The following is a 144,179-nucleotide window of genomic DNA, read 5'->3' as shown; positions in this document are numbered from 1 at the left end:
TCCTCAAAGTCATTTGTTGCCTCTTTGAGCTCTTGGTAGCTGAAACAATGGACATTTCGGTACTCCCTCAGTGTTTTTCTCTTACTCTCATCAAATACTCTCAATCTCTTCTTATGATTCATGAATAGAATTCCCAAACCCACTGCACTTATGAGAAGTAAATTAACTGATAAGGAGCCACCTAACAGTGCTTTGAATGATGAATTCACCTTATTTTTTGTCTTTAGAGGAGGAAATGAATCATTAGGATTGTATTGATCACTAGTAAGGTTTGTATTTCCAACCTTAATCCAAAAAATATCCTGCACATTTCTATCTGTTTTTCCATTATACAGTGGTGTTTTCTTTTTCCAACAACCAATGCTACCACCATTTGGATTGAAAGAGGCAGCAGCACAGAAGCAATCTTTCAAGCAAGCATTCTGACATTCTGCTTCATCAGAAGAATTAAGCCTTTCATAATCATTATAAATAAAATCAGTATTTGGAAGGCGTAATAATTTATATTCTCCCTTCTTCGCTCTTTCTGCATACTCTTCACAACTACTTAGCTTGAAATCAGGTTTACAACTACTGTAAATGTCATTAGGATCTTGGAGGCTGTAACCGGGTGGACACATACATGTAGGGTTTAAATCATTTCCAATGCTGCATAAGCTGTTAAACCCACATATTCCGGTGCCTACATTTGGCGCGCTTGGCGTATTGCACAAGTCACCCGGTTCTGACTGGAATACTTTCCAACCATCGTCAATGGAACTTTTTGGAATAGAATACCACTTTAAAACCCCATCATGGCTCAAAGTTGTTCTCTGATAGACATCTTCTGATGGTGTGTAACCATCAGGTAACATATTATACATAGATCCATCTTTTCTCAAGATGTACATATACCCGGACTCATTGTAGACCAATTTCTGAGTGTTCCCAGCATTCGAAGGATCACTAATATGGTAAGCAGTATAGGCAATCTCAGTTTTCAGGTTCATGACATAGTATTGCATTTTTCCATCATTGGTTATCTGCACCTGAAATCTTCCTGGTCTGTACTCAGTTTCTGATAATCGAGAATTAAGCACCACACTCATTTTCAAAGATTGACCAGGCACCAAAGTGTCTGTTGGATGATCAAAGCTCTGCCAAACTGGATTTTGATCATTCCTTCTTTTAAGGGAGAAATTCCCAGTATCATTCATGAAACCATAGCTCACTCCATTGGAACTTCTTGAATAAGTACTGGTGTTCCATAAGTTATGTCCTTGAGGATCACTAAGAATTAGGCCATCAGTAACAGTTAACTTTACTAATGATCCTTGAGGAACAGGATTACCCGAATTTGCATACCAAACAACAGTGTTGGGTATGTCGGCATACCAGATAGCAAGCAAGAAGAGGTTGTTGGTGTTGGGCAGTATATAAAAACCGAAGGCGAATTCACCGGAAGGTGAAAGCCATGAAGAGCCATTAATGGTGGCTGTGAGAGATTGTCCTACTGTTATATTGCCAGAATTTTGGGCACCAGTAGGTGATAATAATAGGATTATTAGTGTTAACAAGAAGATGGTACAAGAAATAGGCTCAGACATTGGTCTCTGAATTATTTGGTGGAAAAACCTTTCTAATTTTGGGTTCTTAAGTAGTGAATATGAGACGTGTTTTTCAACTCTTTGAAGTCAATGAAGCTATGAGCTAGTCAATAAATATCCCAAGTAGTGTAATAAATCTAAAAAAACTGTTCAGCTTTATTTTTCTAATATAGTGATGGATTGAATCATTGGAAGTTGGATTCATCGTGTTAGCATTGAGCAGTTAGGTGATTAGTTTTATAATGAGTTCTCAATTAGCTTTATTTTAATTAATTAGCATTCTTTTAAAATTTCTTTGAAGTTTACTTGTCGTAAGTATTAGTCAATACTTCATTAATATTAATAATAAACTAATATAATACACATGTATACTTCATTTGTTTTTTGGTTCAATTGTATAAATATACTCCAACTTGCTGGTGTTATATTCTAGAAATACTACTTCGGCCCTTTGATTTTTCCATATACTTTCACCCCTATTCACTACATGTTATATTTTATTTCGTGTAATATAATGTATTTTGATATTAAATTTTTTTTGTTACACAAAGAATTATAAAAATTACATATTAAAAAAACTAGATTTTTAGAGATTTTTATATGACTATATTATTTCTTATGCACGAGTCGAAATTACTGAAACAAGATTAGAAATAGAATAATATTACTATTGATATGCAGTGAGTATTATAAAATGGGGAAAGTATTATTTTAATTCATTTTATTATATTCACTCAATTGTTATTTTATACATGACTTTACCTATAATACCTCATTACAACTTAGAATTTAATTCTCTTTGCGAAATTAAAACCTATATTTTAGCCCATTTACAATACCTACTAAAAATATCTAATTTTTTGTTTTTCTTAATCTTTGTGCTATTTCGTAACGGAGTAGATAGTAGAGCTTACTTTGGTCATGTTGAATGTTAGTAACGTTATTTTATGGGTGTTGAAGCCGTCTAGCTGGACTTAGACTTCTAAGAAGAGTATCTTGTTTAGGGTTGGTTGGTCTGTTAGCCTGTTGGAGGTACCATTCAATTATCATTTAGATGTCTTGATTGGTCCGATCTTTCTAGGAAGGTTCAGAGATGGCTATCGTAAAAGGCCTCATTCATTATGCCAAGATCTGAGATATACATTCTGAAATCTCATTTGCCTTTTCGAGCATGGGCACAAATCGGGTCAAACTAGTCTATACAATACAACAAATATTCTTTATTATAGGTCTCCATATGAAATGATTGGTTGATCAAGTGTAATTGCTATATATGTATATATATGGTCGAGACGAATTGTAGAGACAAAATACATTTGATTCGTTTAAGTGGTCCATATTTACTAGAAATTAACTGTAATTAGTATCTAATAAGATTAATTTACTAATATTATAATAAGATTTAATGAGGTAACACATAACTATCGATCGGATAAAAGTACATTAAATGTTCTATGTTACCCCAATCATCCTCTATTTTATCCCAATTTTATTCTCACTCAACAGTACTTTTTCACCTACCATTCAAAAGGATAATATGTACAATAAGGTTTATACTAAGTGTTAGAATCAAGCGTGTAAAGAAAAGTTGTGTTTAGAACAACCTGTTACAAATAGTGTTGATATAGCTATTCTTAGTGTTCAGTTTTCTGACACTGAAATTGTAAATAATCCGAATTATGGCATAAATGGCTAAGTCATTTACCATTCAAGCAAAATTGCTTTTTGTTTTCTTATCATGTAAGAAAAAATGTTAACAAGGATCATCTTTGTACAGTTTGCCGCTTGAAAAAGTAAACTAGAAATGTTTTTGCAAGTTAAATAAAAACTTTAATTCTTTCCAACTTTTGCATTGATATTTGGGACCTCTGAAATTTAAGCTGAATTTAAATATACTATGTTTATTATCTTTGTGAATGATTTTATTGGGTACACATGGGTGTTTATGGTTGAACAAAAATTTTGATTTTTTTAGCTTTTTAAAGTAATTTTACGCTTATTTAGAGATATATTTTTGTCAAATTTATTTAAACTAATAGAGTTGATAAAACTCAAGTGGGTATAGGCGGTTATGGGGATGGGTATGGATGGAGAAAATTCTGATATTCAAATTTGATAGAGATACAATTGGAACAGTTGACCTTTCATTTTTTTTTTTCTTAAAACTCTGCATGAATTTGTCGATTTTCAATTAAATCTTTGTATTCCTAGCTGAATAAATTGGCTAGTCTTTTCCTCCCAGAGAGTCGAAAACTTTTATTACAACTCACAACAAATAAAAGCCATTTTTTATATCTTTATTTTCTTTAATTTCAAAACGGAATGAGTTTCGATCTTATCTATCGAATAAGATTTCGATATAGTGTGGTTTAAACCAACCCCTAGTAAAGATATAACAGAAAGAAATAATAGAAAAAGAGCTCCAGTATAAAATTCTTCATTAGTGCGTAAACCGATTGTATAACACCACTGATAAACACCGAAATAAGCGATATTCACTAGTGGTTATGAGGTAGCTAAGGTGACGGGTATAAAGTGGGTATAAGGCGGAGAAGTGGGTATGAGGCGATTAAGGTGGGTAGAGATAAGGCGGGTGAAGTGAGCGGGGATAGTATTGGATATATACTCACGTTGGCTGGCATGGGTATAAAATTTTTACCCACATGCATTTTACCAACTAAGAGAGTAGTGATTAGTAAGCTTAGGATAGAAAAGAATAGGGGAGCTTTTCTGATTATATAGTATAATACCCAATTTCAAGTGACTTTCATTTAGACTGGGTTTAGAATGATGCGATATATGCTGCCTTGCCCTTTTCTATTAACAAAAAATTTGTACTTGATCCCACCTACATACTCTTTTAACAACCGAGCTTATGTGTGCTTGTACTCTGCTTTGTCACGCTGCAGTGGTGTATACAAGGTTCAATATTTCTTAAAGCTCAATAAATATGTTGAGATGAGAATATATACATCTACAAATTACTGTCGTTTTTGAAATTTTATAAGCTTTAGGAAAAATGAAAAAAAAGACCCTCTTTATAATATTTGGATTATGGTGTCATACATAAGCCCATCTTATTGTGAGACGATCTCATACAAATGGAAAAAATACAATTTTAAAACGATCAATTAGAAAAATAGACTAAATATATAAGCCAGTCTCATGATGAACGGTTTCATCCAAGACGAGCTGAAAGGTTTAACATTGGCTAGTCGTTGAAAATGATGTTGAACAAGGAGGGTTATTTGGCACTTCAGCTAGACCCTCTAGCATTTGCGTAACCATTCGCATTGTTGGTCGATGACTTGGGTCTTCTTGGACACACCAAAGGGCAACTGTCACGAGTCTTTTTAATCGTGCTATGTCGCTCAATGCCTCCATGTCGTCATTGACAAGTGAATCTAATCTGTCGGACAAGTAGCAATCGAATGCAAAATCTGTCAGTATTGCTCCGCCCTCTTCAACGAGTTCAGCTCATACACGTTTTCTACAACATATGATCTCTAACAATAGTACCCCAAAACTGTAGACGTCTACCGTCACAGTGACAGGCTTGTTTCTGAACCATTCCGGTGCAACATACCGTTTAGTTTCTCTGATTGCTGTAATTGTATTGGTTTGGTTTAGGATCAAAAGTTTTACCAACCCGAAATCAGATATATGAGCATTCTGATATTCATCTAGAAGTATATGTTTTGAGGCTTTATATCACAATGAATGATCTGGGTACTGCATTCCTCATGCAAATAAAGTAGCCCACTTGCTATTCCTTGAGCAATTTGAACCCTTTCAATACAGCTTGGCCTTAAATCACCAAATAAGTAATCTGCTAAGCTACCGTTGCTCATATATTTGTATACCAACAACCTTTGGTCGTCCTGCTTGCAAAATCCTACTAGCTGTACCAGATTCTTGTGATGAGTCCGGCCAATCACATTTACTTCAGTTTTGAATTCCTTATCGGTATCACCTGATATTCTATCCAACTTCTTGACAGCAACACAGATTGGAGGATTTCCGTGGCTGATGATTCCCTTGTACACTATCCCGAAAGATGTACGCATATTATACATATTATACATTGATCCATCTTTTCTCAAGATGTACGCATACCCGGACATATTGTAGACCAATTTCTGAGCCTCCCCAGCATTCTTAGGATCACCAATATAGTAAGCGGCATAGGCAAACCCAGTTTTCAGGTTCACCAATATAGTAAGCCATGAAGAGCCATTAATGGTGGCTGTGAGAGATTGTCCTACTGTTATATTGCCAGAATTTTGGGCATCAGCCGGTGATAATAATAGGATTATTAGTGTTGTTAAAAAGGAGATGGTACAAGAAATAGGCTTAGAGATTGGTCTCAGAATTATTTGGTGCAACTTTTGTATTGATTTTTTTCCCTTAAAAACCTTTCTAATTTTGGGTTCTTAAGTAGTGAATATGAGACGTGTTTTTCAACTCTTTGAAGTCAATGAAGCTATGAGCTAGTCAATAAATATCCCAAGTTGTTTAATAAATCTAAAAAAACTGTTCAGCTTTAGTTTTCTAATAAACTGATGGATTGAATTATGGGAAGTTGGATTCATCATGTGAGCATTGAGCAGTTAGGTGATTAGTTTTATAATGAGTTCTCAATTAGCATTCTACGTCCTGAGTTCGATTTTTAATTAATTTTGTAATATAAAAATACGGTAATGGTCATATTTGCGTAACGGACATGGTTATACGGTAATGGAGTGATGCGGTTAATATAATTTCCGGCCTAAACCATAAAATGTCGCTTGAAACGGCAAAAAACGTGGTATTTTTACACCTTTACGATACGGATAATATCGGTGCGATAAATTTTAAAATCTGTACGATACGGCAAATATGATATGACCTTATTTTTGCACTTTTCTTGTAAACAATAAACCTATTATTTACTATGGGTTTCTTTTAAATTTTCTTTAAAGTTTTCTTGTCGTAAGTATTGGTCAATACTCAGTCAATTTTAATAATAAACTAATATAATACACATATATACATTTGTTTTTTTGGTTCCATTGTTTAACCAAAATTTGAAACAAATAAGCCAAAAATTATAAAAAAGTCAAATAATTGCCAACTTTTGAAAATAATTCTCAAAGTAGTTTTTATCCAAATTTGTGCTTTGGTATTTGTTCGCATTTACAAACAGAGGCCTATCACTGAGTTGAGTCAAAGAAAGGCAGCTTAGCAATCAGCCACTATTAGCAAAAGCGGCCCATTATTAAGCCGACTTTCTTCGACTCAGCTTAGAAATTAAGCCGTTCTTATCAACAACGGGTGTTAGTCGACATAAATTCCAGACTTCTTCTCCAAATCAGTTACCCCAAATCAATTTTCAAACACGATTCTCATCTCACATTTATTTAATCTTTTCTGACCTAAACTTATCACTCTCCTCAAAACTTTAAATTTTTTTAATTCTTTGGATTTGGAACTTCCCCCATTTCTGATTGAAATCTTCAAAATTCCAGATACGTTTATCTTGTTTATTCTTAAATCTTTCTTATTTTTCTTCATTACCCAATTTTTATTTCCATTTCTTCATATTCAATCATAGTTGACTATAAATACTTATTTTTCTTCATATTTAATTTTCAAAATACTTGGAATTTATGTCAACTAACGCCTGATATTAATAACAGCGGCTTAGTTTTAAGCTGAGTCAAAGGAAATCAGCTCAGCAATGCGCCGCTATTACTAACAGCGGAGTGACACAATTCAATAATGAACTGCGTGACTCAATTCAGTAATGAACTGCATGACTCAATTCAGTAATGAACTGCTATTTGTATGTGCGAACAGGTATCAAAGCACAAATTTGAATAAAAACTATTTACTTTAGGAATTATTTTCAAAAGTTAGTTATTATATGACTTTTTTATAACTTTTTACTTATTTGTTTCAAATTTTCTTTTTTAAATATACTCCAACTTGCTGGTGTTATATTCTAGAAATACTACTTCCGCCCCTTGATTTTTCCATATACATCCCTATTCACTACTTGCTATATTTTTTTTGTGTAACTTAATGTATTTTGATATCAAATTTTTTTTTAAACAAAGAATTATGAAAATTATATATTTTTAAAATTAGGCTCTAAGAGATTTTATATGACTATATTATTTCTTATGCACAAGTTACTGAAACAAAATTAGAAATGAATGATGTTACTATTGAAATGCAATGAGTATTATGAAACGAGGGAAGTATTATTTTAATTCATCTCATTATATTCATTCAATTATTATTTTTACACATGACTTCACCTATAATACCTCACTACAACCTAGAATTTAATTCTCTTTGCGAAATTAAAACCTATATTTTAGCCCATTTACAATACCTACTAAAAAATATCTAATTTTTTATTTTTCTTAATTTTTGTGCCGTAATGGAGGAGTAGAAAGTAGAGCTTATTAGTAACCTTATTTTAGGGGTGTTGAAGCCGTCTAGCTGGACTTAGACTTCTAAGAATAGTTTTTTGTTTAGGGTTGGTTGGTCTGTTGCTGTTGGTGGTGCAATTCAATTATCATCCAGATGTCTTGATTGGTCTGATTATTCTAGGAAGGTTCAGAGGTGGCTATCGTAAAAGGCCTCCCTCATTATGCTAAGAACTGAGATACATTCTGAAATCTCATTTGCTTATTCGAGCATGGGCACAAATCGGGTCAAACTAGTCACTACAATACAACAAATACCCTCCATTATAGGTCTCCATATGGGTTGATTGGTTGATTGGTTGATTGGTTGATTAAGTGTAATTGTTGTATTTTCTATGTTCTGTTTTTGTTGCTATATTTGTATAGGCACAAAAATTTAAAAAAGATTGGCATAATATATAAACTACAATTATACCCTGAATTTTAATTTTTAATTGAAGAGTGGAAAAAAGTTAATGATTGTTTTATTACTAAAAATAAAAATTTAGTAAGTAATATGAAATTGTCAAAAATAGAAAATGTAGGAAGTATTATAAAACGGAGGAAATATATATAATTGAGACAAATTATAGAGATAAAATACATTCGATTAGTTTAAACTATGATTAGTATGTAACAAGATTAATTTACTATTATAACCGGATTTATGAAGTAACATATAATTATCGATGTAATAATGTTACATTAAATGTTCTATGGTACCCCAATCATCCTCTATTTTATCCCAATTTTATTCTCACTCAGCATTACTTTTTCACCTAACATTCAAAAGGATAATACGTACAATAAGATTTATACTAAGTGTTGAATCAAGCGTGTAAAGAAAGTTTGTGTTTAGAACAACATGTCACAAATAGTGTTGATATAGCTAGTCTTAGTGTTCAGTTTTCTAACACTGAAAGTGTAAATAAAGCCGAATTATGGCATAAAATGCTAAGCCATTTACCAATTAAGCAAAATTGTTTTTTGTTTCCTTATCGTGTAAGAAAGAATGTTAACAAGGATCATCTTTGTACTATTTGCCCCTTGAAAAAGCAAATTAGAAATGCTTTTGCAAGAAGTTCAATAAAAACAACTTGTAATTCTTTTCAACTTTTGCATATTGTTATTTGGAACCTCTGAAATTTAAGGCAAGATTTAAATGTATTAGGTTTAGTACTCTTATAGATGATTTCATTAGGTACACATGGGTATTTATGATTAAATAAAAGTTTAATTTTTTTTAGTTGTTTTAAGCAATTTTATGCTGATTTAGAGACACATTTTGGTAAATTTATTCAAACTATTGAAGTTGATAACACTTTAGAGTAAATAATAGAAGTATCACAGTTTTATGAGAAAAAGTTTTAGTGGTGCAAACAAGTATATTAGAGATACTCTACAACAGAATAGGATTGTAGAGTGGAAGCATAATTGATCGAGTAACGTTAGGTAAATAATTGGACTTGGATGCTTCTTTTGTTCTGCATTGTGTCTACTTTGTGCTTACTTTAATTAACATGAATTTTATTTTTAAAACCTTTTCCCATCAAAACAAAATTAATTGATTGGTTGTGTCTATGTTGTTAATTATAACAAAATTATTTTTGTTTATTTTTATTAAAACGAAATTCATCGATCAACATTTTTTATTTTTGCCTACATCATTAATTCAAACGAATTTAATCTTTTGTAAGTTAAAATCAAATTAATCGATTGACATTTATCATCATCATTATCATACTTAGTTAAAGTTGTTCATGGACGGGCTACCCACCAGACTCGAAAAACGGGTGAGCTTGGACAACAATTTTGGAAAATTTTTTAAATTTTGGTGAGTACTACTCACCCGCTAAATTAAACTGGCGGGTAGCGGCACAAAAATAATACCCACGGATGAACCCATCCTCCCGCTTATTTTATAAATATATATAATTTCTAATCTTTATTTTATGAGATTGATATATTTATGCTTTATTAATTGACTTTTTTCTTTAATTTTTCTTTTTTTGCTCTTTAGAGTTCGTTATAATTATGAGTTGCATATTAATTATTCTTATTTTCAATATTTTGCATACCATTTTTGCAAATTTTGTCTATTTTTCTTATGATATCAAACTTAACTTTGGATAATGCCATCTCAAAAAAAAAAAAAAACGTTGGATAATGTACTATCATATTATTTGAATTGTTGTAAAGAATTAACTTTAGGCTTTGTATTTTTTTTAGTTTTTATATTGGCAATGAATGTGACCAAATCACATTACGATGTTTTTAATTAATTATAAATAAAAATCTGTTTATCTGCGGGTCCCGCTCGCAAATAAAGAGGGCGAGTAGCGGCAAATAAAGTAAGTCCGCTAAAGCGGGTGGGCTTTTAAAATGTTAGGCCTGTGGGTAGGTTTCTATGGGCAAACCTAGTCCCCTACCCGCCCATGAACACCTCTATACCCAGTGTATCCCTCTCATAGAAACTATGATCAGATTCTGGGAAGGGATGGAAGGCGAAAATTCATACCCATAAAGGAGAGTGCTGATAAAGAGCCACTCGGCTCGAAAAAGATTCACAGATGAATCCACAGAAAAAACCTTAGTAGAAAAAACATAAGAATAAACAAAATACATATAAATATAAAATAAGTAAAACGAATAAAAGAATGCTATGTAGAAAGGTAAAGTCAAAAACAAGAACACCAACTGGTATCAAAAAAGTATTAGTAGTCTAAGACATGGATAAGGTGCCTCCAAATACCTATATCCCTGGTCGGGTCTTCAGAGATGTGTAGGTCATGCAAGTCGTTCTTTATTTGTTTTTCCAACGTTATCCTAGGTCTTCCTCGATTTCTCTTGCCCTAAACTATAATGCTTTTGATCCAACTCTCGGGAACGTTAAAAGTCTTTATCTGCACATACCCAAGTCATCTCAATTTATTTTCACGCATCTTTGCCAAAATAGGGGTAACCTTTAGTTTCTCTCTCAAAATCAAAAATCCCTCACTGTAATTCTTCTCATGGTATCAGAGCGGGAGTTTAAAGATCTTTAAATCTCTCGATTATTACAGTGGAATCAATTATAGTAGCTTCGAATTTCTGAAGATTCCTACAAGAAATCATTTCTTTTTCTTTTTGCTTGAAAATGGCGACAAATTCGTCAATTGCAGTAACTTATGATCCAACTTTACTTTATTACATTAATCCATCTGAGAATACTGCCTTGCCTATTATTTCTGAAAAATTTCCTGGTGAAGCTTATGGAGAATGGAAGAGAAGTATGATCATTGCACTCGCGACGAAAAATAAATTAGGGTTCATTGATGGAAGCTTGCCGAAACCCACTGAAGATGATCCAACTTGTAGTGCATGGAAAAGATGTGATGCTATAATCATTTCTTACATTTTGAGATCCTTGGAAAGTTCGATTGCTAGGAGTGTTTTGTTTTTAACTTCTTCTCAAGAAATATGGAAGGATCTTGAGGAGAGGTTTTCTCAGACCTCAGGACCTCAATTATACACTTTGCAGCAATCTTTAACAGATTTGAAACAAGATCAAGAAACTTCTATTACAGAGTTTTTCACTCAAATGAAGGCTATTTGGGATCAAATCAATCAGATAAATCCATTGCCTTCTTGTACAAGTGCTGGCTGTACTTGTAATCAAACTTTCATGAAACAACAGCAAGAAGAAAGGCTGATACAATTGATTATGAAGCTAGATAATAAGTTTACTGCTGTAAGAACTAATATCTTGATGATGCAGCCTTTGCCAACCATTTCTATGGCATATAAACTGCTCAGACAAGAAGAAAAACAGAGGCAAGCAAGCTTGATTGATGAAGAATCAAGCAATAGAACTATGGTGTTTGCTGCAGATTATAAAAGGAACTACAAGAATCATTATCAAGGTTCTAGGATGACTTTTCCGTCATCTAATGGAAACAGATTGGTGATAGCAGGGAAGAGACCTTACTGTGAACATTGTAGAATTCCTGGACATACAATTGAAAAATGTTTTAAGCTCCATGGATATCCTTTAACTTTTGCTAAAGGAAAAGTCAAGAAGGTTACAGCAGTAGCTCAAATGGAAGAAAGAAATGAGGAGATAGCAGTTAATGTTACTCATATCTCTTCAGATCAATTCAGCAATATTCTTAAGGCTCTACAGACTTAGGGATCAGATAAATCTCAAGTACATGTGGCAAGTACATGTCTCTTAACTTGTTCAAATCAAAATTGGATTGTTGACAGTGGTGCTACAGACCATATTTGTTCAAGTTTAGATTTGTTTGAGAATTATAAAGTGTTTGATAAAAGTCCAAACACAATTACTATTGCTGATGGTAAGCATGTGACAGTTGAACATATTGGAACTGTGCTTTTTGATAATGGTATAGAATTGCAGAATGTTTTACATGTGCCTGGGTTGAAGTTCAATTTGACCTCTACTCATAGATTATGCAGAGATTTAAATTGTGAGATAGTTTTTACTCATGATAAATGCATAATTCAGGGACCAACTTTGAGTCAGTCAGTGGTGCTTGGTAAATTGGTATCTGGGTTATATGCTGTTGATGGCAGAACTATGGTAAAGTCAGAGAAGATAGAGACTCAAGAGGTTGCAGTTGCAGATGCAGCTAAAGTTGGTAAAATTGCTGAAGATGCAAAACTTTGGCACCTTAGAATGGGACATATGCCTTTCAATAAGTTGCATCTAATTAGTTCTGTTTTTGACAGTAAAGTAGGAAGTCAGGTGATTTGTCAAGTTTGTCATAAGGCTAGGCATACGAGAAAACCTTTTCCTGTAAGTTTGTCTAAAGCTGAGAAATGTTTTGAATTACTTCATATAGATACATGGGGTCCATATAAGAATAAGACTCATGATGCTTTTAGCTATTTTCTTACCATTGTAGATGATTTCTCAAGAAATACATGGACATTTCTTATGAGGAATAAAACTGATGTGAATATTATTTCTGATTTTCTTGTTTTCATTAAGACTCAATACAACAGTCTAGTGCTATGTATAAGGAGTGATAATGCCAAAGAGCTATGTGAAGGCGATATTCTGCTTGTTTACAGAAAGTATGGGATTAAACATCAGAAATCTTGTCCTGATACTCCACAGCAAAATGGAATTGTGGAAAGGAAGCACAGACATTTATTAGAGACTGCAAGGGCATTATATTTTTAGTCTAGAGTTCCTATAAGGTTTTGGGGTGAATGCTTGTTAACTGCTACTCATGTAATCAATAGAATGCCATTGAGTTCAGTGAATTTTGCTTCTCCATATGAGTTGTTGAATGGAAAGAAACCAGATCTGAGTCACTTGAAGGTTTTTGGTTGTTTGTGTTATGTATCAACTTTGAAAACTGGTAGAACAAAATTTGATGAGAGTCTTCACCTTGTGTTCTATTGGGGTATCCACCAAATCAGAAAGCCTTTAAGGTGTATGATTTAGAGACAAAAAGAATGATTGTTTCTAGACATGTTATTTTTTATGAGAAACATTTACCTTTTCACTATGAAACACAGGACAACACCACAAAATATCCCATTTTTCTTCCCATAAACACACCCTTAGACCTAGACATGAACTACCCAATACCAGAACCATTTCAAATTTTCCCTGATACTTTGATTGCAGAACATGATAACATTGTTATTTCTGCAGAACCTAGTTCCTTCAATTGCTCAAATACTTCAGCTCCACAAAATATACCTAACACTGTTTCTCAACCCAGACAATAAGACAGGCCAAAGAAAAGACCTGCATACTTGGATAAGTATGTGTGTGCAGCAGATTTTTTGCATACTCATTGGTGTAACATTGTACAATTTGATGTCCTCCCTTCTCCAATGAAAGTGCTGATAAACAAGGTCTCAGAAATTTCAGAACCCACTAGCTACTTAGAAGCCTCTCAAGATGCAGGGTGGATAGCAGCCATGAACAAAGAGTTAGATGCATTGGTTGCTAATGATACATGGGAGTTGGTGCCTTTACCAAAAGGAAAGAAAGCAATTGGCTATAAATGGGTTTACAAGGTGAAGCTTAACGCAGATGGAAGTATTGAAAGATTAAAAGCAAGGCTAGTTGCTCAAGGATTTACACAAAAATACGAAATTGATTATCTTGAAACTTTTTCACCAGTGGTTAAAATGGCCACTGTGAGGTGTTTATTGGCTTTGGCAGCAAGCAAGAAATGGAATTTGTATCAATTGGACATTAATAATGCTTTTCTGCATGGAGAACTTATAGAAGAAGTTTATATGAAAGTTCCTCAAAGAGTTGACAATCCAAACAACTATGTCTGCAAGCTTACCAAGTCTTTGTATGGACTTAAACAAGCTTCACGGCAGCGGTATGCAAAGTTAAATTCTGAACTGCAGCATATGGGTTATAAACAATCTAAAAATGACTATTCCTTGTTCATCAAAGATGTTGTTGATGATATCACAGTAGCAGTTATATATGTTGATGATATAATAGTGACAGGTTCAAATGAAGCAGAAATTTTATTGTTCAAGAATCATTTACACTCAGTGTTCAGTATCAAGGACTTGGGAACACTGAATTATTTCTTGGGGATAGAAATCTGTAAATTGCAGAATGGTATTGTGATGACACAAAAGAAATTCACAAAGGAGTTGCTTCTTGATTGTAATATGGATGTATCAAAGGTGGCTAAAACTCCTCTACCTGTAAATGTGAAGCTTATGATTGATGATGGAGACTTGTATGCAGATCCTGCACATTTCAGGAAGATAGTAGGGAAGTTGAACTTCTTGAGTCACACAACACCAGACCTATCTTTTTCAATACAGACTCTAAGTCAATTCATGCATCAGCCTAGAGTACATCATGTACAGGCCTTGCATCATGTGTTGAGATATGTTTCACACACCTTGGGTCAAGGAATTCTTCTGTATGCTACAGATCACTTGACTTTGACAGCATACTCAGACTCTGATTAGGCAGCATGCCCCAATACTAGAAGATCAGTAACATGATATGTCTTGTTATTGGGCAAATCTCTAGTGTCTTGGAAATCTAAGAAGCAATCAACTCTTTCCAAAAGCTCAAGTGAAGCTGAATATCGAGCAATGGCTTCAGCATCTTCAGAGACGACTTGGTTGGTTAGACTTCTTACAGAATTGGGTGTGACAAATCTGCAACCTGGGAAACACGGACACGGCACTGAACAGACGTGTCCCATGTCGGACACGTGTCGGACACGGACATGCGATGGACACGCGAAATTCCGTGTCTGACACGCCAAATGAAGTGTCCAATATTTTAATATTTTTTCGGACACGTGGACACGGCAAGGACACGCGACGGACACGGCAAGGACACGCGACGGACACGGCAAGGGCACGTGTGTTATTAAAAAAAAAAAATTGAAAACTGAGTACAGCAGCAGGCAGAAGGCTTCTCGAATTCCATTTCCCTCTCAATTGCAATTCCCTCTCTTGGTCTCAGCCTCTCACTCCTCTAACCCTAAAAACTCTACACCTCTTCCTCCACCTCCACCACGCCACCGCCACCGACGGCTGCTCCTCCATCACAGACAAACACTCGAAGTCGGTGCTGCAACTGCTGCTGACTAATTTCACTGTGGGCTGTGGGTTGTTCGAATCCAATCAAAGAATCCCTAAAAATCGAAATTTTTGATTTTGTTTAAGGTATTTTCACTCTTTATCCTAAATCCTAATATTAATCTTGTTCTAATCTTTAATCTTAGTGTGAATCTTAAATTCTTAATCTTAATTTCTTGTAATGTGCTCTTTCGACCATTGAATTCGATTACTGTGTTCATCTTTGATTTTATAATCTAAGTAATATGGAGCCATTTATTTGTTTGAAAAACCCTGGAATTTTCTAGTTTGATGAGCAAATTGGGTTTAAAAATCTACGTGAAATAATGTTTTGTTTTGGTAAAAATCGGAAACATTATTTGATGAGCGAACTTGCTGTGATGGAGGTATAGGCTTGCATCTCGAGATCGACTTATCGAAATTTTAAATGGAATTTCCAGTAAAAATGATCCTGAAATCAGGGACTATCCATGGTGTTTTCATTGATTTCATCTTCTAGCTGTGTAGTTAATTGACTTTGATTTCAATTCAATAAATTATAGTCTTGGATTGTAAATCTGTGTGGTTTGCTGGTTTGCTGGTTCACTATATTTGATTTCAATTCAAAAAGTTAAGTGACTTTGTTGAGGTTGTACTTGATGTGATGGAGTTATATGAATATCTGTGTAGTTAATTGACTTTGATTTCAATTCAATAAATTATAGTCTTGGATTGTAAATCTGTGTGGTTTGCTGGTTATATCTGTGTAGTTAATTGACTTTAATTGTGGTTATTTGAATTTGAAGAGATCAATCATGTCTAGTAGTAGGGCTAGTGGCTCCGATTCATGCAATGTAAATGGTGATGCTACAAATGAAGAGGGTGATTTCGGTTCTTATTTGCATTTTATGTGATTTTTATGTTTTTAAAGTGTTTATTTACAAATATCAAATAAAAGATTGTAAAATTATTTGATATATTTATTATATTACCATTTTCGTGTCCCCGTGTCCGCCATTTTTAAGTTGGCGTTTTCCCGTACCCATGTCGTGTCCGTGTCCGTGTCTGTGTCCGTTTTAGTACAACCTAGTCTGCAACCAGTGACCTTGTATTGTGATAATCAAAGTGCTATTCACATTGGTAAAAATCCTGTGTTTCACGAACGTACCAAACACATAGAAATTGGTTGTCACTTCACTCGTGACAAAGTTCTTGAAGGATTAATTCAGTTGACATATACTTCTTCAGCAGAACAGCTTGCAGACATCATGACCAAACCTCTGGGGTCATTACAGCATAACAAGCTGAAGTCCAAGCTAGGCATGTATCCAGATACAATCCCCAGCTTGAGGGGGGCTGATGATATGTTAGATGAAGAGTCAGGAGTAGTTGGTTAGCATTTTGTTATGCAATAACAGAACATTATACTTGGTAATACGCTACTTGTATCTACATATAAATACCCTTTTTTTGTAAGCATGAGCTGTAGAAGATATCAAAAGGAATTCAATCAATACAACTGCTTCCTTCTCAATTTCTCTATTCTCTCTCAAAATCAAAAATCTCTCACTGTAATTCTTTCTCATACATTTATACAGGCACAAAAATTAAGAAAAGATGGGCACAATATATAAACTAAATACAATTTGGATTCTGGTGTCATATTTAAGCCCGTCTCATTATGAGACGATCTCATACAAATGAAAAATTTACAATTTTAAAACGATCAATTAGAAAAATAGACTAAATGTATAAGCCCGTCTCATGATGAGACGGTCTCATCCAAGACGAGCTGAAAGGTTTAACATTGGCTAGTCGTTGAAAATGATGTTGAACAAGGAGGGTTATTTGGCACTTCAGCTAGACCCTCTAGCATTTGCGTAACCATTCGCATTGTTGGTCGATGACTTGGGTCTTCTTGGACACACCAAAGGGCAACTGTCACGAATCTTTTTAATCGTGCTATGTCGCTCAATGCCTCCATGTCGTCATTGACAAGTGAATCTAATCTGTCGGACAAGTAGCAATCGAATGCAAAATCTGTCAGTATTGCTCCGCCCTCTTCAACGAGTTCAGTACATACACTTTTTCTACAACATATGATCTCTAACAATAGTACCCCAAAACTGTAGACGTCTACCTTCACAGTGACAGGCTTGTTTCTGAACCATTCCGGTGCAACATACCCTTTAGTTCCTCTGATTGCTGTAATTGTATTGGTTTGGTTTAGGATCAAAAGTTTTGCCAACCCGAAATCAGATATACGAGCATTCTGATATTCATCTAGAAGTATGTTTTGAGGCTTTATATCACAATGAATGATCTGGGTACTGCATTCCTCATGCAAATAAAGTAGCCCACTTGCTATTCCTTGAGCAATTTGAACCCTTTCAATCCAGCTTGGCCTTAAATCACCAAATAGGTAATCTGCTAAGCTACCGTTGCTCATATATTCGTATACCAACAACCTTTGGTCTTCCTGCTTGCAAAATCCTACTAGCTGTACCAGATTCTTGTGATGAGTCCGGCCAATCACATTTACTTCAGTTTTGAATTCCTTATCGGTATCAACTGATATTCTATCTAACTTCTTGACAGCAACATAGATTGGAGGATTTCCTTGGCTGATGATTCCCTTGTACACTATCCCGAAAGATCCTCTTCCTAGCTCTTCCTCAAAGTCATTTGTTGCCTCTTTGAGCTCTTGGTAGCTGAAACAATGGACATTTTGGTACTCCCTCAGTGTTTTTCTCTTACTCCCGTCAAATACTCTCAATCTCTTCTTATGATTCATGAATAGAATTCCCAAACCCACCGCACTTATGAGAAGTAAATTAACTGATAAAGAGCCACCTAACAGTGCTTTGAATGATGAATTCACATTATTGTTTGTCTTTAGTGGAGGAAATGAATCATAAGGATTGTATTGATCACTAGAAAAGTTTGTATTTCCAACCTTAATCCAAAAAATTACTGGTACATTTCTGTCTGTTTTTCCATTATACAGCGGTGCTTTCTTTTTCCAACAACCAGGACTACCACCAATTGGGCTGAAAGAGGCAGCAGCACAGAAGCAATCTTTCAAGCAAGCTTTCTGACATTCTGCTTCATCAGAAAAATTAAGCCTTTCATAATCATTAAAAATAAAATCAGTATTTGGAAGGCTTAATAATTTATATTCTCCCTTCTTCGCTCTCTCTGCATACTCTTCACAACTACTTAGCTTGAAATCAGGTTTACAACTACTGTAAATGTCATTAGGATCTTGGAGGCTGTAACCGGGTGGACACATACATGTAGGGTTTGAGTCATTTCCAATGCTGCATAAGCTGTTAAACCCACATATTCCGGTGCCTACATTTGGCACGGCTGGCGTATCGCACAAGTCTTTCGGTTCTGACTGGAATACTGTCCAACCATCGTCAATGGAACTTTTTGGAATAGAATACCAATTTAAAAACCCATCATGGCTCAAAGTTGCTCTCTGATAGATATCTTTTGATGGTGTGTAACCACCATCAGGTAACATATTATACATTGATCCATTTTTTCTCAAGATGTACGCATACCCGGACTTTTTGTAGACCAATTTCTGAGCCTCCCCAGCATTCTCAGGATCACTAATATGGTAAGCAGCATAGGCAAACCCAGTTTTCAGGTTCATGACATTGAATTGCATGCTTCCATCTGTGGTTATTTGCACCTGAAATCTTCCTGGTCTGTAATCAGTTTCTGATAATCGAGAATTAAGCACCACACTCATTTCCAAAGATTGACCAGGCACCAAAGTGTCTGTTGGATGATCAAAGCTCTGCCAAACTGGATTTTGATCATTACTTCTTTTAAGGGAGAAATTCCCAGTATCATTCATGAAACCATAGCTCACCCCATTGGAACTTGAATAAGTACTGGTGTACCATAAGTTATGTCCTTCAGGATCACTAAGAATTAGGCCATCAGTAACAGTTAAGTTTACTGATGATCCTTGAGGAACAGGATTACCCGAATTTGCATACCAAACAACAGTGTCGGGTACGTGGGCATACCAGATAGCAAGCAAGAAGAGGTTGTCGGTGTTGGGCAGTTTATAAAAACCAAAGGCGAATTCACCGGAAGGTGAAAGCCATGAAGAGCCATTAATGGTGGCTGTGAGAGATTGTCCAACTTTTATATTGCCAGAATTTTGGGCACCAGTAGGTGATAATAATAGGATTATTAGTGTTAACAAGAAGATGGTACAAGAAATAGGCTTAGACATTGGTCTCTGAATTATTTGGTGCAAAGACCTTTCTAATTTTGGGTTCTTAAGTAGTGAATATGAGACGTGTTTTTCAACTCTTTAAGTCAATGAAGCTATGAGCTAGTCAATAAATATCCCAAGTTGTGTAATAAATCTAAAAAAACTGTTCAGCTTTAGTTTTCTAATAAACTGATGGATTGAACTATTGGAAGTTGGATTCATCATGTGAGCATTGAGCAGTTAGGTGATTAGTTTTATAATGAGTTCTCAATTAGCATTCTACGTCCTGAGTTCGATTTTTAATTAATTTCATAATGTAAAAATACGGCAATGGTCATATTTGCGTAACGGATATAGTTATACGGTAATGGAGTAATGCGGTAAATATAATTTCCGGCCTAAACCATGAAATATTGCTCAAAACGGCCTAAAACGTGGTATTTTTACACCTTTACGATGCGGGTAATATTGTTGCGATAAATTTTAAAATCTTTATGATATGACCATATTTTTGCACTTTTTTTATAAACAATAAACCTACAATTTACTATGGGTTTTTTTTTAATTTCTTTGAAGTTTTCTTTCCGTAAGTATTAGTCAATACTTAATCAATATTAATAATAAACTAATATAATACACATGTATACTTCATTTGTTTTTTGGTTCCATTGTATAAATATGCTCCAACTTGCTGGTGTTATATTATATTCTAGAAATACTACTTCGGCCCTTTGATTTTTCCATATACTTTCACCCCTATTCACTACATGCTAATTTTTTTTTCGTGTAATATAATGTATTTTGATATTAAATTGTTTTTGTTAAACGAAGAATTATAAAAATTACAAATTTTAAAAATTAGGTTTTAAGAGATTTTATATGACTATTATTTCTTATGCATGAGTCGAAATTACTGAAACAAGATTAGAAATAGAATAATATTACTTTTAATATGCAGTGAGTATTATGAAACGGGAAAAGTATTATTTTAATTCATCTTATTATATACATTCAATTGTTATTTTTATACATGACTTCACCTATATTACCTCATTACAACTTAAAATTTAATTCTCTTTGTGAAATTAAAACCTATATTTTAGCCCATTTACAATACTTACTAAAAATATCTAATTTTTTATTTTCTTAATCTTTGTGCTATTTCGTAACGGAGGAGTAGAAAGTAGAGCTTACGTTGGTCATGTTGAACGTTAGTAACGTTATTTTAGGGCTGTTGAAGCCGTCTAGCTGGACTTAGACTTCTAAGAAGAGTATCTTGTTTAGGGTTGGTTGGTCTGTTAGCCTGTTGGAGGTACCATTCAATTATCATTTAGATGTCTTGATTGGTCCGATCTTTCTAGGAAGGTTCAGAGATGGCTATCGTAAAAGGCCTCACTGATAGGTCGTTTATGTACTACCAAATTAATCCTAATATGCAACTAGTATAACAGCAGTTAGGGTCGAATCCACAAGAAACAATGTAGTAAATGATTATTTTTCGACTACTAATTGATCCTAAGTAACATACGATTTAGAGAATATATGTCTAAACTAACTAAATGACTAGAATGTAAGCAATTAAATTAGAAAGATAAATCAATGATACTAAAACATCTAGGGATAAACTTCCCCGCTAGCATGATATGATGACCATAAGATCCTACTACCCCACAACAATCATAACCAAGTTCAACAGGACGAATACACTATTAGAGGTACTAATAACTCCTTTCAGAGGCTACTAGCTTCACTACCATATTGTCAAACCTATTTTCATGGAATCAAGAATAGTAATGACATTGAACATAGTATTCTATAAGATCCAGCAATCAAAGCAATCTATTTTCATGAAGATTATCAAGCCCTTGATCAAAAAGCCAATTCATTCAACCCCAACTTTCGTTAACGATTGAATGAATTTTTAACCACAACTCCCAAAATTTCTATTGAAAATAATGAATTAACTAGCATAAGAAACCAAGCATGAACAAGGATTATGCATAACAATGGGATTGGGATTTAATAATTCATCATCAACATCATGACTAGGGTTCCATCTAACCCTAGATTAAGGAACTACTCATACATATCAATTGCAACAAAACGAGAATTAATTAAAGAAAACATAATCAAAAGTAATAACAAGGAAGAGATAAAGAAATATTACTTGAAATTGAGTACCAAAGGATGAACGAAAGTAGTTTGAAGTTACAAAGTTTTCACTCTGAAAGTGAAGAATCAAAAGGAATTCGCTAAAGCTTAACTGCCAATGCCTAATTACATTCCCTAATAATAAAGTATAAATTGTGCGGAGAACGGTTACTGGAGTAGGACCCGACCGGGTTTAGGCAAGACTCGACCGGGTTCGCATGCTGAAAGTTCATACAGATGACTATCGACAGGCCCGACCGGATTTAGAGTATACCTGACCGGGTCCTGGGCTTGGAGGCTTTCATTCTTACTTCTTGCTTGAAATCGCCCGGGTATGAAAATACCCGCCCGGGCCCATCATCTTGTGCTTGCTTTTCTTCATTAGAGACGCGGCAAAAGTACAAACGAGACCCAACGGGACTAAAAGCATACCCAAATGGGCCCATGAGCTCACAAAGGTGCCGTAGTGCGGTCTCGAACTCTGCCAAATCTCGAAGCACGCATTCCAATGCTCAGAAGTGATCCGCTTCCAATACAAGAGTAGAGTAATATGGCCTGAAATAATCAAAGACACACAAAAACTCCAACCAAGCATAAAACCACATGGAAAATGCGAAATCACACATCAAAATGCCATAGAATGCAAAGGAAAGGTGCATAAAAACATAGTACAAAAGGCATACATCACTCACTCATTATGCCAAGATCTGAGATATACACTCTGAAATCTCATTTGCTTTTTCGAGCATGGGCACAAATCGGGTCAAACTAGTCTATACAATACAACAAATATTCTTCATTTTAGGTCTCCATATGAAATGATTGGTTGATTGGTTGATCAAGTGTAATTGCTATATATGTATATATATGATGGAGACGAATTGTAGAGATAAAATACATTCGATTCGTTTAAGTGATCATATTTACTATAAATTAACTGTGATTAGTATCTAATAAGATTAATTTACTAATATTATAATAAGATTTAATGAGGTAACACATAACTATCGATCGGATAAAAGTACATTAAATGTTCTATGTTACCCCAATCATCCTCTATTTTATCCCAATTTTATTCTCACTCAGCGGTACTTTTTCACCTACCATTCAAAAGGATAATATGTACAATAAGGTTTATACTAAGTGTTAGAATCAAGCGTGTAAAGAAAAGTTGTGTTTAGAACAACCTGCTACAAATAGTGTTGATATAGCTATTCTTAGTGTTCAGTTTTCTGACACTGAAATTGTAAATAAACCGAATTATGGCATAAATGGCTAAGTCATTTACCATTCAAGAAAAATTGCCTTTTGTTTCCATATCATGTAAGAAAGAATGTTAACAAGGATCATCTTTGTACAGTTTGCCGCTTGAAAAAGCAAACTAGAAATGTTTTTGCAAGTTAAATAAAAACTTTAATTCTTTCCAACTTTTGCATTGATATTTGGGACCTCTGAAATTTAAGCTAAATTTAAATATACTATGTTTATTATTCTTGTGAATGATTTTATTGGGTACACATGGGTGTTTATGGTTGAATAAAAATTTTGATTTTTTTAGCTGTTTAAAGTAATTTTATGCTTTTTTAGAGATATATTTTTGTCAAATTTATTTAAACTAATAGAGTTGATAAAACTCAAGTGGGTATGAGGCGGTTATGGGGATGGGTATAGATGGAGAAAATTCTGATATTCAAATTTGATAGAGATTCAATTGGAATAGTTGACCTTTTATTTTTTTTTTCTTTAAACTCTGCATGAATTTGTCGATATTTTCGATTAAATCTTTGTATTCTTAGCTGAATAAATTGGCTAGTCTTTTCCTCCTAGAGCGAAAACTTTTATTACAACTCACAACAAAAAAAAGCTATTTTTCATATCTTTTTTTTTTTGATTTCAAAACGGAATGAATTTCAATCTTATCTATCGAATAAGATTTCGATATAGTGTGGTTTCAACCAACCCCTAGTAAAGATATAACAGAAAGAAATAATAGAAAAAGAGCTCCAGTATAAAGATTTTCATTAGTGCGTAAGCCGATTGTATACCACCACTGATAAACACCGAAATAAACGATATTCACTGGCGGTTATGAGGTAGTTAAGGTGACGGGTATAAGGCGGGTATAGGGCGGAGAAGTGGGTATGAGGCGATTAAGGTGGGTAGAGATAAGGCGGGTGAAGTGAGCGGGGATAGTATTGGATATATACTCACGTTGGCTAGCATGGGTATAAAATTTTTACCCACATCCATTTTACCAACTAAGAGAGTAGTGATTAGTAAGCTTAGGATAGAAAAGAATAGGGGAGCTTTTCTGATTATATAGTATAATAACCCAATTTCAAGTGACTTTCATTTAGACTTGGTTTAGAATGGTGCGATATATGCTGCCTTGCCCTTTTCTATTGACAAAAAATTTGTACTTGATCCCACCTACATACTCTTTTAACAACCGAGCTTATGCGTGCTTGTTCTCTCTGCTTTGTCACGCTGCAGTGGTGTATACAAGGTTCAATATTTCTTAAAGCTCAATAAATATGTTGAGATGAGAATATATACATCTACTAATTACTGTCGTTTTTTGATATTTTATAAGTTTTAGGAAATCAGGTTTACAACTACTGTATATGTCATTAGGATCTTGGAGGCTGTAACAGGAAGACACATACATGTAGGGTTTGAATCATTTTCAATGCTGCATAAGCTGTTAGACCCACATATTCCAGTGCCTACATTTGGCACGCTTTGAATATTGCATAAGTCACTCGGTGTTGACTGAAATAGAGTCCAACCATCGTTAATAGAACTGTTTGGAATAGAATGCCATGTTAATACCCCATAATGGCTTAAAGTTGCTCTCTAATAGATATCTTTTGATGGTCTGTAACCACCATCAGGTAACATATTATACATTGATCCATCTTTTCTCAAGATGTACGCATACCCGGACATATTGTAGACCAATTTCTGAGCCTCCCCAGCATTCTTAGGATCACCAATATAGTAAGTGGCATAGGCAAATCCAGTTTTCAGGTTCATGACATTGAATTGCATGCTTCCATCTGTGGTTATTTGCACCTGAAATCTTCCTGGTCGATAATCAGTTTCTGATAATCAGATAATTAAGCATCACACTCATTTTCAAAGATTGACCAGGCACCAAAGTGTCTGTTGGATGATCAATGCTCTGCCAAACTGGATTTTGATCATTCCTTCTTTTAAGGGAGAAATTCCCAGTATCATTCATGAAACCATAGCTCACCCCATTGGATGTTAACCATACTTAGTTTCTTTTAAAATAATAGCAACATTATTTTAGATAGTAATTGAAATATATATATAATGTCTCTCTCTTGTAATTCCATAGACATAAAAATATATGAAATAAAAGGGGGATATAAAAATAGAAACTAATCCCTTCCCTTTCTCTGATTTTCTTTCTCTCCTTCTCTGAAATTTCTTCTTATTCTTGAGTATTGCATGATCAAAATCAACATGGTATCAGATGTAAAGGTTCTCATTGTTTCAAATTGTTTCGATTATCTCGATTGTTTCTGTTCATCAAATTGATTGTTTCGATTGTTCTTCCTCACTCTATCTTCGCCAACGAAAATCAATTGATTTGTTCATTCGCAAAACCCTAATCAAGATTCTGGTTTGATCTTTCTTTATCTTCTGCTTGATTATCTTCTGGTTCAAATTGATTCTGGTTGATTCTGGTTCAAATTGATTGGTTCAAGATTTTGGTTCTGCTTGATTTGTTTCTGCTTGATTTTTTTTTTTTCAAATTGATTCTGGTTCGCAAATTGATTGATTGTTTGGTTTGTTTATCAATTGATTCAATTGTTCGTTTATTGTTCGATCAATTAATTCACGCTGGTTTGTTTACTCTATCTTCTGCAATTTGGTTCAATTGCTTCAATCTGGTTTGTTCACGCTGGTTTCGAAAATTGGTTTGTTCACGCTGCTATCTTCTGCATTATCAATTGTTCGTTCACTCTATCGTTTGCAATGACAAATCAAGATCCTAGTTTGAGTTTTCTTGACCATTCCGATCCTCTATTTCTCCATCCTGCTGACCATCCTGGTTTATTGTTGGTCTCTAAACCATTTAATGGTTCGAATTTTGGTTCATGGAAGAAATCTATGTCTATCGCCTTATCAGCAAAGAACAAATTAATCTTTATCAGTTCCAATTCTCAGCCTCTTGCCACTGATCTGAAGTTTCCTCAATGGAAGAGATGCAATGATATGGTTACCTCCTGGATTTTGAATGTCTTATCTCCCGACATCGCTGACAGTGTTCTTTATTCGGATTCCGCTCACGACATCTGGAAAGAACTTGACGATCGCTATGGCCAAGCAAATGGTGCCAAGCTATTTCAATTAGAGAAAGATATTCGTTTATCAGGCCAAGGTACAAATGATATCGCTGGATACTTTACTAAATTGAAGAAAAATTGGGATGAGTTAAACACTTTATCTTCTCTGCCTATTTGTTCTTGTGGTGCTGCACAAGCCTTGCAAAAATTTAATGAAGATCAACGACTTATTCAATTTCTTATGGGACTCAACAGTGATTACAACCACATCAGAGGTAATATTTTAATGATGCAACCCTTGCCTTCTATAAGTCAGGCTTATGCCCTATTATCTCAAGAAGAGAAGCAAAGAGAAGTTCATGCCTCTTCACATTTTATCACTGAATCAGCCTCCATGAATGTATCAAATCATACTCAGGTTCATCCACAAATTCTACAACATAATCAAAGTCAGAAGCAAAAATTTGATGGCAAAAGGTTCATATGCACTCACTGTAAGAAGCCAGGGCATCCTGCAAGTAAATGCTACAGACTTGTAGGTTTCCCTAAGGATTTTAGGTTTACTAAAAATAAGAAATTTTCTGGTAATGTTGTGTACCAACAAGTCAATGCCGTTTCTCCGTCTGCAGAGACCTTCATGAACAATTGCACTTCTTGTAACAATGACAATGGACATCAGCATCCTTCTCCAGATTTCCAATCCTGGAACTCCAAAAATCATCCGCAACATATATCTCAAGCTCAGTTCAATCAACTTATGACTATGATGAGTAATCTACAAACAAGTAGTAAACCTAATACTCAACCTGGCGATAATAATACTCATCCATATTCTGGAGGAAATACTGGTCAGGCATTCACAGCTACTAATTTTTCTGGTATAACTGCATTTTCTTCTCATTCTTTCTCTGGTAATTATATTTCTTATAATGGTTGGTCAGCTGCTGATTATACTTAGATCATTGATACTGGTGCTAGTGATCATATGTGCCACAATGACAATCTGTTCATACAAACACATAGCCTTCCTAAAGCATATCATGTTACTTTGCCAAATGGTCATGTTGTTCATGTGCATAAAGTAGGTTCTGTACACATTCATCCTGATATCATTCTACATAACGTGCTCCATGTTCCTCAATTCAAGTACAACTTGCTTTCAATAGGCAAATTATGCAATCAGTCTTCCTCTTATGCCCTTTTCACTAATTCTAAATGTTATTTTCAGGGCCCCTTAATGAAGAGGCCTCTGGAACTTGGTGAAATCCACTCTGGGCTGTATCTACTACAACATTTTCCCACTTCTCAAATTCCAAAGGCAGCCAAATCTACTGCATCTCATCCACACAAGAATTACAGAGATTCCACTCAGATCAACAAATCTTGTAATCTAGTTGATTATTTTTTTACAAATAAATGTATTCCCAATTCCTCTCAACTAGCTAATACAAATAAAACTGTTGATGCCTCTATCTCTTCTTTTTCTATAAATAAAGCTTTGAGTAATTCTGTTAGATATAATGAAAATGGTCATATTTGGCACCAAAGATTGGGTCACTTGCCCTTATACAAGCTCCAACAGCTCTCTTTTTTTCCTAATAATTCTATTGATACTATTAAATGCTGCGATGTTTGTCCAAAAGCTAGACAACACAGGCTACCTTTTCCTCTCAGTCAAACTCAATCTTCCCATCTTTTTGAACTTGTTCACATTGATGTTTGGGGACCTTATCACACAACTACTCATGGCGGATATCACTATTTTCTCACCATAGTTGAGGATTTTAGTAGAGCTACTTGGACTCACCTTCTCAAAACCAAAAGTAATGCTTTTCCTCTTCTTCAGACTTCCACTGAAATGATCTTCACTCAATTCAATGCTAAAATCAAAATTTTCAGATCTGACAATGCTCTTGAACTAGGGTCCAGCAGAGCTGCCACTCAATTTTTTCAGTCTAAGGGCATTATTCATCAAACAAGTACTCACGATACTCCTCAACAAAATGGCATAGTTGAGAGAAAACATCGCCACTTGCTTGAAACAGCTAGAGCTCTTTTTATTCAATCTAAGTTACCTATCATTTTTTGGGGTGATTGCATTCTCACAGCTACTTATCTAATCAATAGGTATCCAATGCAAATTCTTCACAATAAATCACCTTTTTGAAATCCTATTTGGCCATCCTCCCTCCTATTCTCACCTACGGTCTTTTGGATGTTTATGCTATGTCTCCACTCTTAGACAAGGACGTGACAAATTTCAACCACGAGCTTCCCCTTGCATTTTCCTAGGTTATCCTTTAGGTAAGAAAGCTTATAAATTGTATAACCTTGATACTCACAAGATCCAGATATCTAGGGATGTTGTTTTTCACGAATCACTTTTTCCTTCTCTCAAACACATCAACTCTTACCTTCCTCTTGCTACTGACACATCTTTTGATTTCCCTTATTTTTCATCAACATCTACTCACTCTGTCCCTCTACAATCTCCTCTCAGTACCTCTCTATCTCCTTCTACATCTCATTCTTCACCCACTGTTCACACTCAGGTTCCTGTCCTAAGAAGATCAGTTAGAACAACACACCACCCTCTTTACTTAGATGATTATGTTTGCAGTCATGCTATGTTGCATTCTCCACATTCTAATATTGCTTGCATTCATGATTGTCATCACACATTAACATCATCTTTTTCTATTCCAAATCATTTATGCTGTTTTACTGATTCAACCCTTTATAAGCATTTGCCTCCCTCTGATAATGAGCTACATGAACCTTCCACTTATGAAGAAGCTGCTGCCATACCTGCTTGGCAGGTTGCTATGCAACAAGAGTTTTCTGCTCTTGAAGCCAATGACACATGGGTAGAGGCTGCATTACCTAAGGGTAAAAAGCCTATTTCAAGCAAGTGGGTTTACAAAATCAAAAAACGTGCTGATGGTAGTGTAGAGCGATACAAAAGCAGATTGGTTATCAAAGGATGTACTCAAAAAGCTGGAATAGATTATACTGAAACTTTTTCTCCAGTTGTTAAAATGACCACCATACGAAGTCTTATTGCTACTGCGGTAAAAATGAATTGGCCAATGCATCAATTAGATGTCAATAATGCATTCTTACATGGGGATTTGCATGAAGATATCTACATGAAACCTCCTCCTGGATTCATCCTTTCTGATCCCACAAAAGTTCTGAAGTTAAAAAAGTCCTTGTATGGTCTCAAGCAAGCTTCAAGACAATGGCATGCAAAGCTTTCTACAGCATTAAAATCCAGAGGTTATATTCAATCGAAGAATGATTACTCCCTTTTTTATAAAGCCATGGGCAAGCATATCATATTTGTAGCCGTATACGTGGATGATATTTTACTCACTGGCAATCATTTGGAAGAAATGCACAATCTTAAAGCATTTCTGCATTCCACTTTCAAAATAAAGGATTTGGGAAATTTACATTATTTTCTTGGCATAGAAATACTAAATGTTTCTAATGGTGTGATCATGACACAGAGGACATTTGCAGCTGAATTATTAAAGGAATTTGATCATTTCAAAACAACTCCTGCACATTGCCCTTTGGAAACTAAACTTCAATTGAGATCAGACACTGGCAAGCCAATCCCAGATCCTAGTCTATACAGAAAACTGGTTGGAAAGTTGAATTACTTAACAAATACGAGACCTGATCTTGCATATGTCGTACAATTTTTAAGTCAGTTTTTACAAGATCCTCGAGAACCTCACTGGCAAGCTGCTCTGCATACTTTAAGATACTTGAGTAAGGATTATAGCAAAGGCATTTTCTTCAATACATCTACTGATTTGCACCTTGAAGCTTACTGTGATTCAGATTGGGCCTCTTGTCCCAATACCAGAAGGTCAGTCAGTGGGTACTTTATCCTTCTAGGTGGTAGTCCTATTTCATAGAAAAGTAAGAAGCAAACTACAGTTTCTTTAAGCTCTGCAGAGGCTGAATATAGGTCAATGCGCAGGGTTACAGCTGAACTCGCATGGCTTACTAGGTTATTACATGAGTTCACCATTCCTAATGTTGTTCCTGTGCCCCTAAAATGTGATAGCCAGGCTGCTATCTACATTGCCAGAAACCCAGTCTATCACGAGCGCACTAAACATATTGATCTTGATTGTCATTTCGTGCGAGAAAAATTGCAAGATGGTCTAATCAGTTTGTCGTATGTTCCCACAAAACACCAGCTGGCTGACGTTTTCACCAAAAGTCTTCCTGGACCTGATCATCAATTTTTGATCTCCAAGTTGGGGATGTTATCACCCTCCAACTTGCGGGGGGTGTTAACCATACTTAGTTTCTTTTAAAATAATAGCAACATTATTTTAGATAGTAATTGAAATATATATATAATGTCTCTCTCTTGTAATTCCATAGACATAAAAATATATGAAATAAAAGGGGATATAAAAATAGAAACTAATCCCTTCCCTTTCTCTGATTTTCTTTCTCTCCTTCTCTGAAATTTCTTCATATTCTTGAGTATTGCATGATCAAAATCAACATTGGAACTTCTTAACAATTACTGGTGTTCCATAAGTTATGTCCTTGAGGATCACTAAGAATTAGGCCATCAGCAGCAGTTAACTTTACTAACGATCCTTGAGGAACTGGATTACCCGAATTTGCATACCAAACAGTGTTGGGTATGTTGTTATACCAGATAGCAAGCAAGAAGAGATTGTTGGTGTTGGGCAGTTTATAAAAACCGAAGGCGAATTAACCGGAAGGTGAAAGCCATGAAGAGCCATTAATGGTGGCTGTGAGAGATTGTCCTACTTTTATATTGCCAGAATTTTGGGTATCAGCAGGTGATAATAATAGGATTATTAGTGTTGTTAAAAAGGAGATGGTACAAGAAATAGGCTTAGAGATTGGTCTCAGAATTATTTGGTGCAACTTTTGTATTGATTTTTTTCCCTTAAAAACCTTTCTAATTTTGGGTTCTTAAGTAGTGAATATGAGACGTGTTTTTCAACTCTTTGAAGTCAATGAAGCTATGAGCTAGTCAATAAATATCCCAAGTTGTTTAATAAATCTAAAAAAACTGTTCAGCTTTAGTTTTCTAATAAACTGATGGATTGAATTATGGGAAGTTGGATTCATCATGTGAGCATTGAGCAGTTAGGTGATTAGTTTTATAATGAGTTCTCAATTAGCATTCTACGTCCTGAGTTCGATTTTTAATTAATTTTGTAATATAAAAATACGGTAATGGTCATATTTGCGTAACGGACATGGTTATACGGTAATGGAGTGATGCGGTTAATATAATTTCCGGCCTAAACCATAAAATGTCGCTTGAAACGGCAAAAAACGTGGTATTTTTACACCTTTACGATACGGATAATATCGGTGCGATAAATTTTAAAATCTGTACGATACGGCAAATATGATATGACCTTATTTTTGCACTTTTCTTGTAAACAATAAACCTATTATTTACTATGGGTTTCTTTTAAATTTTCTTTAAAGTTTTCTTGTCGTAAGTATTGGTCAATACTCAGTCAATTTTAATAATAAACTAATATAATACACATATATACATTTGTTTTTTTGGTTCCATTGTTTAACCAAAATTTGAAACAAATAAGCCAAAAATTATAAAAAAGTCAAATAATTGCCAACTTTTGAAAATAATTCTCAAAGTAGTTTTTATCCAAATTTGTGCTTTGGTATTTGTTCGCATTTACAAACAGAGGCCTATCACTGAGTTGAGTCAAAGAAAGGCAGCTTAGCAATCAGCCACTATTAGCAAAAGCGGCCCATTATTAAGCCGACTTTCTTCGACTCAGCTTAGAAATTAAGCCGTTCTTATCAACAACGGGTGTTAGTCGACATAAATTCCAGACTTCTTCTCCAAATCAGTTACCCCAAATCAATTTTCAAACACGATTCTCATCTCACATTTATTTAATCTTTTCTGACCTAAACTTATCACTCTCCTCAAAACTTTAAATTTTTTTAATTCTTTGGATTTGGAACTTCCCCCATTTCTGATTGAAATCTTCAAAATTCCAGATACGTTTATCTTGTTTATTCTTAAATCTTTCTTATTTTTCTTCATTACCCAATTTTTATTTCCATTTCTTCATATTCAATCATAGTTGACTATAAATACTTATTTTTCTTCATATTTAATTTTCAAAATACTTGGAATTTATGTCAACTAACGCCTGATATTAATAACAGCGGCTTAGTTTTAAGCTGAGTCAAAGGAAATCAGCTCAGCAATGCGCCGCTATTACTAACAGCGGAGTGACACAATTCAATAATGAACTGCGTGACTCAATTCAGTAATGAACTGCATGACTCAATTCAGTAATGAACTGCTATTTGTATGTGCGAACAGGTATCAAAGCACAAATTTGAATAAAAACTATTTACTTTAGGAATTATTTTCAAAAGTTAGTTATTATATGACTTTTTTATAACTTTTTACTTATTTGTTTCAAATTTTCTTTTTTAAATATACTCCAACTTGCTGGTGTTATATTCTAGAAATACTACTTCCGCCCCTTGATTTTTCCATATACATCCCTATTCACTACTTGCTATATTTTTTTTGTGTAACTTAATGTATTTTGATATCAAATTTTTTTTTAAACAAAGAATTATGAAAATTATATATTTTTAAAATTAGGCTCTAAGAAATTTTATATGACTATATTATTTCTTATGCACAAGTTACTGAAACAAAATTAGAAATGAATGATGTTACTATTGAAATGCAATGAGTATTATGAAACGAGGGAAGTATTATTTTAATTCATCTCATTATATTCATTCAATTATTATTTTTACACATGACTTCACCTATAATACCTCACTACAACCTAGAATTTAATTCTCTTTGCGAAATTAAAACCTATATTTTAGCCCATTTACAATACCTACTAAAAAATATCTAATTTTTTATTTTTCTTAATTTTTGTGCCGTAATGGAGGAGTAGAAAGTAGAGCTTATTAGTAACCTTATTTTAGGGGTGTTGAAGCCGTCTAGCTGGACTTAGACTTCTAAGAATAGTTTTTTGTTTAGGGTTGGTTGGTCTGTTGCTGTTGGTGGTGCAATTCAATTATCATCCAGATGTCTTGATTGGTCTGATTATTCTAGGAAGGTTCAGAGGTGGCTATCGTAAAAGGCCTCCCTCATTATGCTAAGAACTGAGATACATTCTGAAATCTCATTTGCTTATTCGAGCATGGGCACAAATCGGGTCAAACTAGTCACTACAATACAACAAATACCCTCCATTATAGGTCTCCATATGGGTTGATTGGTTGATTGGTTGATTGGTTGATTAAGTGTAATTGTTGTATTTTCTATGTTCTGTTTTTGTTGCTATATTTGTATAGGCACAAAAATTTAAAAAAGATTGGCATAATATATAAACTACAATTATACCCTGAATTTTAATTTTTAATTGAAGAGTGGAAAAAAGTTAATGATTGTTTTATTACTAAAAATAAAAATTTAGTAAGTAATATGAAATTGTCAAAAATAGAAAATGTAGGAAGTATTATAAAACGGAGGAAATATATATAATTGAGACAAATTATAGAGATAAAATACATTCGATTAGTTTAAACTATGATTAGTATGTAACAAGATTAATTTACTATTATAACCGGATTTATGAAGTAACATATAATTATCGATGTAATAATGTTACATTAAATGTTCTATGGTACCCCAATCATCCTCTATTTTATCCCAATTTTATTCTCACTCAGCATTACTTTTTCACCTAACATTCAAAAGGATAATACGTACAATAAGATTTATACTAAGTGTTGAATCAAGCGTGTAAAGAAAGTTTGTGTTTAGAACAACATGTCACAAATAGTGTTGATATAGCTAGTCTTAGTGTTCAGTTTTCTAACACTGAAAGTGTAAATAAAGCCGAATTATGGCATAAAATGCTAAGCCATTTACCAATTAAGCAAAATTGTTTTTTGTTTCCTTATCGTGTAAGAAAGAATGTTAACAAGGATCATCTTTGTACTATTTGCCCCTTGAAAAAGCAAATTAGAAATGCTTTTGCAAGAAGTTCAATAAAAACAACTTGTAATTCTTTTCAACTTTTGCATATTGTTATTTGGAACCTCTGAAATTTAAGGCAAGATTTAAATGTATTAGGTTTAGTACTCTTATAGATGATTTCATTAGGTACACATGGGTATTTATGATTAAATAAAAGTTTAATTTTTTTTAGTTGTTTTAAGCAATTTTATGCTGATTTAGAGACACATTTTGGTAAATTTATTCAAACTATTGAAGTTGATAACACTTTAGAGTAAATAATAGAAGTATCACAGTTTTATGAGAAAAAGTTTTAGTGGTGCAAACAAGTATATTAGAGATACTCTACAACAGAATAGGATTGTAGAGTGGAAGCATAATTGATCGAGTAACGTTAGGTAAACAATTGGACTTGGATGCTTCTTTTGTTCTGCATTGTATCTACTTTGTGCTTACTTTAATTAACATGAATTTTATTTTTAAAACCTTTTCCCATCAAAACAAAATTAATTGATTGGTTGTGTCTATGTTGTTAATTATAACAAAATTATTTTTGTTTATTTTTATTAAAACGAAATTCATCGATCAACATTTTTTATTTTTGCCTACATCATTAATTCAAACGAATTTAATCTTTTGTAAGTTAAAATCAAATTAATCGATTGACATTTATCATCATCATTATCATACTTAGTTAAAGTTGTTCATGGACGGGCTACCCACCAGACTCGAAAAACGGGTGAGCTTGGACAACAATTTTGGAAAATTTTTTAAATTTTGGCGAGTACTACTCACCCGCTAAATTAAACTGGCGGGTAGCGGCACAAAAATAATACCCACGGATGAACCCGTCCTCCCGCTTATTTTATAAATATATATAATTTCTAATCTTTATTTTATGAGATTGATATATTTATGCTTTATTAATTGACTTTTTTCTTTAATTTTTCTTTTTTTGCTCTTTAGAGTTCGTTATAATTATGAGTTGCATATTAATTATTCTTATTTTCAATATTTTGCATACCATTTTTGCAAATTTTGTCTATTTTTCTTATGATATCAAACTTAACTTTGGATAATGCCATCTCAAAAAAAAAAAAAAAAACGTTGGATAATGTACTATCATATTATTTGAATTGTTGTAAAGAATTAACTTTAGGCTTTGTATTTTTTTTAGTTTTTATATTGGCAATGAATGTGACCAAATCACATTACGATGTTTTTAATTAATTATAAATAAAAATCTGTTTATCTGCGGGTCCCGCTCGCAAATAAAGAGGGCGAGTAGCGGCAAATAAAGTAAGTCCGCTAAAGCGGGTGGGCTTTTAAAATGTTAGGCCTGTGGGTAGGTTTCTATGGGCAAACCTAGTCCCCTACCCGCCCATGAACACCTCTATACCCAGTGTATCCCTCTCATAGAAACTATGATCAGATTCTGGGAAGGGATGGAAGGCGAAAATTCATACCCATAAAGGAGAGTGCTGATAAAGAGCCACTCGGCTCGAAAAAGATTCACAGATGAATCCACAGAAAAAACCTTAGTAGAAAAAACATAAGAATAAACAAAATACATATAAATATAAAATAAGTAAAACGAATAAAAGAATGCTATGTAGAAAGGTAAAGTCAAAAACAAGAACACCAACTGGTATCAAAAAAGTATTAGTAGTCTAAGACATGGATAAGGTGCCTCCAAATACCTATATCCCTGGTCGGGTCTTCAGAGATGTGTAGGTCATGCAAGTCGTTCTTTATTTGTTTTTCCAACGTTATCCTAGGTCTTCCTCGATTTCTCTTGCCCTAAACTATAATGCTTTTGATCCAACTCTCGGGAACGTTAAAAGTCTTTATCTGCACATACCCAAGTCATCTCAATTTATTTTCACGCATCTTTGCCAAAATAGGGGTAACCTTTAGTTTCTCTCTAAAATCTTGATTCCTAATCTATTCATTATTGAAAACGATCGCCAAATACTTACGATGTTAAGAACAAACAACAATGAACAAAATTAAGTTTGACAAAGTAACAAACAAGGACACAAAGATTTAAGGAGGTTCACCCAATGATGGCTACGTCCTCCGTGGTGTGTAGTTTATGTTTATATTATATCAAATGAATACAAACAACACTTCAATATGAAGAATTACAATTGAGATAGAGATAACAACAATAGGCTATGTGTTTGGCTTAGGGGTTGTGTTTGATGTGTTTTTCATACTTGAAGTGTGGGTATGAGAGCCCTATTTATAGTACTAGGTACTTGAAGATGAATGGCTCACATAAATACATAGTTAATATTGAATAATGAATACAATGAAATAACTCTAGGAACTTGGAAGGCCAAAAATCAGCTTCCCACGCATATTAGAGAGACCGCTCGACTGATCAGAGAGCTCGCTCGGGTCGAGCGGCTCGGTCGAGCGAGAAGCAGCAAAATCTGGAGCATTCTGTCTGACTGCTCGACTAACCAAAAAAGGACTCACTCGGTCGAGCGGAGCTCGCTCGGTCGAGCGGACAGGTCGAGCGACCTTACTGATTCCTCTGTTAGAATTCTGATCGAGTATACAATAAATCAACCTTTTCATTTTCTTCATTAATCTTCATTAACCCACATAATTCACCATGAATACTCCACACATAATTATACCCATTTAGTTACCAATCAACCAAGAGCCACACTCATGAATTCATCCCATTAAAGTGTACTCAAGTCACACATTAGTATACTACCATTCATGATCATTAGTATACTACCATTCATAAAAATCTCCACCTTGACTTGAGTTCACCCAAGTCTCAACATTCATCAATTCACTTCATAAAAAACATACACACCTCAAAATGCCCAAGAGGGCATTATTTCAAGCAAGGAGCTAAACCTACCAAGTCAACACATAATTCAAACTTGGTAGTAGGTAATGACTTTGTCATCATGTCGGCCGGATTTTCCGTAGTGTCAATCTTCTTCAATAACACCCTTTTGTGCTCAACTTCATCCCGGATGAAATTATACTTAATATCAATGTGCTTGGATCTTCTATGAAATGTATTTTGATTTCTAGCCAAATGAATTGCACTTTGACTATCACAATGCACACTTACCTCACACATTTTATTGCACATTTCACCAACAAGACCTTTAAGCCATTTTGCTTCTTTGAACGACTCGGCCACGGCTATGTACTCCGCTTCGGTTGTTGAAAGAGCAACCACATCTTGCAAAGATGATTGCCAACTAATCGCCGAACCACCCAAAGTAAACACAAACCCACTTGTGGACTTTCTATTATCTAGATCACCACCATAATCCGAGTCACAAAACCCGGTTAGCTCACTTGAATTTTTCCCATACATGAGACAAACATTTGAAGTATCTTTCAAATACCTCAATAGCCATTTTAGTGCCTCCCAATGTCCCTTACCCGGATTAGACATATATCTACTCACCAAACTCACCGCATGAGCAATGTCGGGTCTAGAACATACCATAGCATACATAACGCTACCAACGGCACTAGTATATGGAATCCTTACCATTTGCTCTTCTTCCTCCTTCGTTTGTGGACACAAATTCTTGGACAATTTGAAATGAGAAGCAAGAGGAGTAGACACACCTTTAGCATCATCCATGGAGAAACGTTGCACAACTTTCTCAATGTACTTCCTTTGACTAAGGTATAAGACACCCTTAGCCCGATCTCTCAAAATCTCCATCCCAAGAATCTTCTTGGCTTCACCAAGATCTTTCATATCAAATTCACTTGAAAGCAACTCCTTCAAGTTCTCCACCTTAAACAAAGAACTACATGCTACTAGCATATCATCAACATATAAGAGCAAATATAACAAAGAACCATCTTCAAACTTCTTAAGATAAACACAGCTATCATAAGAACTTCTAATAAAATCATGTGAAATCATAAAGGAATCAAACCTCTTGTACCATTGCCTTGGAGATTGCTTCAACCCATACAATGACCTCTTCAATCTACACACATGATTCTCCTTACCGACTACCTCAAAACCTTCCGGTTGCTTCATAAATATTTCTTCTTCAAGCTCACCGTGAAGAAAAGCCGTCTTTACATCCAATTGATGTAATTCCAAATCCTCCATCGCCACCAAAGCAAGCAATGTCCTAATAGAAGAGTGTTTCACGACCGGAGAGAAAACTTCGTGAAAATCAATACCCTCAATTTGAGAGTATCCCTTTGCAACTACCCTTGCTTTGTAGATAGGAGGAACATCACTAGAAGGACCCTCCTTCCTCTTGAATATCCACTTGCACCCCACAATTTTCTTTTTCTTTGGTGCAACAACTATATCCCAAGTTCCATTCTTACTAAGAGATTCCATCTCTTGCTTCATAGCAATCAACCATTTGCTTGAGTCATTTGAGGCCATAGCCTCCTTGTACGTACTTGGTTCATTCAACCCTTCGACTTCGCTAGCAATGTTGAGAGCATAAACCACATAATCACACTCTTCAATATACCTCCTTGGAGCCACGATCTTCCTTCTTTGCCTAGTTGTGGACAAAGGAGGAGACCTTTGTTGAACATCATCATTTTTCTCTTCATCAACATTGGAGGATTCAACCTCCACTTGTGCTTCATTATTATCATTATTAAAAGGTACATCAAGCATGCTATCTTCATCAAAAACAACATCTCTAGAAACAATAATTTTCTTTGAATCATTACACCATACCCTATACCCTTTTACACCCACTCCATATCCCACAAAAATGCCTTTTCTAGCTCTAGGCTCTAACTTACCATCATTTACATGAAAATAAGCTGGACAACCAAAGATCCTAAGACTAGAATAGTTTACCGGAGTGTTGTACCACACCTCTTGTGGCGACTTGAACTTCAAGGCGGTATTAGGAGAACGGTTGATCAAATAACATGCCGTAGCCACCGCTTCGGCCCAAAATTGCTTCCCCAAATTTGCTTGATTTAGCATGCATCTTGCCCTTTCTAACAATGTTTTATTCATCCTCTCCGCAACACCATTTTGTTGAGGACGACCTGCACACGTTCTATGTCTAACGATACCTTCATTAGCACAATATTTGAGAAATTTACTATCAACAAATTCAAGACCATTGTCGGTTCTTAAGGTCTTGATGCTCCTACCGGTTTTCTTTTCAATCATCTTCTTCCATTCCAAGAAGACATCAAAAACTTCATATTTATGTTTAATAAAATAACACCAAACTTTTCTAGAGTAATCATCAATAAAGGTCAACATGTAGCTACAACCACTAAGGGAGGGCATTCGAGAAGGCCCCCACAAATCGGAATGGACATAATCTAATATCCCCTTAGTGTTGTGGATGGCGGGTTTAAAACTAACTCTCTTGTGTTTCCCATAAACACAATGTTCACAAAAACCAAGGTTCCCAAAATTCTTGCCATCAAATAAACCTTGTTTAGAGAGTTCAAACATACCTCTATCGCCCATGTGACCAAGCCTCAAGTGCCAAAGTTTGGTGTCACGATCGGACATTGTGCTTGTGGATACATTCGCCGAGCCAAGAACGGTTGAACCTTGAAGAGCATACAAACTCCCATTCAACTTCCCCTTCATCACCACTAGTGAACCCTTGGCTACCTTCATAACTCCACCTTCACAAGTGATTCTACACCCGATCTTATCAAGAGTACCCAAAGATAAAAGATTCTTTTTCAAGCCCGGGACATACCTTACATCGGTTAAGGTCCTCACAATCCCATCAAACATCTTCACTCTAATGCTCCCAATCCCAACAACCTTACAAGTAGTGTTGTTTCCCATGGTAACATTTCCCCATCAACACTTTCATAAGTATGGAAGAAAGTTTTGTTGGGAGTCATGTGGAATGTGCACCCCGAATCAAGAATCCATTCGTCATTACCTTTGTACTCATGAGTGGCAACGAGAACATCACCATCATCACTATCATTCACATAACTAGCATTGGCATTGCTAGTTCCTTCCCTAGCCTCTTCCTCATTTTTCTTTTTTAACTTCCAACAATCCTTCTTGATGTGGCCCTTAAGCTTGCAATAGTTACAAGTTTTATTTTTATTTGGCCTACTAGACTTGGACCTCCCTTTACCCTTGTTTCCACTCCCATTAGTGGAACCTTTCTCTTTTGACCTCCCTCTCACAAACAACCCATCACTAGCATTGCTTTGTGACTTTTGTGATAATTGTGTATCAATAAGGTCCCTTTGTGTCAAGGCACTCTTCACATCATCACTACTCAAATTATCTCTACCATAAAGTAGAGTTTCTCTAAAATTTTTATAAGAAGGGGGTAAAGAACATAAAAGGTAAATTTCCAAGTCTTCATCATCAAGCTTGACATCAATGTTTTGTAAATCCATAACAATGGAACAAAACTCATCCAAGTGAGGTTTTAAAGGTTTACCTTCCTCCAAGCGTAAATCGTAGAGTCTACTCTTCAAAAGTAGCCTATTGGTAACACTCTTGGCCATATAGAGTGATTCCAATTTCTCCCACATACTCTTAGTTGTTGTTTATTTAACAACCTCTCTTAGAACTTCATTGGAAAGGCATAATTGAATTGCCGACAATGCCTTTGAATCTATCTCTTCCCATCTCGATGCGGACATTCCTTCCGGCATCTTATCTACACCATCAATCGCCTTGTGCACACCATTTTGAATCAAAATGGCTCTCATTTTGACTTGCCATAAGCCAAAGTTTACATTCCTATCAAACTTCTCAATATCGAGCTTCATTGTAGTCATGATTTTCAAGTAATAATTTCTTAAAACACCGCAAAATCAACGTGGCTCTGATACCAATTGAAAACGATCGCCAAATACTTACGATGTTAAGAACAAACAACAATGAACAAAATTAAGTTTGACAAAGTAACAAACAAGGACACAAAGATTTAAGGAGGTTCACCCAATGATGGCTACGTCCTCCGTGGTGTGTAGTTTATGTTTATATTATATCAAATGAATACAAACAACACTTCAATATGAAGAATTACAATTGAGATAGAGATAACAACAATAGGCTATGTGTTTGGCTTAGGGGTTGTGTTTGATGTGTTTTTCATACTTGAAGTGTGGGTATGAGAGCCCTATTTATAGTACTAGGTACTTGAAGATGAATGGCTCACATAAATACATAGTTAATATTGAATAATGAATACAATGAAATAACTCTAGGAACTTGGAAGGCCAAAAATCAGCTTCCCACGCATATCAGAGAGACCGCTCGACTGATCAGAGAGCTCGCTCGGGTCGAGCGGCTCGGTCGAGCGAGAAGCAGCAAAATCTGGAGCATTCTGTCTGACTGCTCGACTAACCAAAAAAGGACTCGCTCTGTCGAGCGGAGCTCGCTCGGTCGAGCGACCTTACTGATTCCTCTGTTAGAATTCTGATCGAGTATACAATAAATCAACCTTTTCATTTTCTTCATTAATCTTCATTAACCCACATAATTCACCATGAATACTCCACACATAATTATACCCATTTAGTTACCAATCAACCAAGAGTCACACTCATGAATTCATCCCATTAAAGTGTACTCAAGTCACACATTAGTATACTACCATTCATGATCATTAGTATACTACCATTCATAACAATTATTATGTTACCACACATCTAACTTAGTATACGTATTTCTGTAACTTTCTATCTAATGAAAACAGAAATTCATATGTTTCAATCAAACCTTGAGTTTGTGCGAATTATAGAGTTGACAAGAGATAGGTTCTTAAGGAAGAAGCAACCAAATAACTTTTTTAAAAAAATAAGCACATACTACCTTCTATTCAACCCATTAATTTTATTTAGTTTTATCTCCTATTCAACCCATTAATTTCATTTAGTTTTTATCTCCTATTCAACCCATTAATTTCATTTAGTTTTTCTTATTTGTTGAGGCAATATTTTAAACCTTGATAACTCTAATTGTTCTTGATATTAACAATCTTCGTATTAAGACGAATCAAACAATATCTCACATGACTATATTTTAACTTATAAGTTAAGAATAAAATACAAATTAAAAATAATAAATAAATAGTGACAAAAAAATAAATAGGACTTATAGGTAGAATAAGAGTAAATAATAAAAAAGTAAATAAGAATAAAAAGGGCAATTAATAAAGAACTCATATATGAATAGATGAGGTGAGTGTGTGGGTCCCATTTCTTTAAAAATGGAGAATGATTTGCCTAATTGGGGTTGAAAAATAAAAAAGTTTCAACTTTAGTGTTCTTTAAAACTTAATTTTCAAAATGGTGTTCATATAATAAAATAATTTTACTAAGCTACATTTTTGGTTTGATAATTTCAAACCTGCAAACCTGCAAGAGGATAAAGCTGTTTTATCAAATAAATATATGCGTAAACATATTAAAAAAATCCCACAAGTCATACAGAAAAAGTAAAATATCCTAAAAAATACTTCTACATACAACCAAAAATCTCAGTCAAGTCCAAAAGTCAAAATCAATAAAGATGTTTGTCGAAGATAGCGTACCCTTTTGATCTGTTGTTAGCATCATCTTTTTGATGAAAATCAATAAAATAGAGATGAAAATCTGATAATTACCTCCATTGCACTGCACATTGGAAAAAAAAAATCTCTATTAGAACGGTGGATTTAGACTGCGGTGATTGGTATAGGTGGCGGCTGTGGTGGAAAGCTGGCGGTTGGCGTGGATGGTGGTTGTCATCAGTCTCTTCGAGTACTCCGTCGTCAGTCGTACTGATGTTTAGTTTAGAGATTTGAGAAAACAAATAGGCTTACTGTTCGAATTGAAATTAATTTAGTTTTGGTTTAGTTTGCTTGGGAGAAATTTAATAGATTTGGAACTTTCTGAACCACAATCAAATAAAGTTAATTAATTTTTTTTTCTTAATGAACACCAGTTTGGGAAATAAATTTTAGTGAACCTCCAATTGATAATTTTTTTATTTTCCAACACTACTTAGGCAAATCATTCGAAAATGAAACCCATTTGAAATTTCACCATTTCATTACTTTAAAATAAAAAAATAATATTTTTTTTAAAAAAAAAAATAAAAAAACTATCGGAAAACGGGAAAAGTATTTAAAAAGAACCAAGATGCTCTGAAAGTGAAAACCAACAAAACTCGCCTACTAAGTGGCGAGTGTTACAGTGAGTCTTGCCCAAACACTCAAGGAAATAATGAAGATTCTTCCATTCAAACTTCTTCCCTTCTTTTTAGCTCTATTCACACTTGATAGCTTAAGCTTTATTACTGTTAATGGTGTTAATAATGATTACAACAACATTGGTATTAATCAGGGGATTAGCTTCCTTAATCGTACCAGTTTTCCTCCTGGTTTTATCTTTGGTTCAGCTTCTTCTGCTTACCAGGTAATCCACATTTTTTTTTTATTTCCAAAGCTTATAAACTTAAAAAATGTTTAATCATTAATGTGATAAAATGATAATGCCATTTTAAGTAAAAGTGGAGTATTTTTAAGTTGCTAAAATGGGTTCTTTTTATACTCATGAGTTTTAAATCTAAATGTGGAGAAATTTTCCTGAAATTTATCAGAATATGTGATTTTTCATTCTTGAATGGGTTTTTTTTAACAAGTGACATGCTGTTTAAGTGTTAAAGTTGGTTTCCAATGCATGTCAAAAGTAAAATCAAAGAAAAATGTAGACTTATTTCTAAAATTCATCAGATCATATAATTTTTGAATGGGATTTTTGAGCCAGTAACATTTTTCCAATCATGATTTTTTTTTCTTTTACATAGTTTGAGGGAGCAGCTTATGAAGATGGAAAAGGGCCCAGTATATGGGATACTTTCACCCATAAATTTCCTGGTGAGTTTTTTGTGATATAATTTTTGGGTGTCAATTAAGTTTTTTTTTTTTTTGGGGGGGGGGGGGGGGGGGGGGGGGTTGGAGTCATGATCAGGTCTGTGTCAATAGATATGGAGGTTGCTTTGAGTGAGACCCTGGGCTCGTTGGGCTATAAAATTGATAGAATCTATATTTAACAGTCACGAATACAGTCATATCATCACTATTAATTTAAAATCAAATTACACTATAATGTGAAATACTATGCAATATTTATCCAGCATATGAAGTGTTTGTTGAAAGGTGCTAGTGATGATTTTGAGCAGGAAAGATAGCTGATGGAAATAATGGCGATGTGGCAGTTGATTCATACCATCGTTATAAGGTGTGTAATAACTTGTTTGTTTGTTATGTCATTATGTCAATGTGAATTTACCCTGAAATGCATAATACATGTGATGAGTGGTTACTACTTTAGATGTTTCTGAATTTCAAATTTTGAGCTCCATCCCCTTTTTAAGGATAGATTAGTTGGGAGTCATATAATTTGATCTTAATTACTGATTTTAGTTTGTTCAAAACCAAAATCTATTATTGGAAATATCATACCTAGTTGAGAGTTTTTTTATTGGATTCCTGTCTAACCTCAAAGTCTTCTTTTCAAAATTAACCCGAAAAGGAGGGAAATAATTATTTGTAATTTTAACTCAGATGCTTATGTTGTAGGAAGATGTGAAGATCATGAAGGAAATGGGAGTGGATGCTTACAGGTTTTCCATTTCATGGCCCAGAATATTGCCCTGTATGGTTCTTATCTTAACTATATAAATTGAAATTCCTAAGGTGTGAATATGAATTGGTAATGAAAATGGTTAGAAATAAGTCTAGTGCAATGATAGATTAGCTGTGTACAAAATAATACCTGTGTCGATGACAATATCAAAGTATCAATGCCTAACCTGTAGATGTGTGTAGAAGGTTACATGCTTTTGATGGACTTTACTAGCACCTGCTTGTAGTTTTCTGCTAACATGTTGTATGTCACTCACCCTGCCTAGCTGGGGGTCACTCAATAGAATTGTGTTCATTCTACAAAAACAAGGTTGCATATTATTGTATTAACCAGGTCATAAATGTTTTCAAGTCTACTTATCCAATACTACTTGCATCGTAAAGGTATCAAAAACCGTGTTTTAGGCCAGTTCGTAGTTTGATGTTTGGTAGTACCACAACCGCATCGTCACCATTGCCACAGTTGCGACCAAAACCAACTTTTGCACTATGATTGGGATAATGAACTGTTGTATAGCGCTCAAAGCGACAATCTCGGAGTGCTTTTTTTACTCATGGAAATTATGTGAACTATTGTGTTTACCTCTTCTCCTTAATGTCCATAAATGACTGGTGATTTTGTTACTTTCAGATGGAAAAGTAAGCAAGGGTGTGAACAACAAAGGACTGATGTATTACCACAACCTTATTAATGAACTCTTGGCTAATGGTTTATACTCTGTCAGACTTTGAAATATCCAATTTTGTTTTTCGTCAATCCTAGTTCCAGTATTGTAATTGCCATGTTGCTGTGTGCATCATGACAGGAATACAACCATTTATTACACTTTTCCATTGGGATCTTCCTCAGTCATTGCAAGATGAATATGGTGGTTTTCTTAGCCCTCAAATAGTGTAAGTTTTTTGGTTTTATAAACAACCATTGTATTATCGTAGTAGTTCACGATCTGCTTGGAGCATAAAGCTAGTATGGTACTAGAAATATTGTAAAACACATTAGATGCTAGATTAGTACTATCATTCAAAGGTTGAAATATCTAAAACAATCTCAGACCTGCCTTATTTAAACGGGTTTTCATTCTCAAGACCTTAATAAAAGAGTCAACTGATTTCTTTCAGGGCATCACTTAAGTACTGGTTTGAGAGTTGTATTTCCTTGCATTCAATAGTTTTCTTTGTATTAGTATTTGATCTGTTGACTATAGTGATTTTTTACATTATTGTCTTAATTGACAGGGATGATTTTCGTGACTATTCGGATTTATGTTTTAGAGAATTTGGTTCCAAGGTGAAGCATTGGATTACACTTAATGAACCATGGAGCTACAGTACAGGAATTTTTTCAACTGGAATCTATTCATCGAAACAGTGCCCTAAGTCAGACCCTGATAAATGCATAATTGATTTTGCCACACACCCTTATCTGGCTGCTCACTACCAGCTTCTTGCTCATGCTGCAGCTGTTCATATTTATAGAAAAAAATATCAGGTTTTACTTCACTATTCAATCTTTTCCATTTGGAATAAATGCGTATAACTCATTATTTACTGATCTGTATTCAAATACAACAAAATCGTTGCTGCACCTAGTTTTATTGGTTAGTATAGTTGGTTTGTTATGAGTGCAAGTAGATTTTATTGGACTATGATCAGAAGATTAGTATAGTTGGTTTGTTGGAGTAAAACCTGGAATATGGTTCAACATTTTTTTTGTAATTCAATGGCCTTTTCCTTTGTTCTTTAGGTCTGTTTCTTAGCTTGCCGCATTGCTTTTTGTCAAACTTATTTGATTCTCACTTCATATACTAATCAATAATCATAACCCACAAGTCCATAAGTAAGAGCAAGACTGACTACATCTCATGATGAGGTTTTTAGTTTTAATACAATATGGGTTTTCTTTTTACATTTAGTTTCCAACTGGGAATATGTGTTTTCTGGATCAAAACTTGTATACTATCATATGCTGATAAACCACATGTACGGAGGCTTTCTAAATATTTGTAACTGCTTTTGTGATCATTGTAGGCATCTCAGAAAGGTCTGATTGGCGTTGCTCTGAATACAAATTGGTTTGTTCCCGTTTCTCCATCGAAGCATAACCGCAATTCGGCACTTAGAGCTCTTGACTTTATGTTTGGGTGGTGAGTATGTAATAAATTGATAAATTGATTACAGGTCCAGAAAATCGGACCTTAATTATTGTTCTTGCAGATATAAATTCTTCTATGATGTTTATACTTTCAGAAATGTTTGTCAATAGTAGTTTTGTTGATCCCTGACTCAATTGTATGGCTTATAATCATTTAAATATTCCATCCTTGTTAATAGGTATATGGACCCAATAACCTATGGTGACTACCCACGTTCAATGCGTTCTCTTGTGGGCAATCGCTTGCCGAAGTTTTCTAAGGAGCAGTCTCTAATGCTAAGAGGGTCATATGATTTCCTCGGCTTGAATCATTACACTAGTAGTTATGCGGCGTATGCTCCTAGTTTAAAAAACGGAAAGCCCAGCTATAATACCGATTCTCTCACTAATCTCACATGTGAGTCATGTAGAATTTCAATGCTTCTGATTTGATATGTTGCAAAAAAACACACCATTGTAACACAATCATATTTCTTTTGCAGCGGAACGAAATGGTATTCCTATAGGTCCAAAGGTATGTGCATGACTAGTGACTAAGAGGACCTCAGGAATCTTCTAAATATATTTGATCGAGTTTTTGTGCCGACTGTTTTCTTGTGAATATATTGCATCCACAAGGACACAGGGCCTACTATAATATGTTCCTTGGAAGACAAGAAACTAATTCAAATAACTTAATTGTGCTTGTCTTTGCAGGCTGCTTCAGATTGGCTTTATGTTTATCCTAGAGGGATTTATGACCTACTAGTGCATATAAAGCAAAAGTATAAAGATCCAATCATTTACATTACAGAAAATGGTGAGTAGCATTATGTTTAGCTGTTTAGGGGGTGTTTGGTATGAACCTTTTAGGTTCAATTGAGGGATTCACTTAACCAGCGGCAAAACTTGGGTCAAAAGTTGAGTAGGTAAAGGTATAGCCACTCCCTTTCAAAAAGGTAATAAATGCCTTCAAATTGTTATCACTCATTTTTACTACAAACCAATTTCCTTTCTTTGGTTCTTTTGCTTTTTCTCATTCCCTTGCATCTCTTTATACCAAACGACAAATAATAATAACATTTAATGTTACCCTTATCTCTCTTTATGCATTTCCTTTCCATTACATTTCCATTTGTCATACCAAACACCCCTTAGTTTAATTCTTGGTCTATTTTCTGATGTATTTGGTTTCGAGTGATGGAAAAAGGAGGTGATTCTTTGTTAGAATCCAGTAATATCATTTTGATTTGATGCTTTAACTCTGAATTTATTCACATTTTTGTCTAACTGGTTGCTCCAAGTGAATCTCTTTTTATACTTCCCTTATACAATTATTCTATTACCATTGCCCATTGGTATGAGTTACCGATATTAAATAGTTAAGATGCTGCTTGTGCTTTGTAGGCATTGATGAGGCAAATGATGCCAGATTGTCTCTTAAGGAAGCCTTAGCTGATGGTATGAGAATTCACTACTATCATAGTTACCTAGCCTTCATACAACGAGCTGTCAGGTAAGTTGGTGCTTCTTCAGAATCTGTTATTTTCATGAGAGACCTATATTAATTAACTGTACGGCCTTAATTAAACTAAACATATTTTAAATTTAAAGGAAAATCAGTTAAATCACAGGGAACCAAAGTGGAAGTATCTTTGGCCTATCCTCAAGGGACCAAAGTAAAAATAAGGAAAATTGTCGAAAATAATCCTAACTTTTACTTATTCGCTGCGAATAATTCACCTTTAGATTATTATCTAATAATCCTATCTTTGCTATGTATTTGCTCTTAGCATATCCATTGACCTGAACCACCACAACCCCACCATTGAACCATCACTGACCCACCCCTCCCTTCCCACACTAAGTATGCTGAGAGCAAATACGTATTAAAGATGTAATTATGAAAATGATTAGTAGGTGAGATTATTCATAACAGATGAGTGAAAGGTTGGATTATTTTCGACAATTTTTCCTAAAAATAATGAACAAATGACATGTTATCCAAAGTAAATATCAATCAATTGCACATTGTCACGGATGTTCCGTGTCCATAAGAGTGGGTCACGGTGAGATTATGTGACGCATTGTCACGGCCTAATAATTTTTTTTTTTGCCAAAACACATCATAGACTGTATTAAAACTTAAAATCAAGCATTGACGGGATAATTCGCGATTTGCTTAAAATAACTCAAAAATAACCCAAAACATAGCATAATTCTCTTTTCTCGTTTTGCAATTTGCAAAGAGATTAGCAAATCATATGACACTTGCTATGGACCAATGTAATAAGATTTTCCTGACTGTGGGTTTATGTTCTGAATTTCAGCAGGAATAAAGTTAAATTGCGAGGATATTTTGCTTGGTCATTCTCTGACAACTTTGAGTGGGGTTCTGGCTACACAGTTCGGTTTGGCATCAACTATATCGACTACAAAAATGGACTTAAACGATACCCCAAGAATTCTGCTAAATGGTTCAAGAATTTCCTTCATAAATAATTATTCATCATTTCATCTTGTAAAGACTTTTGTTCCATTCTTCTGCTTTAAGGAAACAGCCTGCACAAACTTTTTTTTTTTTTAACTTTCACATAGGGCTCAACTTTTGTAATGCCTATGCTTATGCTACCGCGAATATTAATTCATAATGCAAAAATACAGTTGCGGTAATGGGTGCAAAACGAATATTGCAGTCAATGCGGGCAATTTCATGGTCAATACAGTCTATATTTTCAATTGCTATGAACTCAAAGGCATTTATAGTACAGTTGCGATATGGTGACGTAGTCTTATTTTTGCACCATGTATCAATTATCTTAGTTACATCTTGTTGAGTTGGTATCATGTTTTGATTGAATCTAGTCTAAAATTATTTAGAAACTCTTCACAATTAGTTATTGTTTAAGATACCTTTAAGTAAGAATCAGATCTTGTATTAGTTAAAGTATGTATCACTTTCTTAATATAAGGTTTGTTCATTATTTACTCAGCTTACCATATACTAAATAAAATCTATTTTCAACTAACTACTACTCTTTGGCCTCACGAGATTAACACATTAGGAAAGGGGTATGGTTTTTATTTGTACTCATAGAATAAGGCATTCAATAGATGACATTTGAACGAAATTAGAAAATAAAAGTTTTTGAATGCAATTAGAAGAGAGAATGTGAATTTACAATCCAAATAAAAAATAATTTAATATCAAAAGAACAAAATGTGAAAAGTATATCAAATAAATTTGTACAAAGGAAGACTACAAAACCAACTCTAATTGAATTGTAGTCAATTACAAATTATTGTATGCGACACTCTCATTGTTAAATGAGTCTTATACATAAGTTAAATAATACTACAATTAATACAAATTATGAAAATATAAACTTTTTATTTTAAGATTACTAGTATATGTGCCCGTATAATATACGGATATATTAATCTTTTGATTAATATAAAATCTATTGAAAAGTTAGAGATTGTACTTAATTTTTAAGGTATAATATTGTAAATAACCTTAAAAATAAAAATTATTTTATTGTCATTTACAAACACCAAACGAACATATTTAAGCAATAATATATATATATATATATATATATATATATATATATATATATATATATATATCTAAATCCTTTTTTTTAATGTTTAATTTCTGTCACATTAATTTTATCACAAATTCGTATGACAGATGGTCTCTTTGAGAGACCGTCTCTAATTGGGCTGACAAGTTATATCATAACAGTTGTACATATTTTTTATGTTAAATTATTAGTTAAATTATAAAAATAAAGAAAAAAATATTATATTAAATCAATCATAAATTCAAACAGGAATTATTAATTTGTGATTGATATTCATAAATTATGAACTTGTGATAATCTTTTATATTATAATGTTCTCTCAAAAGTTAGAGCCAATTAAGTCATTAAAATATTTGTGCATAATCTTTTAATCTTAATTTTCATCTTTAATACAAAAGATTAGATCAAAAGTTTTCCTATATTTATTTTCCTATTATTGTTATATGTTTCGATTTATTCATTACCATTTTTATTCATGCTATTACTAATTAAAAAGTAACCAATATATAGGCATGGCCACGGTCCGGGTTGGTCCGGTTCCGTTCCGGTTCCATTCGGTTCCGGTTCCACCCGGTTCCGGTTCCATTTGGAACCTGTCGCGAACGGTTCCGGTTCCGGGCGGTTCCAAACGGTTCCTTGGCGGTTCATGAGGCGGTTCCGGCGGTTCCAACTCACGGGACGGGCGGGTCGGACCATCGGTTCCATTTTAATTTTTTCTTTAAATTTTTGTATAATAAAAAAATACTATAATATCGCGGACGTACCTTTGATGATTACTTGATTATTAGCGAAATTCATTGCATGTCAAGTTGTCATCGTTATTGAAATATTTACTAAAAAGAATGGAAAAAAATAAATTAATAAGAAACGAATCAATGATAATGTCGATAAAGATGATTAATAAAAAAAGAGGGAGAAAATGGACTTGAACCTAGTACCCAAATGAATACTAAGCTGCCTACGTATCCCGAAGGAATCAAAGCCCACGTAGTTCTTTGTCATACCTTTTATTTATAGTTGTTGAGTGTTGATTCATCGTTGTCGCTTGTCGGATTGATCCTATTCGTCTTCGTCATCATCATGTGGTTGATTAGATGCTTCCGCTGACTCTCCTCCTGACGATGATGAAGTTGTATCCATCATCATCCATGGATCATCATCGTCGTCTTGATCATCATCGTTCCTTAGTCCTTGTGTTCGAATCTCAGCTTGATCCCAATCTTTCTTGCAAACACATATTTGAATACTATGTGGAGCAAGACGAGATCGCTTTTCATCCAAAACTCTTCTACCTGCACTAAAAGCAGACTCCGACGCAATAGTTGACGCGGGAATTGCAAGGACATCCTTTGCAATTCTCGATAAAATGGGAAATTTAACAGATTTTTCTTTCCACCACTCCAAAATATTATAGACACTTGGGTCTATTTCAAAGTGGTGTTTAAGATAACTATCTAGTTCTAAATATGTGGTCGAGGAAGAAGAAGATCCTACAAAACTATCATCTTGAGTCATTATGTTAGCTATTACTGAATTATAGAAAGTGGGACGAGCCGAAACGCTAGCACGCCTAGACATATCGCGTTTCGGGTTATATACACTAGCGTAAAAATCATACAGTTCAGCTAAATATTTTTTACATGTTCCTACATAATATTGTACATCAGAAGACGGGCGATCTAACGATTGATAATAAAATCCTATTACTTTAGTTAGGACCTCAGTTTTAAAACGTGGGTCCAAAATGGTTGCGATTCCATAAATATAAGGAAAATCGGTAAAATATGATTTCCATTTTTCCATCATATCTGCAAGAATCGGCCTTAATTGTGGGTTAGTATCTTCATGTGTATGTTTAAGTAGATGATAAAAAATAGTAATACATTCACTTATTACTAAGTGAACGTTCGGTTCATAAACATAAGAAAAAATCTTAGTCGCGTGGTCATACGCTTCTAATATGTTATGTACACCTATTGCTAATTCCCAAGTTGCATCAGCTATGAAACTATCTGTATACTCACTATATATTTGTGTTATTACTGGGCGATAAGCAATCGCCTTTCTTAATAAATCGTTGGTTGAGCCCCAACGTGTAGGAGTATCTAATGACCAATACACTTTTTTAAGTTGGTATTGGTCACATAATTGTTTATATCTTCTTTTTATCTTTCCGGTCCTAAGCCATTTCACTATATCCCTAATTGGTTCTAATAATTCACTTAATTGTTTTATGCCTACTTGACAAGAAAAGTTAACTATATGCGCACAACAACGTATGTGTAATAAGCTACCCCCAAGGATTAAACTAAAGGCAGGTTCGTTAAACAAAAGTTCTATACATTTAATGTTTGCGGTTGCATTATCAGTTGAACAACAAAATATTTTATCTAATAAGTTCCATTCTCTACATATCTCTACTAATCTATATTTTATGTTTTCACCGGTATGTCTTTCTGGCATTGTCTCAAAAGCAATTATTCTTTTTTGAATAATCCAATTTCGATCTATCCAGTGTGCTGTTACACACATATAAGGTTCTAAATGTGGGGGAGCAGACCAAATGTCAGTTGTTATGCTAACCCTACCATTAAACGATTTAAACATTTCAACTAATTCATAGCGCATTGATTCGTATAATTTAATTGTGCGTCTTTTAAGAGTGCTCCTAGGGATTGCTCTATATTGTGGTTGCAATTGTTGTCTAGTGAGACGCTCGTATGCCCTACTTTCACCGTGGTTAAAAGGCAATTCATCACAAATTACATACCTAGAAAATTCATCAATCATGTCATTACGATTATATCTAAAAGGCATACCTGTGTTGGGAATGTCCCATTGTGTCTGTCGGCTTCCACTTGTGGTCCCGCTGCCGCTTGCTGCATGAGTTTCTTTTGTGATTCCATGCTTCTTTGCCAAATGTTTGTTAAAAGATCCCGTTCCACCACCTAACACGTATTCACAAAACACAGTAAATAAATGTTTATAAAATATGAATATATAATGTATGAATGTATTATGTATGTATAAAAAACTTAAAAAGTATTTACCTCTGGTGAAACTGTATGAAACTAAGGGCTTTACTCCTTGACTTTCACAAATTTGACAAGTGCATAAGAAAATATCTGGATTCTCGGTTGGTTCTTTTGTGAAATACGACCACACATGTGAAACAGCTCTACCACTAGGAGGTGGCATTGCCGGAAAAGGTTGTCTTACTGGTTCATCTTCATCTAAATAAATAATTTAAAATTATAAAACTAAAATTAAATAAATAAATAATTTAAAGTTTAATTAATTTGAAGAATAAAATTATAAAACTAACCGATAGTTTGAAAATTGACTCGTTTACCACGAGCTTGTCTTTGTTGTTGTTGTTCTCCTTGTTCTTCATGTGATCTTGTTGATGACTGTCGAGATATATTTATCCCAATTGGGGTCGTTGGTTCCTCTTCTTGTTCTTCTTCTTCATCAATTAGTATTTCTTTTTCCATTTCTTCTGCATAATTATGTAGCTCCGGGTCGTACCCTTCCGGATAATTATGTTCATAATTATAATTACTAATGGAGGGTGTTGTTGATACCGACGGAGTAGAAGTGGCCTTTCTTTTGGACGAACTGGAACCTCCCAATGATTTTGCCACTTTAGTAACTTTTTTTGTGGCTTTTTTCAAAAATGAAGACATGATTGATAGTTTAGAAGTAAAAATAGAAATATAGAATTAAGAAATAAATAAATGATTAATTATGTAACTAACTAAATTAAGAAATAATTAGAAGACTAATTATGTAATTAAGAGAATAATTGCGTAATTAAAGAATTAAGTAGAGAGAGTAGGAGAAGAGATGAGTTGTGAATGAAAATGATTGAAAGTGATGAGTATTTATAAGATGGATTCCAACGGCTCTCTAACGGCTAGTTTGGCTCAACGGTTCCATGGAACCGGTGGGCCGGTTCAACCGGACCGGTCCCGGTTCCGGTTCCATGGAACCGTTGAGCCGGTTCAACCGGACCGGTCCCGGTTCCGGTTCCAGAACCGGTTCCATGGAACCGTTGGACCGGTTCTCCCGGACCGGTTCCGGTTCCAACCCGCGGGTTTTTTTGGCCCGGTTCACGACGGTTTTTTCCGGCGGTTTCATGGTTCCGGCGACTTTTTTCCGGCGGTTTCACGGTTTCGCGGTTCGGGGCGGTTCGGAACCTGTCGCAAACGGTTCCGGTTCCGGTTCCGGTTCCAAGCGGTTCGGGACCGGTTCGGTTCCGGGTAACCCGCCCCGTGGCCATGCCTACCAATATACCATGTAGATATTTTTATCCAATGATATTTTTTCAATTGTCATACCTTTTTAAACGATGTCACTTGAAATTTTCCAACATCTTTACAATATTGTATGATTGTTGTTACATGTTTCAATTTATTCATTACCATTTTTAGTGATGCTATTACTAATTAAAAAGGAACCAATATACCATGTAGATATTTTTTGTCCAATGATATTTTTCAATTGTCATACCTCTTTAACGGATGCCACTTGAAATTTTTCAAGATCTTTATAGTATTGTATGATTACACCAGTGAAATTTAAGAGAAAATAAGCTCATTTGAGGAAAAAATTCCAAAAATAAGCTTCGAGAAAACTTATTTTCCAAAATAAAGGCCTCTTAGTCCAATAGATAAGATGGAAGTCATAGAAATGCGTATGCTGAGGTGGATGTGTGGGCACACATTGATGGATCGAATTAGGAACCAAGAGTTTAGGGACAAGCTAGGAATAGCCCCTATTTCGCGAAAAATGCGGGAAAATAGATTAAGGTGGTTTTGACAAGTGCAGAGAAAGACTTTCGCCGCCCCGGTGAGGAGAGTAGAAAGTATTATAATAAAGGGTGAAAGGGGTCGAGGAAGACCCAGGAGAACTTGGGATGAGCAAATAAGAGTTGATTTACATGAATTAAACCTCTATGAGGCTCTGACTAGGGATAGGGGTAGTTGGAGGCACTATATCCATGTTTTAAACTACTGATGTCCTCTTAGGTTACCTTTGGGTGTTTTGGCCATCTTGCTTCTCTCGTTTCCTTTATTACTAGTTTCGCCGCCCTGGTGAGGAGGGTAGAAAGCATTATAATAGAGGGTGAGAGGGGTCGAGGTTACATGAACTAAACCTCTATGAGGGCCTGACTGGGGATAGGGGTAGTTGAAGGCGCTATATCCATGTTTTAAACTACTGATGTCCTCTTAAGTTACCTTTGGGTGTTTTGGCCATCTTGCTTCTCTCGTTTCTTTTATTACTAGTTTCGTATTCTGTTTTGTTTTATTTTGTAGTTGGTTCTCCTTTTTTAGTTATATGCATTTAATTTATCTTTCCGGGTAGCTACGTCTTATTATCTTTCTCGAGCCGGGGGACTTCTTTGGTTGCGCTCTCCTTTATGGGTATGAGTTGCCGCCGTCTTTCCCTCCTCAGACCCTATCCATAGTTGTTTTATGAGTGGGATACACTGGGTAGGATGATGATTGTGTTCGTTGTTACTAATAGCGGGCCCATTACTTAAGCTAAGTCAACAAAAGTCGACCAAAGAATCACATGATGTTAGTAACAGTGGGCCATATACGAACAAAAGCTTAAATAAAGACAATTGCGCGCTATTGCTAACAACGGGCCATTAACATCCAAAGAACAAAAGTCAACCCAATCGCGCGCTGTTGATAAGAGCGGGTGATTACTTGGCTGACATTTTTGATTATGTTTAAGTGATAGCCCGCTATTAGCAACAATGACCACAACCAAACCTTAACATTGCACTAAGAAACGTTTATTTTGATAAATAAGTTTTACAAAACTTATTTATATTTTTTTTTGTCAAATAAGCTTATATTCTTCAAATTTTCAAATCGAAAACTTAATAATGCTGGACCAGCTTAAAATTTGATTATCAAGTGGGTCCCAAATAAAAAAACGACATATGTTTAACACTAATGAGAATCAACTGATCTTGGACGAAACGACCTTATAATGAGACTGCTAATTTGAGCCGGCCCAATTCACACATGTAACAACCTGGGTATTTTTTTTTCATTTTTCAGGTGTTTTTTAATTTTGATTTTAAAGATATTAATTTGACTTTAAAAATATCAATTTTCAAAATTAATACCTATAAGTCAAAATTAATAAATAATTAAAAAATTAAAATATTATTACATGGGCAAGTTGAACTGTCCAAATTAAGAACCTCATGAATGAGAATTGATCTCGATATTTACTGTTTGACGAAATACCTTATCCAATCCTTAAACTTCGCCACTCTTTTTATTTTATCGCCACCCCTCCAAATGAAATTACGAATTTGCCCCTGATTTTTAAAAAATTACAACTTTGCCACTCCCTACAAATTTCTTAATTATAATAATAATAATAATAATAATAATAATAATATCAATAACAACAATAATAATAATAATTAACTTTTTTATATTCTTCAATGTATAATCCCAGAACAATGCGGCTAGGTGGCAGTACAGTTTTCCCATATGGTGAATTAATTACAATTAATAAATTTACATTTACAATGCTTAAAAAAGCTCAATTAGTAAATTGGCTATTGGAATTCTCCCTATTAATTTACATTTACATTTACATTTAATGCATATCTATTCTTAATATATTATTATTATTATTATTATAAATTTTCCAAAAAAAAAATTAAGCGCCCAGAATTATGCGATTGGACCCCGATTCAATCGCCACTTTTTTGGCGATGTAATCGGGGTCCAATCGCCCGGTTCTGGGCGATTTTTTTTTCTTTTTGAATAATAATTATTATTTTTAATTTTATTATTGTTGTTATTATTATTATTACTATTATTATTTTTATTATTATTAATTTTATTTATATTCTTTTTGAAGAATATAAAAAAGTTAATTATTATTATTGTTGTTGTTATTGATATTATTATTATTATTATTATTATTATTATTATAAATAAAAAAGTTAGAGGCAAATTCGTAATTCTATTTGAGGGGTGGCCATAAAATGAAAAGGGTTATTGTCCGCCATTGTTAAGTGCTATCAAAGCTTAAGAAAATGAATATTCTTCAATTTCAACTTCTCTCCTTACATCAACTCACACTTTAATGCTTAAACTTTTCGATCGATGGTATTAGTAATAAATTATCTGTTTTGGTATTAATTAGGGGCAAATACCAAATCAATTTTGGTATTAATTATGGGAATTGCGATTACCTTCCTTAATCATAGCAGTTCTTTTGGTTTTAAATCTTCGTTCGGTTTCTTCTTCTTACCAGGTAAGTTAACCTACTCATACTTATAAACTTAATAATTATCTGTTTATTTCCATACTTGTGCATTGCGATTTGCTTATAATCTTGGACATGTCTATTTGGAATTCGGATACTGCCATTTTCTGTAACAATGTGATCAAAGTATCAGAGGTGTAATGTTTTATTCATTTGCATGATTAACCATAGAATTATAGAAAAATGTGGATACTTTTTCTTATATTGATCATAATATGTAATACTTGAATTCAGAGAAATCTTGACCCGTGGCCATGGGCGGATCATTAAAGATCTTATCAAATTTGAATCCTCTAACATATTAGATGTTTGTGAAAAGTGGCACTACATTTCACTTTCTTTTTTTCATATTGTGTTTGTTGAAAGGTCTTGTGATGATTAAGCAGGAAATATAGCAGGACCGAAATAATGGGAATGTAGCACTTGATTCATACCATCATTATAAGGTTTGTGATTACTTGTTTGAAAGTTATGTCACTATGTTCATGTGAATTAAACTTGAAATGCAAACTTCATGTGGTATCATGTTGTGATGTAACTGCTTTTAGTTTGATGAATCTAGATATGAAATTTGAACCTCTCCCTCATTCAAGGGAAACTCTATCATGCTTGTTGAATTTTGTTTATAGTTCTTATGGCTTTTTTTTTTCTAGTGATTAACTTTGTCATGTTACTTTGTTCAAAAAACCAGAAAATGCTCTAGTTATTAGGAATATCTTACCTAATGGAGAGGTTGGAAGTTGCATTTTTGTCCAACCCTCATGTACTCTCATTGAACCTCCTTAAAAAAATTATTAGTTATTCGTAAGTTCAACTCAAATTCTTGTTTTGTAAGATGTGAAGATCATGTTGGAAATGGGAGTATATGCTTACATGGGCTCGATTTTCAGGTCTAGAGTATTTATCAATGGAGTTTATGTTATACGCTAAAAGTTGTATCCACATGTTCTCCTTTTTGTCTGAAACATTGATCATTTAGATTTCAGGGTAATCTGTTTCTTTCACATAAATAAGCAGTGGTTAACAACAAAGAAAACATTACCTTAACCTTATTGATGAAATCATAGTGAATGGTTAAGATTCTGTCACACCTCTGGTTATCGGTATCTTTATTGTTCTATTAATCCAAGATCTAAAGCCGTGATTGTTTCATTGCTGTGTGCATGGTAGCAGGAATACAATGACCTTCCTAAGTCATTGCAAGATGAATATGGCGGTTTTCTTAGCCTTCACATAGTGTAAGTCAGTTACTTTAATCAAAAACAATAGTACCATCATGTTATTTGATTATGTTCTTTGAGCACAACGGAAGTATGATATAAGAGACGTTCTGAAACAAATTAGAAACAAAGTAATATTGCTGCTCTTTTTCAGAACTTAGTTTTGATTTTTCTACTATATTCTATGGGGGGTATATTTGAATATAGTTGTTCTTAGAGTATTGTGCTATGGACTGAGCTTCAATAGGTAACAATGGCCTACAGGGGTAACTCCTAAAAAGTTACACACATATTACATGAGCTCTTACTCATTTTGTGCGAGTTACAAAATTCTCGAATATCCTTTATTGTAATCCTTTGAATCTTATCAATACCCTACATTATATTTCAATTAATTGAGGCCATTATTACATTTTCTTACTTCTTCCTTATTTTTCTATCTTCTATTGATATTCCCAGGCTCCCAAATAACTTATGGTGAATGCTCATGCACAACGTGACTCATGTAGGAAATTTCTTGCTGAAGTTTTCTAGCGAATAGTTTAGCATGTTGAGACGGTCGTTTGATTTCATTGGCTTGAGAAATTACTTTCAAAGACGGATGTTCTATAGAGTCCAAAGAAAATTTTTTTGGTCATTTTGTAAAACCAAAATATTATCTTCTTTTTACAATAAAAAGATGTGTTTAAGTGGTCAAGTGTATAACTTTTAAACAAGAGAATAGAAGTTCGAATCATAGCCCCCCTAGTTTTTTTATTGGATAATAGTTTTGGCCCCCTCTAACTTATGACTCAAGATCCCTGAATCAACATTAGACGTTAAGCAAGATGTGCTTTTAGTTTTAGGTATGTAAAGTCCAGCTGTAATATTGATTATCTCACTAATCTCACAAGTACGTTCATTGTAGAATTTTAATGCTTATTAGTGTGCACTGCATAAAATTGCTCCAGTACAATGCAATCATGTTTCTTTTGTAATGTAATGGAATAGGATTCCTATTGGTCTGAAGCTACGTGCATGGCTTCCAAGGACTCAGGTTTTCTTTTGAAATTGCACTAAATATTTATGATCAAGCTTTGTCTATGTGAGTTGAAAAATGTGAAGATCCAATCATTCACACAGTAGAAAAATGTGAGTATTGATGTGTTATTGTTGAAAGTAGTTGGTTTTAAGACATGAAAAACAATGTGAATTAATGATACTTTTGTCTTAAACTCTTAATGGTCGTTTCTACTGAATCGCTTTAGATACTTCCTTATCTTTTTAGATAACAATGATATATTATGAGTTAATGGATGCTAAATGTGAAAAATATTGTTTGTGATTTGTAGGAACATGATGCCAACTTGTTGCTTGAAGAAGCTTTAGCTGACAACATGAGGATAAACAACTATCATATTATCCTAGTGTTTGTACAACAAGGTATCAGGTAAGTAATTGCTTCTTGGATAGGTTATTTTCTGTTTCTAACAATTTCTGGTCTCAAAATTTTGGGTTGTTTGGTTTTTCTAGTTATTTTCACGAGAAAGACCATAATTGACCATATGTCTCATTGTATGGTTATCTACCAATCAAAATGATCAACCAAGTTTACGAGCTCCACTTTATCGCTTTCAGTTATTTTCATGAGAAAGACATCATTTGAATACGTGTCTACACACACATTATTGGATTTATAATGCCTTTATTGTACTTGCATGGTTATTGAAGTAAAAAAAAAGTATCACTTTGCTGAGGATTGACGTACTTTTACTTTGGTATCATATGGTTAACTAATAATGTTTGGGTGCCCTAACTTCTTTCATGACACTGCCCTAAAGTTTTAGTGTTTCAATTGACTCTTCCCTTAAAATCAAACAAATTTTATACGTAAAGGCACGGAAATGAAATTAGTTTATCCATAGGGCACATAAGTGGAAAAATGTATACCCTCCCTTTAAAGCATCAAAGAGGAAATAATGCACAAAAGCTGTTATTCAAAGTAAATTAAGGTAGTGGTTACACATTAGAGCTTAATCTAGTAAACTAGTTGTGTTAATCTGAGATAGAAACATTCCACTAGAATAAAAGTGTTCATTAGTCCTATTTTAGCAAAACAAAAGCTTGATAAAGGGGGTGACAAGGAAGTTTTGATGTTAATGTATTGAGAATGCTCAATGAGTTCTTTACTTGAGGAAATGGGTTACAAGGAAGTTTAGTAATCATTGCTTTGAGAAAGCCGAACAAGTACTTTACTTTCAGGGTGAAATAGATCAAATTTATTCTACTTGTATCAAAATGTCTTCGTGAAAGACTTCTTGACATCTTGTGCAATCCACACCAGCCTTAGAATGAGCTTAAGCGATGAGTCTTATTTGGAATTAATATCCCCCTTAAACTAGCTTGTAAACTAAACTAGACTTAGAATGATCTTGTTACCTTACAAAATGAGAGGGTGAAGGTAGAATGTAGAATGTTTTGTTGAAGTTATTATGTTGACAAATTAGGTTTGTCAAAATAAGGCTAAGGGGTGTGAGCTTTGTGCCCGTGTTTAAGAAAAACCTTATATCTCTTGGTAGGCTTTGAAGAGAAAGGTTGTTCTTTCAAGGATAATGGAGGGCTTTAAAGATCATAAAGGGAGCATGTTGATGATGAAAGGAAGAACGACTAAGAGCAACTTATATGTGCCACAAGCTGATGGTGCCATGGTGGTAGTCTAGGCCACAAATTTGATGAATGAAAATATGGGTCATCAAGAAGAGTGACATTTCATGATGATGAGAAATTTGTTCTTGAAGGGGAGATTGTTGTTTCAAGACCCAACTCCTCCATAGAGGATGCTTATGCATTGATGAGTGAAGATTGAAGTCCCAAACAATGAAAGCTTAGAGAAGTTGAAAATGGAAAAAAAAGAGTCAAAGTGAAAGTTGGTTGAGTTGGCATGTTCAAGGGATAATTGAGCATGAAGGTTTGGTTGATTTTCCTGTGAAAAACCGAAGTGATACAACGCGTTGCATATAAGAGAATGGTGCAAAGAGGTGAGAAAATACACAGGGACGGGTGGTCGGGCAAGTCACAAAGGTGCTCGAACGAGTCGCATGTGCAACAACTCATTGAAGGCAATGAAAACTGTTGCTCGGACGAGTATTGCTCATGCTCAAATGATTAAAAGCTTTCAGGTTTTTGTTTTTGCGTTTTTCATGCGTGTAAGACTTTAGAGACTCCTAGGATTGATTCCCTTTGACTCCTTAGGTCTAGAAAGTTTGATAAAGGGGTAGCAAGCTAAGGAAGTTCATATGTCAATACTTGAGAAAGCTAAACGAGTACTTTTGATTACTATTTATGGTGAGTTGTCATTGCCTTGAGAAAGTTGAACGAGTACTTAACTTTTTGGGAGAAATAAATGAATTTGCTTCTGCTTGTAGAAAGTACAAAAAATGTCATCACTTGATCTCCGTGGAAAAGCTTTTGTGCATCATGTGCAATCGAAACTAGTCTTAGCAAAGACTTTAATACGGAATAGATTTCCCCGTCAAAGTAGGTTATGAAGGATTCAGATTTATAGGTTTAGATGGTAGAAAATCAAAATGAATGGAGAAAGAGAATTCATGTAGGTGACTATTGCAAATGATCAATTGGTTTATGTATCCGACTCCAAATCTTCTTGTTGTTGTTCCCCTCAAACTAATTTGTAAACCAGAGTATCTTTGTGATAGAGCTTTACTTTTATATTATTTGATTATTTTTATTTTTATTTCCTTTTTATTATAGTTTTTATTAGCTAAATATTACTAACTTTTACTTTTATTTAATATTATTATTGGTATTATTATTATTATTATTATTATTATTATTATTATTATTATTATTATTATTATTGTAATTATTAGCTTTATTATTATTATTATTAGTATTAAAATCAAGAAAGAGGAAAACAATTGAAGCAGGAAACAATGCAGCAGCAACTCGCGGCTCGCGAGTAAAGTCACGGCCCCCGACCGAGTGCCTCAGCTTTTTAAAACTTGCCGCTTTCACATTTTACTTTGAAGTTGATTGGATGCAAAAGGCAGCAAAGTTGACGAAGAAGATGGCTCGAATCAGAGTAATGATGTCTTCTCTTCTCCTCTCAATTAAGTAAACTTTTGCAAACTAGTATTTAAGGGATGGATTGTAATAGTTTTAAGGAGGAATAGTTTTCTAAATCAAACTTTTGCTGAAATTATATTAGGGTTGTAATTTAGGAAAATCTTTAAACTCATTCTTCCTCATGCTTTTGATAGAGATGGCCAATGTTGGCTAAGGTTATCATCTTGAGGAAAGTTATTATCCTCTTTTGCCATCAAATTGTAAGTCTTTCCCTTTATTAATACAATCATCTTTGATAATCTCTTTACTTTTGGATATGAATTGAATTGGTTTAATTGGAATGCTTAGTTGCAAATAGGTTTTCTAATTGCTTATTCACATGCTATTGAATTGGATTTGCTTTGTCTAATTTGAGTGTGGTAGCAACTTGATTAATTTATAAAACTTGCTTTAGTTTATAAGTTGTTTAAGAAGGATTATCATTTTGATTAGTTTTAATCTTGCTTTAGTTTACAATTCCATAAGTTTATTGACTTGTTATGATGAATGTTTAATGCTTTTCATTTATGCATTTATAATCAAGATTAAGGATGCTTTTTCTTTCAATAGACTAGTTGATTGTGTTGATTTGGGAAAATTGAAAATTAATGTGTGAAATTGGAACACTAACAAGTACTCAAGAATCGTTTTTATCTGTTTACAACCACATAATCTTTATTAGTTATTTTTAGTCAATTTAAACAAGTTTTCACATCACTTACACTTAATCCTCCTTTATTTTAGTGTTCATATCTAAGAAGATACACCTAAATCAATCGAAGGTCCTAATTTCCCTGTGGATCAAACCTCTGCTTCCTATTATATTACTTAGTTGTATTATATTTAGGAGTAGTTGTAAATTACTTTGGCAAGCATAACGACCGTAAAAATAGCTTTGTCACTTTGTCTCTATTAAGCTAGGATTTGAGAGGACCAAATAGTTGATAAATATTTCAAGAGATTGTTAGACTTGAAAAATAATTATATAAAATAACTTCAAAATTTTAAGTTTTTGTTTTTGGATGAGAAAATCCCATAATTTGGCACTTAAAAGATGGGAAGTCAAGACTCAAGAAGTGTGTAAAAAATATTAGAAAATATATGCATGAAGACTGGAACCATACACTTCAAGTTATATTTGTACTGTTTTGATCACTAAACTTTATTTGATTTTATGATACTTAATCAACTCTTATATTGTATATTTAAACTGTTATAGGACAAATAGGAGAGCTCACCTAAAAGACTAGCCCGATGGTGAGAGAGCCCATTTGACTATAAACCCCACACCAATTGCTTACACAACAAATATGGGCAAGCCCCATACCTTGCTATGTACCATAACAATAGACCCCTTGTTATGATCCATTTCAACGTATGAGATTTATCCTACATCGGTTGTGTATGCAATTGGTGTGGGGTTTATAGGAAAATGAGTTCTCTTACCCTCAGGCTAGTCATATTAATGCTATCAGAGCCAGACTCAGAGTGGTGGCTTGCGGAGTGGGTGGCTGGAAGAATCAATTGTGACCCAATGAGCACGTTAGCCTGATGGGAGGTCGATTGTTATGGTCATTGCAAAATGTGACTTGTCCTAGATTAGTTGTGCATGCAATTGGTGTGGGGTTTATAGGCATATGGGCTATCTCATCTACCAATCTAATATTTTGGATGAGCTCTCCTGTTTGTCCAATAACATAAATTATTAAGAAAGTCAAGTTAAAAATAGAATTAGGTGCGTGTTTGGACAAGGGGCCAGGCCTTCTCCCCCTGCTCCGGTGTAGCTTCGCCCCTGCCTCCATCCTCATACTTCATAGAGTTTTCTGTATATCAGGCATCAGCTGATTGTTTTTATTCTGCATTTCAGCAAGAATGGAGTAAATTGAAAGGATATTATGCTAGCTCATTGTAGGACAACTTTGAGTGGGTTTCTGGCTATACAGATCGCTTCAGTATCTCTATGTCGGCTACAAAGACGGACTGAAATGATACGCAAAGTATTCGGCTAAATGGTATAAGAACTTCCTTCATAAGTAAATAGTACCCATACATCCTATAATACTATTGCATTTCAGCTTCATTCATTTCCATGAGGCTCTAAACTTCATCGGTTATTGCTCTTTAGTTTCATATCATAATGAACTATACTAAAATAGCTAGTTAAATGATTTTCGCGTCTTAATATTTGCAATTAAAAGTCAATCTAATACACCACGTCTCAGGTGGGTGCCATTTGGCATTGGAATAATGACATCTTGTTATTATTTGGAATTCAGCCAAAACACGAGATGCCTTCTTTCAAGGCAATTTATTAGTTAATCTTAAACACCAACAAGGTCGAGAAAACGACATTTACCCTAAAATATTTTTTGCCAAATCTTCTATGACATGGTGTAACTTGATTTGTTTCGTGCAAAATATTTTGTCTGACTAAAATGTTAATTTGTCACAAGATTGCACTAATGGCGGATCTTCCATGGTGTTTGACCATGTCCCTACAATGTCCGAGTACAGTGTGGAAAAGGATTCAGTTTTCAATAAAAAAATTTCCCTTCAAGTTGGTTGTTATCTGATCCTTTCCTTAATTTATTTGTCACCAACCTTTTCTGATGGCAAAGGTTAGTGAGTAGCCATCATAGTGTCTAAAATAGGCTATTCCAACTATGCCAGGGATCTCAAGTGGAGTACCTTTTGTGGTTACATTAGGGAATTGTCTACTTTTGGTAATAGTTCAGTAGCTGCTGTTTCTGTCCTCTTTAACACTTTCTGGCGCTTGTGTAGTGCTTACCATTAGACGTATTAAAACGATTGGTTTTGGGTTAATTGAGTTCGAGAGTTTATAATTTCATAATTTTATTTCTTAATGTGAAATATAGACCCTAATTTTATGAATTGATGGAAAAATAATTGATTCTAATTCGAAAATATTGAAGTAAAAGTTCATGAAATAGGTCGAATTGATGAACGAATGAAAATGAGGTCATTTTGTTACACAACATTGCTTTATAACGTATTTTGAGCATGGTGTAAAAATTCGATAATGGTTGCGATCACGGTAGCGGAACGCTGATGCGGTAACGGAAGTGTTGCGGTTATCATATCGCCTAAATATCGGTTGAAACCATAAGATATCTCTTGATGCGGCCCAAAATGCGGTTTTTTTACACCTTTACAAGACAGAAAATATCGGTCGTTTTTTTTGAAAACCTTTATAGCGAGGCTGATGCGATGCGGCCTTGGTTTTACTCTATGATTTTGAGCTAATGAAACCGCAAAACCCCATTACATAACCTGTGATTTTAAATCATGGAGTCATGAACATTATAAGATGTTCGTTTATTCCGGTTAACAATTGATATTGCGATGTCAACAAAACAGATAGTAATACTGCAATGTGTGAGGTCCGCAACATTCATCTGCCATTATTTTTTTCCCTGTGTTTGTTAGAACTGATTTGTCAGATCTTCCAATATTTGACGGATCTAGTTATTAAATAAAAATGTCCCAATAAAATCTTAAAGGGTAAGGTTACACTTGATGTAAGACAAAATATATATTTATGTGCTAATACAATTGGAGTTTTGTCACATTACATGTGTCGTTTCGTTATTGGTTTTCAGTTTTTACTGTATACTACGTTCATATTATAATAAACTATGTGTTTTACCATGTGAGTATTTTCATTTAATATACAAATAAATGTTGAAATTTGATGCTCTTATATTTTAGTGGGTGATAAGACATGCTTCATCATTGTAACCTAATTATATTGATACAATATACAAAGTAATCTTTTGATTACTGTTATTAATGAGTTATTGCCGTGGAATCTTTTGTTTAAAAATAATTACTTCTATTTGACAACAATATGTGTGCCCTTGAATATTTTTAATAAAGGGAGGTTTAGAAATTTACAAGTTTGACATATTTTATATGTACACGGCCACGGCTATCGGAAACGAGTGTGGACTAATTCTCCGGCATTTTTATTAAAAGTACACGAAATTGATTGTTGTCAGGAAACTAGGTCTTTCGAGCAGATAGCATATTATATTTAGTCTATTATCTGCAAGAAGTTGATGGGGGTGATGAACTGGTGGTTAGGGTCATGTGGACATTTTTAAATAAAAACTTCTTATGTCTTTTTTTGGTTTGTATTGAAAATTGTAACAAGAAAATATGGAGTGTGTAAACTAAATCTGAGCAAGTAAAAATAAAACTAATGTAGAATACTTATTTTATTCTTGTTAGTGTCAAAGATTTATAGTTTGAATTTGGATTATAAATAGACGAGAGTAAAATGACTTGTTAATTATGTGACTGTAAGGTTTTAAATAATGTTTGCTGTTCAAGATCAATACACACGAAACACTTGAGAGTGTAGTGCAAACTTTAGGTAACGGGCACAATTGCCGTGACGACACAGTGATGTAATGAGAGTGATACGGTTATCGTACCGCCAAATATGAATGAGACTAGTAGTTCTGATAGGTTTGGTGAATTTAAAAACCTATGCAACGCAGCTAATACGGTACGACACGACTTTGTTTTTGCACTATCTTTTTGAGGGTCAAATTACAGAAAGAAATAGAAAACAAAATGCAAAAGAGCCCCTTACCAGAGAAATAAGGCAAAATTTTACTTAAAAAGTTGTGATAAAGATGTAAGTAAGCATTTTAAATGCTTGCACCCTTGAGACTAGTGGTTGTGGTAATTTGTTCTTTTCCCTGGCCTGGCTATTTTCTACTTTTACTGCAAATACATGTATAAAAGGACAGCACATCAACAAAAGAAAATGATACATAGTTGTAGACAAGAGAGGTAACCATGGGCATAGAAGTTCAAACCCATGTTTTCTTACTTCTGTTACTATCACTTCTTTTCATACTTGGAAACACAAATGTTGCTATGGGTGTTAATGTCATTCAAGCCAATTATGGGATTGGTGCGCTTAATAGAAGCAGTTTTCCTGGAGGTTTTGTCTTTGGGACAGCTTCATCATCCTATCAGGTTAGTGAAAACAAGTTTTATTTGAACAAATATGAAAAGTGGCCACAATTTTTTGGGTTGTTTATCAGAGAGATTTATTTTGTTTCACAGTATGAAGGTGCAGCTCGTATAGATGGTAGAGGCCCGAGTATATGGGATACTTTCACTCATAAATATCCAGGTTCTGTATACGTTCCCCCAACTCCTTACTTTTCTTTCTGCAATGCCCCTTATAACTTATAAGTGTTAAATGCAAAGAGTACGTGATTATTTTAGTTCATGTAGCCGACCCGCCCGACCCTATATGTTAGAATTATGGCTTTGAATAGTATTGTCTCACCTACACTACGTGGTCACCAGGATGGGGCAGCAAAACTAGACCATTCTATGAAAATACTGAACTGGGTGGCATCCGGGTAGGCTTGTCTGTGTCCCCCCCTTCTTGGCAGGAAGTCTGGCAGCAACAGTTTCATCAGCTGCCACCTTTACCTATCTATACCTTGTCAAAATAAATTTTTTGATTTTAAACTCAAGCAAATGATTTACATATACTTTAAAGATTTTTCACTTTTTTTCCTATTTCATTTGAGTTGTATAATTTCTGATGTTATAAGATATGATGTTTCTTATGCAGATAAGATCAAAGATCAAAGTAATGGAGATGTGGCAATAGACGCATACCATCGCTATAAGGTATCCACAAGTATGCTCAATTTATATATTCTCTGTTCCTATAAAAAGCTATTGACTCTGTCAGTCGTTTCCAGGAGGATGTAAAGCTCATGAAACAAATGGGAGTAGATGCTTACAGATTCTCAATTTCATGGCCGAGAATATTGCCATGTATGTAATAATCACCCTTTCAAAGCATGTGTATATACTAGTTTGATGACCTGTTCTGAGCTCAATAAACTGACCAATGAACAGATGGAAAACTAAGCAAAGGTGTGAACCCAAAAGGACTAGCATACTATCATAACCTTATTGATGAACTTATAGAGAATGGTGAGATATTCAATTTCCATTCTGTTATGCTATGTTACCTTCTATATCCTTGCAAATCTTTTAAGGGTCAATCGAAAATAAAGTCTTTGTTATTACAAGGGTAAGGTTGTACATCTGACCCTCCAAACTGGTATGAGTATCACTTAATGGAATTAGGATAATGGAATCTTGTTTTAACATAAATTTTTTGGAAGCTTTAATTGATGTTTTTTTTGAATGCTTCTGATTATGCGTTGTATTTGCAGGTATAAAACCTTTTGTGACTCTCTTTCACTGGGATCTCCCTCAAGCATTAGAAGATGAGTATGGTGGTTTCCTCAGTCCGCATGTTGTGTAAGATCGATAATTTCTCGTATTAATAAAGAAAATAGTATGTACTAGTACTACAAATACAATAAGAAGCATACATTTCAGTAGGTCCAGTACTAAGTTTAGTAAGAAACTTGTTCTATTCAAAACCAGTACAAAGTTCGCTATAATAACCACATATCATTTGACCTTTCAGTGCTTTCCAAATTTTGCAGGGATGATTTCAGGGATTATTCAAATATTTGCTTCAAGGAATTTGGTGGCAAAGTAAAGCATTGGATTACATTGAATGAACCATGGACCTATAGTTATGGTGGATACGCTAATGGAATGTTCGCTCCCGGGAGATGTTCAAAGTTTCAGCAGCTTAACTGTACTGGTGGAGATTCAGGCACTGAGCCTTACTTGGTTGCTCACAATCAGATTCTTGCTCATGCAGCTGCAGTTGACTTGTATAGGCGTGAATACCAGGTTCACAAATTTTTACTGCCTGTAGTTGCATTTTTGTATCCCTGCGTGATTTATACTAAATTATGATTATGATACAAGTGTATGAACACTATAGTTTCTTTATCAGTTATAGAGGAAATCATATATGTTTTGATTTCTAATTGCATTACATTATTATCCTTACATCTTTCTAGAGGAAATCTATGTTACTATGAATTTTCATTAAACATCAAGTACCCGTGTGGATCCTTGACAATCCAACATGAATAAGACACTTGCACACTGCATTTTGGACAAAAAGAATGGAATTTTTCTTAACCTGTCTGAGTTCAAATCTTGTACACATGTCAGATATGTGTTCCTGAGTCTAATCAATACACTAATGAACAATCTTTTGTCATATGAATTCATAATTCCCTCTGATCTGTTTTTCCATCATCGTGATATGTATAGGCATCTCAAAAGGGAGTAATAGGTGTCACTCTAGTATCGCACTGGTTTGTTCCAATCTCAGAAGTGCAGCGTCATCAGTTTGCAGCTGAAAGAGCTCTTGATTTCATGTTTGGATGGTGAGCTATGTATTGAATCTTTATTTTCTGGACCATTGTTTCGTCTGTTGGGAAAACAACCCACATGTGATCCACATTGAAGAATGTTGACTAACATATAAGCTTGATGGGCTACTCCTATTACCAGTTGGTTTTAGGATGGAACCTCATTGGGTTTGTGTGCAATCAACTCTCCTCTTATACGGGTCTTGTTGTGTACAAACCATATGAACAATTTATTATCGTTGTATTGTCCACTTATGTCGTGGAAAAGGTTGGCTCATATTGGGACAACTTACTCTAACGCCAAAATTTTAAAAATATCTCAACTGGAACTTACCTAGGCTAGATCAATTTAACATAGATTAATATTATTAGAAATGTGTTCCTTATCTTAGAAAGATTACAAACAGGTTTATGGATCCAATAACAAAAGGTGAATATCCTCGTAGCATGAGATCGCTTGTAAAAAACCGGTTACCTGCATTTACTGAGAAGCAGCTGAAGATGGTGAAGGGATCTTTTGATTTCCTAGGATTGAACTATTACACCGCTTATTATGCAAGTTATTCCTCTGGTTTGAAAATGGCAAAACCCAATTACCTCACTGATGCTCTTGTAATCCAAACAGGTACTATTTAAAGTTTAAACAGTGTACCTCATTCTTCAATGTATATGAAGAAATACATATGTGAACCAGTATAATTCTGCTATTGCTAAGGAGTGTTTGTTTGGGGGAAAATCATTTTCTTGAAAATCTGTTTTCCCACCAATTTTCACCTGCTCTTCTGTTCCCAACACCTCTTTTCCTTTCATCTTAGCTTAATCGATTTCCAACAAACCAAACAAAAAACTATTATCATTTACACGTTTTATTAAAAAGTAGTCTTCACTAAAACTGTTCATTAACAAAATTTTCCTTCGCACCAAACACCTCCTAAGTGCTCATATTGTCTCTCTCACGTGCTTATAATTTTTTTTTCTTGCAGTCGAGAAAAATGGAATTCTAATCGGTCCAGAGGTATTACATTTAAAACGGTTCCAGAATCTGGGACCTTTTGCTTCTGTAAAATGATGTTTCCTCTGTGAATTGATGTTTCCTCTGCTTCTGTTTGCACTTTTTATCTGCAGGCGGGTTCAGATTGGCTGCATGTTTATCCAAGAGGAATTCGGGACCTTTTGCTTTATGTGAAGAGAAAATATAACAACCCTTTGATTTATATAACAGAAAACGGTGAGCTCTATTTTTGGGGACCAAGAAAAAAAAGAACGACTATAGAAGTTGCAATCGCGCCTCTCCTTCGTGCATATCAATGGAGGAGCGAATATCATCAGTTTATTATATGCTGAACTTTTGCCTCATACTTGTGTAGGTATTGATGAGATTAACGATGAGAAATTATCACTCGCGGAAGCACTTAAGGATCCAATGAGGGTGCAATACTACCACGACCATCTAGCTTTCTTAAATCTAGCAATCAAGTAAGAAATCATCAACTATCTCTTGCTACAGATGCATCATGCATGACCATGTGTTTGTCTTTATAAATACAACGATTCAAATTAGGTTCCAACCGACCTAAACTTGAACTTCAAGAAATCCGGCATTCAAATAAATTTACATAAAATTAAATTTATGACACCCAAAGCCAAGTCACTTGACTTGAAATTTCATACTTGAGACTTGATCAAATACCCAATGACCAAACAAACACTTCTATTGAGTATTGACCGTTGATAATGGTCACATTAAAACTGTAGTTGATCACGTTAAGATTGTAAGTGATCACTTTAAAACTGTAATTTTACATTGTGCCAACTTAATAATGATGGTCTCACCGTGAAACCGTGTCAATTGACAATTAATTGGGCCATCATCTTTCAAGGCGGCTTGGTTCATATAGTTGGTCCTTTTTAGTAAGCCTATGAGAAAGCCTTTCCCTCTTTTAGGTTAAATTTATGCTGATAGAATCTAACAAATGGGTCTCGAGACCTTGAATAAGGAGGAGAAGCTGTGACCTATTTACAAGCCCAAAGGAAGTCCACAACTGAAACTTATTGATTAGACATAAATTTTTATGAAAGACGGTTTTTTGAGAGACCATCTCTAATTGGACCGACTCATTATATATTTTTAAAAATATTGTAAGTAGGCATTAAGAATGATGTAAGTAAACATTTAAGATATTGAAAGTAGGCATTAAGGATACCGTAAGTAAGCATTAAATGTAATGTAAATAGGCATAAAGAATACGGTAAATCATTATTAATCTTTAACAAATTGGGCTTAAGATACGTTTCTCAAAGAGATGGTCTCTCAAGAGACTAGTTGTTGATTATATACCCACGTCGTCATCATCATCATCCTACCCAATGTATCCCGCTCATAGAAGAACTATGAACAGGGTCTGAGGAGGGAAGGACGGCGGCAACTCATACCCATAAAGAAGAGCGCGGCCAAAGAAATTCCCTGGCTCGAGAAAGATAAAAAAACGTAACTATACAGGAAAGATAAATAAAAGCCTATAAAATATACCCACATATTGATAAAATATGTTCTCCCTTTCTGTTTGTGAACTTAGCTGACAAATTGTTACCAAATCACGTCGAATCTCAGTGTGTCTTTTATTGTTTTTTGTTTATCTTTCTTGCAATTTATCTAGTGAATGTTTGTATTGTGTTTGGATTGTAGGGAAGGTGCTAATGTGAAGGGATATTTTGCATGGTCATTGTTGGATAACTTTGAATGGGCCTCCGGTTACACGGTCCGATTCGGGATACACTATGTTGATTACAAAAATGGGTTAAAGAGATACCCTAAACTTTCAGCTCATTGGTTTAAGAAATTTCTACAGAAGATCAAATATTGATGTGCTTCAAACAATAAAATGAGGAATTAGGAAGTTGTGTGTAAGATAATAAATCCAGTATGCAACCTACTTTTTTTCATGTCTCTGGCCTGAATGTATATGTATTATTTGTCTCCTAAAACCATAAACACAAGTATAAGCTTATTATTGCAAATGTAATAGAATTAATGGAAGCACTTGAGAAAAAAAAAGGATAATTGTAAGTGTTACTATTGACATTTGTTTGGCATTAATATAAAGAGGGAAATAGTTGTACAATAATTTTAGCTATTACAATATTCTTTCTCGAGGCGAGGGACTCTTTGGTGTACACTCTTTTATGAGTATGAGTTGTCGCCTTATTCTCTCCTCAGACTTTGATCATAATTTTTATGAGCGGAATACACTGACTATGATGATAATGATGATACTATTTGTCATCAGTCACAACAAAATTGTTAGTTCATTATTTTGTTGTTCATCTTGTTTGTTTAAACCACTTTAATATGTTTTTCTTTCTCTTTTTAAAGTTTTTTTTAATTAAATTACGAGCCAATGATTATGACATAGTAATACATAGCTTTTTTTTTATTGGGCATCCACCAAATCAGAAAGCTTATAAAGTCTTAAATCTCAACACATTCAAAGTTCATATTACAAGAGATGTCTTTTTTCATGAAAAACATTCCCCATTTCATTTCTCTCAATCTCCTTCAACTCCCTTTACCTCTATCTTTCAAATTTTTCTCCCTTCTACTACTACTAATTCTAGTTTCTTTGACCATGACATACCTGATATTTTCACCAACATCAACCAATCAACACATAACACTCAGTCTACGAACAACATTTCTACTTCCTCTCCTTCTGACTTCTTAGACTCTTCTTCTACTTCTAATATTTCCTCTGATTCCAACATTATAGATCTCTCAGACATTTCCCACACTACTTCTTCTTCTGCACCTGATGTTCCTACTCTCAGAAGATCTCAGAGACAAACTAAAATTCCACAGCACTTCAATGATTTTATTTACTCTCTTCCTGGCCACTCAGCTAACACCAGTACCCATTGGTGTCATTTAGCCTTTTACACACCATCTCACTCAGTTCTTCTTGCTCACTTGGATATCCCAAAAGAACCTACATGCTATAAAGAAGCAGCAAAGGATCCTAGGTGGGTGGCAGCAATGACAAAGGAATTACAAGCATTAGCAAAGAATCATACCTGGGATGTTGTTTCTTTACCAACTGGAAAGAAACCAATTGCATGTAAATGGGTATATAAAACGAAACTCCATGCTGATGGTACTTTGGAGAGACTCAAAGCTCGCTTGGTAGCAATAGGATACACACAGAAATATGGCATAGATTATTCAGAAACCTTCTCTCCCGTTGTCAAAATGTCAACAGTTAGGTGTATCTTGGCTATTGCTGCAAGCAAGGGTTGGAGTTTATATCAACTTGATGTGAATAATGCATTTCTACATGGGGATTTGCACGAGGAAGTATACATGAAACTACCCCCAGCCAGGTCACCCTCATTCACCAGACCAAGTCTGTAAAATCAGGAAGTCCCTTTATGGTCTAAAACAAGCCAGCAAACAATGGTTTGCCAAGCTTGCTCATGAGCTTACACATCAAGGTTTCTTTCAATCACGAAATGATTACTCCTTGTTCATTAGAAAGAAAGCATCTGGGGTCATCATTGCAGCAGTATATGTAGATGATATAGTTCTTACTGGCACTGATCAGCTTGGTATCCACAATCTCAAGCATCATTTACATCATGTTTTTGGTATCAAAGATCTGGGCTTACTTCATTACTTTCTTGGGTTTGAAGTTAGTTACACACCTGAAGGTATCTCTTTAACACAACACAAATTTACAAAGGAGATTCTCACAGAGGCGAACCTCACCACTAGAAAAAGAATAGTAACTCCTTTACCATTGCATCTAAAGTTAAGTGCTACTGAAGGTCCTGATTTTGATAATCTAACTCTTTATAGAAGTTTAGTTGGCAAGCTCAATTTTTTAACCAATACCAGGCCAGATTTGGCTTATTTCGTGCAAACACTAAGCCAATTCTTACAAGCACCAAAAATCTCACATTATTCTGCTCTACAGCATTTTCTGCAATATGTCCACAATACCAGTAGCCAGGGTATTCTCCTAAAAGCAAGTGATAAACTTCTTCTTCAAGCTTTTAGTGACAGTGACTAGGGAGCTTGTGTTGATACCAGACGCTCTATTACTGGGTATATTCTTTTACTAGGAAACTCTCCAATTAGTTGGAAAAGTAAGAAGCAGAGTACCATTTCAAGGTCTTCAGCCGAAGCAGAATACAGAGCTATGAGTAGTGTTGCAGCTGAAGTAACATGGATTGCTCGACTGCTTGAGGAGTTGGGCGTTGACAAACTAAAACATGTCACCTTACATTGTGACAATCAAAGTGCATTGTTCATCGCCAAAAATCCAGTTTTCCATGAAAGAACCAAGCACATAGAACTCGATTGCCACTTCACAAGGAAAAAGTCCTAGAAGGTCTCTTACAACTGACCTATTTGCCTACTCGTAGACAGTTAGCAGATGTTCTCACCAAAGCTCTTCCCTCTGCTCAATTTCATACTCTTCTTAACAAGTTAGGCATGTTTATAACCGTGCCTACCTTGAGGGGGGGGGGGGGGTGTTGGACATTCCGATAGGCTCGAGGTTTAGAAGTGAGTCATAACGGTTTTCGGTCTTTTTTGCTTAGTTATCTTTTGTTTGTTAAAAAGGCTTGTACTAATTCCTTCTCCTTGTATATATATAGCTATGCTTTTTCAGACATTGAATAACAAGAGAGAAATATTTTCTGTACTAAGTATTTGATGGTCTCTGCTTCTCTACACTCCTTCTGTTGTATTCATCCAAGCAATTCTAACACATTTAGATCGAACTTTTATCAGGTAAGGACAAATTAAAAAAATAATGCTAATAATTTAAATAAATAAATTACATTAACAATAAAAAAAAATTACATTCTACAATATCTAGAGAAAACATATTAATGAAATTGCAAATGTTTTAAAATGTGAACCCAATCCTAATTATTATCACCAATTGACCAATTCAAAACAATTAAACAAATTATTATTACATATATAATATATATTCTAAAAGTTTTAAGTTAATATACATAGTTTTGTGATTCAGTTAAATAGAAATACTATTAGGAACCCCCATGCCAGTAACACCAGCTTTCGAAAATGGCTTAAGCAATTGATAAGGGATAGTCCCAACACCATTTCTATTATTCAAAGTTAGATCTTCATTCCTCGAATCGATTACACCTTCCAACTTCTTCAAACTCGCATTAAATTTCTCGAATGCTGCTTTGATTTTAGGGTTTTCAACCCACGAAGGCTCAATTTGATCACCAATATATTCTTCATCTGAAGAATGTGTCGATAATACACTCAAAACCGCCATAACTCTTGTTGCTTGTATTTTAGAAGGAAAAGTTTGAAGCAAAAAACCAACTGGATCTTGTATGAAACTGTTTGAAACTTGTTCGGTAGGGTTTTCTGTAGGCATATTGATTCGGGCTATAGTTGGTCTGTTTGGGAAGTATCCTGCGAAAGCGTATTGACCGAAGTTAACCGCAGCATGATGACCTGAAACAGGGGCGAAGCAGAAAATTAAGGTAAGAGGCCGTAAATATATGAACTTAAAATGGTTGCATTTTGGAATATCTGTTATTTTGATCTTTAATATTATCTTGTAATTAAAAATTATAAAAGTTGATATATAAAAATATGTATCCAAAATTCCAAATGAATGTAATAAAATGTTATTAATTATATTATCTTACTAAAGAATAAATAATAAAATAATACTACTATTGATTTATGAATAGTTGGTTACTATCCACCAAATTTTCTTTACTTGTAAAAAATTGAGGTCAAGCTTGAAAAAAAAAGTGTAATATGATTTGTCAATTAATTCACACTTTGAATTCATGATTTGCCCAAATTTATCCAGAAATAGTCTAAAATGGACCATAATTTGATTTTTTTTTATTCGCGATCAGTGAGGAGATTAGTAAATCATGTGACAGTGGTCTGACCATTAGCACTCCCATGTGATAAAACGACCATAATTTACTTTTTTTAATTGGCGATTTGCGAAAGAGATTAGCAAATCATGTGATACAGGTGAGACCACTAGCACCCCATGTGATAATCAGACCATAATTTATTTTTTTTATTCGCAATTCGCGAATAGATTAACGAATTATATATGTGACACTGGTCAGACCGCTAATAACCCATGTGATTTCGCCACTGACCTGAAGCAACCCATATTATGGTTGTAAGAACGTCGATGAGGCTAGCATTTGTGTCGAGAACTGGCCACCATGGTTCGTCCTTCTTTTCTGGGTGTCCTTTGGTTCGAATTTCTTGCCACCATGCTTGGAGTTCAATGTCAGATGTAATCATATTTGGGGAAGTGTAGTAAATGTTGATGTAGTCTGTGACCCATTGCTTGATTGCGTCCCAAAGAATAAGGCCATCGTTGGCAAATGGGTAGTCTGATATTGCCAGCTTTAGGCCATGTGGTGCGGATGGATCTTCCACAGCCAATCCCCTGTCGAAATTTATAATAATAATGATTTATTAGGATTTATATTAATTTTATTGTATGTTTTTTGTTTGATCATATGAATTATACTCCATATATGATTCTTATAGTCTGTTTAGTTATCAATATTGCGATGATAAAATTAATAATTAAAATATAATGTAATTAGCTTAAAAAATTACAGTGTATATATGGCCATGTGTGTCCTAGACTAATCAATTTTGTTTTACATTACTCTAGATAGGGACATGGTAATTAATTATATATATGGCCCTACCGTTTCTAATAATAATTCATTTCCCTAGTTGTAAAGTTTTATAAAAAAAGTTAAAATCTAATATTAATAAGTTCCGTTAGGTTATTAGGTCCTACCAAAAATTTTGGTCTTAATTAGTGTAGCACCTTAAACAAAACAAAATAAATAATTAGGTAAAGAAAGTTGCTCCAAGTACTATTTTATGAACTTATGATAATCCCTATAACCTCTATTTGTATCGAATTTGAAAGGATCGAATATATACAAACTTTGACAACAAAATATTTCAATTGATTAGTGATAAGTAAACTAAAAAAATGGTTGTGGGTACCTTGTAATTAAATCAGCAGGCAATCCTTGTTGATCAAACCTCCATTGCTTGTCATAAACATAAGAACTGAACTCCATTGAATAGCTTAAGGGCGAGAATGAAGTCTCAATTGTGCCTCCAGCATTGATAAGAGCTTGTCGAGCTAGGGCATTAATCATCATCGTGAACCGGAAGTAGGGTGTCAGAAGTCTTTTAATTGGATGCATTGCACTCAGTTGTCTATTGCTTCCTATTATGTAAGGCTCTACGCAACAATGTGTCCTTAACCTGCAATTTTACATCAAAAACTTAATATCTGGATTACTAGTATGACTACATCGGTTGCGAAAAACATGCAATCAAACCCACATCAAGCATGGATCGAGAATTATGATACTTGTCATAACTGAGGCAAGATCCAATTTTATCATCATCATCATACCCGATCTATTCCGCTCATTAGAAAACTATGATCAGGTTTTAGGAGAGAAGGAAGACGACAGCTCATACCCATAAAAGAGAGTGCGGTCAAAAAGTCTTTCGCTCAAGACTTTACTTCACCCCTCTTATTTTAAGTGTATCAAAACTAACTTGATCAGATATGACCTAAACCATGAAAATGAAACATTTTAGAGTACATAACATATTTTGGGGCATCAACTATCTAATTAAGATTTTAGTTAATTTGGTTTCTTGAAAAGTTAACAGAAGCCAACATGACAAGAGGTCACAGGTTCGTATCTCAACCATCCCTCTTTAAAGTTGAATATTTAGCGCCAGGCATATATGAGGAGGGACTATATTGCATCCACACTTCTAAGCTAAAAGGCTCTCGTGTGAGGGCACGAATTAGAAAATATGGTATACCATGGGGTTTCAACTATCACTTAAACTTTTAGTTGAGTTGATTTCTTGATCATACCTATTCATATACATACTATAATGCCTGACATTGACCAGAGTGACTAGACTAAAACATCTGATCTCATCTGAAACTCGACCGATCATCATACTAGACTTAATATACAAGGCAAAGCACATACCAATGGCTAATAAGTTGGTGATGACCAGAATCATGAGCAAGAACATGAGCTTTAGCAAGCTTCCATTGCCAGCTCTCAGTAGAGTCCCAATTACATGGGATGAACACTTGCTTCCATTGCGGCGTCCCATCGTCTTCGCTGGGAGGCCTCGTTAACTCGATGGCCAAAGGTCGGAGAGTGCCCTCACAAGTAAGGAAGAAGATTGTTCGAGATCCATACAATGTGGTTCCTTCTAACTTCCTTACTTTGTTCACAAAAGGAAGTAATAAATCATGGTAGTCCAACATGAACAGTTTCTTTTGCTCTACAGCCTGCATTTTGCTAGAAAGTGTTATGAGTTTTTAAAGTCAGCCACTATAATTATACGTCGTTAATTAATGGTAGTATTACCTCATTGACAGACATAATGCCATCAATTTGTCGCGCAATCACGTCTGATGTGATCAATGATTCGGGTGGCCCATACACTTGGGGATCAAGTTTGCTCTTCAGGGGCCATTCCTGAAAAGAATTGAAGAATTGAGATCAAATTATGTAATCTAATTAAACCATCAAAAATTATGCACAAAAGAAAGGAAAAGGAACTGTAGAAGTTAAGGCCGTATATGACAGCGGAGGATCGAATGAAAACTATTAAAATGGTGAAAATAGGTGTATATATTTTACATAAGGAGGTATGTGTGTTTTTTTGAATTTTAGCCTTTTTTTTTTTACTATTTATGAAAGTGACATTGACAATATTTAGCCTAAGACATTGGACGTGCATGTACTACTTTCTATTACAATGCTACTAAAATAAATACCTTGAAAACTGGATATGTATTCTTGTTTAGTTTTCACCATTTAAATGATTTTCACATGATTCTTTTATATGAACATATATATGTGTGCATGTATACATACCGTGACTAGCTGAATGGCATAAGGATTTACACCCGCAAGAGTTTCTCGAGCAAACTCGTCATCTCTAAGCCAAGCCAATTCATCTCCTATACACCCCAAACAAAAAAAAAAAAATTAACCATAGCTTTTAAAATCAAAAGATTTAGAATTGTTTTCGTCATACATTATTCAAATCAAGAGGTTGGAATAGCGTCATAAATTACTTCTAGACACATGACTTCCAAAAAATAATAAACGATAAATCTAAACATATAAACTTCGTGTGTAAAATTAAACTAATACGAATCAATATAAAAGATCGTTGGTAATAAATAAATAACGAGAAAAGATATGAATAGAATTTAGAAGTTAATACTTACTCTCCATCATCTCAGTGGTAGGAAACACAAGTAGATCTTTAGATGGAAAGAGAGTAGGCAATTGTTTTTTCTCCATGTTTTGCATGTTTTTAAGGCCAGCAGGTAATTCCATTCCTTTGTTAAAAAGGTCAAGAATTTCTTTGAAGCTTTCGAAACCAAGATTAGTATCAATAATTGTTGCCTCAAGTGTGGGTATTAATGCATTTAGAACATTGTCCAAAACATTTATCCCAAATGTTATTGTCTTTGTATCCGAAAAGTTTTCATCCCTTGGTACGTAAAACCTGCTTACCCTTTGTTCTGATAATGGATCTGTTCCATACACAGTAATACAACTTAATTTAGCCAATAAAATATGTTCATTCAATTTGATACGCTATACTTTAAACTTAATTAAACTATGTTGGGCTTTCATTCACCAGTTTATATGTATCAGAAAGTATTGATGATGAATATAGTGGCGTTGTGCTCATTGATTCCATTGGGTGTATCAGTTATGACTTGTGAATTATTCGTATTAGATCAAGTTTAGATTACCTTAAAAAATAATCACTTTGATAAGTTTTTATTTGTAAAATTCAGTTTTAATCGGTGAAAATTAATTACAATTATTAATAATCACTTGCTATTAGTAAATTCAAATCAATTGCAATCAGTAAATTCAAATCAATTGCGATCAGATTAAATTAGTTATAATTTATAACTAAGAATCAGTTACAATCAGTAAAATCCGTTTAAATCAGTATCAATCTATAAATATCAGTTATGATTAGTAAAAATCAATTTCAATTAGTAAAAATTACGTAAATCAGTAAAATAAACAATTTCAAATAGTAAAAATCATTTGAATTACTAAAAATCAGTTTCAGAAAAAATTATTTTCAACAATATTTCATTACTTCAATGTTACGAAATGGCTGCCACATAGGATAGAGTTGAACCTTATTAATGATTACACTAACATCGTAAAATTAAACTAAAAAAATATATTATATACCCTATTAACGCAATAACGCAATAAGTGATTAAAATTTTAAAATTGTAGAATAGTTGTCTCTTGTCTATTAGTTAGTCCTTTTATTTCTTAGGACCATAAAACTTTTTAAATAAAATGAGAAAATAGGACAAACTTAAAGACACGGAACAATACCTGCTTTAGTGGGAGGTCGTCCAGTTCTGCAACGTCTAGGATAAGGATGTTGTTTGGTCCCTAAAACTGGTCGAAGAAGATCAGGATTTTGATCAGGATTACCAAGATCATTATATGATTCATAATCGTATATTCTATCAAAGGCTTTTCTTTCTCCTGTGCCATCTCCTCTTAATTGCGTTAGATCTTTTTCCCGCAAACTCTTTAATCCAGATGGGGTTTCTGATGGTAAGTACGACTGTATGGAGTAAATCGTTCTAGTTAATTACAAGTATTATCTATAATTAATTAGCTCATTAAAATTAATTAATTGTTTTCTTAAGCTGGCCAATGCTGATAATTAAGCATGAGCGGGGCACAATTAGTACACAATTATTTTTTAGACTTTAGTCATTGGATATAATTTTATAATAATTGATTTTAAAAGCCAACTATCATCGTAGTCTTCAAATTTCAACTATTGACTATTGCATTATGACTTCTAAAATGCAAATTAAATAAAATACTTAAAAATAACAGATAACTTAAATTTTTTAGAAGTTGATTAACACCAAATAAAAATTATTTTAAAATTTATTAATATTAAAATTTATGAATTTACTTTTTTTATTAAATTTCTTATGGTGATTGGCCTTATAGAATTTTACTCCGGTCATTTACATATTTTTTAAAGAAAATTATAGCCTAAAGATTAGTGATTATTAATGTAAAACATACTAATGTAAACGAACATTTAAAATTCCTTATTTTTAAAAGCTTCGTACTAATAAGAATAACTCGGTTAAAAATGCAAATTATATGTATTCTGATCCAAGAAACATTTCTCCTAAAAGCAAAATTTTCTTTACAGCTATATCTGGATCCAACTATTTACATAATTGTCATTAAATTATCACTTTTTTCTTACTCTTTTGCCATGTGATCTCACATGGTCTCTCCATTTTACAAATAAGACATTTAATTAAAATAGGAGGTAGTATCATTTACGTACCTTATTTGTGAAGAAGATTCTTGGTTCAGGATTATCATACTTGGAATGCACCCAAGATTCACAATGCACTTTAACAATTCCTTGAGGCAAACCTTCAATTGTGATGTCTTTAATGAGCATTTCTCTACGGTGCTCATTTGTAACTAAGATTGCCCCAACTTCTCCAAAATTGTTGGGCACTTGAAGCTTAGCCTCATACTTTGTTTCATTTGGGTCTTTTTCAAGGAAGATGTTTAGTTTTGCTGCTCCTTCAACCGGCTTCTTGTCCAATGGCGTCTCCAACACTGCAAAAATTTAACTTTTATGTTAAACGTGTCATCAGTTTAAATTTTTGATTGATTGAAATAATTTATTGATATAGCATAAAAAATTCATGTTATATGATCTTATGGAATCCGTTTAATTAACTCTTCTTTCGTTTGGAAATTTTTAGCGTCAAATATAATAATTTTGTGCTGAAATTAAAATTTTTAGCTCACTGAACTCTTGTTATCTCTTATATGAAGAGTGATAGATTATTAAACTAATCTCGTGCCTCAACAATTGACTTAAAAATTTGATCGATATTATTTTTATGAACATAACATCTATTAGAAAGACGTTATCATCAAAAAAAAATTATTTAGCCTATACTATCCATAGTACTCTTCCTCAACTCAAAATACATACTTAAAACAAAAATCCATTATGTTCCCTTTAAAATTAACAAAATGGATGGTCAAAACTTATGGAGTAATAATCAAGGAGAGAAAAATAAAATTTTGTCTCTTCTCTAAAAAAATAGCATTTATTTAATTTGTAAAGTATTTTAAACCACTTAACTTAATTATCATCATTTTTTTGGATAGAATACAACAATTTATATATTAGTTTATATGATCGATAAATTAGATCATATATTTCAGAGCTTTAATTATCAATTTAAACTTTTATCAATTAAGTTAACTAATAGATATTTTAATGTACGTACTAATAAAACATACTTGGATTAAGCTCAGAGCTAACAAGTTTCAATTTGAGAGCATTGCCAAAAAAGAGATCTGAAATTCCATCAAGCCCTTGCCCTAAACCAATGTTCATCAAGAATCCTGTTGCAGTTAATTGCACAGTAACAACAGCTTGCACACTTATATTTGAAGCCATTTTCAACCAATTATATGTTTTACACGTAAAATAATATAAACCAACGTATTAAAAACCTAATTAATATATATTCGATATCTCACTTCCTATAAAAATAAATTATTTTTTTCTCTAATTTGTTTATTTCTTTATACTTTTGTATTGAGAGCAAAAAATAATATTTTGTTATATTAAGGACATTATTGTTCTTTATATAGAATTCTAGTACTAAGAATATAAAAGATAAACATGAAGAAAAAGCCGTGTAAAAATTTCACGTTTTTGGTACGATTATTCGAAATATGGACTTTTCTATGTAGACTTCATAAGTTTCATACGAAGGGAAATGTATTACATCTAAGTAAGAAAATGATAGATCGTACGTACAATTTCTTTTCCATGCATGCGATTTGTAGATATTAACTTCCTTTGTTTTACTCAATTTATTTATTTTTAATTTTAGTTTGTGTTAATAAATTTGTTTAATTTTTATTTTTGGATTAAATTTATGCTGAATAGTTGATACTTAATGTTTTTTTTTTTTTTTTTTACTTTTTTCCTACATGGCTACGTCGACGAGAAGGAAGACTTATATTGTCAATTTATGGATCAACCACTTGAACATTTATGCACATGGGAATTAAATAACCTAAATAATTAAGCAAAACTAAAAGTCTATCAAAATCTATTCCACACGAAATTTAAACAACTGAAAAGTTATTTATTGGACAGCTAATAATTAATTTTAATAATTATTTGCAAAAGGACTATAAAAGTCAATAAGCCATGCTCATAAAGTTAGGCCGGCAAAGATAGTTTACCTAAATCTTAATGAGAAAGTACTTGGTCTATTTTATGATCAAGTGAAGATTTTTACTTAAATAAACATTTGATTAGTCAAAATTCTTATGAAAAAAATATCTTACTATTTATAGTTATCTATATCTATTTTATACATGCCATTAAGCATTTTTTTTCATTGCCACGTCACCATATTAATTCTAAAACAAATCGATGTTAACTGTCACCAAAATCGATTTGACCATGTGTGATTGTTTCAAGATTTTTTAAATATTTAACTTTTCATTAAATCATCTTCATATATAAAAATATGGTTTTAAACCATATAAAATTAAATGTTATGAATAGTAGTATACTAATGTGATTATGGGAGTATACTATTGTGTGACTTGAGTGCACTTTAATGGGATGAATTCATGAGTGTGACTCTTGAGTTGTGGAATCCAAAAGGGTGTAATAAGGTGAAGAGTATTCATGGGAATTATTGGTGTTAATGAAGATTAAGGTGAAGAGTCTCATGTGTGTGACTCTTGAGATAATGCCTTTTCAAGTTCTTAGAGTTATTTCATAGTATTCATTACCCTAAATTAACTATGTATTTATGTGAGCCATTCATCTTCAAGTACCTAACACTATAAATAGGGCTCTCATACCCACACTTCAAGTATGCAAAACACATCAAACACAACCCTTAAGCCAAACACATAGCCTATTGTTGTTATCTCTATCTCAATTGTAATTCTTCATATTGAAGTGTTGTTTGTATTCATTTGATATAATATAAACATAAACTACACACCACGGAGGACGTAGCCATCATTGGGTGAACCTCCTTAAATCTTTGTGTCCTTGTTTGTTACTTTGTCAAACTTAATTTTGCTCATTGTTGTTTGTTCTTAACATCGTAAGTATTTGGCGATCGTTTTCATTAAATATAAAAAATAAAATCATTTAAAATTAATAATAAAGTTCAAACTTCTACCTCAAAACAAAAATTTCATATTATTGAAATTTCTGACTAACAGCTGATAGAAAAATAGTCGAAAATATTAAATACTTAAAGTTTAAAAGTTTTTTCCAAATCCGCCTATTAATTTCAACTATTTATAAAATTTTAATTAAATTAAATTAGAAATAAGGTTTGAGTAGAAGATGAAAAGGAGGGATTATATCCATATATTTTCTTTTCTCAAATTTTCACATAATAAAGAATAATTTTCCAACTTAGGATGTGACATTATATTGTTGGACTTTATTTGTAGCATACAATAGTGGAAACTTTCCAAATACTTGGAGCAAAGCTATACGTTATGAGATAATCTTTTATGACAAATTAATAGTGGAAACAAACTATGAATCTCCGAATGGAAACAATATTAAGGCGGCGACCAATTTCAATTAACCATTCTAGTTTTGGTTTATATGGATTGCATCTTATCTCTAAAGCATCTTAATCTAGTGCTTCTCATTACATATCTAACTTCAAAATTCTAATATTACAAATACTCACTAAATTAATATTATTATTTTTCTCTAATCTCTATAGTTTTTCTTTTATTATTATATTTTATTTTTATTTTTTCTAATTAGGATAATAAATTTATAGTAACTCCACTTATGTTTATTATTCAGGGCAAACCTAATAAATGTCCCTGGCTTTTGTTAATAATAATAATAATAAATTGATAAATAAAATAAAAGATGAATACATAATGTAATATAAATATATTTTTAATGCGTGATTTTGTGATAAATTTCAAATTTTATGTTGCATTATGTAATATAATCACTAGAAATAAAAAATTTATAGTAACTCTACTTGTGTTTATTTTTCTAGCAAAACCTAATTAACGAATGCTCAGGCATTCGTTAACAAGAATAGTAAATTGAAAAAACAAAATAAATGATGAATATAATGTAATTTTTCATTTTAATGCGTGCTTTTCTCCAAATTTTATGCAATATCATGTAATACAATAAATGCTTATATAATTCAAAGTTTAAAACATATTTTGGTCAATTTGAATTGGTTATACTTCCTCCGTTCTGAAATAGTCGCTACATTTCTGTTATTTACACTATTCATCGTTCAAACTTATTTTATGTATTACGATTAATGTGTAAGAAAAAAAATAGTCATGTAATATCTAGTTTGAATCGTCTTTACATATTTTAATAATATCACATTGGATTTATGTATTACATATTTTAATTACATATCTTATAATTTTTAGATGTGTATAATTTAATGTATAAATGATTAAAATATCACATTGGATTACATAAAAAGTTAAATGGAACAGAGGAAGTATATCCTTATTAACAAACATGGTCCTTGAGACATTTGTTATCTGTTAAAAAGATTTATTGTTCTATTGTTTGATTATGCAATTTGAGTAATTTGTTCTTAATTTTTGAAATTTATTTTCTTGTAAAAACTATTTCTTTAGTCTTATTGCAATAATAAAGTACTCTTGTCACTTGACAAATCAATACACAATAAGTCAATAATATTATTATGCCATTAATATATACTAAATTATTGCCGAAAAGTTCGAATTTTATAGTTTTCCATTTGGATGTTTCATCATTGGAATTTGGAAACATAATTTTATACGTTACGTACTAATTAATAGATTTAGTTATACGATTGTTTTTATTTTGCAACTACTGATCGATTTGGCTACATTTTTATTGGGATATAACCTTGTATTTTTCTTTCTAATCTTACCTACAAACTTAATATTTTTTAATTTTGTTCATATATTTTTCTTTGTAATCTCATGAATAAAATTATTTCTCTCTTATATTTCCGGCCAATCATAATTAGTTTTTTATCAAACGAGCAAAATAAAAAAAATATATAATGAAATTTTATTGACGTAATTTTAATTTGCATTATTTTGAGAGTTTTGTTAATTAGTTACATGGTTGGTTTTCCACCTAATACTTGGTGAGAAAGAAAGAGATTGTTCACACATATACCCCTTAATTACAAATTGAGTAGAAGTTAAGAAAAGGGAGTAAAGATGTTTGAAAGATATATTTTATAGAAAAGTAGAAGAAATATAAAAATGATACAAAAGTATAAATTAAATGCGTGTATGAAAGATGAAAAATAGCGTAGTTCATGGACAAAAGTAGAAATGAGGCAATGAGATATACTAGAAAGAAAATAGGATTAATTATTTGGGAGAGAGACTATTTAGGATAAAAATTAGAGTTATTACTCAAGACGGGTCAAGGTTGGGGGTCAAAATTTAAACGCATTTGGCAAGTTAAAATTTTAAATGGGTTAAAATTGTGTATGAGTCATCCTACTAGATGAAATGAGCATTTTAAGTCATGCAATTGACCTTTAAATTTTCAAATTGGTCTTATAAATCTTAAAATTAGTCTTTTAAGTATTGAAATTATCAAATTTTATAACTTAAAATATTAATTACACCTACACGCAATTCTGATAATTAAAAACACACTATAAATAATTACAAATAACTTTTATTATGAACTTTATTGGTGAGAAATACAAACTTCACAATTTTACAAACATCCACAATCACATATGTTGCAAAATGTGCTTAGACATCTAAAAGTACTTCACACAAACATAGAAATAAGAAACCTAATTAATAAAAGTGGTTTAATTAAATAGAGATGCTGTTTGGAACACCCATAGCAGTAACACCTGGTTTAGAATAAGGTTTCAACAATTCATAAGGAACAACACCAGCACCACTTCGATTTCTGAGTTTCTCATCGGCATTCCTTTCATCAATAATTCCTTCTAACTCCTTTAATCTTCCACTAAACTTCTCAAAAGCTGCCTTAATCTTAGGGTCAGCTTCCCATGCTGACTCCATATGTTCTCCTATATATTCTTCTTCTGGTGAATGACCCGAAAGCACATCCAAAATTGCCATAATTTTAGTTGCCTGTTCACAAAGTTTGAAGAAATATATGTCAATTGGCGTTAAATTAACAATTAGATGTCATTATTGTTCTAATTATGCTGAATCGCTTTCTACAACCTCCCGCCGCCTATGTAGAGTTTAGAGAGGTCAATCTAGGGATGGGCTGTATGGGTTGGATTTGGGTTAGCTCCGGCTAAACCCAAATATAAATTCTATTTTTTTTTTACTGGACTCTTATATTTGAATTTAAATTTATAGGGTATGAGAAACTTGAATCTAAATTCTAGACCTAGACCCTTAAAGTCTGGATGTGGGTTTAAAACTATTATTTTTGTTTTTTCAAAAAAATATTAAAAAATTATGCTTCTTTCGTCTAATCGTATAAATTATTTAAATATTTTCAATCAACAATCATTTTCAAATATTTTTAAACTAATTGAAAGATCAAATATACATAGTATTCCACCATCCAAGTTATTAAAACGAAAAATTCACCAATTGTCTTCCAATGTTTAAAGTACGAATACAACAAGCATGTTTTAAATTAAATAAACTGACAAAATTTCAAATCAAACAAATAAATACACATAATAGTTTTATATACTTTTTTAAAAAAATAAATGCAAAAGGGTCTATTATAGGTCGAACGGATCTAGGTTGGATCTGGATCTCAAAAGTGTGGACTCGGACCAAACCAGGACCCTAAGATCATGGACCCCAATCCAACCCGAACCCTAAAATTCATCCAAAAGTAGATGAATCCGAATGCTTAAATTAGGGTCGGAATGCGTCTTTTAGTGTCCAAGACCCATGTCCATCCATATATGCTATCTTAGTTTTTATGACAAAGAGATTGATTTATTAATGTCGGTTGATTGCAAATATCATCTCTATTCCACACAAACCGTAAATAAGTGTATGATTTATTCTACTGTTGTTCATTATAATCCAAAAGTTAAAAAAGTGTAAATAAATCTTTGTTTGTATCAAAATTGGAGAATGAACTAATACTTGAAAATCGAGGATGAGGTAAAATTAACAATAATTTTTATTAATATGTAATAATTAAATAAAATTTTACCTGTATTTGAGTAGGGTAGCACCTAAGAAGCACATCCTCAGGCCTTTCAAGGAAATGTTTCCATTCCTCTTCAGTAGGATCTTCCGTAGGCATTTTAGTCCTAGCAAGTGTTGGTCTATTTGGAAAGTAACCTGCATACGCATATTGACCAAAGTTTACAGCTGCATGGTGCCCTGAAGCCACCCATATTATTGTTGTGATTATATGGACCAGATTTTCCGGTGTTTCGAGGCTCGGCCACCAAGGTTCGTCCTTCTTGTCGGGGTGTCCTTTGGTTCGTACTTCCGTCCACCAAGCTTGAAGCTCTTGGTCCGATTGAATTAGCTCTGAATCCGGATAGTAATGGGTTACGTAATCTGATACCCATTGCTTGATCACTGCCCATAATTCTAATCCGTCACTTGCGTATGGATAGTCCTCTATTGTTAATTTTAGTCCATGTGGTGCGGTTGGGTCTTCTACTGCCATTCCTCTGCCAGTCGTGAATCCAGATAAAATTGTTATCACAAATTTTTAAATGAAATGGTCTAAGCGTGAGACTCTCTCTATTTAATTTGGCCGACTGGCTAGTTTACATTTAGTTTTTAGTAAATTGCTCACTTATAATTATAAATTAATTAATTATATAAATAGACTAATAATATGAATAATCCGTCTCTCATAATAAGACAATTTCGACAAAATTATTATTAATGTAAGGGATAAGTATAACTTTTAATTAATTTACAAAATATATATTATGCATATTACTGATGTTAAGACTCGAACTAAATGAAACATTTATAATTTATTGGAGAGCACAATTTTTTATTAATATGAAAAGTTAAAATGTATTAATATGAGATCTTGTTAAGTTGTTAACTTGTTTTTTTATGTATAAAATTTTAATATATACTATTTTCGTTCTTTAAAAATGTTTTCATTTGTCCTTTAGGTTTATTACATTTCTACTTACATCACAAATAGTAGATTAACCTTGTTCATCTTCATTTTAATATTTAAATATTTATGGTTCCTATATATTTCCCGCTTACTTTATTAAAATATTTGTTTAATAGTTATGGTCTTCATATATTTTTCCTACTAACTTTATTTTAATATTTAATGCTTATGGTCTCCACTTTTATTCTATCAAATTTGTTATTCAATAGAATAATATATCCACCATCTAAAAATTTCTACTTTTATTAATTCCCATGAACATTCAATGTCTGAACTATTTTAAGGAAGGGAAAAAATGAATGTTTAGAATTTTTAATATAGAGTATCTATAGATAACAAGACTCGCTCGAATTATATATACTTTAATTGTGAAAAAAGTTAAATGTAAGCAACATTTTGAAATAGATATATTTAGACTTTTAGTTGAGTTGATCTTTTGTAATATAGGAAGTACAAGAGATTGAAATACCTTTGAAGAAGGTCAGCTGGTAAAGCTTCTTGATCGAATCGCCATTCGAGACCATAAATGACAGAGCTAACCTCAATGGAGTACTTCCCAGGTGCAAAGGAACTCTCGATAATACCACCAGCATTAATCAAAGATTGTCTAGCAAGTGCGTTAATCTCCATGGTGTATCGGAAGTATGGATGCAATAACCTATATATTGGATGCATTGCACTCAACTGTCTATTTGCTGCTATTATGTATGGCTCTGTGCAGCAATGTGTTCTTAGCCTGCATTTCATTATGAATACATTTCATGTGATTGTCATAAACAATACATAGATTTGAATCCGTGACCTCTTATCACACTGGCTTCTGATATCATGTCAGGAAACCAACTCGATCAAAAATTTAAACTGATGGTTAAGGCCCCGGATTTGTTATATACTTTAACAATGATTGGGCGTGATAATCTAATCATAGAGTATAGGTATAAAAAAACTTGAAAATTCATCATTAGCCTAAGATTTTGATTGAATTGATTTTTTGACCAATTTATATAGTAATAACATTTTATTACTATAATGTCACAATGGATTTTCTCTTGAATTTAAGGTTTCCTTTTAATGACTAATAAATAATACGAAGTCCTTCATTACAAACACTATTCAGAATTTCACATAAATAAAAAACAAACACTATTTAAAATTTCACATAAATAAGAAACACAGATTACAGATATATACAAATATAAAATTAATTTTATTTATTCAAATCTATAATGAAATTTGTAAACTGTTAATTAGTAAGAGGAGGGAAAAAAGTACCAGTGACTGACAAGTTGGTGGTAACCAGAGTCATGAGCAAGGACATGGACCTTAGCAAGCTTCCAAAGCCAAGCTTTAGTAGCACTACTTCCTGGAGTAAAAACTTGTTTCCATTGTGGTTTATCATCTGAAGGTGGTCGAACCAACTCAATAGCAAGGGGTCTTAATGCTTCACCATCATATATGAACAATGTTCTTGATCCATACAATGTTGTTCCATGTTGCTCTCTAACTTTGTTCACGTATGGTAAAAATGCATCATGGTAATCTATTATGAATAATCTATTCTCCTTTAAAGCCTGCACATACATAACAAGACTAACATAAAAAAAAAAATTGACTATACACAAACCTAATGAGTTTTCATCCTAAACATCAATTGATAATGGAAAGAGTAGCCCATCAATCTTATATACTTCTATACGTCAACTTCTTTTTAATTTTCTAATGTGGGATTACGGGCGGCCTATTTGGCAAATGCTTGTTAGCCGAAATTATTGGCTAGTTGGACCAATTGGCTGATAAGTCAGTTGTTTAGTCATCCGTTATGGAGATGTTTGTTAAAAATTATTTGTTGATGGTTTGTTGTTTATTAGAGAAGTATGGCAAAAGTCAATGCAAAAGCCAAAAGCGAATGAAAAATCCTACTTTGAGTAGTTTTCGTTTTCGTTAAAAGTCAACGATTTAACTAGCATAAAAGTCATTTATTATAAACATTTTTTTACCGTTTGACCAACCAAAAATTAAAAAAATCGAAAATTATGAAAACAAGACATTAATTAAAAAAACTAACCGTCAAACATCCCTCCATGCAGACCATTTTCCGATAGGAATAATATGAATGACACTGATGCAAAATTCAAAAACTCAAGGAGAACAAATGCATAAATATAGAACCTGTTCAACGGTCATGGCGCCTTTTATCTGGCTCTCTACTAATTCTTTTGTTATTGCTGATTCCGGTGGACCGTATACCTGAGGGTCTAAACTACTCTTCAATGGCCATTCCTGCAAAATTTCAAAATATACTCATATTATTTTTTTTTCGATAGTTTTGATTATCAGGCTCTCTCTTGAGAGACGTCGTTTCTAAAGACGATTTTTAAGAGCCCAGCCCACTTTTTTTCTTTAGTAAATATCTTAATTTTTTTAAAAAAAACTGCTATTTTGAAAAAAAAAAAACTATTTTAAAAAAGAAACGATAGAAAACTGTTTCTTTTTTAGAAGATGAAAAGTTTTCTAATTAACCGTCTATTTCTAAGCAAAATAATCATTTAGTAATAAATCAGATTTTTTTAATTTTTTTTTAAAAAATTAAGGTTTATCAATGATGGAAAACAGTGATGTTAAAGATAATGGCTAATTTTTATGATCTAGGGTTAAAATAATATATTTGGAGTTATGACATAATATATTTGGGGTTATAACAGAATATATTTGTAGTTATAATATACTCCCTCCATTCCTTTTTGTTTGTCCACTTTACCTTTTGCACGCATTTTTTAGTAAATTTTAAGCCTTAATATCTCTAAGTACGCATCTTAAAAAATTATAAAAATTATATGTTAAAAAACTTTACATCAAGACAAATCTGACAAGATCTCATATGAATATATTTTATCTTCAATATATAATTCAAAAATCTAATTTAAATTCTCTCTCTTAAAGTGCACAAACAAAAAGAAACGAATGAAGTAATATATTTGGGATTATAACTCAATATATTTGGAATTAAAACTTAATATATTTGAGGTTTTATAATATAATATATTTGCTTGTATTATTATAATATCAATTTTATAGTATTATATCACAAATATATACTTTTATAAATCCAAATCTATTACGTTATAACCCCAATTATATATTTTGTGATAACCCCAACTATATTATGTTATAACTCCAAATATATTATACTTATAATCCCAAATATATGATGTTATAATTATAAATATATTATGTTATAACTCCCAATATATTATGTTATAACCACAATTGCTTTTATTAATTTCCCACAAACAATAGACATTGTTATCTTCTTTGACATCACTATTTACACCATTGATGAAGCTTAATTTTAAAAAAATCAAAAAATTATAAATCCAACTAATATATAACACAATCAACCCAAAAAAATTAAAATGAAAGCTTTAAAAATGAAAATGATGAAGTATAAACACATAACTTTGATGGTTTTGCAAATGTTGAAGAAGATAAACAGAGAATAAACAATAATTGAGATTGAAAACCACAAATGGAGTTTGAGAGAGGAGGATGAGTAGTTTTGTCAAGAAAAAGAAAATGAAAAACAAAAAATAAAAGTTAAAAAGCATTGTTAAGAAAGTTTAGTTATTTTTTTTAAAATTTAAAAATTGGACTGACCCAAACTTGAGACGTCTTTTGTAAAAACGGTCTCAAATAAGAATTTGTGTTTGATTATACCTGTCAACTTTATTGTTCCGCCCTAAATTGATTTGGAATCTCACTCTAAATCGATGAGTTATAACTCAAACATTATAACCGTAACCATATAATGAACCAATCAAAGAACTCGTATGTAACACATATGTATTTTGAATTACAATTAAAATATAAATTTTAATAAAGATAATAGTTTTGATTTTCTAATAGTTTAAATTGTATACTAATTATTTGTTTAGACTCATTTATTAAATCTATTAATATATGTATTTTGATTCAAATTTAAACACCCCTACATCATATATTAGTAGAAATTAATAGACATATATCCTTGAAAATTGGAATGATAATTAGTCGATTAAAGGCATACCTTGACACATTTGATGCTTAAAGGATTCAAGCCAGCAAGAGTTTGACGAGAGAACTCCTCATCCCTAATCCAAGAAAATCTATCTCCTATATACAAAATTGAAAATTCCCCAAAAAAAACCATTTAATTAATAAACATATTAAATAAAATATAATAAAATAAAATAAACAAAATTGCTATTAATAATAAACTAATATTTGCTTGATCCACTAAAAATAAACGCAGCACATTGTTTATTTTTTAATAACCCACCAATCGGTTATAACTGTTGAAAATAAATTCACTTATTATTCATAACATTCTTCAAACTTTCCTTGTAATTCAAATAATAGATGGATTTATTTTTGAAAAAATCACTAGAAATAATACAATTTTTTGTTTATTTCACTACAATAATAACAACTTTTGATTTACCATGAATAATATCAACTTACGGAGTGTTTTCCTATACCATTCTTAACATATTAAAAATCAAACTATAGGAGATTATATGACAAAAAAATTGGTAAGTTAGTTAATAAATTAAAGTTAGTATCATTCTATTAAAAAATCCCCAAATTGGTATTATTCATGATTAATCAAAAGTTGATATTATTCATAATTAATCAAAAGTTGATATTATTGTAGGCAAATTAACAAAATATTGTATTATTCATGATAATTTTTCTTTAGTTTTAAAGGATCAAGCAAATACAGATATTTTTATTAAGAATTTTCCAATACCTATAAAAAAATAAAATAGAAAAAGTAAAAGTATATGTTCTTACGATCAAACAAGTGAGGGACCTCAAAACGAAGAACCTTGTCTTCAAAAGCAGTAACACTTCTAATCATCCTTGGTAAAACATCGAATAAACCATGTTTCTCCAAATCAGGACACTTAACACCTTCATTAAACAGTGAATCAATGGCTGTGAAATATGGGAAACCTTGTTCAGGATCAACCATTGCTGTCTCTAATGAAGGTACCACTGCATGAAGTACTGATTTTACTGTTTTGTATCCGAATTGTGCCTGTTTTAACTCTGAGAATTGTTCATCTCTTGGTACGTACACACTGTCTGATCTCGTCTCTGAATTTGGATCTGCAAAAAAAATACTACCCTTAATATTTCTAAAGGTGCATATTATAAAAATTAGATATTAATAAATTTTATGTTGAGACGAATCAAATAAGATCTCATTAGACTATATTTTAACTTATAGATTAAAAATAAAATACAAATTAAGAATTAATGATAAATAGTGTCTAAAACCAAATTCAACGTTTGAAACACAGGAAATACCAAGTATTCTTTCGTTTTTTAATTCAAAAACTAATTTTGCCAATTGCCACTATTTTATTTTCTAATATTATTTTAGGGCTAATATATGTATGAAAATAAACATAATAAATTACTCTCTTCAATTTTTTAAGAAGTTCTCATTTGTGTTCTAATTTTAATTTGTTGTTCCCATAAAAATTTTTTTTATTTATATCACAAGTTTTTGACTAAAATATTCTATTTTTCTTAATTCTCATGAATATTCTTTATAGAAACTTCATCAAGAAATAAAGAGAGTCTGACCTTGTTGTATACTTCTACTCATATATTTACAAAGTATCAAATTTTTATATATGTACTCAAAATATAAACAACCCCTTTTGTATGATACATCTCATCGTAAGACGAGTTCATACAAAAAGTCTATTATGCTAAAAAATTTTATTATTAAGTTATTTAACCAAAGCATGGGCCACGTTTCACGGTAAGACTATTTTATACAAGAATTTGTGTAATATAAATCATATATAATGAATTAAACTGCGTAAAAAAAAGTTTTAGTCAAAGGGCTCCTAGCCGAACTAAACACACGGTCATGTAATATGTAGGTGATAGAATATAAAACTTATCATAGGGAAAATAAATTTTTAATTAAGTTTGTTCCTTTTAAGATAATATGAGAAATTAACATGATATAAATGTCCATCAGTTTGATACCATTCACCCCATTTGTTTGTGGTTACAAATACAATTTTGGATTCTCCTAACTATAAGGTACAAAGTAACTATAGTTAAGTAACGTGGCAATTTCCAGAAGATACATAGGGTCAGCATTAAGCTGCTGTCTTCAATTTGGTTGAATTGATGCCTTAATGCTGGACCATTAATCGTACACCATACACAGGGCCATACAATAATTTCATTGAGTCAATCATATCTTGTTTCTTGGAGTACTCTATTGTGAATACTATTTTTTCCATTTTCAGTTACTTTATATTTGCATTAATGTAGAACATAAATATCGAGAAATATCAGTGTAAATAAATTGTTGATTAGCTTAAAAAGTGTATTAATTCATTTACTTAGGGTAATGTTATTACTAGGAGTCGTTTCATATAGAAATTGCACTTGTAATTGGATGGTGATCGTTAACGAATAAAAATATTATTATTGAATAGTTTTTTTTATTTTAGCTTTCTATATGAGGGTAAGAAAGGAATCACCTATTTGATTTCACATAATTTAACCCTACTACTCATGGCACTATCTCCGTTCCTTGAAGCTTTTCGTATTTAATTAAAAAAACTCTCATATAAAATGGTCATAGCAAACTTAGAGGGACGACAGGGTAATACTTCATCTGTTCCACGTATAATATTTGCTAAACTTTCTTTTTTAAATCGTATCACAATATTTACTACATTTACTATATAGTATGTCAATAACTCGTAAATTGTCTTACTTACCTTTACTAATTTGTTCCTACATCATAATCCATTAATTCTTATACTCTTCTACTTTCTAATTATTTAAAAATAACAATGATAATTTGCTATCATGCAAATATGCAATTAATCAATTATCTAATACTTGTGTTAATTAAGTGAAAATAGTGTAAGTATAATAAATTAAATTCGAAGAAAAACAATAAAAAAAAATTAAAGAGATTAAATGGAAAAGTACATAATAGTACCTGTCTTAGTAGGTGGACGTCCTGTCCTACAACGTCTAGGGTAAGGAAATTGTTGACCACCCAAAACTGGTCTTGTTAGATCTGATTTCTTATCATCAGGATCTCCTAAATCATTGTATGTATCATAATCATATATTCTTTCATATACTTTACGTTCTCCTTCTCCGTTTCCTCTCATAATATCAAGTTCTTTTTCCCTCAATTTCTTCAATCCACTTGGTGTGTCGGATGGCAAGTATGACTATAATAACAACATTAATACAATTTTGAAACTATTAGTATTTACTCAATAAAAATATCGACAATAATTATACTGTTATCCAATAATAACTAGTATTAGTATTTGTAGGAAACTAAATATGTAAATATTTAGGAAATCTCTTATTCTAGACAACAGATCTCTTATTCTAGGCAACAGATTATTCTAGGCTGATTGTTAGCCATATTTACTGTTCTTCCATAATTAACTTAGCAATTAATCATGTATATATAGGGGACCTATTCATTGATTAATGATATGAAAAACACAGTAAAAAACCCTAATCAGAATTCTAAATTATCTACTTTTATCATGGTATCAGAGCCATAAGGTGTTTTCCGGGGACTGGCGACACTATTGGCTATCATCATTTACCTACAAAACACAATCCCAAATATGTCTGAATCGGAATCGAAGTCAGACGCAAACCAGCAATTGATGAACATGGAACAATTGGAACAAATGTTCCAACTGTTTCAAAAAATGCAAAAACTCAATACAGCCAGTGAACAATCAACCTCAGATCTGAGGGTCACTGAAAAATTGAATTACCAGAATTACTCTAAATGGTGCCGTTTAATGAAAATTGCACTCGAAGGAAGAGGGCGTCTCAAACACATCATCGACACCCCTCCTTCATCAACTGATGAAAATTACTTGAAATGGAAACAACAGGACTCAATGGTTTTGTCCTGGATCATATCAAACATCGAATCAGAACTCATAAACCAATTTCTTGATTACACAACAGCGTATGACTTATGGAATGGGATTACAACTCTTTTGGCTAGTGGTCATGACGAACTTCAGATCTTCGATCTAAGTTCAAAAGCAAGTTCAATTAAACAGAATCAAGGGTCCATAGAAGAATATTATGGCTGTCTAGACACTTTATGGAAAGAAATCGATCGTCGTATGCCGAACCCTATGAAATGTGCCGAAGACATAACCATATTCAATACCTTTATACAAAAACAAAGGTTATTTCAATTCCTGGCCGGAGTTAACGATACATTCGACAAAGAAAGGAGAGATTTACTCAATCAAGATCCATTACCAAGCGTGGAAGCAGCCTACGCCGCCATCCGGAGAGAAATCAACGGACGTGGGATCATGACCCACGCTTCATCACTGGGACCGGGTCCCTCAGAAATAGGTAGTGGGCTAGTGGCAAGAAACCGGTCTGGTAGACCGTCATACCGGCAGGAAGAAGACAAATCTCACCTCAAATGCAGTCACTGTGGTGGAACAAGACACACAAAGGAGGGTTGCTTTAAACTTATAGGCTTTCCGGAGTGGTGGGACGAACACAAGCAGAGGAAGGCCGCCACCAAGGCTCAACTACTGGCGTCTCCACCACCACGGCGCCTGACACTACCCACTACCCTAAGGGAGAAAAGGCCATGGAAGGTAACACAAGGGAAACAACAATGGAGAAAACAGGAAGAAAAACGGAAGAAAGAGAAACAGTAACCGGGACGGAAGAGAGAGAAACATGGGAGGGAGGGTTTCAACACTTACCAAAAGTGAGTATTTATACTCACCAAACCCTAAATACTCACCAAACCCTAAAAATACCCACTCACGAAAAGACTCAGCCCAATTTCCCAAGCCCAACCGGTTTTGGGCTCCTTTGTAACCTCCCATCATCACAATGGATATTCGATTGCGGGGCAACAGACACAATGACATTTAATCCTCACGATCTTGTATCTATTGGGGACAAAACCCGAACTCATATACAGACTGCTAATGGGGAGAGAGTAGAAGTCCATCATGCCGGTCCGGTTCATGTTTCATCATCCTTACATTTAAAGAATTGTCTCCTAATTCCGAGTTTATCTCATAAATTATTATCGATTAGTCAATTAACAAAAGAACTTGATTGTACTGTTCTTATGACATCTACTGCTTGTATTGTGCAGGACGCTCGGACAGGGAAGATCCTTGGGCGTGGTACTGAGCGAGGAGGCTTGTATTATGTGGACGAGGAGGCTTGTATTATGTGGACGAGGAGACTCACAAGGGTCATACTTTGCTTACTCATGGGTCGAATGAACAGCAAATGTGGATGTGGCATAGGCGCCTAGGTCATCCCTCACTAGGGTACTTAAAACGTCTTTTTCCATTGTTTAATAATTCTAATCAAACTTTGAACTGTGAAGCCTGTGTGCTAGCTAAAAGTCACAAACAGTCGTATTTTCCCAGTATGTCTCGTAGTAGTAAACCTTTTGATTTGATTCATTCTGATGTTTGGGGCCCAGCTCCTACTTTTCATACCCATGGTTTGTCTTATTTTATTACGTTTGTGGATGATTGCACTCGTATGTGTTGGGTTTATTTTCTTAAACATAAAACTGAAGTTTTTGATACCTTTGTCAAATTTTATAATATGCTTCAAACTCAATTCCAAACACAGCCAAAGACTCTTCGGTCAGATAATGGGAGGGAGTACATGAACCAAAAATTTCAGGACTTTTTTTCCACACATGGGCTTATCCACCAATCTTCCTGCCCGTACACTCCACAACAAAACGGAGTTGCGGAACGGAAGAACCGTACCCTTCTTGAAATTTCCCGAGCCTTAATGTTCGAGGCCAAAACCCCTGCACATGTTTGGCCCGAAGCTATCTCCACTGCCGCTTACATCACCAATTGTCTCCCTACCAAAACCCTCCAGTTCAAAACTCCCCTTGAAATCCTTCGATCCCATACTACCATTCCTCCTTCTCATTCCCTTCCTCCTCGCATTTTTGGATGTGTTGTGTATGTGCACTTACATACTCATACTCGACACAAACTCGAACCACGAGCAATCAAATGTGTTTTCCTTGGGTACGGGGCTACACAAAAAGGATATCGATGTTTTGACCCCATCCATAACAAAATGTATACTACCCTTGATTGTGACTTCTTTGAAGACTCCTATTACTATTCCCAGTTTAGTCTTCAGGGGGAGACTAAGAGTGAAGACCTAAGCTGGTTAATACGTCCTTTTGCTATAGACTACAAAGAGGAAGTAGGTAATCCCACCGATGTCTCCACTGACACAATAGTACCATCTTCTCCTCCTATCACTCCTGTCCTGTCTGAGCCGTCCACTCCTGTCCTGTCTGAGCCGTCCCGAGATTCTCCCGAGATAGAGGTAAATTCTGATCTACCAATCTGTGATCGTCCTATTGTTACTAATGACAATATACCTTCCTCTAGTGTGCCTTCCTCCAGTGAGAATTGCAGATATGAACTTCCTCCCAGGAGAACCAGGGGAGTTCCTCCCAAAAGATATGATCCTGAGTATGAGGCACACCGCTCCCGATATCCAGTAAGTCAAAGTGAAGATGGAATTTTGTCAGAATCTGCCGTTGCCTTTAAAGCTTCCCTCTACTACAATACAATTCCCCGAAACGTTGATGAAGCTCTCCAAGATCCAAAATGGCGAAAAGCCATGGAGGATGTAATCACAGCACTTAATAAAAATAATACTTGGGAAAAATGTGTTTTGCCTAGAGGGAAGAACACTGTGGGCTGTAAATGGGTGTTTTCCATTAAGTATCATGCTGATGGGAAAATTGAAAGATACAAAGCTCGTCTTGTTGCGAAAGGATATACTCAAACATACGGGATAGACTATTCTGAAACCTTCTCTCCGGTTGCGAAGATTGACACTATCAGGGTCTTGTTGTCTATAGCTGCTAACAGAGAATGGCCTTTGTACCAGTTTGATGTAAAGAATGCTTTTCTTCATGGAGAGATTGAGGAAGAAGTTTATATGAGGGCTCCTCCAGGGTTTACAGATGTTTTTGGAGAAAATGAGGGGTGCAAACTTGGGAAAGCTTTATATGGTCTAAAACAGTCACCTAGAGCTTGGTTTGGAAGGTTCACGGCTACAATGAAAAAGTTCGGGTACAAGCAGAGTAATTCAGATCACACCTTGTTTCTCAAAAGAAGAGGAAATCAGATCACTTGTCTCATAATATATGTAGATGATATGGTTATCACAGGGAACGATGAACAGGAGATTAAAAATCTAAAAGGGAGGTTGTTCTTGGAATTTGAAATGAAGGATCTGGGAAACCTAAAATATTTTTTGGGAATTGAAGTCCTGAGATCAAAGAAAGGGATCTTCATTAACCAAAAAAAGTATATTCTTGATCTTTTGGCAGAAACTGGAATGATTGACTGCAAGCCAGCAGAAACTCCAATAACAGTCAATCATGGGTTACAAACTGAACTGGGAGGAGAAATGGCAGAAAAGGAACAGTATCAGAAACTTGTGGGAAAACTCATATATCTCGCTCACACTCGCCCTGACATCTCATATGCGGTAGGCGTCGTAAGTAGATTCATGCATTGTCCACAAGTCCAACACATGGAAGCTATAATGAGAATTCTCCGATATCTGAAAGGAACAAGTAATAGAGGAGTATTGTTTGGAAATAATGGTAACCTAGATCTCATGGCTTACACTGATGCAGACTGGGCAGGAGACAAAGATAGCAGAAAGTCTACATCTGGTTACTTTACTCTGGTAGGAGGAAACTTGGTTACATGGAGAAGCAAGAAACAAAATGTAGTGGCTCTATCAAGTGCTGAAGCAGAGTTCAGAGGGATAGCTAAAGGAGTAACGGAAATCCTGTGGCTCAGAAAACTCCTATGCGAACTAGGCTTTCCACCTAAAGGAGCATGCAGATTGATTTGTGATAACCAGGCATCTGTCAGCATCTCCAATAATCCAGTACAACATGATCGAACCAAACATGTTGAGGTCGATCGACACTTTATCAAAGAGAAACTTGAAAATCAGATCATCAGCCTACCTCTGGTTCGATCCAAAGATCAACTTGCAGATATCCTCACAAAAGCTGTTACAGCTGAAGCATTTGAAGAAACTCTATGCAGGTTAGGCATTGGAGACCCTATGACCTAACTTGAGGGGGAGTGTAGGAAACTAAATATGTAAATATTTAGGAAATCTCTTATTCTAGACAACAGATCTCTTATTCTAGGCAACAGATTATTCTAGGCTGATTGTTAGCCATATTTACTGTTCTTCCATAATTAACTTAGCAATTAATCATGTATATATAGGGGACCTATTCATTGATTAATGATATGAAAAACACAGTAAAAAACCCTAATCAGAATTCTAAATTATCTACTTTTATCAGTATTATTATAAGGTGAATAATTTAATCCGATACGTTAATTATCACCTTACATCTAAACGTATGCACAGAGGTGTTCAAAACGTACAGATCAAATAATTCGGTATTTATTCGACCTGTTAATCGAACTTGGCTTGACCATACTTCAAAATGAATTTAAAACTACATAAAAATCAATGTCAACATAATACTCGATTTTAAACTGATTTGAAACATCTGACCCGAAAACCCAAATAAACACCTCTACGACTGTACAATGGGTTAGATAAGAGTCAGACTGCGCTCAAATTTGAAGGGGTCTAGTTGATTTGGGTTCTATATAAAAACAAAATGGATTCAGACTCCACATAGGGCCCAACTCGTTGGACAGTTCTACTCAATTCTCAGTTCTCACCTCTATATTTGCGTACACAATTAAGCACATGTATTATGAAAAATAAATGATTAGTTAACATACCCTATTAGTGAAGAAAATCCTTTTTTCAGGATTGTCGAATTTTGAGTGCACCCAAGAATTACAAGTAAAATGCAAAGAGCCAAAGGGTAAACCATCAAGGACAATATCTTTAAGGTACATTTCTTTGTGGTGCTCATTTTCAACAAGAATTGCGCCAACTTCTCCAAATTCTGCTGGAATCACAAATTTGGCTTCATAATTTGTTGTATCATTATTCACACTTAATCGATGAGCGTATGCTTTGATTGTTTTCTTCTCTTCTCCTGTCTCTATAAATCAACAAAAGAAAAATAATGTATGGTTACGAGTTATGGTACTTAATTTTATACTGATTAACTTTATACTCGATTATTATGATAAAATTAATCAAATAAAAGATGCAAAACCTTAATATTAAGTTTGAAATTTTTGATGATGACTAATGAATGGTTGAGATTGTATAATTATGGTGATTCAACTTTAAATGTCCACCACTTTAGAATAACCCTAGGAGCTAGATGGCCCTATGACACAGCTCACCCCGATTTACCTTACAAATTGTACATTTTAATTTGAGACAAAAAAAAAATTGTAAGTTATTATCAAATTCTCAACTTTATCTTATTTTAATTTAAATTTAAATTTTTTTATTTGTCAAAAATTAAATTTAAATCTATTTCATTACATTAGGAGACTTATTAGCTACTCCAACACTAATTTACTTTGATGATGATGGTAGTCACGTCTAATTCCGTGATTGTATGGTTAGAAGTTTAACCTTTCAGCTGTCATTTCACACGATTTAAATAATAAACTGTTGATATACAAAGAGTGTACTTTAACATCAAAGTCTAAAAGTTATGCAATAAAAAACAAAAGTTAATGGCTAAATCTTTCAAATAAAATGAAAAATTATCGTAAATAATATAATTTTTTGTTAATTTCTCTAAAATAATAATAATTTTTGATTAACTATAAATAACACCAACTTAAGAGTGTTTTTAATACCAACTTTAGTTTATTAACTAATTTATCAATTCTTCTATCATATAATCTCCTATAGTTTTGATTTTTAACATGTTAGGGATATTTTAGAGAAACACCTTCTAAATTGGTATTATTCATAGTTAATCAAAAGTTAGTATTATTGAAAGTTGATAAGTAAAATGTTGTATTATTTCTGATGATTTTTCCACAATAAAAATATAAAATACATTTTCCTCATATATTGATTGTCTTCCACTAAGAAGATGGACGATATATAAGATAAGAACATATAGTATGAGCTTATAATATCATTTTTAGAAGCTAGGTATGTATCTAAATTAACAAAAACCCAAGTTATAATTGAAGGACATATTAAGATTGATTTTAAATTCTATTACGATCTATATATTAGTCATTCAGATTATAAGTTTTATATTGTAGCATATTAAAAAAAGACCTTTCCAACTAAACACTTAAATAATAAATGTTAAAGGCCATTAGATTAGTTTCATACTAATTACTACAGTACCCATCCTCAATATATCATTATCATACTTAGCGTACGTATTCTTATAATTTGAGTTTGAAAAGAGTTGAAAGACATTAAATTATATCTATAAAGTATCGTGCTAATTAGGTCATGTATGAAACTAGTAATAATTCATGGATATATGTAAGTTCTTTCTTAATCAACTTACTTGGTTGAACCTCAGTACTAACAAGCTCCAACAGTAGGGTTTTACCAAGCAAATCACCGATATCATCTAACCCTCTATTAAAGCTAAGGTTGCCCAAATTTTGAGCAACTGTTGATGAAACTGAGATGATTGCCTTAACACCAACAGCTTGTTCACTATCTGTTGATGTTACTGCTTTAACTTTAAGACCGCCGTTTCGACAACGGCGTGCCCTAACAGCATAAGCATCACCATTAAATTTTCGGCAGGAAAACAGTGCACCGATTGATGCATTGTTTTCCTTACGATAGCCAAAAGGTTGCACAAAATTTGGTTCACTTCCTACAACAAAACGCTTTGGAAGTGCACATAATGGGGTTTTGTTGATATTATTAGTGGATGTGTTTAACATTTTTTTATTCTAGATATAAAATAATTAGGTAGATTAAGTAGTTATTAGGAAATTCTTTATTTTGATGGATATTGAAGAAATAATTTGTTTCAATATTTATAGAAGGTGATGAGGGCTTGCTAGGAAATTTAAATCAATCATGTAATATAATCACATGTTAAACATTAGTACACTTTGAAATTGACATGCTGTATTTATCTGAAGCAATTGAAATGAACAAAGAAAATGAGGGAAAACCTATACGACAATATTATCATATCGCCAAGCTAGGAAATGTATTATTTAGGGACCATCGTCAATAGTTGTATTATTTATTTGTTCATATATAGTAGTCCAATTTATTGTGTAAACCCATGAGATATTTTAATTTCATTATTATAAATTTCTTTTATAAATAAATCAAATTGATATTATATTTCAAAATACATTTATACAAAGAGATTAAATAAGAAGACTCTTTAGATTAAGAAGAATAATAAGCATTTTTTTCTACATAGGGGTATGATTATGATGATGAATAAGAATTTTTTCTGGTCACTACTTATTTGTCCTCTTTGATTTGCATCAAAGAGAAAGATAATAAATTTTAAGAAAGTTGTAATAAATGAAGATAGAAAATGTATTGTGTGAATTAAATTAAAACAAAGTTAAAATATATAGATGAGATTAAAAAAAAGTCGTGAGTCATTATCCAAAATTAGAAATAATGCAAATTAAGTGGGACGAATTAAAATAAAAAATGTTGCAAATTCAATTGGACGAAGGAAGTATATATAAACAAAGAATTATTATGTTATATATTAAGTAAATTTTTAAACATACTCTTTTTTATAATATAGTGAGCTTTAATATTTAAGCTTTTTTAAATTCTATGTCGACCTTAGTTTTTTATCTTATTGAAATCAAAGGTGTTGAATTCTTCATTCTTATTCTTCTTATTATATATATATATATATATATATATATATATATATATATATATATATATATATATATATATATATATATATATATATATATATATATATATATTCATGAAGAAATGTTGCCAAATATTAATGAAAATAAAAATATATAGATTTGTTAAACATTTGTATATTTACCCTTATATTTTTAGGGGTAAAAATTAAATATAATTATAATATTTTTTTCATAATTTTAAACTTTATCGAGGTTCTAAATTTTTTTTTTCGTGAAATAAAACATACAAACATAGTCCAACAAATTGCATCAAAGTCACCTCTTGATGAGGGAATAGGGGGGTTATATCTAGATCATCATCATAGCCAATATTTTATTAAAAGGCATAATTTGGGAAAGGAAAGATAATGACGAACAATTCATATTTAACTCCTTTCACGGAAGGACTAAAAGAATAAGGTCAATTTTATCTCCAAAAAAAAAAGCCAAAAAAACAAAAAAAACTTATTTTATATGGTTCTATAAGTCGATAATTTACATCAATTTTTTTTCCTAATTTATGATTTAAATGATGTATTTTTATTTTTTTTACTTTTTGGTAGATTTACCCTTGGAATGGAATATTATGTCTTCAATCTTTGCAAGTAAAAATGAGTAATTTTTGATGTTCATATAAAACTGAGGTGATTCTGAATAATTTGATTTGAGTAAGCTATTTTTTATTGCTAAATAAAATTAACCAATAATAAAAATTCTATATACAAAACTAAGCTTTTTTAATGGTAACACATGGAGTTTTATTATGTTAAATCGAGTCAAGAAAATGAGACCTTAAAAGGATCTATACATATATTTTCACTAGTACCCCTTTTTCACCAAGCTAGTTAATGAGCGAGTCCGGAAATAACTGTATCTAAAATTTGAAACCAATAATATGGAACTTATAAGATAGAACACAAATACACAATCACAAATACACAAATACACAATCATAAATTGGGGTTTCTTAGTGCTAAGGTTTGGGTCACTTAATGAAGTGTATTTTTCTTCACCATTGCAATAGCTTTTCCACAACAATGATTAATATAATTTTTTTTATTACAGAATTGACTGAGAAAAAAATGGTAAATTAAATGAAAAAATTACAATTTACTTTAATTGCGATAAAATTTCATGTTCGATAACATAAAATTCAAATAGCCATATAAGGCTAATTACATATGAACTAACAATTGGACACTGGCCAACTTAGCTATCATCGTGATCTTTGCTTCAGACTTTTTTTTTATGATGAATCATGTCAATAACACTTATACGGATGAGGATTTTTCTAATGGTGCCCTCATATTATTGAGTGTTTTATAACCGTAACCTTTTAAAACTTTTTCTAGTCCAAAATTGTTTAAAACCGTTAACTTTCTTTTATGTTTTGAATTGAAAAATAAAAGAAAAGAAAAAAAAGTTAACGGTTTTGTACGATTTTGACGGAAAAGGTTAACGTTATAGTTGTAAAACGCTCAATAGTATGAGGGTACCATTGATAATAAAGAAAACTTAAAAATACTATTGATAAAGTGCCAAAACTTAAAGGGTACCATTAATAATTTCTCTTAAATCAATATAGGAGAGAAAGATGTGTAATCCTCGTGGTCGTGGATCTTGGTGGTTTTAGTCTCTTAGACGTTGTAATCTTTGAATAGGATTCTTTTAATTTAAAACTTTTTATTTTATTTTATCTTATTAATTTTACGCTTATTTGCTAAATAAGGGTCGAAAGGGATGTAGAAATTAGTATATCAGCTATAAAATACTTGTAATTGATATTACGTGAAAACGTGTTATAAAATACTTATAATTGATATTACGTGAAAACGTGTCATTATCAGCTGCAATCATAAAGAAATCTAAAAAGTTTTTTCCATTAAATTTAATATGGTCCAATTAATCACATAAAATTATCAAATGATAATATTAGTAGGAATTTTTATCTCATCGCGTATTGGCTCTCATGGATTCGCCTTATCCACACATAGCATGTTAAGTCTCCTTAGTCGACAGTGATCAACTTGTCCTAATATGGAAACTATGTGCTCCCTTCGTGACTCTTTTTGGCTCTCATCTATATATTGTAATTCTTCATTTAGTTTTATTTTCACATTTTATTTTCTCTATTTATTTATTTATTTATTTATTATTATAATTATTATTATTTAATTTTTTTTAAAAGACTTTTACTTTCTCTTTAATTTAATTTTAATTGACAGAGGAAATACTTCCTATGCCTTCCTAGCTCTGGTACAATAGCCAATGCAGTAAAAATCAAGAGGAGTGAGTAAAAATAATACTCCTTCCTATTTACCATAAAAGTCCTATTTGACTTTTTACGAATTTTAAGGAAAGTTAAAAGTGGGACCTTAAGGGTAAGAAAGAGAGTGGTATTATGTATTTTTAATGTAAGGGAGAAAAACTAGTATGTGTAATAGAGGGTATAATTGAAAATAGGATAAAGCTACTAAGGGCATAAAAGTCAAAAACCCATACCAAAAATAGAATTGGGACAATTAAGGTGACTTGACAATAAAAGGAAATGGGACACATAAGCTGAATAGGAGGGAGTAAGTTATTATATTTTATGAAAAATTAAGTGAAATATATTAGATGAGATGAAAAATTAAATTAATATGTAAATATGAATTAAAAAATATATAAAAGTCATGATCAAAAAAAATGAGAGACATAATTTAGTTGGACTGTCAAATTATTTTTGGAAGTTTTCATCGCAAATTAATATCTTAGACATGATTGTCGTCCTTTTGACACCTTGACTTTATGTAAATGTCCCAACAAGATCATATAGATCTTTATTAACATCCCTTTCAAAACGGGATCCTTCTCTTTTAATTTAAATTAAATGTAAAAAATCATCAGTATTAAAAATTTATATTCATTGATGTTTTTAAAAGATATTAAATCATCATACAATAAAACATTAGAAAATGACAAATGTCATTCTTAAAAAAATCCTTGAAAAATATAATTATTTTAGTGGATGATAATTCGTATTTTCTTCTCAATTTGAAATTGATATTAATTTTTTATAATTTTTAATGAAGCACAATTTAAGATATTTAAAATAAAAATAATACATCGATAAATGTGGTAATTAAATGGAACACTTGATCATAATATGAACAATACCAATTAATACTCCACATTTAACCACCTACTTCAAAAATGAATAATAATACTCAACTGTCAAGTACTTTATTTACTTTTTAGGCACTATTTATCTCTTACTCTTAATTTGTATTTTATTATTAATCTATAAGCTAAAATATCGTCAAGTGGAATCTTGTTTGATTCGTCTTAATACATGGATTATTATATCAAATTTTCATAACATTTACTTATAAACAATTAAAGATATTAAAAATCGAATAAGTGCATTGGATATAGTGTATAAAACAAATAGAACACTTATGAATAAGAGAAAGGAATAAAATATGGACTTCTATGGAGTACTTGGAGTTGGCAATTGGGAGTGTGGCTAAAACCAATACGGACTACCATGGACAATAATAATCAAAAAAAATTTTAATTATTTATAAGTGAATTATAGTGAATTTAGTGATTAGATCAATGATAATTTGTGCAAATGCACGGTGAGTCCCTCTGTCTTTAAGATTTTGTTACATTTTATATTTTTAAAAAATCACTAATTTTTTATTAAGATCGTCTCGTTATCGGAGGATCTAAATCATACCAATCTAAACTATTTAAAAAGAAAGTTACATTTATATGTTTTTTTAAGAAAAAAACCACTTTCTAGGAGTTCAATTCTCATTTTCAATATTTATTTACTAATGGATCGTTTGTATGAATCCGTTTCAAGGTGAGAAAGTCTCATACAAAATCGGTTGTTACAAAATTTAATACACTAATTTAATCGATAATGTTTTAATATACATAATAAAATATAAAATGTTTAAATTAATATTTTTTTTTTCATTAAAACGAATCTAATCAGATCTCATTTAAATATAAAAAAAATTAAAAAAAGTTTTCAAATAAATAAGTTAAATACAAATTAAAAACAATAATAAACATTATAAAAAAATTGTTGCAAAATGTTATGAAATAATAATATAGCATTATCATTTGTCAACAGTCACAATCACAATTTTAATATCCATTTGGGACCGAGGCCATCTCATGTCTATTGTTTTTGTACACGCACCTAAGTCCTAATCCAACGACACCAAAGCTTGGACGATTCTACACAGCCCGAAAATGATGCTATTGGCACAAATGTTTTACCGTCCAACTAAATGCAGCGGAACAAACAATGATTTTTTTTCTGTAATTTTAAAAATTATAATATTTCTCTAGCAATTTTATATTTTTTATTAAACATTTAAGATATACTATATAATTTATTATTGAAATGTTTAATTTTTTGGATTCTTGTGCAGTCGAACATGTTGAATATGCTCAAAACTTCACCCAACTAAATGCATCCATGAGAAAAACATGAACACAAATCCTTAAATGAAATGGTTTTATGGTGAGACTATTTTTTATGGGACGCCTTATGTATATTTATTCTACTCGTATTGAAGTGATCACTTACAATTTTAAAGAGTTCAATTTTAAAAAATAGACAAATTATACAGATCCAACTCATGATGAAACGGTCTCATGCAAAACGAGCTCAAACATAAAATACTCCGAATTTGACTATCTCCCCCAAATAATCCAAGTATTTAAAATTTTAAAAAATCGAGATTATTATTCCATTTGTTAAGAGATAATCAAATCTCCTTGTATATAGCTAGTACCAGCCTAGTAGTTATCCTCTTTCCTTATTTGTAGCTCTTATATAAACCTTTCTTAACCTTTCTTACGGTCAATTATATTTTAGATAGATAATTATTCTTAACCACAATTGTAGGCATAATTCTTGATTATATCATGGCCTTAGTTTCCTTTGGTAGGTTATTTGCTTTTTCTATATGTAATTGTAAATACTTACTTTGCTATTCAATACAAAATGCATTCAAACTCTAAAAGCATTTTCATCCCATCTGTCAAAAATTTGTTGAAAATAAATTTAAAAAAAGAATAATCTTTCGACTACCCCAAATAGTCGGAATTTAGTCGGCATAGAGCTATACCGACTAATTTCCGACTAAGTCCATCCAATCGGCTTAGAATGGTCGGAAATTATGGTTGGTCGGTATAATAGTCGGAGTTCCGACTAAAAAGCTGGTGGTACGAATTTAGTCGGAATTACGACCACCTGAACTGGTAGGCATTTTGTCGAAAATTTCCGACTAATCTCCTATTAAAAATTAGTCGCAGTTCCGACAAGGATTTAGTCGAAAGTTGGTCGGAATCTAAAAAAATCAAAATTCTCTTATTTTTCAAAAAATTGGATATTAAAATATTAATTTAATTTTCCTACTATTTTCCGACTAATAAATAGTAGGAATTTAGTCGGAAAAGTCAAACCTCAAAATTGACTTGATCTTACCAGAAAAAGGCGACTGTAGATTCCGACTAAGTTGCGACTACCTATTAGTCGGAAAATGGTCGGAAAAGTCAAACATGAAATTTGACTGGATTCAACCAAGAAAAGGCGGCCACGTATTCTGACTAAATTACTACTATTTATTAGCCGGAAAATAGTCAGAAAATATTATTATTAAAATAATTAATTTGGTCAAATGTGGTCAATGATATTGATCACATTTGACTAGAATTATTATTTATCGATAAAATAAATTATCGATCAAGAAAACAATAAAACGATAAAAATAAGATCAAATATGGACGAAACTAAATTTATATACAAATTAACAAAAACATAAAAGTATTTGCCAAATAAATTATACAAACTCGAATTGTTCGGAACACAAATCAATTTTTAAAAACTTTAAAACAATGGTCTAGGATTGTGGAGGCGGAGGAGGTTGTTGAAAAGCCGGGTTCTGCTAGAACAACGTGCGCACAAAGGATAGCAAATGGTTCACCTCTTCCCTTGTTTTGCGTTGCTCCTCCACAAGGGCCATGTGCTCTTCTCTGGAAATGGCATTGTTGAGTCAAACATCTATTTGATTCAAGACTTCCTGAAGATGATCCATCCTTTCATTAACCATTTGGGCCGGAGGAGGAGCGGCTTGGTGTTGGGATTGCGCGTCACAAATTCAGCATAATAATGATGTGCCGCGTCAGCAACATCAAAGACAACCTTAGAGGGCTTCTTCTTTCGGGCCGCCTGTGATTCGATGGTTTTAACAGCCTTAAAATAGGCGTCGTTAAAACGCTCGACAGTCGCATCTACGAGGAGAGGTGCAATGAGGCGCTTGTATTCATCCTACAAATCGAAATTATAAATATTTAAACAATGGATTTCTAAAAATTTCGGTAGAGTTTCCTCTGTAAATTAACAAAAACCAAAACTTAAGTAACCCTTGAAATAAAAACCAATATAGATGTACTATGTATCTAATTCGAAAACAGCTAAAAATCCAGCATTTCCTCAACATCCAACATCAGCAATTCTGAAGAATGTTCTAAAATATATCTACAACAGCTAATCTACCAAAAGCGAATCTAATTTTTTAAGTTAACCAAAAATGCTAACCAAAAATAAGGTAAATAAGAAGTTAAACTAACACTTATAGCGTCGGCCTTCTCGTTGACCCACTGCAAACCATCTCTGGTTCGCACTTTATAAGTGTGTAGAAACAACTCACAAGAAGAAGGCGTCCTTTGTTGCTCTTGCTCCTGAAATAAATTTCATGAATGGTTATTGAATCTATGTATATTTATAAAGTAAATAAATAAATTTAAAGAAATTAAAACGTATACCAAAATACGGAACGTCCTACTCGCAGAAATCGAACCGCCGGTATGGGTGACTTCAGCCGCACCCTCTTCTTCCACCCGGCGGTGGTTCCTTCTCCCTCTGGACCGATGAGATTGAAACTCTTCGGACTTCCAGAAACTAACCCACCTTTCCCAAATCTCCTTCACTACCCAGCTCGGCTTGTAGTCATTATTTTTCTCATAGGTTTTCCTATGAGTAAAAATAATGTCCTTGTAACGGATCTTGGCCTTCTTCTCCCATTCCCTATACACTAAGGGAGTAATAGAAGGATCCCAAAACCATTGTTTCTGAAACGACAAGATCAATTAGTATATTTATAAGAAGTTACAATGAAGTCAAATTGATAAATGATAAAGTAGTTATCCTTACTTGAAACTGTTGCCAGTAGAACTTGATTATTTGTCTGTCTATGTGCCTCCATACCCATCCATTAGAATTTTGATAAGCCTCAAAGGACCTACGGATGGAGGTGGCTAATTGGTTGGCACCGTCTGTGGCAAACCTTCAAAAATCAACAAGTTTTAATTAGTTTATTGACTGAATATAACTATCAAAAAGCAACAAATAATAAAATGTACCCAGAACTATCAGGCAGCCATGGGAGGGGGTGATCCACCGCAGGGGAAGCATCTTCGCGCGAGGTCCATGTGGAGTGGTAGGCTTCGGTGTCCTAGATGGACGTCACGAACCACGCGACGTCACCGGAGAAGGAGTGACCTCCTCCCTCATAAATTTACTCCTCAGAAAATGCTCCTCTAAACCCGGAGTAGGTTGAGAATAAGTTAAAGCTAGAGGTTGAGGTCGAGTAGGTGTAGGTTAAGGATCAGAACGGGTACGATGTTGAGGTTGAGATTGTGGTTATTCACAGGAAGGACGAATAGTGTATGTAGTGTCCGGGTGGTCGTTGTACGACTCATAAGGTTGCCCAATTCTTGGGTCAATCCTTTATCCTTGGTTGTTTCTCATTCCAGGCATGGCTTGATAAAATAAAATTAAGGGATATTATCAATGGTACCCTTGTATTATAGCAAAATATCAATGGTACCTACGTTAATTCCAGTGGTACCCCTCAACTATATGCTAATTACAACCGTGACACTATTTTACTTTTTTCCGTTAAATGCCCGTTAAATCTCGAATTTGACCTAACAATGGTTAGTTTCTTCTTCTTCTCTTTTCCCACTCCTCTTCCTGCTCTCCTTCCATAGCTGCTTCATCTCAAACCCGACAATGATCAACCCGAATATGCAGAACATACCAGCTGTTTCCTCTACTCCTCCCTAAGTCTTTATCTTCCTCTACTCTTCTCTTCTTCCTTACTCCAATCTTTTACCACTTTCTTCTTTCTTTATCTTCCTCTGTTTTTTCCTTCATTAATCAAGCTTTGAGCTTTCTCATTAATGGCTGACTATGAAACCCTAACCCACTGAAACCCACTTGTAAAACTGTAAATTTAGCTTAATGAAACTTTATCCAAATAAACTTGACCTCTCTCAAAATTCCATTTCTAGGTCTTTCCTTGATTTGTCAAAGTTTTCTTCTTGTTCTTCATTATCAAAAGTTTGAATCTTTCCTTCAATTTATTGGATTCTTCTAAAGATTTGAAAGGGGCTCATTTTGGGCTTTATCTCAAAACTTTAGATGTTTCTTTAAATCATTTATCTGGGCAACAAGTTCTTCCATGGGTGTTCTCTCAAGGTTGTGAGAAGTTAACCCACTTAGCTTTAAAGGGGAATAAGTTACAAGGAACATTTTCTCTTAATGGGTGTTCTAATTTGGAGTATTTGGATCTTTCTTCCAATAATATATCAAGTTCCATACCAAATTTTGGGGAAAATTGTCCTAACTTGAAGTACCTTAATTTATTTTAAATAAATTTAATGGAAGAATTGATGATAAAGTACTTGTTGGGTGTAACAGTTTGAGCTTCTTGAATGTCTCTAGAACAACTCATTTTATGGTGAAAATCCCACCTGAGATGAAGCAGCCATGGAAGGAGAGAAGGAAGAGGAGAGGGAAACTAACCATGGTTTGGTCATTCGAGATTTAACGGCAACTTAACGGAAAAATGATTAGTAGTGTCACGGTTGTAATTAGCATATAGTTAGAGGGTACCATTGAAATTAACTGGGATACCATTGATATATTGCTATAGTACAGGGGTACCATTGATAACATAAAATTAATCATGTTAACAACGTAACTATTAATTTTAATATTACTGTCTACTAATAATAATTAGTTCACAAAGAAAAAATAAGCAACCCTAAACCGCCCCAAAAACCACCCTAAATAGCCCTCACCATCGCCCCAAAAACAACCCTAAACGGCCCAAAAACCATCTTAAACAACCCTCACCACCGCCCTAAAAATCACCCTAAACAGCCCTCACCACCAGCCCAAAAACCACCCTAAACCGCCCCTAAAACCACTCAAAAATAGCCCACCACCACCTTGTAACATAATTTAAAAAACCCTAACATGGAACATAATAAAAATATATAACATATCCAATAAATTAAACATAAATCAAAGAATCAATGGACATGCTCATTTCAAAATTCAAATAGAAAATAAAAAAAAAAACACAATAAAATAAAAAACCATAACAAAAAATCAATGGACATGCTCATACTTAAAATAAAAAATCATAACAAAATTAAAAAAAAAAAAAAAAAACCCAACGAATCAATGGACATGCTTAATCGAAAATCAAGCAAAAAAACCCCGAAAATTACTCATGCTCATACTTTAACGAAAATCAAATAAAAAAAACCCCAAATAATTAATAAAACATGTAGAAAATTCACATGAAAATTCAGAAAAATAAACCCTAATTTGTAATAATCTTGTTCATAATCAAGTAATAAACTAACAATAACAAAAATTAATCACTAAAAAACAATACATAATCATTTTTATAATCAACATCATATTCATTTTAAAAAACCAAATTAATCACTAAAAAAAAATTTAAAAATAAGACTAACCTTTATAGTCGGAGAGTAGTAGGAGATGTAGTAGTCGGCAAAATGTCGGAGTATAACCCAAAAACCCGTCGGAGATGAAGAAAAGTCAACAAATTCGTCGGAGAGGAAGAAGAGAAAGAGAGGTAAGTGAGAAAGGATTAGGTTAAAATCAAAGAAATGGCGTTTTTCTAGTGAAAAGATCGTTTTTATATCATGAGCATATCGACTAAATTTCGACTAGAAAACAGTCGTAGGTTAGTCGGTGGGATATTTTACTGCTGTAACTCCCACATTCAATGCACTCAGTGATATTTCAGAGGGCCTTAGGAAGGTAAAACAACTTTTCAGAAATGAAATGTCAGTGAATCTTCCCAAAAGATTTTGAAATTCAAATTTCCGACGGATCTCCTACCATTATACAGTCAGTATCTGGTCAGAAACTCAAAAAACAAAAAAAACGCTCCGTTTGTTTTTCAGTTTATTCGAGTATTATTATTTAATATTATTACTATTAATTAAAACTTTTTTTTCATTTATAATTAAAATTATTAATATTATTATTAATTTAGTTAAAATAAGAATTATTATTATTATTATTATTATTATTATTATTATTATTATTATTATTATTATTATTATTATTATTATTATTATTATTATTATTATATTATACTTATAATTATTATTAGTTTTAATTTTAGTAATTACTAAAATTGAAAATCGGTCCAAATTTAAAAATAATTGAACTTAATTAAACATACGACTAAAGAAATATTGGACAACAAAATATTTATTAGGTTACATAATTGTCATCGACATCATCGTCATCCAATAATACATGATCTTCATCAGTGTCTTCATTTTCATCGACATCATCAACCGTTTCGTCTAACACTAACAAATCACCAGCTGGATCATGCAGCGGTGCGACTATTTCCTCTAAAACATCTTCATTTACCACAAAATTCAGTGATTTCTCTTGCAATTGGAAAGAACTTTCCTCGAAATGCTTTGATCTGACTTTGCAAACAGCTCGCCAATCTTTCATATTTTGTTTTAAACTCGGATAAGGAGATAATAAACTTGGGAAGCTTGACTCACAAAAGGATCGTACTTTCGGTACAATCGACCAATATGAACGTCAACCAGCTTATACCGTGGATGGATTCTCGTACCATGGCCATATCCGGCCGTAGTTTGATCATACCATTGACATTTGAATAGTGTGACCTTTTAATTGAAAGTGCTCGATACTCAAGCAGTCAAGCTCAATAATGTCCTCTAGTTTTCCATAAAAGTATGTTTAATCTGGACTATTATCATCAGATTTAACGCACACGTCGCTGTTCTCAGTAGATTTCTTTTTAGCAGAATGGGACATAGTGTGAACACTATAACCATTCACGTAACAAACATCATAGTGACGTGCCTTCTACAAAGGTCCCTCGGCGACATCCTTTAAAATGTCAACATTCTCCAAACCATCAAGAAACTCATCTCTAGCCCGCAGATTATTAGTATTTAAACTTACTCAGTAATACTATTGACATTCAAAATTACGATGTTAAACGTGTACTTACAATCTATTGAAAACAACTGCAAATTGGTTTTTGGACCACATGGTCAATCTGCTGCGTTTAAATTTGGTTCGTACTTTTTGATTAAGTGCACAAATTGATCATAAAAGTGATTGACCTCCGGACAGTTTCGCAAAACATAAGTCTGTGCAATGTTGAGATCTGCTTTATCCATTATAAGAACTTTACCCCTCCTATGGAATTTGATTGGATGTGTGAATATGGACATAACACCTGATCTGACGTTATTAAAGTCTCTGTCATCGTTTTTAGGAAGAGCTCTAACTCTACACCGAACGTCTTTCCCAAAGTAATGCGAGACAAAATATGATGCTTCTTCTGTAAGATATACATTACAGATCGAAGCCTCAACATGTCCTTTGTTTTTGACATCAAGCTTTAAATGTCGAAGGTACCTGCAATTTTGTTAAATAGTAATTATTAAGACTTGCTGACTAGTAACCTAAATATTATTTTAGTTTTAAATTTACCTCTCAAATGGATACATCCACCTATATTGTATCGGACCAGCAATCCTTAGAGGGCGATGTTCCATGACATCAAAGAATGTTGGAGGAATTTCAGAGCACCACTGCAATTTCTTCATCCAACCTCCACATATCAGCCGCAGAAATCTTTAAGAGAAGTAAGACTTCTGAAAAAATAGACTAACTTCTATTAGAGCTTCCGATACTTTAGCTGGCAGCAATTTTCGAAATATTATGGGAATTAATCGTTGCATGAACACATGACAATCATGACTCTTCAGTCTTCATCCTGAATATTTGATGTTTAGCCATGTCAATGTTCCTGGCTAAATTGAAAACATACCCATTAGGAAATCTTAGAGTTTTAAGCCACTCTAAAAGGACAACCATTTGTTGTTTATTAAGTGTGTATGAGGCCTTGGGGATGGTTGAACTAACTGGATGCAATTGTGATCGGATCCCGAGTTCGACTAAATCTTGACGTGCCTTCAGATGATCCTTAGTTTTTCCCGGCATACACATTAAATGTGTTGAAAATGTTATCAAAAAAGTTCGTCTCAATGTGCATCACGTCCAAGTTGTGACGGATCATGTTTGTTTTCCAGTACGGTAGATCCCAAAAAATGCTTCTCTTCTTCTATCCAACACAGTATTTGCAGATTTCAGTGTTGTACTCAGATGCATCATCTTCAAATACCCGTAAAAACCCAAAACGATCCAGCTCCTCTAACAGCTCATTTCCCGTACGTATGTCGAGTCTAATATCCTTCTCAACAGCTCCATGACTGAAATTTATCCGATTTCTGCGATACAGGTGCCTCCTATCTAAAAATCTCTTATGTGAGTCAAACCAACTCACATTTTTGTTCTGTCTTAGATAGACGGCTTTGGAATCATCCATACAGTACGGATAAGTGTTCACGCTAGAAGTACTCCACCCTGACATCATCGAATAAGCTGGAAAGTCATTGATTGTCCACATCAAAGCCGCACGAAGCTAAAAGTTCTCCCACTTAGATACGTAGTATGTCTGGATCCCATCTTCTCACAATAGCTTCAACTCATGTATCAATGGTTGTAGGTACAGGTCAATCTTATGTTTTGGATTGTTAGCACCGGGGACGATAACCATTAAGAACATATACTGAATCTTCATGCACATCAAGGGAGGAAGATTATATGGAGTTAATATTACGGGCCAACATGAATATTGTTGTCTCGAGCTGCCAAATGGGTCGAAACCATTTGTACCCAACCCTAGTCTCACATTTCTTGTCTCCCTAGCAAAATCCGGATGAGTCGCGTTGAATGTCAACCAAGCTTTACTGTTCGAGGGGTGACAAATCTCTTAGTCTTCTGAACGGTGCTCCACATGCCACCTCATGTGACTGGAAGTAGACGCAGAAGCATACAACCGTTGTAGCCTAGGACCGAGGGGAAAATAGTGGAACTACTTTCTAGGGGTCTTATCTGTTGTCCATCTAGAAACCCTACAATCATCACATTGTGTCATATTTGCTGTGGGGCCCTAATAAATCATACACTCATTAATACAACAGTCAATCTTCTCTATCGGCAATCCAAGAGCCGAAATTTATTTCTTCGTATATAAAAACTAGATGTCATCCAATTATTTTTTGGCAACACTTCAATATTCAATTGATAGATTTCATCATAAAGTCTCTCGGGAATACGAAAGTTCGTCTTCAGACTCGTCATCCTTCCTAATGCCGACATCTGAATATGAGCTTCGCAACTAAGGTACAGAGGTAAATTGGGCGGCTTTTAACATTTCAAAGAATTGTCTTGATTGAGGGTTCGGATCTTCTTCAATATGTAAGGGCGAGTGTGGTACATTAGCGACGACATAATCACAATGAGGTAGAAAATAATGATGTGTATCAGGAAAATTACTCGCTGCTGCATCGTACACCATTTGTGCATACAAATTTTGAACTGTGTTATGTTGTTGTTCTACCGGAGCCAACACATTAATTGCACCTTCAGAGCATTTATGAAGGTACCAATCGTAGTAGTTTTCAACAAAGCCCTTGTTTAACAAATGATCTCTAATGACTTCTGGAGCAAACAGTCTACGATTATCACACCGTTTATACGGACATCTAACCTCATTTAGATTTTTTTCTTTGCAAATTGTAAAAATTCTTCGACCCATTCTAAACATCTAATATTATACATCCAACTTCTTTCACTACGTAAGTCCATTACTCTGCGAAATAAGTAGCACGTAATATTAAAACAAAAAATAAACTGAAAAGTGAAACAACAGCTTATCAGTATACCGACCACTCAGTGACTAAAAGTTGGTCGGAAACTGGTCGGTACATAAAGAAGCCTGTCAGAGCATCTTTGACTGAATTTCAAATTTTGAAATTCAAAATTCTGATTAATTAGCGACTATCTATTAGTCGAAATTTGGTCGGTAAATTAATAAAAAAAATTTAATAAGCTTTTAGGACGGCCATTTTTTTGTGATAATTATACGTACTAGACACAAATAATAGTTTTTCTTAAATATATCCTCGTATGTACTATAAAAAAGTGGAAATGTTAAATATATGTTTCTCAAATCTAATGAAATTAAGCATTGTAAATTTTACTTATTGCTTTTGTTGCAACATTAAATTTTACTAAGAATAATTGGCAAAATAGAGCTCGAAACTGCGCACTTGTACGAATTACAGCCTTAAAAGATAAACATACAGGCCGTAATTAGCACAAGTGCGTTGTTTGAAGCTCCAACTCACAAATTATTCTTTTACTAATTTTAGTAAGATTTTATTGTCGCAACTTAGTATAAGTAAATAATACGATGCCGAATTTCACATATTTTGATCATTTCTAACACATTTTTATAGTACATACAAGAATATAATTAAGAAAAACTAATATTTCGGGTAAGTACTTATAATTATTTAAAAAAATGGCCGCACCTAAAAGTTCATTAAAAAAAAAATTCAAAATAAATACAACACATAACATAACAACATGAATAATGCATATAACAAAAATATAACTAAAATTAAATTAATGAAATATAACTAAAATTAATGAAAGGATAAATAATATAATTAACAGAAAAAACATACCTTAATATTATAAAGAATACTTGTTAATTTTGAGAGATAATGTAAATATAATAATTTTGTATGTAAGAAATTAAAGTATTTAGAAGAAAGAAAGTTTATAGAGAGTGAGATGTGAAATGAGTGAAAAAAATTATTCTTTGGTGAAGGGTATTTATAGAAGGAATTCGAGGTCTTCCGACTAATCACCGACAAACTTTTCCTCTACAAAATTACCAACCAAATTTCGACCATTATGTCTGTCGGAATAATTCCGACACTTTGTTTAGTCGGTAAACAATCAGTATTTCCTACCAATTACCAGTTTGTCGGAATTTAGTCGGAAATTCCGACTGTATGCATTTAGTCGGTATTTTGCTCGAAAAATTCTGACTGATTGGCGGTAGTTGGAAATTTCAGTCGGAAAATTGCGTTTTTTTTGTAGTGAAAATATAATATTACAAATTACAATAGATTTTGTGTTGAATTGTTTTTCTTGAAGTGACAAAAATTATATCTTTTGAATAAAAAGTTCCATTTTAAAAAACATCGCAAAATAAATATAACTTTCAAAATCTTACTCCGCTCCTGAATAATTTAATTTTATATTATTCTGTAAAAACAATCTAAGAATTTGGTGTACTTTATAAGAATATACATACTTACAGTATGATCTACTATAACATAGGAGTGCTATTTTTGTAAAATGAAAGAAAAAAAATTAAAGTAAAACATAAAGGAATTCTCTCTCCAAAACCACAATAGTTATTGTTACGTTTACCATATAAAATAAGAACGGGCAATTCAAACAAAGAAATATGAGGTGATTAAATTATTAAGTCATAAGGAAGTCCAGTATAAAATTCTAATTAGGGCTGTAAAAACGGGTTAAAAGGTCGGAAACAGGTCGGTCAAAAACAGGTTCGGTAAAAAACGGTCGGTCAAAAGCAGGTCGTATAAGTCTTTCGGTACCGGTCGGTATCGGTCGGTTTATTCGGTATCCGGTCGAATCCGGTTTTTTTCCTTGGCGGGTGTCGGTCGGTATGGGTCCGGTATTTATCGGTCCGGTCATTACCGGAAACAGGTCACATTCGGTCGGTCAAAAACGGTTTTTTGCAGGTCGTAATCGGTATACAGATCATAACCGGGCGGTCAAAATCGGTAATCGGTCGGTCACAATCGATATGCAGGTCATAATCGGTCGGTCACAATCGGTCGGTTTTGGTCGGTATCGGTTCAGTTCAATTTAGTTGAACCGGGATTCAGTTCTGTTCAGTTCAGTTTTGGTTGGTATCGGTTCGGTTCAATTCAGTTAAACCGATATTCCGGTTAATTTGGTTGATATCGGTTCAGTTCAATTCATTTAAACCATGATTTAATTCAGTTCAATTATGTTCCAATTATTCTGTTCCAATTTGGTAAAAAATCGCATCGTGTTGCCTCATAATGTCATTGATCATGCGTTTATCCATGATGGGAATGATATATAGAAGGTGGAACCTCACATCAAGTTTTATAGATGTCGTTAGGTTATGAGTTTTATGACATCAAATTCAACTAATCAACTCCGTCTAAGTTAATTAATAGATCATAACATGTTAATTGATCGACTTGACCCTTGTTAGCCCATGGGTGTGTTATTTTAAGCTAATGTGATCAATCTATCTAATCAATCTAGCTGCCAGCGATCTAAGTTAATTGATTGGTTTTTCATTCTATTTCGTCCTATCTAAGTCAATCATGACAAGTTAACATGTAAATCCATCTACGTTGATATGTTTGATTTTAAATGAGGTTTTCGAAAACTAATCAACTCGATTTAAGTTAATTAATTTATTTGATCATAAGTCTAATTTTTCAACTTGATAAATCGATTATAATTAATTAATATATTTGATCATATCATGTTAATTATTTCTATTTGATAAATCAACTCGTGAATTATTCTAACGAGTATTTTTTTGGGTGTAATTTATAGACTTTTCAATTTCAATATAGAATTATATAAATACCAATAACATTATAACATTGTTTTTTTTTGGCAAATAAAATAATAGTTGCATAATTAGAAGTATATATATATATATTTTATAAATAAGAAAGAAAGAGGTTTATTTATTAAAATTAAGAAGTTTATTTAGAAACCATTAAATCAATGAATTACTCATATTTAAAAAAAAAATTTAGTTGTAAAAAAAAAAAAACACATAAGATTATCCCATTGGTGCACAACATCAATACATGGATTGTCAACTTGGCAAAAGGCATGATAAATCATAACCCTTCATTTTGAAATCAATTAATCTAAACCATTGATTAAACATACTCTAATATATTTAAAAAAAAAAAAAAAAAAAAAAAACTAATATGAACCGTTAGATCAAGGGATCTAATCTAAACCGTTGATAAGCCCAAGTGTATTTCGCTATTGCTCCGCGGCTCCGCGCCTTCTCTCCCTAAAAAGTAAAAACCCTAAAAACCTAATTCGGTAATTCCTCTTCTTCCTCCTTAACTGCGCCTTCTCTGATACTCTCCCTAAAAACCTAAAAACTCCTCCTTCTCTCCCGAACTGCGCCGCGCCTTCTTCTTCCTCTTTCTTCTTCTTCCTTCTCTGCCGAAGTATTTTCGCTCCATTTCTCCAATCCTCTAAGCTATCATTCTTTCGGTGTATCCGAATTCCGAGGTTAGTTCTTTCGGTGTAAACTGGGTTAGTTCATTCATTTTGGTCTTTACTTTTTTTTAAAAGTTTATTTTAATCATCATCTTCTTGTAAAGGTTACAATATTCTTCTATTTTTGTCATGGTTTTGTTTTGAAATGTGAAATTCGTTCATTTCTTGATTTGGGTTTGTGGGTTGTTTTGTTTTGGTGAAAGCTGTGTTCATGAGCAAGTTTCAGTTTTTTAATATGATTAGTGTCGTTTTACAGAATGATAATTTTTTGGTTTTCTTTAATTTTTCTTTAATTTGGTGAAAGCTGTCGTTCATTTCTTCTATTTTTAGTTCATTGATAAGTTATACAGAATGAATTCATATGGTGAATTTTGATAATTTTTTGGTTTTCTTTAATTTTTCTTTAATTTGGTAGTGATTTCAATGTATTTTGTGGTTTTATTGTGTTGATTGTTGAAGAAAATATCAATATCGGTACTGGAGTATTGCTGTATTGGTTTTGATTACAGCCCTACTTGTTGAAGGGTCTGAAAGTCTGGGAATCAGTTAAGGAGCTTGCTAGAGGCTATGAATATTTGATGGGACTGATAATTTTTACGCCTATAGCTGTATTGTCATGGTTCCCATTTGTTTCTGAGTTCCAAACAAGGTTGCTGTTCAACCAAGCATTCAGTAGAGGTCTGCAAATCTCGATGATTCTGGCCGGGAAGAAAGATCGTGGCCAAAATATGGGAGACCTATTGAGCAATTGACCTGTAATGAGCCTTGTAGTCATCTGTAGTCATTTTCTTGTAAAGTTTTAGTTCATTGATAAGTTATACAGAATGAATTCATATGGTGAATTTTGATAATTTTTTGGTTTGATTTTCAGTTATTTCATTCATTTTGGTCTTATAATGATATTGATAAGTTATACAAAATGAATTCGGTTCAATTTTGTGGATTTTAATATTAATTTTGCTTTACTGGTATAACTTATCAATAGGCTGAATTTTGCTTTACGCGTTCAATTTTGCTTTACTGTATTGGTTTATTCTGTTAGATGTCCATACAACTGTTTTTTGTTTGGAATTTGTGAACCAAATAGAGAAGTAATATGCATTTGTTGTTCCTGTATTGAGGAATCCACAAGTGAAGGTTTTATCAGGAGAAATGAGAAGATCCTTTTGTTGTTCCTGCATTTGTTTGGATCTTTGACATTTAAGGAAGATCCTTTTGGAAGAAAATTTCTAGCAAAAGAGAGGGATGTTAGATTGGTATAAAGGAGGAGAAGGAAGAAAGTTGTTTGGGTTTTCATTGTTAATTACTGTTTGTATCAATGTATTGTTGCTTCATGGGGATGATGTTATTTATTAACAATTACTCTTATTATTTTTTGCATACTAGAACTACTGTTACGTTCTATTCAGTTTGAAGACTTTGAACTATTTTTTATTTTGAACCATTTAATTTAAATTATTTTTATTGGTTTATTGGTTTATTGCTGTTGCTGAATTGCTGATTTTCTGTATTGGTTTATTGGTTTATTGCTGTTGCTGTATTGATTTTCTGTATTGTTTTCAATTTTCTTCGAGTTGTTGATAAAATTGAAGATGCGTTGGAAACACTTGCAATATTTTGTAAAGTTTAACCCATGGTGTTATTTTTTTTTTTTTTAAGGTATGGCTGACCCTGCTGTGGCTGTCCCCGAACAAAGAAGAGTTGTTAAACATAAAAAAATTACGTCACCGGTTTGGGATCAGTACCATGTATCGTACCCCAATGACGTACGGACGGTAAAGTGTAAATACTGCGATTATGAGGCGGCAGCACCAGGTAGTGCAGGTACAACTAATTATAAACGTCATACTGAGGGCTGTAAAGGTTATAAAGAGTTCATAAAAAATAACCCAAACGCTAATGTTGTGTATGATCATGATACTTACGTGCTTAAGTTTGCTGATTCGATATTATATCATGGATATTGTTTGAGTATGGTAGAGCATATTAAAACTAGAGAATTGCATCGTTGGTTAAATCCTAATGTCAAAGATGTGTCTAGATATACGATAACTAAATGCGTAATGGGTGAACATGAAAAGTACAAAAAACTAGTATTTGACAATATGCAATCTTGTAAGAGTCGTATATGCTTAACTTGTGATGGATGGACAGCATGTACTTCGCGTTCATATTTTGCCCTTACTGCCCATTTTATCGATGATGATTATAAATTGCATTCCCTTTTGTTAAATTTTCGCCGTTTTCCCCCACCCCACGATGGTGAATCTATATTCATGTTTGTGAAAGGTTTGTTGAATGACTGGAATATAGGTAGAAAAGTTTTTTCAATCACACTTGATAATACTTCCTCTAATAATAGGATGGTTGAAAAACTAAAACGTGATTTGCACTCCTCTTCTCCTCTCCCTTTAGATGGCAAGTATTTTCATATAAGGTGTTGTGCTCATATTTTGAACCTTATTGTTAAAAAGGGTTTGAAACTTGTTGATAATTCCGTGACTAAGTTACGTGCGGTTGTTATATATGTTGATTCTTCTGATTTTCGACTTACAAATTTCGAGAAAGCTAAAATTGATAAAGGTTTGCAATCAAAGGGTAAATTAGTTTTGGATGTTTCCACTAGATGGAACTCTACTTATGACATGATTCATAGGGCTCTTGAGGTAAAGGATGCTATTGATTTATATCTTGTTCGTGAAAGGGATATTGATGTTGATATTATTTCTGAGAATGAGTGGGATACACTTCAAGATATTTGTGATTTTCTTGAGCCATTCTATGAGATTACCAAGCTTTTTTCTGGTTCAAAATATCCCACTGCAAATTTGTACCTTTCTTGCATAATATGTATTGAAAAGATTTTGACTGATTCCCACCAAGATCCTAGTGATGCTGTGAGAAAGATGGCTGCTCCTATGTGGGAAATGTTTGATAAATATTGGTCCGATCATTCTATGGTTCTGTCTTTTGCCTTTTTACTTGATCCACGTTTTAAGATGACTTTCCTTAGTGATTATTATTCTATGCTGTATGTACCTACTGCGGTTGAACAAAAGGTAAATGATGTGCTTGCTGCGTTTGTTGCTTTATATGAATGTTATATGAATACCACTCAATCTGCTCCTGTTGCACTCTCTCCGTCAAACCTTGGTCCTCCTCGTCCGTTCCAAATGCGCAAGTTACGTCATGATTTTCCTCGTATTTCTGCATCTAGGACGGCGAGAGGTGATGTGGACTCTTATTTGGCCATGTCTCTTGTTGTTGATTATGATGGTTTTGATGTTCTTGAATATTGGAAGGGACAGTCTACCTCTTATCCAACACTCGCACTAATGGCTAGAGATATTCTAGCCATTCCAATTACTTCTGTTGCATCTGAATCTGCTTTTAGTGTTGGTGGTCGGATCCTTAACAAATTGAGATCTTCTTTGTTACCAAAAAATGTTGAAATTTTGGTGACAACGCGAAATTGGCTATTTGGGTTTGAACCCGAGGAAAATGCGAAGGAGATATTAAGTGTTATTGAGGAAAATAACACTGATCATGATGATAATGCTTCAGGTAAGTGTAGTGCTCTATGAAGATTTTTTTCTTGTAATTTGGTTTTTTACCAAATTATCATATCTGAGCGCCCAATTTATATTTTATAATTAATTTATATTTTTTTTATTTTATTTATTATAACTTTCTGTCGTTTTTCCATCTCATGCTCTTAATCATAATACTCAGTATCTGAAAGTTGTTACTTTTATATGATCTTAAGGTACACTAAGTTTGGTGGAGCAGTTCCTTACAGATTATTGAAAGGCGGTGTCGCATTGAGGACTAGGAGCAGGAGATCTAAGGTGGTGATGGAAGAGGAGGAAGAAGAGGAGGAAGGAGATCTAAAGTTATTTTGTATTTTGTTTAAGTGATGATTGATGTTTAGTATCTGAAAAAAATGTAATGGATCTATTTTAAATTTCGTCTAAACTATTAAATGAAATGAAAGTGGTTTATCAATTTCATAGGTTAATATTTTGTATTGGTTTATATTGTTATATGTTGATTTTAATACAGTATTAATTAGTCAGGAAATTAACCTGAACTTGGTAATTATATTGGTTGCAAAGTATGAACTATGTTTATGCAATTTTGCAATTTCTGAGTTTTGTAAAATTTATACTTAATTTTTTAGAAAAGAAAAAGGCTTTACTAAATTACTGAGTTAATATATATTAACTTATAATTTATATATTTATTTTATAAAAATTTATATTTAATTTAATTTTTATCATATAGAAATAATATAATTAAGTTTAATTTAATTATTTTATATAAAATTTTATTATATTTTGACAACTTAGAAGAATTATGTAGATAAGTTCGGTCCAAAACAGGTTCGGTACAAAACAGGTTCGGTACAAAACAGGTTCCAGGTTCGGTATAATACAGGTTCGGTACAATATAGATTCGGTCAAAAACGGTCGGTTAAAAACGGGTATTAAGCGGGTCGAAAACAGGTTTCGGTCTGAAAACAGGTTCGGTATCGGTCGGTCACGGTATGATAAAAACAGGTCGAAAACGGTTTTCGGTTTAAAACAGGTTCGGTACCGGTCGGTTTCGGTATGTGTAAAACAGGTCGGAAACGGTTTCGGTCACCATTCGGGTTCGGTAGCGGTCGGTATCTGGTCACTTGTATTCGGTCAAAAACGGGTTCGGTATCGGTCGGTAACAAGTCGGTAAAACAGGTTTCTGACCACATTTACAGCCCTAATTCTAATTATTAATAGTAGGAGTTATTTTGGGTTATAAAATTATGACTTTTTTTTTAACTGATGTGGATAATACACATGTAAATAAAAATAGACATTTTAATACCTTTTCTAGCTCACGAATCAGATGTGATTGTCCTTAAACTTTTAGCACGCTTGAGAGTTATAAGCATATTTGTAATGTACATTTTTAATCAATAGTTTGTTTAAATGTCGAATTATAAAGGTCAAATAACAAACTAAAACAAATACCATGTTAGAATTCAAGAAATGGGCCGGGACAATCCAAATAAAGAGAATAAAAGGTAAACCACTTACAATATCTCAATTGAAGTTCACCCTTTAAACCAATAAGTACCATTGTACCAAGCTTTTTCTCTTGAGACATCTCACATATGGTCAAATGGGCACTTTAACAGCCATATATGTTTAATAAATTTTATGCGACTAATATTATAGTAATACAATTAAAATTAAACTATAAACGCCTAATAATATATTAATATGACAAATATTATACAATACTATTACGACTAATAATATACAAGTTACTAACACTAATTAAATCAATATGACTTATTATCTACTAATAATTAATAAACTAACATGACTGATACTACACTAATATGATACTAATATTATTACTAATATACTAATACGACTAATACTTTAATAATAAGACTATTAATTAGGATATTAATAATACATTTAAACAACTAATAATGTACTAAAACTACACTGATAAGGCTAATAACATACTAATATGATATTAGTACGACGAATAAAATACTAATACGACTAAAAATGTACTAATAATATATTAATCTTACACTAATATGACTGATGATATGACTAATAATATGCTAATATTATACTAATACGATTAATACTAAACTAATAGAACTAATAATAATAATAATAATCTAATACTCCCGCTGTTTTCATATGTTTTTCTCAAATAAAATTTACGAATTCAAATATCAAACTTTGACTATGATTTCTCTTTCATCTATATGGAAAAACATATTTATGTGAGATCTTGATGGTTCGTCTCAATTTGAAAGGTATTCTTAGGGGTTGGGTGGCAAAAATTTATGAGTGACTAGAGCTTTTTTTGGGCTTAAAAGACAAAGATTAAAGTTTATGGTGGCGTGTTACACTATATGTTTTGAGCTACTCTTACAACAGACTATAAATTCTTTTCAAACAAAATGCTCAAATTCTCATCTATTATAACATATGTAAGGTGCATATCTCAGTGGGACTATCTCATGAAACAATTTGTGATATTTTTTAAAAAAATTTTGCGAAAACAAATATGATTAAATAGAATAATTTTTAAAAAAAATTAATATTTTATAAATTACTCGATAAATAATGGTATGACGTGGATGGATATACGGCGAAGCGCGCACATATGAGGCGGGTATGACCTTGTACCTACCGCCTAATTACTATTCATAACGAATATGAATTTTCATACTTCTACATATTTTTAAAAAAATAAAAAAAAATTCTCCCTTCTAATTATATGCGGGTGGAATGTAGAGAATTCTGAAGCTCTTGCAGCTAAATTTGGGACAAAACTTGCTCTTCGGCTTGGCGTCCCAAAATAACACCTGGAGGGCACCCTCACTGTCATTCGAATATTACTAAGGATGCAATTGGTTCTTCGCCTTTCTTTCTTATTTACGATAGAATTTCTGTTTTTGAGATAATTTTGATGATGTAAACTTTAGCTTTTTTAGGTGTAATGGAAATATCTTGGCTCATACCGTCGCTAGACGAGAGTAGAGTGATGCCAAAGAACGTGTCTACATAACTCCTTTTCCCCGCGGGCTTGGAATCTTGCTTAATCTTTGTGTCATTTGTTATTTTATCAAAATTCATGAAACGTAATGAGTATTTCAAAAATTGAATAATAAACTTGGATGCAATATTTGACAAATCAACATTGTAGTAAAATTTTTATAACATTTATTTTTTCACGCAGTTTAATGTATTAATTTAATTTTTAATATCTTTAATTATATATAATAAAAATTTAATATTAACAATCTATGCATTAACACAAATTAAACAAATTCTCACATAACTAATGCATAATTATTAATGTTGCAAATAATTTGTTACTGAGGAAATTTTATGAGTCATGCCATAAACAATAGTCCATTTTTTGGAGCTCAGACTGTTAGACCTACAACGACACTACTAAGCATTAAGCAATTTATAGCCTGGAAAGTTGAAAGTGGGAACAGGTTAGTTTTCCCTCTTCATTATTCACTTAACTTTCCTTAAATTTTCGAATCCCAGAAATTACAAACTCATAAATTAGTTTACACTCCCTTAAAACCCAATTAAGATTCAATCTTTTTGTTAAAGATGGTGTTGTCATTTATTTTACAGAGCAACAAAATCAATGGCAGAAAAGACCCAGATCGCCATCATTGGAGCAGGCACTTTTGTGAAGAATCAATACATCCCCAGATTATCAGAAATTTCTCATCTTGTTTCTGTCAAATATATTTGGAGCCGCTCTGAGGTATCCGTTACACATCTCCCATTTTTAATTCATTTACTCTTTTGAATTTTAATACTTGCAAGAGTACTCCATAAAGATCTAATCTTGTTTTTATCAAATAATGATTTTGATACTTGCTGGTATAAAGTATCGAAGGAATCGCTTAATTGCTAATTATCATTGTTAAATTTTCCCAATCTTTTGGAATTAAGGCATTGTTGTTCTGTATTCTGTAATATGTTTTTGATTTCTGGGGTCGTGAGTGTGACTGGCTTCAATCCCCTTATCTTGTTCCACAAGGGTATGTTATGCCGTCTTTCAACCTTCTCCGAACCCTGATCATGGCTTAGCTTTTTATAAGCTTGATATACTAGGTATGATGATGACGATGATTAAGATTTTAGTTTTGTGTGAAATGTGATTATAAAATTATAATGTGGATAGGAATCAGCTAGATCTGCAATGGAGGTAGCTAGTAGGAGTTTCCCAGATGTAGATTGTAAGTGGGGTGAAGCTGGTTTTGATGATATTATTAAGGATTCTTCGGTTGTTGGAGTTGCTATTGTTCTTGCTGCCCAAATTCAGGTCTTTCTTATACTCTTTTATAAGATGTTATCTTCTTGTATTGCCTTTTGATGATGATATGGTCATATGAATTAAACTATATTTTCATTTCATTGTGCCAATGCCACTAAAGTGAGTCTCGCCTAGGCAGGACTATACATTGTGAAGGATCGGATGATAAAAATATCGGTCTTTGTTTTTGTAGGGGTGTCTATAATGTACTCTTACCATCTGAGTTCTGTCGTATAAGCAGTGGCAGACCTATGTTGGGGCTTGGATGCTCAAACACCACCATAAATATTGAACATTTTAGGGCGGTTTGGATATCGGACAATGGAAAGACATTGTTTGATCACTTTTGCTGTCATTTAACTATTTGGTTTTATTCCTGAGTTCTTGCCTATAGTTAATTGTACTATGTGAAGTTTATATGTCGACGAAGTATTATGTAAAGTTATGTCTTAACAGACTTATCTGCTTGTCGACACATTGTTTAGGTGGATATAGCATTAAAACTACTCAAGGCAGGGAAGCATGTGATCCAAGGTAGTAATTTTTCCTTCGTGATAACAATCAAAACTTGTATCCCATATTATTCATGAAGAGACAAGCGAAAATCTGAAAATAAGACACATTGTCTCGAGTTTCTATATGAAGGGAATGATGCCTCCAACTAGCTGCTGTTGGCTTATAGCATAAAAAATTTTCAATAATTTTCTCTAAATTTTTTCATGACGGATTACTATGTTTTCTGCTACTTTCGTGTTGGTATCATGGGTCTTCGATGATCTGGTGGGTCGACAGAGAAACCAGCTGCAGCAAGTAAGTGAATTGTCTTTATTTCTCACTGTTTTGGCGATGTTCTTTCTCTTTTTTCTGTTTGATTGTCTATGGATCATAACATGCATTTCACTTTCAAGTTGCAAGTTATTGAAAGTTATAAAGATGCGTATTTTTTTTAAGAATTAGCAGTCACTATATCTCTCTTTAACGCAATTCGTGATAAATGTGAACAAATGAGGCTTTTGCGGGGGGCACTTTGGTTGTAATTCTTGGGATAAAGTTTGAAAGATTTTGGTAGTTACATTTTTAAATGTCATTCATCTGTGCAGATAATGCGGAGGCAGAACTAGCACTGTCAAATTACAATCTTATATGCCCTGGTATGCCCAGCAAACCAATCTGGGCTGTAGCAGAGAACTACAGATTTGAACCTGGTTTCATTGAGGTACATGATGTTCAACTTTGCCTGTAAGCTATTTGCTTTCTTTCGGGGGGGGGGGGGGGGGGGGATCAGGGGCGGATACAATGTGTGTTCGTTGATTTCAATTGACATCACTTAACTTTTGGAAAGCAACAAATAGTAGCAAAAGAGCAAAGTTAGATGAGTTCGTAGAAGAGATTTATTTTATACCAGAGGTCTGCGTTTGAACCCCCTATCCCTTCCATTATGTTTTTTTTTAGATTATGAAAGAAAGGAAAACAAAACCCAAAAACTCCATCGCTTCCTAGTCCCTTGCATCTCCTTGACTCTATTACGGAGGAATTAACAATGATTTTCTGTGTTGTTGCCATGGGTGGATCTATATAGGAGCCTAGGATAGCCCGTTCTACTCTTCATTTTTTTCTTCTAGTTTTGTTGTGTTATTGCTATTATTGCCATTGTTGTTGTGATTGATGCTCTTTTTGATTTTTACAACTCTCTGTGATTATAATTCAAACTAATCTTGTTGTGAAATGAAGTGGATACTAGAGATGAGTACATTAACTCATTTGCATAAATTAGTCTAGTATTGGTGCCATTTTGATGGTAAGGTTGTTTTTTAAATGTGAAAAGTGGAAATTTTAGTGTAAAGGGAAAGAAATTGGAAATTAGATTTGTGAGTTTTGTTGTTTGCCTCCCCTTTTTCTTGAGATTGAAGGAAGAATGAATGAGGGCACTATGTTCGAGTGTATGCAACTATATTTGTTAGAGTCTACTATTTTAAATGGTTTAGATTGTTGATTGCTTAAATTATTAATTTCTTTAAATAAAATAAGATTTTATGCTATTATACTTCTATTCAATTGCTCCAATTAAATTTTAGACCGATTAGGTTCTACTAATCTCTTCCGATGTATAAAAGGAATTTTGGAATTTTTTTCTATAAATTCCTTATGTATAATTATTTAGTTGACATTTTTTGTAGAAAGTTAAAAATGAAAATACTTAGAAGTTGGAAATTTTCACTAAACGTTGATTAATTTACTTAGTGGTAACTCAAAATTCTTATGACAGTTCCAGTTTTCAACAAAAAAAGAAAAATTTTGTGCCCAGCTTTACGAAAACTCGATGGGGACAATTAACTTAATAAAAATGTTGAATGTAAATTTTTTTGTTTAAATTGTTGACATCATTTGTCTAAATGAATACCTATTCGTTGTGCAGGGCAGAAAGCTAGTCGAAGAAATAGGAGATATGATGAGTGTCCAAGTTGTTGTGGAGGGATCAATGAATAGTTCTAACCCATATTTCTCAAGTTCTTGGAGGAGAAACTTCACTGTAAGTTTTTCTATCATAAGTGCAACATCCTGTTACCGAGGGCGAAACTAATCTGTTAGGGACAACTATTTTATGCTATAAGATTTTGTTAGGCGTATGTGTCGGAAAAAATAAATTTACAAATCGCATCATCTCAGAATGGCTTGCTGAAAATTAAAGTACGATAACAAGTAGCTCTAATTTTGACGTTGTCGAATTCATGATGAAAATTCAGTTATGCTTTTCCTTGGATGAACGGCAATCATGTGTCTTTCTTTGATGCTTAGCATTGCAGCATCTCCTATCCTTTGTGTTTTGTTAATGATGCCAACGTTTAAGTCGATTTGTTGAACTTTTTCTTACTGCCTTAGCATTGAAATCTGATTGAATACTATGCAACTGTGCATTACATGTTAAATCTTGTTTTTTGTTTCGCTGTGGCAGGGTGGTTTTATTCTAGATATGGGGGTTCATATGATTGCCGGACTAAGGATGGTAAGCAATTAACGGTTTTTCTCATCAACATCGTAAACTTCATGTTCCTTGGGTTTTTATATACATATTAACGATTGTACTCTCTGCATACAACAAATAAATTAGGTTGTTTGGTCAGACATGAGGGGTGTTTGGCAAACAACTAATAGCTGGTAGCTGATTTTATTGACTGGTTTGACCAGGTGATATTAAACCCGCTGGCCGCTGCTATGAGCATCTTGTTCAAAAACAGCTTATTCATAACAATAAGTTGTCTTAACCAACTAATTTACCAAACACTAGCATTGGATAGTTTGACCATCCAACATTCTATCTGTATTAAAATAAGCTAAAATTGCCTAATAAACTATTTTGCCAAACACCCCATAGTAATTTTGGGAAGATTATGTAAGACACTTGCTCATTAGATAGGAAGTTGAAATTCCCAAAAAGCCGTAGTTTGTTTCTATGCTTTTCTCAGCCAACATTTCTAGAGAAAACTTTATCTTCCTATGTTCATCCATGTAATATATGAAGCTTGATGAAGTAGCTCTTTATTTTCCCTTTAATACGAAGATCTGTTTTGTTCCGAGCAGCTTGTTGGGTGTGAAATGAAGTCAGTTTCAGCTTTGACAACTCATGTCGATACAACTTTGCCTCCGCCAGATAACATCTCCAGTACATTGTATGCTACACGACCACCAACTTTATTTGCCATTTTCTTCAAATCATAAAAACTTTGAACATTGTTTCCGATACCTTTGCAGTCAATTAGAGAACGGTTGCCCTGGCATTTTCGTGATGGCAGTATCAACTAGATCACCAAAGGTAAGTTGCAACACAAAAAACCAAACTAACTCGGATCATTTTTAAGCATCATTCCTCCATTAACTCATCACTGCACACCTCAGATATTCTGGCGAGTTGTCGGCTTAGAAGGAACTGTACAAGTTGAACGTGGCATCATTGACGGGAAGCATGGTTACTTGGTACGCTGAAATTCATAGTTCATCAGATCTTAGTTTATTTTCTCGAGTCGAAGAACTCTTTGACAGCATCCTCCTTTATGGGTATGGATTTCCGTCTTCCTTCCCTTGTCAGACCCTGATCATAGTTTCTATTAACGAGATACACCGGGTACGATGATGATGATGATGTTTGTTTGAATATGCAGAAAGTTGGCATTTGCTTATAATCGCCTCTGCTATTTCAGGTTTCTAAATTTGACATGGACGGACAATGCACAAGCTCGTTCCACCCGTTCAGTGGAGTAACGGAAGAACTCAAAACATTCTTGTATGATATTTCAGAGGTAAGTCCAAGAGTTAAATAAGCAAATCACTAATGCTCAGATTTTTTTAGTTTCGAGTTTCGACATAGCATTTTCGTTGGAAATTTTTTTTTTTAGTAGAACGAAAATTCGACTAGTTTTTCATTTTTCGACTTCTTGCATTAAAACCCACACTATGTTTAGGATTTAGTTCCTAAACAAATAAATGAAGTTTTCCTCATTATTATTCCCTTCCTTTCCCTTCCCCGTCCCTTCCTTTTCTTTTGGTCCTCCAAAAAAAGTGTCGGTAAGCAGAAGGAAAATGGCAACGATGAAATATTATGTCAAACCAAACACTTCAAATGAAAATTATGTTTAGTGTTGACAAACTTAAGGCGTTCAGTTTCAAAAAGGTCGACCGTTTCTTGCAGGTATCTGGCAACCACAAACCCGACCCTCGGTTGTCTTACGTTGAAGGCGCACGAGACGTGGCTATTTTGGAAGCAATGCTAGAGTCTGGAACAAAGCAAGGAGCTGTTGTGCCTGTCAAAAAATTCTAGTTAGAATAGAGAGATTCATGTTATAAATTGATTTGTTCTGCTTTAGAATTAGAATAAAATGTGGCAATACTTAGGTGCCTATTAAGGAACCAAACAGGCAAGCAATGCTGAGTTATTATGAACCAGGCAAACTTAGTCTAATTTTCATCAAAGAACAATTATTGATATGAAAGAACATTGAAGGATGGGAATAATGAAATATAGTTAAAAACAAGATTTTAGGAGAACACTTTTCTATAATATTAAACTTTCTTTTTAAGATAAATAAAGATTAACATAAGGTAGAATTCTCATAATTACATTTTCCACAAAGAAAAGATTTAAGTTTTAGTAGTAAATTGATACATTGGTGGAAGACGGAAGTGCTATATTACACAATTAAGAATTTATTAGATGATAGACTAGACTTACATATACTTGTTTTTTTAGAAAAAGTTAAATCATGAATTTTAAAAAATATTTATATAAAAGTGATTTCTTGAAAATTTTCAAAGCTTTTTTTTTTTTTCTCTTTGTTTTAATTGAATCTTGTCTTAATTAGTAAGTATCACTTTTTTCGAGTAATATTATTAATTTGATTTTCACCTAACTCTTTCAATTTCTCGGTTTACATTATACTCTAAAAAATAATGTTTATTTTCACCCTTAAAGTTGTTTTTGCATAATATTAACCTTACTCCAACAACAGCGTTCTTTTCTATGGTCTTACTCTTTTGTCTGTCCAACAAAATTCATGTTCCCAAATGCATAAAAAAACACCTTTTTTTTTTTGAAAGAATTTTTGTCATAGAAAACAACAAAAATCAGTAGTACTAGTAAATTTTAACTAGACTTGGTCTTCAACAAATTTTCTGTTTGTTTGAGTTGGTAAGCAACCCTTACTTCTGCCCATCAGCTTCATTTTTTCTCTTTATTAAAGACATAATTATTCCTTTTTTGAGGCTTTTCTTGGTTGATCCAAACACTTCTTTACTCCATTGTAAGTCTTAAGCAGTTAAGCTGAAATGCAGGTCTGCCTGTTTGTTCTGTTTCTGTAAGTATGCCATTTTCTTGTATCCTCTGTTCATAAGGTTTTTACATTCATATGATTCGCTAATTTCCTCGCAAATTGCGAATCGAAAAAGAAAATTATGATCAGTTTTAGGCTATTTTTTGGTTATTTTGAGCGATTCGCGAATTTGAAAAGAGAATTAGCCAGAAAATTATGTAAGAATGGGTTTTTAAAAAAACAACAAACTGATATTTTTTGTGTTGTAAAGGTGTAATAAAACCGCCATTTAGTTTGTATCAAGAAATATCTTTTAATTTCGACTGATATTTAGGCGTTACAAGAAAAGCATCTCACCGTTACCGCATCACCATTTCGTTATCACAATCAAGACTGTTATTGCACCTTTACTCCATTTCGTTACCGCAATCGCGACTATTTTACCGCATTTTTATTCTAGGTTCATACCCAACATGTATAAAAAAAATGTGGCTCAATTTCTGTTCAATGACTGATTATAAGAGATATTATAGTTATGGGGATATATTAATATATGACACGAGATGATATATATAACCCTTTAACGCTCTATATAAGAAGTTAAAATATAAATATTTGGTAAAAAGTAAGTATGTATTTTGCATTGAAATAATATTTCCCATATATATATATATATATATATATATATATAATCTAGTTTGCTAATTTTTGCCAGAACCCATCATACAGTTTAAAAGCATTGATTTTGTGTGTGTGTTTGTGTATGCAGGTGTTCATGATTGAGCACTGTTTAAGTGTTTGCTTCACTGAAACACTTCACTTTTGGTAAATTTTATTAGTCACTTTCTTCTTTAAAACCTTTGAGTTTGTCTGCCAGATTCTTACTTTTGACTGCTATCAATTATTCCTGGTGTGCATATTTTTCAGTTTGCTTGATCATCACTCTAATTACTTTTTTCAATATGCCAATTTTTTGATGTTTTATAGCCTAAATTACCCATTTCAGCTAAATTCTTACACAGAGAAAAACCCACATTTTGTTTTGTGAATTATAAGCACAAAGAAAAAAATGAAGGCAGTGGCAGTCCCTCCACAGGAGGAATTTGCCCTCAAGGAGACTTCTCCGGCCATTGGCGTGGCCGGTTTAGGTAGGGATAAGCTGACCTCTACCTATGACCTTGTTGAGCAAATGCAGTATTTGTATGTTCGAGTAGTCAAGGCAAAGGAATTGCCCGGAAAGGACGTAACCGGGAGTTGTGACCCTTATGTGGAAGTTAAGTTAGGGAACTATAAGGGAACAACTAGGCATTTTGAGAAGAACACTAAGCCCGAGTGGCATCAAGTGTTTGCATTCTCGAAAGAACGAATTCAATCTTCGATTGTCGAGATTTTGGTGAAAGATAAGGATGTTGTGAAGGATGATTTCATTGGGAGGGTTGTATTTGACTTGAATGAGGTTCCGAAGAGAGTCCCTCCGGATAGTCCTTTGGCTCCTCAATGGTATAGGCTTGAGGATCGTAAAGGGGATAAGGCGAAAGGGGAGCTTATGTTGGCGGTTTGGATGGGCACGCAAGGTGATGAGGCGTTCCCTGAGGCGTGGCATTCTGATGCGGCTTCTGTTGGTGGGGACACTGTGGGGAAAATCCGGTCTAAAGTGTACCTTTCGCCTAAGTTGTGGTATGTGAGGGTTAATGTTATTGAATGTCAGGATTTGGTGCCTAATGATAAAACCCGGTTTCCTGAAGTATTTGTTAAGGCAATGCTTGGAACTCAAGGTTTTAAGACTAAAATCTGCCCAGTTAAGACCCTGAACCCTATGTGGAACGAAGATCTGTTATTTGTAGCTGCCGAGCCTTTTGAAGAAGCCTTGGTGTTGAGTGTCGAAGATAGAGTTGGACCCGGGAAAGAAGAATCTCTAGGAAGATGTCTAATTCCTTTGCATATGTTGCAAAGAAGGTTGGACCATAAACCAGTGAACACGCGATGGTACAATCTCGAAAAGCATATGATTGTCGATGGTGAAAAGAAGGAAGCTAAGTTTGCTAGTCGGATTCATCTAAGGATTTGTTTGGATGGTGGTTATCATGTATTGGATGAATCTACCCATTACAGCAGTGATCTAAGGCCAACAGCCAAGCAGTTGTGGAAACCGAGCATTGGTATTTTAGAGCTCGGGATTCTAAGTGCTCATGGGCTTATGCCGATGAAGAACAAAGACGGAAGAGGGACAACTGATGCATACTGTGTGGCTAAGTATGGCCAAAAATGGGTTCGGACAAGAACCATCATCGACAGCTTTCATCCCAAATGGAACGAGCAATACACTTGGGAAGTATTTGATCCATGTACAGTCATTACAATCGGTGTTTTCGATAACTGTCATCTAAATGGAAATCCCGGAATGAGAGATTCAAGAATCGGTAAAGTAAGAGTTAGGCTTTCGACCCTCGAAGCTGATCGAGTCTACACACATGCATATCCTCTTATAGTGTTGCATCCTTCGGGAGTAAAGAAGATGGGTGAAGTTCAACTTGCTGTGAGGTTTTCTTGCTCGTCATGGATGAACATGTTGCATATGTATTCTCATCCATTGCTACCAAAAATGCATTACATTCATCCATTGTCGGTCATACAGCTCGATAGCTTGAGACACCAAGCGATTCATATCGTCTCCATGAGACTCAGCAGAGCGGAACCTCCTCTGAGAAAAGAGGTTGTCGAGTATATGTTAGATGTCGATTCGCATATGTGGAGTATGCGAAGGAGCAAAGCGAACTTCTTCCGAATCATGAACGTTTTAAGCGGAATGATAGCTGCTGGTCGATGGTTCGATCAAATTTGCAACTGGAAAAACCCGATTACTACAATCCTTATTCACATTCTCTTAATAATACTTATTGTATATCCCGAACTAATTCTGCCCACCATCTTTCTCTATCTTTTCATGATCGGAATTTGGAACTACCGATGGAGGCCTAGGCACCCACCTCATATGGACACTCGCCTTTCACACGCTGATGTGACTCACCCTGATGAGCTCGATGAGGAGTTTGATACGTTTCCTACATCTCGCGGAAATGAGATCATTAGGATGAGATATGATCGGCTGAGGAGCATTGCGGGGAGAATTCAGACGGTTGTAGGAGATTTGGCTACTCAAGGGGAGCGGTTTCAGTCACTCCTCAGCTGGAGAGATCCAAGAGCAACAGCATTGTTTGTTACTTTCTGTTTACTTGCCGCTATTGTGTTGTATATTACTCCGTTCAAAGTAATCATCCTCTTCTACGGCATCTATGTATTAAGGCATCCGAGATTCAGGAAAAGGCTTCCATCAGTTCCGATTAACTTCTTTCGAAGGCTACCTGCAAGAACCGACAGCATGCTGTGAAAACAGTTCATAATGTCATTACACCATTTCAGGCCCATGCAGCAAAATTAGAACTATCTAATTAACAGAAACTTAACTATGAATTACGATGATGATGTTCCAAATTTAGAAGGAAAGAATCCAACAGACATCTATGAAGTGTTTTTTACTTTTTTAGTTTTTTTACATGCTTTTGCTTTTTGTTGGGCATTTTGCAATGAATCCTCATGCACTACTCTATCTAGCTACTCCCATAAATCAATATCAAAAGGTTTCATTGTTCCAAGGTATCTTCATCTTTTTATAATTATCCATTTACCTTCAATATCTATGTAGTCAACCTTACATTATTGGGATTTGCAGTAAAAAGATGAATTATGTCAGAAACTACGTGCAAAAAATGACATTTTGTCAAAAATTACTTGGTACAAACAAATTATCAAAAACTGTCTAAAATCTAGTTCGGAAGATATCCAACTCTACGTTAAACAATGACTTGTGCCAGTCACCTTACTAACAAAAGTAATCTACAACCACAAGGGATGTAATTTTAGGATAGAGCCATAGAGAGAGTACAAATGAAAGTGATTTTGCTACATAACATAACAGGCCAAATACCAAACAATCTGGTTAGTTCTTTGTGCAAAATATCATTCCATTAAACAGTGGGTACAAACAAATATATGGCTCTACTTTTAACTTCACAAAGTTGCTTTGTCACTAGCATGGCAAAATCAGTCGCAAACACAGAAATTTTGATCGCGTTGTACTCAAACTGCGAACATAAAGAGTTTGATCAGATTGTTCAACAACTGCTTACAGTTCTAGTACTTGTACTAACATCGGAGATCAGTTTATTTTTTTGTATGCAGGGATAAAAGCTCAGCAACCAAAGCCTACGCCTTATCTTGGCCTTTTATCCCCGAGTGATTGCAAGACATTTCTCTAGCGCTTAATCTTGCAGAGGTGCTATCGAGAAATATACTGCAGGATTGCTCCTGTTTTCACAGCTGCATTTAAATAAAGTAAGAATGGTTATATTATGACGAAACAAATGAAAGAAAGAAATAGACAGAAAATAAACAGATAACACACACAGAGATTTAACGTGGTTTACCAACATTGTGTTAGTTACGTCTCCCTGGGTAGGGAGAGAAAAATTTATTAATATGTGTGGAGAAAAAAACAATACAGAATAGTAAGGTTAAGAGGAGTTTATATAGAATCCCTAGAAACCCTGAACATAGTAAAATAATACTTTAGAACACCTATACGTAACTGATTCAAATCCAGAATTAGAAACAGTCAAATAGTTAAAGGGCCAAGCTTCTTCAGACAGAGTTATACAGTAATCAACAATCTAATATGCCAAAACTAAACACCTACATAAGCAATGTTGAAAGTAAGCATGATTTGTTAATCAACTTGTTTCAATGGGATTTACAGCTATATGACCTCTCCATCCTTGGAAGGGAAGAAAGCTAAAACATGTATGCTTCGGTCTCTCTTGATATTCATGAAAAATGATGCAGTGCATGTAAATATCAATACAAAATGATGAAAACAAAATTCAGCAATTCGAGACATTCACATCACGAGAGTTCATAATTTCAGTCCCACTTGCAGGGCAGTCTATCTGATTCTCCTCATGATCACGCATATATACACTAGCAGATCGAAAAGGTGCACTTCACTCGAAATTCCTTACTTGAACAACTAATCCTAATCTCCATTTCAGTATATACTACATTCCCATTCTTCTTCACCAGCCTCAGAATGAAAATCAACGTGAGCATGGAAGGGCACAAATCTAGCATTACGCAATTACATTCTTGATTTCCACTTGCAGTAAATTTACCTTATGATCCAAAACAAAGTCTTAGTCATCCATTAACTCTCAACATTGTTAGCGCAAGTGCCAAATCACCCAATGTTGGAGTGATTTTGATCACATTGTTGTTCATTCCATGGCATACATTATCATTGATAAGGATAATGAGAATACAAGAGGGAAAGAGTGGCATGAAGTTGGTGCTTTAAGGAAGCTAAGAGGGGCTTGCAACAGAACCGCCTTGAACAAAACGTTGAGTGCCTTGCCTTGAACAACATAGTGTGCAGCAACAAACATCAGTGTGGATGGAGTGTGCTCGAACGAGCACATTGTGTCAAGCCTACTGATGCACTTCTTCGACTGTATTAGCATGTGTCAACTCCATTAAAGGAGGGACTTTTGAGCTTGATAATGTGAAATCAAGCATTGTGAGTACGTCATTAATGTATTGTTGAATGCTTAATGAAAAATAATCCCATTTGAGGGAGATATGTCCAAGACACCATTTATGTTGTTATGTGTGCTTTGTTCATCAAAGCATTGATTTTTTTTTTTCTTGTGTGTCTATACTCTGTCTTTTCTTCATCCTTCTACACTTCTTCTCACCATTGGAGGGTCCAAAACTCGTCCCTTTCAAACCTAATCATGATCTCCTTCAATAGCATGTTGAACGGGCAATGTTAGCTAGTCGTTTGTTTCAACAACAAAAGCTTGACTCTATCTTCAATACTTTCTTTTCATTATCTCCCTTCTCTACTAGCCTCAACATTCACTC

The 144,179-nt window shown here is 33.4% G+C and overlaps 9 protein-coding genes and 1 pseudogene across 21 annotated transcripts in view; 5 read left to right on the top strand and 5 right to left on the bottom strand.

Moving 5' to 3' along the window:
- Nucleotides 1-2,037, bottom strand: part of LOC130797089 (G-type lectin S-receptor-like serine/threonine-protein kinase LECRK4) — a 3,195-nt gene extending 1,158 nt beyond the window's left edge. Inside the window, exon 1 of the mRNA XM_057659582.1 lies at nucleotides 1-2,037. This exon is cut by the window's left edge and continues 1,158 nt beyond it. Coding sequence (XP_057515565.1) covers nucleotides 1-1,586 — 1,586 coding nt within the window. The 5' untranslated portion in view covers nucleotides 1,587-2,037.
- Nucleotides 2,038-4,514: 2,477 nt separating this feature from the next.
- LOC130797092 (G-type lectin S-receptor-like serine/threonine-protein kinase RLK1) lies at nucleotides 4,515-19,943 on the bottom strand (annotated as a pseudogene).
- Nucleotides 19,944-25,799: 5,856 nt separating this feature from the next.
- On the top strand, nucleotides 25,800-28,198 carry LOC130797090 (uncharacterized). Its single transcript, XM_057659583.1, has 2 exons — nucleotides 25,800-27,201; nucleotides 27,552-28,198. The coding sequence occupies exons 1-2, from the start codon at nucleotides 26,013-26,015 to the stop codon at nucleotides 27,584-27,586; spliced, it is 1,224 nt and encodes a 407-aa protein (XP_057515566.1). The 5' UTR covers nucleotides 25,800-26,012; the 3' UTR covers nucleotides 27,587-28,198.
- A 15,310-nt stretch (nucleotides 28,199-43,508) lies between these two features.
- LOC130796923 (beta-glucosidase 24-like) lies at nucleotides 43,509-49,953 on the top strand. Of its 2 annotated transcripts, none has more exons than XM_057659357.1 (13): nucleotides 43,509-43,766; nucleotides 44,158-44,227; nucleotides 44,533-44,591; nucleotides 44,933-45,008; nucleotides 45,630-45,707; nucleotides 45,805-45,892; nucleotides 46,235-46,487; nucleotides 47,027-47,142; nucleotides 47,330-47,547; nucleotides 47,633-47,664; nucleotides 47,847-47,949; nucleotides 48,537-48,645; nucleotides 49,463-49,953. In XM_057659357.1, the coding sequence occupies exons 1-13, from the start codon at nucleotides 43,575-43,577 to the stop codon at nucleotides 49,629-49,631; spliced, it is 1,563 nt and encodes a 520-aa protein (XP_057515340.1). In that variant the 5' UTR covers nucleotides 43,509-43,574; the 3' UTR covers nucleotides 49,632-49,953. The 2 variants fall into 2 exon arrangements, with proteins under 2 accessions (XP_057515340.1, XP_057515339.1); XM_057659356.1 differs by having other exon boundaries at nucleotides 49,460-49,950.
- A 7,781-nt stretch (nucleotides 49,954-57,734) lies between these two features.
- On the top strand, nucleotides 57,735-74,110 carry LOC130797223 (beta-glucosidase 12-like). 11 transcript variants are annotated; one of them, XM_057659725.1, is made up of 17 exons: nucleotides 57,735-58,012; nucleotides 58,391-58,470; nucleotides 59,198-59,262; nucleotides 60,576-63,569; nucleotides 65,216-68,358; nucleotides 68,449-68,518; nucleotides 68,972-69,030; nucleotides 69,105-69,180; nucleotides 69,265-69,342; nucleotides 69,588-69,675; nucleotides 69,867-70,122; nucleotides 70,555-70,670; nucleotides 71,063-71,280; nucleotides 71,639-71,670; nucleotides 71,781-71,883; nucleotides 72,023-72,131; nucleotides 73,342-74,110. In XM_057659725.1, exons 5-17 carry the CDS (start codon nucleotides 68,176-68,178, stop codon nucleotides 73,517-73,519), a joined length of 1,566 nt encoding a protein of 521 aa, XP_057515708.1. In that variant the 5' UTR covers nucleotides 57,735-58,012; nucleotides 58,391-58,470; nucleotides 59,198-59,262; nucleotides 60,576-63,569; nucleotides 65,216-68,175; the 3' UTR covers nucleotides 73,520-74,110. The 11 variants fall into 11 exon arrangements, with proteins under 11 accessions (XP_057515708.1, XP_057515704.1, XP_057515709.1 ...); XM_057659721.1 differs by having other exon boundaries at nucleotides 57,751-58,012; nucleotides 58,411-58,470; XM_057659726.1 differs by having other exon boundaries at nucleotides 57,751-58,470; nucleotides 60,576-60,673; nucleotides 63,171-63,569.
- Nucleotides 74,111-76,506: 2,396 nt separating this feature from the next.
- LOC130797222 (linoleate 13S-lipoxygenase 2-1, chloroplastic-like) lies at nucleotides 76,507-84,453 on the bottom strand. Its single transcript, XM_057659719.1, has 10 exons — nucleotides 84,114-84,453; nucleotides 83,131-83,414; nucleotides 82,140-82,377; nucleotides 80,990-81,301; nucleotides 80,631-80,716; nucleotides 80,118-80,228; nucleotides 79,728-80,038; nucleotides 78,706-78,972; nucleotides 77,826-78,124; nucleotides 76,507-77,151 (listed from the first exon to the last, which is right to left on the bottom strand). Exons 1-10 carry the CDS (start codon nucleotides 84,271-84,273, stop codon nucleotides 76,691-76,693), a joined length of 2,529 nt encoding a protein of 842 aa, XP_057515702.1. The 5' UTR covers nucleotides 84,274-84,453; the 3' UTR covers nucleotides 76,507-76,690.
- Nucleotides 84,454-88,538: 4,085 nt separating this feature from the next.
- Nucleotides 88,539-106,047, bottom strand: LOC130797295 (linoleate 13S-lipoxygenase 2-1, chloroplastic-like). The gene is made up of 10 exons (XM_057659841.1): nucleotides 105,557-106,047; nucleotides 103,893-104,161; nucleotides 98,012-98,252; nucleotides 95,821-96,138; nucleotides 95,054-95,139; nucleotides 93,160-93,270; nucleotides 92,263-92,561; nucleotides 91,460-91,726; nucleotides 90,049-90,520; nucleotides 88,539-88,988 (listed from the first exon to the last, which is right to left on the bottom strand). The coding sequence occupies exons 1-10, from the start codon at nucleotides 105,945-105,947 to the stop codon at nucleotides 88,701-88,703; spliced, it is 2,742 nt and encodes a 913-aa protein (XP_057515824.1). The 5' UTR covers nucleotides 105,948-106,047; the 3' UTR covers nucleotides 88,539-88,700.
- Nucleotides 106,048-130,951: 24,904 nt separating this feature from the next.
- LOC130828749 (uncharacterized protein YMR315W) lies at nucleotides 130,952-137,403 on the top strand. 2 transcript variants are annotated; one of them, XM_057694715.1, is made up of 14 exons: nucleotides 130,952-130,975; nucleotides 131,496-131,566; nucleotides 131,715-131,850; nucleotides 132,274-132,414; nucleotides 132,891-132,939; nucleotides 133,198-133,215; nucleotides 133,506-133,621; nucleotides 134,822-134,935; nucleotides 135,359-135,409; nucleotides 135,985-136,073; nucleotides 136,156-136,216; nucleotides 136,300-136,377; nucleotides 136,602-136,700; nucleotides 137,090-137,403. In XM_057694715.1, exons 1-14 carry the CDS (start codon nucleotides 130,967-130,969, stop codon nucleotides 137,216-137,218), a joined length of 1,161 nt encoding a protein of 386 aa, XP_057550698.1. In that variant the 5' UTR covers nucleotides 130,952-130,966; the 3' UTR covers nucleotides 137,219-137,403. The 2 variants fall into 2 exon arrangements, with proteins under 2 accessions (XP_057550698.1, XP_057550697.1); XM_057694714.1 differs by lacking the exon at nucleotides 130,952-130,975 and having other exon boundaries at nucleotides 131,420-131,566.
- Nucleotides 137,404-137,564: 161 nt separating this feature from the next.
- On the top strand, nucleotides 137,565-141,863 carry LOC130828748 (multiple C2 domain and transmembrane region protein 5). Its single transcript, XM_057694713.1, has 2 exons — nucleotides 137,565-138,251; nucleotides 138,976-141,863. The coding sequence occupies exon 2, from the start codon at nucleotides 139,276-139,278 to the stop codon at nucleotides 141,592-141,594; it is 2,319 nt and encodes a 772-aa protein (XP_057550696.1). The 5' UTR covers nucleotides 137,565-138,251; nucleotides 138,976-139,275; the 3' UTR covers nucleotides 141,595-141,863.
- Nucleotides 141,736-144,179, bottom strand: part of LOC130828750 (uncharacterized) — a 3,263-nt gene continuing 819 nt past the window's right edge. Inside the window, exon 2 of the mRNA XM_057694716.1 lies at nucleotides 141,736-142,583. The gene's annotated coding sequence lies outside the window, so the exon portion shown is untranslated. The remainder of the gene's footprint in view (nucleotides 142,584-144,179) is intronic.

Source organism: Amaranthus tricolor, chromosome 12 (assembly GCF_026212465.1).
Source record: "Amaranthus tricolor cultivar Red isolate AtriRed21 chromosome 12, ASM2621246v1, whole genome shotgun sequence".
NCBI classification, from domain to species: Eukaryota; Viridiplantae; Streptophyta; class Magnoliopsida; order Caryophyllales; family Amaranthaceae; genus Amaranthus; species Amaranthus tricolor.
This window is presented reverse-complemented; position numbering and strand designations above follow the sequence as displayed.

Coding starts and splice junctions, on each gene's coding strand:
- LOC130797222 (XM_057659719.1), bottom strand. CDS start 84,273: ATGGCTTCAAATATAAGTGTGCAAGCTGTTGTTACTGTGCAATTAACT. Junction 78,125..78,705: donor CCTGCTGATTTAATTACAAG/GTACCCACAACC, acceptor AAATTTCGACAG/GGGATTGGCTGTGGAAGATC. Junction 77,152..77,825: donor CATAATATGGGTTGCTTCAG/GTCAGTGGCGAA, acceptor CCCCTGTTTCAG/GTCATCATGCTGCGGTTAAC.
- LOC130797223 (XM_057659725.1), top strand. CDS start 68,176: ATGGGCATAGAAGTTCAAACCCATGTTTTCTTACTTCTGTTACTATCA. Junction 70,123..70,554: donor TGTATAGGCGTGAATACCAG/GTTCACAAATTT, acceptor TGATATGTATAG/GCATCTCAAAAGGGAGTAAT. Junction 70,671..71,062: donor CTTGATTTCATGTTTGGATG/GTGAGCTATGTA, acceptor GATTACAAACAG/GTTTATGGATCCAATAACAA.
- LOC130828749 (XM_057694714.1), top strand. CDS start 131,454: ATGAGTCATGCCATAAACAATAGTCCATTTTTTGGAGCTCAGACTGTT. Junction 131,851..132,273: donor ATATTTGGAGCCGCTCTGAG/GTATCCGTTACA, acceptor TAATGTGGATAG/GAATCAGCTAGATCTGCAAT. Junction 134,936..135,358: donor CTTGGAGGAGAAACTTCACT/GTAAGTTTTTCT, acceptor TCGCTGTGGCAG/GGTGGTTTTATTCTAGATAT.
- LOC130797090 (XM_057659583.1), top strand. CDS start 26,013: ATGACAAATCAAGATCCTAGTTTGAGTTTTCTTGACCATTCCGATCCT. Junction 27,202..27,551: donor CACAGCTACTAATTTTTCTG/GTATAACTGCAT, acceptor TGTTATTTTCAG/GGCCCCTTAATGAAGAGGCC.
- LOC130796923 (XM_057659356.1), top strand. CDS start 43,575: ATGAAGATTCTTCCATTCAAACTTCTTCCCTTCTTTTTAGCTCTATTC. Junction 45,893..46,234: donor TTTCTTAGCCCTCAAATAGT/GTAAGTTTTTTG, acceptor CTTAATTGACAG/GGATGATTTTCGTGACTATT. Junction 47,548..47,632: donor TTCTCTCACTAATCTCACAT/GTGAGTCATGTA, acceptor TTTCTTTTGCAG/CGGAACGAAATGGTATTCCT.
- LOC130797295 (XM_057659841.1), bottom strand. CDS start 105,947: ATGTTAAACACATCCACTAATAATATCAACAAAACCCCATTATGTGCA. Junction 93,271..95,053: donor TAAGCATCAAATGTGTCAAG/GTATGCCTTTAA, acceptor GAAATTTTGCAG/GAATGGCCATTGAAGAGTAG. Junction 92,562..93,159: donor GCGCCATGACCGTTGAACAG/GTTCTATATTTA, acceptor ATGTATGTGCAG/GCTTTAAAGGAGAATAGATT.
- LOC130828748 (XM_057694713.1), top strand. CDS start 139,276: ATGAAGGCAGTGGCAGTCCCTCCACAGGAGGAATTTGCCCTCAAGGAG.